The 137,967-nt window shown below is 40.2% G+C and overlaps 3 protein-coding genes, 1 non-coding gene and 2 pseudogenes across 10 annotated transcripts; 4 read left to right on the forward strand and 2 right to left on the reverse strand.

Annotated features, from left to right (window-relative positions):
- Positions 1 to 18,110: 18,110 nt before the first annotated feature.
- CUL4B (cullin 4B) lies at positions 18,111 to 69,813 on the reverse strand. 5 transcript variants are annotated; one of them, XM_032330211.1, is made up of 21 exons: positions 69,737 to 69,813; positions 55,598 to 56,140; positions 53,399 to 53,514; positions 43,101 to 43,204; positions 42,159 to 42,228; positions 41,288 to 41,361; positions 40,276 to 40,438; positions 40,044 to 40,133; positions 39,661 to 39,743; positions 38,311 to 38,378; positions 37,048 to 37,166; positions 36,250 to 36,442; positions 30,682 to 30,786; positions 30,086 to 30,196; positions 29,562 to 29,653; positions 27,986 to 28,093; positions 27,008 to 27,121; positions 26,067 to 26,172; positions 24,222 to 24,394; positions 22,545 to 22,697; positions 18,111 to 20,380 (listed from the first exon to the last, which is right to left on the reverse strand). In XM_032330211.1, the coding sequence occupies exons 1-21, from the start codon at positions 69,795 to 69,797 to the stop codon at positions 20,285 to 20,287; spliced, it is 2,742 nt and encodes a 913-aa protein (XP_032186102.1). In that variant the 5' UTR covers positions 69,798 to 69,813; the 3' UTR covers positions 18,111 to 20,284. The 5 variants fall into 5 exon arrangements, with proteins under 5 accessions (XP_032186102.1, XP_032186103.1, XP_032186101.1 ...); XM_032330212.1 differs by lacking the exon at positions 69,737 to 69,813 and adding an exon at positions 61,025 to 61,279 and having other exon boundaries at positions 29,568 to 29,653; XM_032330210.1 differs by lacking the exon at positions 69,737 to 69,813 and adding an exon at positions 61,025 to 61,279.
- LOC116583807 lies at positions 33,310 to 33,413 on the forward strand. The gene has a single exon (XR_004282911.1). It is a non-coding gene; the product is annotated as a U6 spliceosomal RNA (small nuclear RNA).
- A 9,986-nt stretch (positions 69,814 to 79,799) lies between the features above and the next one.
- On the forward strand, positions 79,800 to 79,975 carry LOC116583863 (annotated as a pseudogene).
- Positions 79,976 to 82,961: 2,986 nt separating this feature from the next.
- On the forward strand, positions 82,962 to 84,129 carry LOC116583405 (annotated as a pseudogene).
- Positions 84,130 to 89,065: 4,936 nt separating this feature from the next.
- On the forward strand, positions 89,066 to 102,680 carry MCTS1 (MCTS1 re-initiation and release factor). 2 transcript variants are annotated; one of them, XM_032330078.1, is made up of 7 exons: positions 89,066 to 89,266; positions 90,457 to 90,609; positions 91,154 to 91,251; positions 96,364 to 96,497; positions 98,839 to 98,906; positions 100,146 to 100,435; positions 101,838 to 102,680. In XM_032330078.1, exons 1-6 carry the CDS (start codon positions 89,256 to 89,258, stop codon positions 100,225 to 100,227), a joined length of 546 nt encoding a protein of 181 aa, XP_032185969.1. In that variant the 5' UTR covers positions 89,066 to 89,255; the 3' UTR covers positions 100,228 to 100,435; positions 101,838 to 102,680. The 2 variants fall into 2 exon arrangements, with proteins under 2 accessions (XP_032185969.1, XP_032185968.1); XM_032330077.1 differs by lacking the exon at positions 89,066 to 89,266 and adding an exon at positions 89,339 to 89,885.
- Positions 102,681 to 111,706: 9,026 nt separating this feature from the next.
- C1GALT1C1 (C1GALT1 specific chaperone 1) lies at positions 111,707 to 116,177 on the reverse strand. 2 transcript variants are annotated; one of them, XM_032330076.1, is made up of 2 exons: positions 116,094 to 116,177; positions 111,707 to 113,606 (listed from the first exon to the last, which is right to left on the reverse strand). In XM_032330076.1, exon 2 carries the CDS (start codon positions 113,599 to 113,601, stop codon positions 112,645 to 112,647), a length of 957 nt encoding a protein of 318 aa, XP_032185967.1. In that variant the 5' UTR covers positions 113,602 to 113,606; positions 116,094 to 116,177; the 3' UTR covers positions 111,707 to 112,644. The 2 variants fall into 2 exon arrangements, with proteins under 2 accessions (XP_032185967.1, XP_032185966.1); XM_032330075.1 differs by lacking the exon at positions 116,094 to 116,177 and adding an exon at positions 115,894 to 116,004.
- Between the last annotated feature and the right edge of the window lie 21,790 nt (positions 116,178 to 137,967).

Below are 137,967 nucleotides of genomic sequence, written 5' to 3' on the forward strand. Positions count from 1 at the left end.
CTGCTCAGCAGAGAGCCTGCTTCCTCCTCTCTCTCTGCCTACTTGTGATCTCTATTTCTCTGTCAAATAAATAAATAAAATCTTTTTAAAAATGTAATGTGGAAAAATATGTGTATATATGTATATACATATGCAATATATACATATATTGTCTAAATCTATCTAAATCTCTAACAGCCAAAACATGTCAACTTCATATTAGAAGATATAATATAGAAATAGTTGCTAATGGGGCGCTTGGGTGGCTCAGTCGGCTGGGCATCTGCCTTCGCTTGGGTCATGATCTCAGCGTCCTGGAATTGAGCCCCACATCGGGCTCCCTGCTGCCGGGGAGTTTGCTTCTCCCTCTGCCTCTGCCTCTTCCCCTGCTTTTGGTCTCTGTCTCAAATAAATAAAATCTTTTAAAAAAAGAAATAATTGCTAATATTTATTGAACACATGCTATGCATTAGGTATCTTATGTGCACTATTTCATTAACACTTAAGCCTATGAGGTAGATATTACTTGAATACTGTCCTCATTTTACACATGAGAAAACTGAGGCTGAAAATCTTAAATAACTTGTTCAAGTTCACAGTACTAAGTAGAAGAGACAGCTGAGCCTCCACTGTCTCCCTCCAGAGCACCCAACTACTCCCTCTCTCGTCATGGCTTACAAGGCCCTGTGGTCTGGATCTCAACTTACCTCTCCAGCCTTGCTCAACACAATTTGAATCCAGCAAGACAGAAGTACTTTCTGTTCCCTGAACAGGCCACATTCCCTACATAAGACCCTCTTCCCTTCATCTTTACCTGACGAAATCTTACTCATCCTTTTGGTCTCGGCTTAGACATTACTTCCTCCAAAAGTCTCTGCTCCCAAGTCTGGGTTAGGTGACCTTCCTCTGTGCTTCTATAGCTCCCCCTCATTTCACCACACTGTATGACAATTGCCCATCTCCTGATCTGTCTCCTCTGCTAGACTAAGAATTTTGGAAGAGCATGGGGCACCTAGGTGCCTCAGTGGGTTAAGCCTCTGCCTTCAGCTCAGGTCATGGTCTCAGTGTCCTGGGATCGAGCCCCGCATCGGGCTCTCTGCTCTGCGGGAAACCTGCTTCTCCCTCTCCCACTCCCCCTGCCTGTGTTCCCTCTCTCTCTCTCTCTCTGTCAAATAAATAAATAAAATCTTTAAAAAAATAAAAAAGAATTTGGGAAGAGCAGAGACGAGGTGTGTCTTGCTCCCCACTGCATTCCCAGCCCCTGAGGCAATGCCTGGCATACAGTAAGTTCCCTATCCATAGAAACTTCTCTACCTGAGACATTTCTCAGCCTCACAAAGCTGTATGGAGAGAAAACATGGCCAACTCTTTCTGCCACTCGCAGATGGTTACTGACCATCATTTCGGTCTCTGGTACTAGTGTTCATCAAGCATGTTTGCTGTGGTTTTGCTTTGGTTTGAGCAGTTTAATGAACACTACTTTTTTTTAAAGATTTTATTTATTTATTTGACAGACAGAGATCACAAGTAGGCAGAGAGGCAGGCAGAGAGAGAGGAGGAAGCAGGCTCCCCACTAAGTAGAGAGCCCCATGCAGGGCTCGATCCCAGGACCTGGGATCATGACCCGAGCTGAAGGCAGAGGCTTTAACCCACTGAGCCACCCAGGCACCCCTTAAATGAACATTATTAACGTATATCTGATACATATAAAAGCAGAGGGAGTGTAGAAAGTTCCAATAAGAAGTGATGTAGGGTTATAAAATGAAATGAAATGAAACTAGAATGAAATGAAACTAGAATGTGAAAGTTACCAGGGTTGCACAAAAATCTACATAAAGAGTAGTGAACATTCTTTTTTTTTTTTTAAATAGGCTCCACCCAGCATGGAGTTCAACATGGGGTTTGAACCAATGACCCTGAGATTAAGACTGGAGCCAAGATCTAGTTGAACATTCAACCAACTGAGCCACCCAGCCGCTCTGACTAGTGAACATTCTGTTGGGTAAATACAAGATCATGCAACATGTGAAGTATGCTTTGCTTATGAAGGACTCCCCCCCCCAAAAAAATCAAGAACCATCTATCTCAACTGAGGAAATAAGTGTCCTAGGCTCATTCCCAGAGTATCTTATTTTGGGATGTGGGTAGAGCTAGAGGTCTTTGCCCGCCTTCCAAGTCTTTTTTCAATCCTTTTCTGAAACGTTACCATCCCAAGCTTCTCTGAAAATGATTAATGTGAAATCTTGTATTTAAAGATGTTATAGCAAAAAGCCAGGATAATCGATCTTTATAAAGAAGGGCCGCATTCTCTTAAAAAGAAAAAAGTCAGTGAATCCCTCCCATTGTGTATCCCCTTGCTCCATCTGTATAGGATTTTACAAAATATTATCATCTGGATTTTGGAATATATTACCATTTTTTGAGTGCCCATTAGAGGTCAAGCACTTCTTAACATTATCTTATTTAATCCTCATAATGTCTTTGTGATACAGATATTATCTCCTTCTAGATTAGGAAACTAGGATGCTTAAAGGTTAAGTAACTTCCCCAAAGTCACACAACTATGAAGTGTTTATACTGGAATTGGAAACATCATTTTGTTGGATTCCAACATGCTCTTTACACTATATCAACCTGCCCCTCTTAAGTTCATCCTTACAATAAACACATAAAGGAAGGTAAGAAAATTATTTCCCCCTCTACTTGAACGAAAACAGTGAAGCCCAGAACTCAGATCTTCTGTCTCAAATCACTGTACTTTTACTTCGCTGGTTAAAGGTTAATGGTCAGAACCTTTACAAGGGGGACCCCTGGGGGGCTCAGTCAGTTAAGCTCTGTTTTTGGCTCGGGTCAGGATCCCGAGGTCCTGAGCCTGCCTGTGCATGCTCTCTCTCTCTCTCTCTCTGAAAAATAAATAAGATCTTAAAAAAACAAACAAACAAAAAAACCTTTACATGGGTTGGACTTTCTTAGTGACCAAGGAGTAACACCTGGGCAGAGGTGGGAATGGGTGGGCCTGCTCGCTTGGTGGGATGAGGGAGGGAACCAGCAGCACTGCCTCTAGCCCTTGCATTTTGTTCCCGAGCTGCTAGGCACTTCCCTGGCTTTTTGGCAACATTCCTAATCTGCTCACTGGAAATTGCCCATTGTTGACTTTGACTCTTCAAATGCAATCCTGGCCAGACTGTGTGGGGCATGATAGGTTATGTGTGTCCTTTCAAAACACTGTGTTCTGGATTAGGCTTTTGGACAATTGGTTTGGACAAATGGTCTTATAGGACTAATTACATCTTGTCCCATGGATCTTTAGGGAAGTTGAACAGAATGACCCATTTGAGGATTAACTCTTCATGTGCAATCCTGGAACCCAGGGCTCGCTGGAACAGGCTAGGATGCTAGGGCAGATATTAAAACCCAAGGACAGATTCTGGTCAAATTTCCTGAAATGATTTCCCTGGGAATTATAGGTTTTGAATTTTAATAAGATTGGACCCCTCCCTTTCTAATGTATATGTGTGTTTATCCCTGTGGATTCCAAATATTACTATTGACTTTAGCTTGCCATTAGTCTAATATTAAACATTTTCTAAAGCAGTTGCGTAACACTGATGCCAAGTACACAAGATAAATGTATGAAAATGTAGAGGACTTCTGCCTCCATCCGAGAGGGAGTAACCACCCTTTGGATTTACCCTTTGCCTTAACCAACCAAGAAAAAAAAAATATAGAAAATGCATCAAACAATAGTTTTCTAGGACCCATCAGGCAATGTAGGAAAAGTGATCCCTGAAATATGGTTAAAAAGTAAGGTGTACCCTCCAACCCAGGCTGGATACAAAAGTTGGGGGGTTCAGTACAAAAAAAATAGATGCCTGGGTCGCCTGAGTGGCTCAGTCATTAAGCGTCTGCCTTCGGCTCAGGTCATGATCCCTGGGTCCTGTGATGGAGCGCTGCCTCTCTACTCAGTGGGGAGTCTGCTTCTCCCTCTGCTTGCTGCTCCCCTGCTTGTGCCTTCTCTCTGACGAATAAATTAATAAAATCTTAAGAAAAAAGGTAGGGGGGTCCTTATTCAAAAGGCAGGGAAGAAGTTTCCCTTTCTCCCAGTCGCTCAACCTGTCATGGTGATTTTTTAAAAAGATTTTTTTGTTTTTATTCATTTATTTGACAGAGAGATCACAAGTAGGCAGAGAGGCAGGCAGAGAGGGGAGGGGGAGGAAGCAGGCTCCCTGCCATGCAGAGAGCCTGATGTGGGGCTTGATCCCAGGACCCTGAGATCATGACCCGAGATCATGACCTGAGCCAAAGGCAGAGGCTTAATCTACTGAGCCACCCAGGCGCCCCTAAAAAGATTTTCTTTATTTATGTGTCAGAGAGAGAGAGAGAACACACAAGCAGAGGGAGCAAGCAGGCAGAGGGAGAAGCAGGCTCCCTGCTGAGCAAGGAGCCCCACGCAGGACTGGATCCTGGGACCCCAGGATCATGACCGAAGCCAAAGGTAGACACTTAACCGACTGAGCCACCCAGGCATCCCTGTCATGGTAATTTTTTTATGTGCTATTTATTGTTGCATTCCTCAGGCATGAGACCCTTTCAGGGCAAATGCAGACCCTCAGAGGTGCCCAGAAGCCGTGCCCTCTGACAAGGCATGACACGCACGCTTAGTGCACATCCGCTGCTGGCTTCCCCCTCACGCCAGCTGCTGTATCACTGCCCCAGGGAAGATGAGCAAGGAATTTGCACTTCCCATAAATCTGACACCCCCAACGACTGTGGATGAGTAGCCCCCAGGGGTACTGAAAACTCTGGGCCAGGATGATTTGGAACCTGGATAAAAGGAGGCAAGAGGTTTGTCCCTGTGGATCTTCTGCTGAATGTACCATGGGCTGCCGGCCTGCGACACGATGGTCACCACCATGCCCTGCCCTGATACACCACAGGGACAGACACCTAATTCTGACTCTCTCTGTGCCCAGGCCCGTCCCCACTAGAGACAAGAGGGTGGCATTAGTTGTTGGGCAAGGGAAGAGAGGGGGAGGCTGAGGTGCCAGAGGGTGAGGGAACCTGTCCCAGAGAAGCAGTGAGACAGAGGGGAAGAGGGCCATGTGTGAACCCTGGTCCCAAGCCTTTAGTGCATGCGCTGCAGCCCCATGGGCCTTCACTTACAAAACACACATTCGAAGATAAAATTATAAGGAATTTAAATATGGTGACCACAGAGCATTAAATCCAAACACGGGCCCTTTGGGGTTTGCGGCCCTGTGCCAGTTGCTTGGGCTACCAGTCTGTGAAGCTGTTCCTATTTACTAGGGAGGGGGAACCAAGACAGCCTGGCAGACTTCCTGAATTAAGGAGACATGGCTGAGCATCTGGAGATACCAAGGCAGCTAGAGCACGTAAGAAAGAAGAGCAGAGAGGAGAGAACTGCACAGAGGGAGAACTCCAAAGATCTGCAGATGGTGTCCCTCAAATATTCAGCAGAGTACTAAGCAGCGGGTGCCTGGGCGCCAGTTGGTTAAGCAACTGCCTTCAGCTCAAGTCATGATCTTGGAGTCTCAGGATCAAGTCCCGCATTGGGCTCCCTGCTCACTAGAGAGTTGCTTCTGCCTCTGACCTTACCCCCTCTCATGCTCTCTCTTTCATTCTAATAAATAAATAAAACTTTACAAAGGAGTGCTAAGTAGTGCATTCATGTGAGAAAACTACCAGGGACAGGGGAAGAACCATCTGAAAGAATTAGAGGACACAGTGCCTAGTGCACACACAAGGCCAGAAACAGTGCCTAATCCCACCAGCCGGAATGGAACAACCTCATGATTTACAGGGCACCAAGTAGAGTACAGCTAGGTCTTGCCTGAGTAGTGCAGAATACTATGAAGAAGCTCAAGAAGATTTACAGGAATACAAAAAGATTCAAGACCCAACATAATGAAATTGACAGTGCCCGGTATCCAATCGAAATCATAAATGAGGCAAGTAAATACAAGCCATAATGAGAATAATCAATTTATCAAAAACAAAGCAGAAATGTTAGAATGAGCAGAGAAGAATATTAAAACAGTTATAACTATATTCCATATGTTTACAAAATGAAGTAGAGACTTGGAAGATAGGCAAAAGCAAGAAAATAAAAGTAAACAAAGGGGACCACATCAAACTAAAAAGCTTCTGCACAGCAAAGGAAACCAGCAACAAAATGAAAAGGCAATCTACTGAATGGGAGAAGATATTTGCAAATCATGCATCTAAGAAGGGGTTAATATATCCAAAATATATAAAAACTCATACAACTCAGTAAGCAAAAACCAAAACTAAACAATCTAAAAAAGTGGGCAGAGGAACTGAATAGACATTTTTCCAAAGACATATGAATGGCCAACAGGTACACGAAAAGGTGCTCAACATCACCAGTGACCAGGGAAATGCAAATCCAAACCACAGTGAGTCATCACTGTGTACCTGTTAGGACTATCATCAAAAAGACAAGTGATAACAAGTGTTGCGGAGGATGTGGCGAACAGGCAGCCAGCCTGCATTGTTGGTGGGAATGTAAATTTGTGCAGCCAATATAGAAAACAGTATGGAGGTTCCTCAAAAATTTAAAAACAGAACTACAGTAGTTCCCCTGAGATAAGTCAGAAAAAAATATTTAAAATATATATACAAATGTATATATATAATATATACAATAAATATAAAATTTTATACATTATATAAAATAATTTGTTCATTTATTCAGCAAGTATTTTTCACCTACTGTGGTAGACTGACTGTCTATCCAACATAACATCCAAATCCCTAAAATGTATGTCACCTTATGTGTAAAAAGGGTTTTTGCATGTCAGATTAAGGGAGTTTGAGATGAGATTATTTTGAATTATCTGAGTGGTTCCAAAATGCCATCACAAGTGTCCCTATAGGAGAGAGGCAGAGGGAGATTACAAAGAAGAAAGCCATATGATACAAGCAGAGTCAGAGAAGGTGCTATGCTGCTAGCTTTGAAGATGGAAGGAAGGGGACAAGATCAAGGACTGCAAGGAATGCCACTTCAGTATCTAATACTGGAAATGCCAAGGAAACTGATTTTCCCTTAGAGCCTCTGCAGGGTGTGTGGCTTGCCAACTCTTTGGTTTCAGCCCGGTGAAGCTGATTTCCAGCTTCTGGCCTCTATAACTGTGAGAGAAATAATTTCTGTGAGTTTAAGTCACCAAATTTGTGGTAATTTTTTGTACAGCAGCCACAGGAAACAAATGCAACTATTATGGCTAGACACTGCTCTGTGTTTGAGATGATCAAGGAACAAAACGAAGGCCTCTGCCTTAATGGAGCTTAAACTCTAGTGGAGTAAACAGACAATATACCATATGCATATTAAACAAGTAAATTGATATTTTAAATACAGTGGCTATGGTAGGCCTCATTGAGGAAGTGGTGTCTGAGCAGACTTTTAATTTGGTGTTTATTTAAAAAATGAGAACAAAACTAAAATACTGCCTACTACCTTGTAAGTTGGGAAAGAGATGATTATTATCTCAAGTGTTCTAATATCCACATATTATTTGGAAGAACTGGTATTAACTTGAAACTTGTTAAACATACATGCTAACATATCAAGGGTCATCAATGAAAGAACAGAGATAGAATGTATAATCTCCAAATTAATAGTGGGGGAAAATGGGACAAGAAAATAAAATTCAATTTTTTTAAGCTGAGAAAGGAGAAAAAGCAAAGGAAATTAGAACAGATAGACAGCAACCAGTAAGATGTTAGAAACAAATACAAATAAATGTGACCTCAGAGATGCAAACGGATATGCCAGTTAAAGGAGGTTGTCAAATAAGGGGAAGAAAGGGAAAATCCCCCTAATATGGAAAGATACTCCTAAAATATGAGAACACAGAAAGGCTGACAGTTAAACGATGAAGAAATATACCAAGCAAATACTAGCCAAAAGCCTGAGTAGTTCTACTAAGGTAAGTCAAAACAGAATTTAAAATGCATTGTTTGGAACTGAGGAGGTCACTACAGCAAGCTACAGCAAGATAAAAGGTGGGGCAATGTAACGTTCCTTCCTCAATTTTTGATAGGTTAAAACTAAAGACAAAAAATTAATAATACAGAATGTTCAAAGAACCTAGTTAGCAAACTTGGTTGGAAACTGCTATGAATATTCACGTACAAGTCTTCTAGTGCACTCGGAGCAGGCTTCTCCATTGTGAAGGTGGAATGCTTGATCATAGGGTTTGTATATTTTCAGAGAAGACTACAGATAGAATTCAAGTTCTGTGTACCCCTCTACCTTATTCTCCTTCACCCTTCCCCAAGAGATCACCACGGTCCTGGAAGTGCTGTTTATCATTCTAAAGCAATTTCAAAATGTACTAGTTCACATGTTTATGTGTAGCCCTTAAACATTATAAAGTATTATTTATACTTTAAAAAAGGAATTTTAATTATTTACTTCTTATAAGTTATTTAAAATTCATATAAATCAGGGGGCACCAAGCTGGCTGTCAGAAGATCATGTGACTCTTGATCGCAGGGTTGGGAGTTCAGGCCCCACACTGGGTATGGAGATTACTAAAAGAAAATAAACTTAAAAAACTAAAACTTATGGGGGCGCCTGGGTGGCTCAGTCATTAAGCATCTGCCTTCAGCTCAGGTCATGATGCCAGGGTCCTGGGATCAAGCCCCACAATCAGTCTCCCTGCTCAGTGGGGAGCCTGCTTCTCCCACTCCCCCTGCTTGTATTCCCTCTCTCCCTGTGTTTCTCTATCAAACAAACAAACAAATAAATAAATAATCTTGAGGGGGAAAAATTGCTTAGTTTTAAGATGTGGGCACCTTTGACTTTACAAAACACTACCATGTTACTTTTCCAAGTAGTTTGTGTCAATTTATATCACCACCATCAAGTTTACATTGCTGATAACTGTCATCTAATATCGAGACTTTTCCATGTTTGCCAATCTGATGCATGTGAAATTGGACCTGTTTTATTTTGTGTCCCTGTGATTAGATTATCTTATAAATTCATTGGCTGCTAGGGCTTCCTCTTCTATGAAAAGCCTATTCATACTCTTTGCTCAGTCTCCTGTTTTTCTTACTTATAAAGTTTGTAATGTATGCACAGTAAGGTTCATTTTGGTGTATACTTCCACGTTTTAACAAATGCAATGTGTAACTCCACAATTAAGATACAAAATAGTTCCGTTGACTCCTGAGATTCCCTTTTACTGTCCTCTTTGTGGTCAAGTGCCTCTCCCCACACCAACCCATGCTAATCATTACTCAGTTTTCTACTCCTTGTTTTGCGTATTGCACGATGTAATATAGAAGGAATTATACCATATGTAGCCTTTTGATTCTAGCTTTTTTTCACTTAACATAATGCATAGGAGAGCCACATTACTGAATGTACTAATAGCGTGTTCCTTTTATTTTTTTTAAAGTAAGCTCTACAACCAAATTGAACTCTCAACCCTGAGATCAAGAATCATATGCTCTATCAACATCCTGAGCCAGCCAGATCCCCCAGTAATTTGTTCCTTTAAATTGCCAAGCAGTATTAGTATTCCATTGCATGTATGTACCAACCACTTGTTTATTCACCAGCGGGACAGCTTGATTGCTTTAAGTTTTTGGTAATTATAAATAAAATTACTGCATTTACATATAGGCTTGTGTGTAAACATAAGTTTTCATTCCTCTTTGGTAAATTAGGAGTAGGATTTCTTTAATTTTAATATGCATACATAAGAGAGTCCCTTCTACATAAGAGGCCTTACTACATTTATATCCCGAACTCTTTCCATCTTCTGTTAGCTTGTTTAGTGGCTTAGTGCCAATCTTATTTTTACCTTCCCCAACAAAAAGTCATTTTACTTTTAGTCCATGTTTATTTGAATGTATGAACATTTCAACAATTAATGTGATCACCATTTCTTCTTGCATCCCACTCACTTCTAAAAAGCACATTTTAATGATCTGCTTTGGAACGATAAATTGGATTAAGTGAACAGAATGTTCTAGTATTATGACAGAACCTGGTATCTCCAAAATACATATTCTTGGATGATAGAACCTAATCATCTATTTCATGTAGGATGCTACACACTGGTCCAGAACAATTGACTTTTCTAGTCCACTTCAGCTGTGAAGGAGATGACCCTCTGTTTATTATTGCCTACATAAGAGACGAGGGAGAAGGCTAACAGATGCCCCCTGAACCTCACTTCAGGATCCTCGAGGTTTTCATGCTACTCTTTTCTATAAACATTTGACCTGTGTATATCTAATTTCCTCTTAACATAATCAAATGAAAAATTATATTAAGCAGAATACTTAATATTCCTAAACATTTTATGAGTTATAAACTATTTTAAGAATATTTAGGAAAGTCAGACAAAAAGGGGGAAATGTCTGTGGTACCTTTCTATATCATCAAAGCTCCTTAACTCAAAGAGTAATTAGAAACAAATCTTTGAAAAATGCCAACTCCATAGCTCATATTGCAACTAGTGTTTTAGGACAGACATGTAGGTCTGACTCTGGGGAAATTTGTCTTTGCTTTTTTGGGGTGTTATCTTTTTTAAAATCTAGCAAATTCCATACTGCCCTTTTAAATATGTTAACGGCTGTGAAGAAGTTCCCATTATTTTTTTCAGACAATTATCTTTTAAAAATGTTTTCGTAAGAGGGGCACCTGGGTGGCTCAGTGGGTTAAGCCTCTGCCTTCGGCTCAGGTTATGATCCCAGGGTCCTGGGATCGAGCCCCACATCGGGCTCTCTGCTCTGCAGGGAGCCTGCTTCCTCCTCTCTCTCTGCCTGCCTCTCTGCCTACTTGTGATCTCTGTCAGATAAATAAAGAAAAAATCTAAAAAAAAAAAAGTTTTCATAAGATATTAACATACCAATGATTTAAATAAATCAACAGTGAAATAGATGTGCTTAATAAAAACTGGCAAATGTTTTTGTTTCGGTATTTATGTACGTGTCTGTGTGTGTATGTATGTACTTATAGTTATCTATTTATCTACTTATTTATTTAGTAGGCTCTACACCCAGCGTGGAGCCCAATGCGGGGCCTGAACTCACGACCCCAATATCAACACCTTACCTGAGATCAAGAGTTAGACATTTAACCAACTGAGCCAACCTGGTGCCCCTGGAAAAGGTTTTAAAAAATAGCTTTGGGGGTGCCTGGGTGGCACAGTCATTAGGGTTTCCTACTCTTGGTTTCCACATAGGTCATAATCTTGGGGTTGTGAGATTGAGCCCTACATTGGACTCCGTGTTCAACAGGGAGTCTGCTTCAGATTCTCTCCCTCTGCTTCTCCCCACATCCCCCCCGTGCAAGTGCTAATAATTAAATAAAATCTTTGAAAAAATAACTCTGACATAGAAGAAGAAAATACCTTTATGTATAGCAGGGACTTTTAATCAACACAAAACAGTTAAATACCTGAAAACAACTCACTTTTTGATAATTATTTTCAACTTAATGCCTTACTGGTTACTTAAGATTGATTTAGGAAAGATAAAAGACATTACCTCTATGTCAACGGGCATACAATGTATAAAGATATAATTTGTGAAAATAATCACACAAAGGAGGAGGTTAGAGTTGTATAGAACAGTTTCAGTATCCCACTGTAGCTAAGCTGGTTACTAATTCATATTAGTTTGTTGTAAATTTAAGATGTCAATTGCAATCTCCTAACCACCAAGAAAATAAGTAAAATGACAGAGAAAAAAGGAATGAGAAGGGAATCAATACATATTGATGTATTACATAAAAAAACATGTGTTACAAAAAAAACACACAAAAAATATATCACAAAAAAAATTCAAACACAAAAGACAGTAATAAAGGTGTTGAGAAACAAAAGATGTAAGATGTATAGCAAACAAATAGCAAAATGGCAGTTTTATCAGTCATTACTTTAAATGCAAATGGCTTAAACTCTCCAATCAAAAAAAGGCAGAGATTGAAAAAATGGATTAAAAAAACATTAACTATAGGCTGTTTATAGATACTTGCTTTAGATCCCAAAACATAAATAGGTTGAAAGAGGAAAAAGGGATAAAGATATTACATGCAAATAGTAACCAAAAGAGAGCTAGAGTGGCTCTATTACTATCAGACAAAATAAACTTTTAAGTAAAAAAGTGTACAAGAGGGGCGCCTGGGTGGCTCAGTGGATTAAGCCTCTGCCTTCGGCTCAGGTCATGATCTCAGGGTCCTGAGATCAAGCCCCGCATCGGGCTCTCTGCTCGGCAGGAAGCCTGCTTCCTCCTTTCTCTCTGCCTGCCTCTCTGCCTACTTGTGATCTCTCTCTGTCAAAAAAAAAAAGTGTACAAGAGACAGAGCAATAATATATATTAAAAGGTCAACCCATCAAAAAGACAGAACAATTTTTATGTATAAGCACCTAACAGAGTCCCAACGTACAAGAAGCAGAAATTTAAAGAATAGAAGGAAGAAACAGTTCTATGATAACAGCTGAAGACTTCAATACCCCACTTTCAATAATGAATACAAGAAGAAGGTCAATAATAGAACAGGACTTAAACACTATGTACACTCTTAAGTCCACATGGAGTATTCATTCTCCTGGAAAAATCTATGTTAGGCCACAAAACAAGTCTCAATAAATTAAAAAAAAGACTCAATCATACACAGGATCTTCTCTGACCACAATGAAAAACCTAGAAATAAGTAAAGGAAGTGAATAGTTCACAATATGTAAAAATTACATAACACGCTCTTAAATTACAAATATATCAAAAAAGAAACCACAATGGAAATTAGAAAGTGCTGAGATAAATGAAAATACGGTATTAAAACTTAATGAGATACAGCAAAAATAGTGCCAACAGGAGAATTCATAACTCTAAGTGCCTACACTAAAAAATTTCAGATCAGGGGCACCTGGATGGCTCAGTGGGTTAAAGCCTCTGCCTTCAGCTCAGGTCATGATCCCAGAGTCCTGGGATCAAGCCCCACATCGGGCTCCCTGCTTTGCAAGAAGCTTGCTTCTTCCTCTCTCTCTCTCTCTGCCTATCTCTCTGCCTACTTGTGATCTCTGTCTGTGAAACAAATAAATAAAATAAAATAAAAATCAATAAGCTAACTTTTATACCTTGAAGAACTAGAAAAAGAGGAGCAAACTAAACTCAGAGCTAACAGAGGGAAGTAAATAATAGAGATTAGAGTGGAAATAACCAAAGAACAGAAAAGCAAAGGAGAAAAGCAACAAAGTCAAAAGTTGGCTCTTTGAAAAGATCAACAAAACAGATAAGCCTTTAGCTAGACTAAGAAAAAGAGAGTAAGCTCCAACTGCTAAAAAACAGTAATGAAGGTAGGACATTACTACCAACCTTACAGAAACGAAAAGGATGAAAAAAAATGCTATGAACAATTGTACACCAATGCACTGGATAACCAAGATAAAATCAACAAATTCCTAGAAACAAAATACTAAAAATGACTCAAGAAGAAATAGAATACCTGAAAGATCTATAAGAGAAGAGACAGAATAATTAGAAATTTCCCCTTAGAGAAAAGCTCAGGACCAGATGGCTCCACTGGTGAATTCTATTAAGCATTGAATTAACACCAATCCTTCTCAAAGTCTTCCAAAAATAGAAGAGGAAATAATACTTTGTAACTCCTTCTATTGAGAGAAAAGCCAAAGACACAAAGATACAGACCAGTCAATATCCCTTATGAATATATAATGCAGAAATCCTTGTCAATGGGCTCCTGAGTGGTTAAGTCAGTTAAGCATCTGCCTGTGGCTCAGGTCATAATCCAGGGTTTCTGGGACTGACTCCACATCAGGCTCCCTGCTCAGCGCAGAACCTGCTTCTCCCTCTCCCTTTGCCACTCCCCCTGCTTGTGCTCTTGTTCTCTGTCAAATAAATGAAATCTTTATTTTTTTAAAAATATTTTGTTTATTTATTTGACAGAGATCACAAGTAGGCAGAGAGAGGCAGGTGGGGTGGGGGGAGTAGGGCTCCCTGCTCAGCAGAGAGCCCAAAGTGGGACTCGATTCCAGGACCCTGAGAGATCATGACCTGAGCTGAAAGCAAAGGCTCAACCCACTGAGCCACACGGTGTCCCCAAATAAGTAAAATCTTTTAAGAAAATCATCAAAATTACTAGGCAAACCAAATTAAGCAACATATTAAAAGAATTATACACCAGGGCGCCTGGGTGGCTCAGTGGGTTAAACCTCTGCCTTCGGCTCAGGTTATGATCCCAGAGTCCTGGGATCGAGCCCCGCATCGGGCTCTCTTCTCTTCTCTCTTCTCTCTCTCTCTGCCTGCTTCTCTGCCTACTTGTGATCTCTGTCAAAATAAATAAATAAAATCTTTTTAAAAAAAGAATTATACATCATGATCAAGTGGGATTTATGTCAGGAACGCAAGGGTGGTTCAAAATATGAAAACCAACAAAATGTAATATACCAGTTTAATAGAACAAAGGAAAAAAGCCACAGCTGTCTTAATTGATGCAGAAAAAGCATTTTACAAAATACAACAATCTTTAATGATAGACAGAAAACTATGAACAGAAGGAAACTTCCTTGGATGCCTGGGTGGCTCAGTCAGTTAAGTGTCTGCCTTCCATTCAGGTCATGATCCCAGGGTCCTGGGATCGAGTCCTGCATGGGGCTCTCTGCTCAGTGGAGAGCCTGTTTCTCCATCTCTCTCTGCCTGCTGCTCTGCCTACTTGAGCTGTCAAATAAATAAATAAAATCTTTTAAAAAGGAAGAAAACTTCCTCAACATTAGAGTATTTGTGAACCCCCCACGGCTAGTATCATTCTCAATGGTGGAAGACTGAAAGCTGTCCCCTCTAAGATGAGTAACAAGACAAGGATCCCTGCTTTAGCCACTTCTATTCAACATTATAGTGGAAGCTCCACACAGAGAAATTATGTAACAAAAACAAAGAAAACATACCCAAATTGGAAAGGAAAAGGTAAAATTACCTCTGTAGAAAATGAAGATGCTATATATAAAAAATCCTTAAAAATCCACAAAAATATGTTAAAACTGGCAAACAAATTCGGCAAAGTTGTAGGGTGTAAGATCAACACATAAAAACTGTATATGGGGTGCCTGCCTGGCTCAGTCAGCAAAGCATGTGACTCTCGATCTCAGGGCTGTGAGTTCAGTCCCATGTTAGTGTAGTGTAGAGATTATTTAAAAATAAAATCTCTTAAAAAATTGTATATCCTAGGGGCACCTGGGTGGCTCAGTTAAGTATCTGTCTTCGGCTCAGGTCATGATTCCAGAGTCCTGGGATCAAGCCCATGTGAAGCCCTGCGTCTGGTGCTTAGCAGGGAGTCTGCTTCTCCTTCTTCCTTTTCCCCTCCCTCTGCTCCTCCTCTCGCGCTCGTTCTCTCAAATAAAATCTTCCAAAAATTGTATATGCTAGCAATGAACAATCTGAGAACTAAACTAAGAAAACAATTCCATTTATAACAAAGCCGAAAAGAACAAAATACATAGAATACATTTAGCCAGGATGATTTAAAAGACTTATATGGTGAAAAGTACAAAATATCACTGAAAAAAATTCTTTTTTTTTAAAGATTCATTCATTGTAGAGAGAAAGCACCGGGGCAGCACATGAGCCAGGGGAGGGGCAAAGGGACTTCAAGCACACTGCCTGCTGTGCACAGAACCCCACCCAGGGCCTGATCCCATGAGATCATGACCTGAGCTGAAACCAAGAGTTGGATGCCCAACCAACTGAGCCACCCAGGAGCCCCTACTGAAAGAAATTTCTTAAAGACCTAAAATAAGTGGTTTAAAAATGTAAAGACACTGGGGCTCCTGGGTGGCTCAATCACGTAAACATATGACTCCATTTCAGCTTAGGTCATGATCTCAGGGTTGAGATCTAGTCCCATGTTGCACTCTGTGCTTCACGTGGAGCCTGCTTAAGATTTTCTCTCCCTGGGGTTCCTGGGTGGCTCAGTCAGTTAAGCGTCTGCCTTCGGCTCAGGTCATGATCCCAGGGTTCTGGGATGGAGTCCCCCATCAGGTCCCTGCTTTTCCCTCTGCCCCTCCTCCAGCTTGTGTTCTCCCTGACAAATAAAAATTTTAAAAATGGTTAAAATGGAAAATTTTGTGTAATTTATAAACCTTTTTAATTAAAGGTTTTAAAAAATTTTATTACAATTAGAGATTATGGGGCACATGAGTGGTTCAGTCAGTTAAGCATTTGACTTTTGATTTTGGCTCAGATCATGATCTCAGGTTTGTGAGATTGAGCCCCATGTTGTTTCCATGCTGGGTGTGAAGTGTGCTTAAGATTGTCTCACTCCTCCCTCTGCATCTCCCACACCCCCCCTCAAAAAAAAAAAAGAATTAAGAGGTTATGAGGGAGATATTTTTATAGCTATAGAACTATTACATTCTAATGTGTCTCCACAGTGTATTATATTCTGTATCAAATAAAAAATTTCTACACGGGACATCTGGGTAGCTCAGTCAGTTAAATGTCTGCCTTCAGCTTAGGTCATGATCCAGGGTCCTGGGATGGAGCCCTGTGTGGGGCTTCCCATGCAGTGGGGAGCCTGCTTCGCCCTCTCCCTTTGCCCCTCTCCCTGCTCATCCTCTCTCAAATAAATAAAATCCCCCCCAAAAAAAGGTTCTACAAAAGAAAGGTTAGTTTTATTTTACTCTGCTAGATGTAAATTCTAGGGATTGGGGTTTTTTCTGTAGTATATTTAAAAAGAACTTTTTTTAAAGTAGGCTCCACACCCAGTATGGGGTTTGAACTCATGACCCAGAAATCAAGAGTTGCATGCTTTACTGACTGAGCCAGGCAGGGGCCCCTAGGAATTGTTAAATATAAAAGTATACTATATGTCTGTTCAAAAAAAGAAATACCTATTTATAATAGGTAGGAAAATAAATGAACAAAATGTTATATTTGAATCAAGTGTTTCCAGGTGAACAAATTTTTTCATTATTTAAATATAAAGCAAATTTTTGTAGGGAACTTGTACTGATTAATGAAGCATTAGCAAGGATACCATATAAAGCACAATTATGCGTCCCATTAGTACTGTTCTTTTCTTTTTAATGAACAGTATGTTTTGGCAGATTTATGTAGACAACAGAACAGAACATGTTTATAACACTTCCTGCAGTTCACAGCATTAAAGAGAATGGTCATTAAAACAAACAAAGAAACAGCTAATGTAAAAAAAGATTTATGGATACAAAGATTAAAAAAGAAGCTTCTGAAAATCTTGAGACCCAGATGTCTAAGTAGAATAAACTGATTTCCTGAACTGTACACACATGTACAAGGTTAAGAATTTTCCAGAGTGGGACGCCTGGGTGGCTCAGCTGGTTAAGCGGCTGCCTTCGGCTCAGGTCATGATCCCAGAGTCCTGGGATCGAGTCCCGCATCGGGCTCCTTGCTCAGCCAGAAGCCTGCTTCTCCCTCTGCCTCTGCCTACCACTCTGTCTGCTTGTGCTCACTCTCGCTCCTCTCTCTCTCTCTGACAAATAAATAAATAAATAAAATCTTAAAAAAAAAAAAAAAAGAATTTTCCAGAGTATGGCTAGACATCATGGTAAGACTTCAAAAGACTCAGGAACTGGGTTAAAAAAGCTTCTTGATTCCTGGCTTGGTAAGGTCCTTGATGTGCCTCTTACAATGAGAGTCTATCGCTCAGAAGTCATATTAATAGAAAAGGAAGATCAGGTGCCATTACTGATAAAAGTACTTAACCTTTTATTCTTCCCTCAATGTACATCTAGTTTCACATTAACTTTATAGAAACTATTTGACTATTGAATATTTGAATGAATGAAATTCGAATGAAATAGTGTTTATACTTACACTTGATTTTTCTAAAATATGACATTTAAGAATGGATACTCACCTTGAGAACACCTGGGAATTGTACTCACCCTTTACCAATACCCTCCTCCATACTCCTATAGCATTACCACCAAACCACCACAAAAATAAAAAAGAGAAATTTTTAAAATAACAAAACTGACAGATGTGAATTCACTAAAATTATTAGGAAGATTTAAAGTTCTATGGTTTCACAACTTTCTTAAAATGCTTGAATTTTAAAGATCTCTAGAAACTTTTTTTAAATAAAAGTTTTATTGGAGAAAAATAGAACCACCACGTACACAGGGAAAAGAGCACAAAAATTTAACTGATACAGAACAACTGAAAGTCACAATTACCCAATGTTGTTTGCAATTACTTTTCAATGTCTTAAACAGCTCCCCTCAACTTGTTTTTAAAATTCTTGCCAATTTTTCAGTTGAAACAGCATCAAGTTTTCAAAAAATTAAGAGCCTCAGGGAAGGGACCAGCTTTCAAGATAACAAAAGTGACACCAAGAGTCTCCTCCTAATAGGGACCAATTCTACCTAAAAATGCCTTAAGAGTAACTATTGAGTCTTGTGGAATAGTCTATATATCTCAGAGACCATCAGGGATGAATTAGGACATGGACATAAATGGTCCAGTGTAGAGAGAGGACAAACAGAATAGCTGCATTTCCTTGTCAGATGAGTTCATGCAAGGAAACCAGGGAGAAGCTGAGAAAATAGAGGCAATGGCTGCTCAAAAAGAATTAGGAAGGCATTCTAAATACCACATACTGTTAACAGTGTGCAAGTTGATGCAATTAGAGAGAAACGGGCAACTTTTTTTTTATAACAGCTGGTCACAAATCTTGAGAATTCAAGAAAACAATCAATAGTAGACACAAGAGCCAAGTCTCCTCAGTCGACGGTTAGGACCTAGGTATTCTTCCAGACGCCTCCAAACAGTCAAGAGAACATACTGCTGCCAAAAGCATCAAAGCAATTCTGATTTTTAAAAAATCCAGACAAAATTTTCTGCTTCTCCTCCAAGATCAGTTCCCTTCAAGGAAAAACAAGGAAGCAAAAAAACAAAACAAAACAACCCAACCACCAAACCCACAAAAACCAACCAACCAACCAACACCCCACGGATGCTAAAGAGAAGCCTTTTTACTCACATTACAAATTTGAGTAACAATACTTTTGCTATTTTCTATGTATGAACAATCCTAGGACATTCCCCTGAAAAGCAGATGTCCAGTGGCTATGAGAACTCTTCAAGAAATTTTGAAAGGAGTAAGATCAGCATAATACAGATTTTGAAATTCCCAACTAGGGGGTATATGGTGAAAATAAAGGAAGACCTTTACATCTATGTCTTTAGGAAGTTAGAAGGATGAAAGGTTTATTTAGCAAAACGGAGAGTTGGGGTGCTTCCCAAAAAAACTTTGGTAGAGAAAACAGGAATGCTAAATCCTAGGAAGCCTGTAACAATCTAATAATTGGTCCAAGTTGAAGATAAAACTGTCCAAACAACATTAAAGTCTAAAGGAAATTGAAAACTAGTTGATGAATTTTTGCTCTTATTAAAATTTACAAAACACATGGGTTTTGGTCTCTTTTGCAATATTCATATTGTTTTCATTTTTCGTATCAAGAGTTGGGTTTTTCTCTCCTACCATGTTCTTCTAGTACAGCTGATCAGCAATTTTCTATTTCAGCTATTTTTATAAGTACCTGTTAATCAGAACAGTAAACAGGGCTAAGCCATATACACACATCCCATGGTCACAAACAGAACATCTTAGGATGTGCATATACAAGAGATTATGTAAGCAACTGTCCCTCTACTTGAAAACTTGTTTCCAAATAAGTTTTTTTTAAACATCCCTTTCAGTGTAACAGAACATTACTTAGTAAAATATCAATAGCTATGACAACTTATTTTTCTTTTCAAGGGAAATCACAAAACAGGTGAACAACCAAGTCCAGGGTGGTTTTTCTATTTGATAAATACATCCAGAACTCTGTACAGTAAATAAAGTTTGCATGCAGTTTAAGTATCTTTAAATGACATTTTAAGCAAATAAACCCTTTGCTTCATAATTAATGGTGTATAAGAACCCCCCCTCCTTTTTTAATAGCCATTGGACCTCTTCCCCAGTTCCAAAGAGGAATCATGAAGACCAGGTACTTTCTTAAGAATTTTCTGCACATCATACTAAATAACATGCAAAGAGTTCAACAACATTCTTCTTAAAGGTTAAGTATTAACTCTTTAAATGGGCATGTTAACCACTGAAAAAGTCGACTCAACTATTTCCATTACACTGCTTCATTTGGTCATTGGTAGTATAAAAGAAGTCAAACAATATAGGATCAACAGGTTAGTTTATCCACTGGCTACTGTGTATGATACCAAATATTTGGAGGCCAAGGTTTTATGCAATATAATTGTACTGGTTTGGATTTTCTTTATCTCTTTCCATGTAATCCCGATCAATTAAGGATTCTATTCTCTTCTTAAGATCAGCAGGCTGTAAGAGAAGGCAAATTTTCAGTGTAAACCTTATACATAGGCTCAAGCCATGTACCAATACCCCATTAAAAAAAAAAGAAGTTTGGGCTCACTGATTTAATGTATTTAATCTCCCTATTTTTTAAAAGAGAAAAAGTATAATGAAATAAAACCAGATTAAGAAATGTTTTTATACTATACATATACTGTCACATCTTGTCATATCATTACACAATACTTTGTTACTTTCTATCTTAAAGAGGTTTTTTGAGGGGTGCCTGTGTGGCTCAGTGGGTTAAAACCTCTGTCTTGGGCTCAGGTCATGACCAGGGTTCTGGGATCGAGCCCCGCATCGGGCTCTCTGCTCAGCGGGGAGCCTGCTTCCCCCCCTCTCTCTGCCTACTTGTGATCTCTGTCTGTCAATTAAATAAACAAAATAAAAAAAAATCTTAAAAAAAAAAGAGGTCTTTTGAGAACCAGCTCTTCTCTGCACAAATACAAAAGACTAACTTAATCATAACTTCACACAAGGAATACATCATAGTTCGCAAAAACAGAATTGCTATTTAGTTTTGCCAAGAGTTTGAGAAGATAAGTAGGCCCTAAATTTGGGCAAAAGCTAGTTCGCAAAGTCAGGATGCATTTTTATAAATTAAGCTAAAAACTGTACTATAAAAAACACTATTTACAAGAATGCTACAACAAACGGTCTGATAAGTGAATTACCTCACAGTTTATTTAGGTCTCGGTATTTCAGGTTTAATTGTATTTAAGTTTTACCTGTTACCTACTATAACAGTGTGGATTTCTGAATCCTACTTGTGGTTGAAAACTTCTAACTTGTTCTCATGATTGCATTCTTAGCTCTTAGAAGACAAAATTTCACTGTCTTTTACATGTAGCCTATAAAAAGAATATAATCTTGCTGACAGAATTTTTCATAGTGTAAAATGCCACTTGATTAGAGAAGAGTAAAGAGCAAAAGTAGTTTGAGGGCGGTCAAAAACCAAAATTTATTTATTTATTTATTTATTTATTTATTTATTAAATTTTTAAAAAGATTTTATTTATTTGACAGAGATCTCAAGTAGGCAGAGAGGCAGGCAGAGAGAGAGGGGAGGAAGCAGGCTTCCTGCTGAGCAGAGAGCCCAATGTGGGGCTCGATCCCAGGATCCTGGGATCATAACCCGAGACAAAGGCAGAGGCCTTAACCCACTGAGCCACCCAGGTCCCTCTAAAAACCAGTATTTATTATACTGATCCTTTAATTGCCTCAGTGACCTCTTTGGCTGAAGGTGAAAGGGTTTAAGGCAGAACATAATGCTAAGAGTGTGGTAATGAGAAGGCAGGCTTAGGTTTGGAGAAGACAGAAAGCCTGCCTTATTAGCATTAATAGCTAACAAGCCCTTACTATGCCAGGCCCAGTGCTAAATTTTGTACATAGATCGTATCTCATTTAAGCCCCACGATGAACCTATGAGGTACGTACTATTACCATCCTCATTTCGCAAAACATGGTGAAGTGATTTACCTAAGCCCAAAGCTCCTGAGAACCTAAAGAGCCAAGAGTCTATCCAAACTCTACAAAGTACTTATCATCACAAAAGTTTGGGAACCTTCTTAAGAAAAACTTGGAAAACGGACCAATAAAACACCACACTGTCTAAACCTCTTTATTATTGGACATTTATACCGGAGCACATCCATTTAAATGACCAATTTCAGGTTGCCAGAACAATTGCTAAACTTTTCAAAAAGATGCCTGATGACTAATTATCTGTAGAGAGTTTTTAATGAACACTTACATAAGCTAACTAGACAGAAGATTAAAGTAACCAAATCCATCAAAATATCAAGGTATTTCAAAAAGAAAAAAAGTAACAAAAATCACAAAGCTCAAAGGAAATACTGTGAATGAACCTGAAAATTTCACACTCATTTAGCAGCTAAACTTTCAGATATAAGAGCCCCTCTAGTGTACCCCTTTGTCACAGTTACCCACATATGCTAACAAAGGGGTCTTTTTGGGAGGGGGTGTCACATATGAGCATGAGAAATGAGTTTTGTCCCTCCAAATGGTCTTGAGGCTTTAATCTATGTTTTTAAAAAGATTTGTGTCTGAAAACGTAATGTGTTCTCTTTCACATATTACAAGCTCAATTCAAAAACAAAGAAGAACCTACCTTTACTGGAAATTTCAGCTGGTTGTACACTTCCGAAACAAGAAGATTGTGGCTAAGTGTCTTTCTCATCTTCATAATTCGAACAATTGCAGCATCAATTTGATACTGTCTGTCTTGAAATACTCTTTCTGTAGTGCTTGCTTGTTCCTCAACCTAACAAAAAAGTTTTTAAACTTAGCAACTGTACCTAAAGTGAAACTTGCTTACACAAAACTGTACATTTTAGGGACATGACACCCTATTAATGATTTAAATATACTGATTTATTTTAAAAAACCTTATAAATACAGATGATGACAGAAAAAAACCTACAACAACTCCTTTCTGTCCTAATTATACTGTCCTGTACCAATGAAGTAATGCCAATATTAGTTAACAGAAAAATACCACTTAAAGTTGCCTTTTTAGAAGTAAGAGATGGCTGATGTAGCATTTACCATTTTCTTTTACTTTGTCCTCAAAATCTTCTAAATGTGTCACAAGGGGTTACTGACCAGATTTCTGTAGGACATTAGCTTATCTGCAAAACAGACTGACTCCGATCTGTGACTTAAAGAATGGTACTAGCTAAGCGAACTAGAGTCAAACTTTTTAAAAATTAATTTTTATTTTATAACACATAAACCAGAAATGTGGTGTTAGTGATTACATTTGTTCAATACTAACAGAAATTTAGGTGTTTATGAGATAATTTATCAATTTTAATGCTAAAACAAAAATGTCCATCTTTAGCACCTAAGTTAAAAGAATAGTTTGGGCTTTTTATAGCCAATTTCTTTCTGATATGGCATAAATATTTTAAAAGAATACGGTACTCTTCTAAGAGTATCGCACCTTTGATGTGAATGTGAATAAGACAGGAAAACTTGTCTAAGATACTGACTTCTATCCCACATTAAAACTTTTCCTCATGTACTATATTAAACCTTGGAATTGAAACCAAATCGTTTCAGGAAATGCTGTAGATGTTTGTTTCTGTAATAAAAGTCTCTTATAAATTCAAATGGCAAAAAACCCCAGAAACTTCACTGTTAATCAAAGAAATACTAAATAAATCATTCAGAGATTTTACTCAGCAAGTTGGCAAAGATTTAAAAAAGAAAATGTCTTTACTGCTGGTAAGGGCACCATTAAGATAGGCATTCTCACTGCTAGATGGAGTATAAATTGGTCCAGTATTTCTGGAACACAATACGACATCATTTTTAAGACTCTTACAATGCTCATACTTTTTAACCCCAAAGAAGTACTTCCATGAATTCATTATAAAGTCTCAGAGAGATTAAGATTTAGGTACAAAGATGTTTCTTGCAGTTTTATTGACAAGACTAAGAAATTATTAATTTAATTGCTCAACAGGCATTGGTTGAATAAATTATAATGGCCATGTAAAAGAACACTGTGTGGCCACCTGCCATTTTATGAAGGTATTTAGTGGCATGGAAACTCTGAAGATTTAACGTTAAGCAAAAAAAAAAAAAAAAACAGAATATAAATCCTGAGTGAACTTCCCCCCAAAAACTTCAAGATCAAGTACTGAAATATACTGAGCTAGATACAGGCACAGAAAATGTTAGTTGGTGGCTGTAGTACAGGTGTAAAATCCTCCATATAAATATTTATTATGAACACGTCTAATTCCAGGGCATCAGAACAAGGAGAATGCAAAAGAGATACCGTTTCTTTCATCTGGATTTGATTGATCTTTATCCTGAAAAGTTTGTGTTTGAAATCATCATTACAAATGAACTTGTCACCATCTTCAATATCTTTGCCCTTTGGATTTTTTGCCAGAACTCTAGCTTTGCCACAGGCCAATGACTGCAGTGTTCTCCTTAATTCTCCATCCTCTGAAGAACAAACAGTGGATTTGTTATTTGTTATTAGTTCATCAACACAAACCACTACATTCACTCCAATCTACTACCCCATCCCTCTATTAAAATGGTTTCCTTTTTCTCCCCAAGGTCATCAGTGACTTCCTCTTTGTCCTAACCAATGCCTTTCTCCCTGTGGTCCTCTAAAGGCTTTAAATGATTCCATGTGGATAACTACCAAATCTTCAGAAATAATATCTCACTTCCTTCTAATCACACATTCAAAAGACACCTCCAAGCATGCCCGGGTGGCTCAGTCCGTTAAGCGTCTGCCTTTGGCTCAGGTCATGATCCCAGGGTCCTGGGACTGAGTTCTGCATTGGGCTCCTTGCTCAGTGGGGAGCCTGCTTTGACTTCTACCTGCCACTTCTCCTGCTTGTGCTCTGACAAACAAAATCTTTTTTAAAAATCTTTAAAAAAATACCTCTATGTGGCTGTTTTACTCCAATATGTCCAAAGTTTAATTCATAATCTTCCCCAAAAAACTGCGTCCTCTTTCCACTTGTTAGCCTGAAACTACCAATCCACTCTGGTGTGCAACCCTGGTGTCATCTTTAACTATTCCTTCCCTTTCATCCTTCATGGACCTGGCAATTACTCCCTTAGAGATAGATGTCTCCTCTCCATTCTCACTGGCCTCATTCTAAACTAAGCCCCTTATCACTTTATGTCTGAACTACCCCCATGAGTTTCTGGACTGGCATCTCTTCAACCCACAAGCTGCCCTATTATCTATTGATTCCAGGTAAATTGTCCAAACAAGCCACTTCTACTATGTCTCATACTTGAGACCCTATAGAGCGGGTTTCATCTGCTAGATCTGCAAGGCTTTCCACAATTAGGCTCTATTCATCTTACCTATCTAGCTTTGTAGCTCACTATCTGATCTGCAAAACAGACTGACTCCGATCTGTGACTTAAAGAATGGTACTAGCTAAGCGAACTAGAGTCAAACTTTTTAAAAATTAATTTTTATTTTATAACACATAAACCAGAAATGTGGTGTTAGTGATTACATTTGTTCAATACTAACAGAAATTTAGGTGTTTATGAGATAGTTTATCAATTTTAATGCTAAAACAAAAATGTCCATCTTTAGCACCTAAGTTAAAAGAATAGTTTGGGCTTTTTATAGCCAATTTCTTTCTGATATGGCATAAATATTTTAAAAGAATACGGTACTCTTCTAAGAGTATCGCACCTTTGATGTGAATGTGAATAAGACAGGAAAACTTGTCTAAGATACTGACTTCTATCCCACATTAAAACTTCGTGACTCCTGCCCACACGGTGCTCATTCCTAGTGCTAAGCCTTTTCTCCCACTACCTCCCCTGGCAGCTTCTGCCATCTCCCTAACTAAAACTTGAAAGCCCACCTCAAATATCACCTCCTTCATGAAGGATTTCCCAATTATACCAGCCCACAGACATCTCCTGCTTCACTGAAATCCTAACACATTCCTAGTCAGCACCACAGATTGGTAACTTACTGGTTGTGAAATTATTACAAATGTCATTTCCCCCTTTCCCCATGAGTGCTGAGGAGAGGGATTATTCCTCTGTATCCCCCCAGAGCCCTTAACCTAGTGGAATGCACACAGTAGACACCGAATAATGCTTGCTAATTGACTGATTCAACACAAACCTATTCCAGTAGCCTGCTTGATTTCTTCTAAACTGAACTCCTCTCCCTCGTTAAACATTAGCAGCACCAGGGTTTGGAAAAGAGAGACCTGGAGTTCTTTTTTACCCTGTTGGAGAAACAGCAGTATTTAGCCATCATTTTTTTAACATACATGAAAATTAATCAAATATCTAATCTTTAACAGGAAAAACATTTTTCAATTAGTAGACTCAGAAACATGGATTAACATTATCCAGAAAAGCCAGTATGTTCAGTGTAGGGTTTAGGTGTGAGCCTACCTTAAACAGGAAGGATTGGGTGACCTTTTTATAGGTCTTTTTTTTAAGCCTTATAATTAAAACAGAACAACAAAGTAATGAAAATTAATAACTCAGCCTTACGTGTCATTACAGATTATTTTTCACAAGCAGCAAGAAATCACTATTTCAAATGCATTTTCAACTTGTTGGATTCAAATTAGTCATGAAAAGCTGCAGGGATTTTTTGAAATTAGATATGGGAACTGTTCTCCTTTACACCCACTCTATTCTCTAGCTCCCAGCAACAAGAAGTTTCTTGTCAAGAAGCAGCAATGAGAATTCTGCATCCACAGGTAGGGAAAGGATGGCAGGAAAAGGGTGACTGGTTTTAGGTTTTGTAGCAGGGCCAATTCAACCACGAAGAAGATCACCTTCTTAGGATACACACAGAGCTATGAAAAGCAGTAACTCTGTCAGGTATTTAGGATAAACTTTAAAACAGCTTAAACCTTCAAGTGAAGAGGAATGACCTCTTGGTGAGCACAGCACAACATACACAGGAGTTGAATCACTATGCTGTACACGTGAAACTAATATAACATTGTATGTCAACTTTAATAAAAAAACTTTTCAAGGAAAAAAAAGGAGGACCTCAACATCAAAGACAAAGATGAAAACTAGCCTTGGGGAACATCTACTTACCTCTTTAAATTCTGCCTTTAGTACACAGTGCCCTAGGGTTGACTGCCATTGAAGTTTCCGGCCACTATGTTTGCCTAGATAAAATGTCTTGAAAATCTCCTGAAGTTTCACCATCTGCAATAAATAAAATACAGCTTCATTTAAGCTCTGTATCCAGTATCACTTTTCACCATTCTTTATATTTACCTCATGTGTAACAGTTTCTACAAGTTTTTAGTATCGGGTTTTATACCCAGTAGCTCCACTGATCACTCTGATATAAGGTAATGGTCTCCCAACTACCAAATCTAATGGCATTATCCAGTTTTTATACTCTTTGATCTCTGCAACATTTAAACATCTGACTTTTGAAACGTTCACCTCCAATGGCTTTTGTGCCTCCAAACCATACTGGTTTCTTTATCTCACTATTGCTTCTTCACTGGTTTCCTTCAAAGGTTCCTCTTCCTACCATATGCAAAATGTGAACCTTTTCCAAAGTTCTGTCTCAGTCCTTTTCTTCCTATTTCTACATTCTTCCTCTTAATGAGGGAGATCTCTACCCCCCTGGCTTCCATGATCATCTCCATGAAAGAGTCTCAATACCTATCTCTAGCCTTAACCCCCTTTCTAAGCTTCAGTCCCGAGTTTAAGATAGTTCCCTAAAACTTAGAACGGATTTACCCACTCACTCAGCAATCCAACCCCCAGGTGATAAATGAGCAAAATTTCTGAGAGCTAGGCAGACCTGGGGAACTAAAAGAAGAGTCAGAGAAATTGGCCCTGAACCCAGAAACTTAACATCATTAACTATGCTCTAATGATATAAGTACGAGAGTCATATGAAAAGAAAAGCAAAATATTAAAACAGTTGGCATTTGGTACTGGTGTGCTTACTGACACGGACTTTTAGAAAGTATTTATTTTTCAAAGACAAGCAAAACAGAAGCTTTATGTACTTCTATGCTTATAACTCAAGTCCTGAACAGCAACTCTTACCTCTGGTGGTAAATGGACTTCCATAGGCACGTATGTTGGCCAATAACCCATTGTCAGGATATTCACAGTTAATTCAATATTCCCAGGTACATTCTGGTTCTGCATATACTACAATAAGATCAACACATACATTGAGATCTTAAGAATAAAAGTGCGTACATTTCATGTCATACCAAATGACCCATTCAAGAAGTTCCCCATTACAAAATTAGATGCAAACACTGAGCATCTTTAAAATAAAATGCAACTGGGGTGCCTGGGTGGCTCAGTGGGTTAAGCCTCTGCCTCTGGCTCAGGTTGTGATCTCAGGGTCCTGGGATCGAGCCCCGCATTGGGCTCTCTACTCAGCAGGGAGCCTGCTTCCCCCCTCTCTTTGCCTGCCTCTCTGCCTACTTATGATCTCTGTCAAATAAATAAATAAAATCTTAAAAAAAAAAGTTAAGAGGCAACTGTCATAAAAGGACTATAAATGAAACCTTTATCAAATATACTAGCTAATATTTTATTACAATGGCACACAAGGATGACATGACCTTGTTAGAGGCATTATTGACTTAATTTCTCACTTTAGGCTGGGCTGTTATAGGTAGAATCTCATTCTCCTTTTTTTTTTTTTAAAGATTTTATTTATTTGAGAGAAAGTGGGAGAGAGAGAGAAGAGAGAGGAGGGTCAGAGGGAGAAGGAGGCTTCCCGCTAAGCAGGGAGCCTGAAGCGGGACTCAATCCCGGAACTCTGGTACCATGACCTGAGCCCAAGGCAGTTGTTTAACCAACTGAGCCACCCAGGCACCCCTCATTCTCCATTCTTTTCCCCCACCACCTGTAGTCCCCACCTTTGGAGACCTCTATGTGACCTGAAACACCTTGTAGCAAACCCCCATTCCTCACCCCACCAGCCAACCCAAGTCTCCGGTTTTTCACTTGCTCCACTGCATGTTTGCAGGGGGTGACCTGAGGAGGGGAAGGAAGAAGAAGGGGAAAGGGCAAAGCAGATAAACCCTACTCTGTCACTACTATAGGACCATGATCTTGCTCTTGTGTGGCCCACTCTCAGCTCCTACCATAGCAATATAGTGGTAAAGAAGTCATTACTAAAACCCTGAGAGGAAAATCTAATTTGTGATCACTATTACCTATGCTTTTAAGTATTTCAAAACCACCTTCTACCAAAATCTGCAATACTACAGATCTAGCTTTTCATTCTCAATGTCCCCCAAAGGCCTTATACAAACATTCTATCACCTCTCCTCCTTCCCTACTGACAGCTTTAAACATACCAATCACCAAAAGCGACTAGATGCTAGCAAAGCCCTGTTCTCATGATCTAGCTATAGTTTTTCTTGTCCTGACTTCAGTCAACACATTTTGTTTTTTGTTACTGTGGGTAGACATACTGGGAATAAGTTCTGAAGTAGGTCAAATCATTTTGTTGGTGATTTTTTTCGCTCTAATGTGAGTATCATCTAAGCTGCTATAACGTATTTACAAATACAGGTTTCTATTTATCCTCTTCAGTGCAAATCACAAGAAGATAACTAAATATAGTTAAGTTTGAGAAATTAAGAGTTTAACTCACTTTTACCTGTTTGAACTGAATCATGATGTCTTTAGAAAGCTCCATGTCTTTAAACATTCCTTCAAGTTTGCTGGTGAAAGCAGCTCCACATTCTATTAAAAATATTTATACATTTATAATATTTTAAAGTGGTAAAAACAAAGAATATTGAAAATGAGAAATATAAAACTTACTTTAGCATGAAATATTATCACAAAAATGAAAAAATCCTTACCCTAAAGTGTATGCCCCACTAATTCAGAGTCAAACTCTTTAATCCTGCAGTAACCTTATCTACTATTTAGGCTTAAGATAAATGGAAATATTTCTACAAATAATAAAAACAAGAACAATGCTTTATTTTTTTAAAAAAAACTGCAGCAGCTCTGGATATGTACACTAGGTTGGAAACCTCATGAGCTTACTCAATTTACATTTTCATCATATGAACAATGATTAATCAAAGAGGCAATTAAAGAGCAAAAATTAAGCCAACATTTTCCCTCAGAAATCAAAGAAAAGGAACAGAAAGATGACAATCATACCATGTTTAAGTTTGGACAGCATCGATTTTTCAGCATCTACAGATGCACTCTTCCCAACTAGCAGGCGCTTGGCTAAATCTTTCTTATAGAAGGCCTCGAAAACATCCTTACCTATGTTAAATAATAAAATACAACTCATAAGAGTCCAATAAAAAGTTCTGACAAAAATTGCTCTAATGTGCTTAATAAATCACACCATTACTCCAAGTTATTTAAATTTATACGTTTGGCCCAAGTTCATTATGCAACAGACATTAGAGGTAGATACTATGTTGGTTATTTCAAAAGTTCTTTGCTGTAAAGAATTAAGACTGCATTAACTTTTCTTTAAAAAAAAACTTTAGTCAGTTGGTGGCTTTAGCATCAACAGAAATTAAAACAAGTAGCAAAAATCAACGCTCTTAATAAATGGAATAAGTAGTAGCATAAGGCAATTAAGCAATATTCCTCAAGTACCCTAATGAATTAAATGCAACAAAAATAATACAATTTTCAATATCTAACTCCCAAATAAATCGTCCCTCCTGATTGACTATACTTGATAGTTTCTCTGCTGAGAGTTCTGTTTCAAAAGAAAAATTTTAAAAAACACTTACCATAGATAAATCTAAATATGATCATAATTTTATCCAACATTTTTTCAAGTTCTTCATCTGTAGCTTCTTTGTTGCCTGCACGAAGCTTTGAATCTACATACTTAGCTAAAATGGGGGGAAAGTTCATTGTTTAGTGATCATATTTAGGGATCATGAGTATCTGTAAGGTACCAGACACTATATATACCTGAATAGGAGTGTGATACACTGAGTTTTTAATGTTCCAGAGGTATACATGCATTTTTTAAAGTCTCTAAAGTCAAGGACAGCAAGTGACTTATTCACTGCCACAGAGCTAATAAATACCAGAGCCTGAACTCAAACCCAAGTCTCCTGGATCCCATAATGTACTTTCCACTTCCACTATCTTGATGCATATTAAAATGGGGTAGTGGTATCTTGGGAGGGGGGATAGTGTATACAGAACCATGCTGGAGTCATCAAAGCCCCTGAAGATGGTCAGGAGGTCCAAGATGCAGCATAGGAAGAGCCTGAACTCACCTCCTCCCATGAACACACTCCCAGCTACAGCTACATGGGACATTTCCTTTTTTTTTTTTTTAAGATTTTTTTTAATTTATTAGACAGACAGAGTTCACAAGTAGGCAGAGAGGCAGGCAGAGAAAGAGAAAGCAGGAAGCAGATACCCCGCTGAGCCGAAAGCCCAATGTGGGGCTCGATCCCAGGACCCTGGGACCATAACCTGAACTGAAGGCAGAGGCTTTAAACTACTGAGCCACCCAGGCGCCCCAGGACATTTCCTTTTGAAAAACATCTGAAAACTAGATGAACTGTTCTCCACAACAAAGGATAAGAAGATCACATCAAGATAGGTAGGAGAGGCAGAGACCACACAGGTATACCAACACACAATAGGGAAAGATTTCACCAGACAGGTGCTTCTCTTGGAGGAATAAGGGGTTGGTGTCTTACTTCAGGCACCCTGGCCCCAGTGATCTGCACCACAGAAAGAAGCACCTGAAACATCTGACTTAAAAAACCAACAGAACTGATTTCCGGGGATCCCAAAGTGCTAAAGGAAATGGAGAGTCCACTCTTAGGGGACCCTCTTATTGCCTGGCTCACCCCAAGACCCAGTGAAAAAACAGTAGTTTGAAAAGGACCTACACTATGTGTGAAAGATACATTTGCTGACCTGAGGGTGTATCAGCTGGAGAGGCAGGATACAGCTAATATGCTCCCTAGAGATCAAGGTGCTGGCAGATACCACCACTGCACTTTCCACATAGCCTCCTAGCTGAATTCAACAATACACTGAAAGGATCATACACCATGATCAAGTGGGATTTATTTAGGGGATGAAAGGATGGTTCAATATTCACAGATCAGTCAACATGATATACCACATTAACCAAATTAAAGATAAAGATCATATGATCATCAACAGACATAGAAAAAGCATTTGATGAAATTCAACATTCATTTAGGATAAAAAAATCTCAACAAAGTGGGTATAGCACGAACATACTTCGACAAAATAAAGGCCATATATGACATACCCACAGCTAATCTCATACTCAACAGAAAAGCTGAAAGCTTTTCCTCTAAGATCAGGAATGAGACAAAAATACCCACTATCTCCACTCTTACTCAACATCGTATTGAAGTCTCATCACAGCAATTAGGAAAGGAAAAGAAATAAAAGGCATAACAAAGTGGAAAGGAAGAAATAAAACTGTCACTATCTGCACATGACATGACACTAGAAGAAAACCCTAAAGACCGAGGAGCTATTAGAATAAATGAATTCAGTAAAGTTGCAGAAAACAAAATATACAAAAGTCTGTTGTGTTTCTATACACTAATAATGAACTATCAGAAAGAGAACTCAAGAAAACAATCCCATTTACAACTGCATCAAAAAGAATAAAATACAAGAGCAGTGGATTAAGCATCTGACTCTTGGTTTCAGCTTAGCTCGGGATCTCAGGGTCGGAAAAAGGAATCCCACACCAGGCTCTATGCTCGGCGTGGAGTCTGCATTAAGACTCTCTCTCCCTCTCACTCTGCCCCTTTCCACTGCTCTCTCTCAAATAAATAGATCTTTAAAAAATAAATAATAAAATACCTAAAAGTAAATTTCTTGAAAAGATTTCATCTGTTTATTTGAGAGAGTGAGCACAAGCAGGGGAGGGGTAGAGGGAGAGAGAGAGAAGCAGACTCCTTGCTGAGTAGGGAGCCTAACACAGGGCTTGATCCTAGGACCCATGAAATCGTGACCTAAGCCAAAGGCAGCCACTTAACTGACTGAGCCACCCAGGTGCCCACCCTAAAAATAAATTTAACCAAGGAGGTGAAAGACCTGTACATGGAAAACTACAAGATACTGATGAAAGAAACTGAAGATAGAAAAAGAAATGGAAAAATATATCATTCTCATGGATCAGAGGACTTACTAATGTTAGTATGTCCATACCACCTGAAGTAATCTACAGATTCAATGCAATCCCTATTAAAATTCCAATGGTATTTTCCACAAAACTATAACAAGTAATTTAAAAGTAGGAATGGAACCACAAAAGATCCCAAATAACTAATCTCGAGAAATAATAAAGCCAGAGGTATCATGCTCCGATTTCAAACTATACTACGAAACTGTAGTAATCAGTGCTCACTTTGGCAGCATATATAACAAAAACTGGAAGGATACAGAGATTAGAGTGGCCCCTTGCAAGGATGACATACAAATTCATGAAGCATTTCATAGTTATCTTTTTAATTTTTTATTTTTTAAAAGATTTTATTTATTTATTTGACAGAGAGAGACAGTGAGAGAGGGAACACAAGCAGAGGGAGTGGGAGAGGGAGAAGCAGGCTTCCCGAGCGGGAACCCGATGTCAGGCTCAATCCCAGGGCTCTGGAATCATGACCTGAGCCGAAGACAGATGCTTAATGACTGAGCCACCCAGGAGCCCCACATTCCATATTTTAAAAAAACAAACAAATTTTTAAAAAACCCTATAGTACTAATCAAAACAGTATGGTATTAACACATAAAGAGACATACATATCAATGAATAGAGAACCCAGATATAGACCCATGCTTATATGGTCAATTAATTTATACCAAAGGAGGCAAGAATATACGATGGGAAAAAAGTCAAGTCTCTTCAATAAATGGTATTGGGAAACCTGGACAGCCACACACAAAAGAATTAAACTGGATCAGGATCTTTTTTTTTTTTTTTAAAGATTTTATTTATTTATTTGACAGAGAGATCACAAGTCGGCGGAGAGTCAGGCAGAGAGAGAGAGAGAGAAGAGAGAAGCAGGCTCCCGCTGAGCAAAGAGCCCGATGCGGGGCTCGATCCCAGGACACTGAGATCATGACCTGAGCCGAAGGCAGCGGCTTAATCCACTGAGCCACCCAGGCGCCCCATCAGGATCTTACACCATACAAAAAAAAATTAACTCAAAATGGATTAGAGACTTGAATGTCTTTTTAATGGATGGATGAAGACCTGAAACCATAAAACTCCTAGAAGAGAAAACAGGCTGTAGACTCCTGGATATAGGTCTAAGCAGTGTTTTTTTTTTCTGAATCTGACTCCAAATGCAAAAATAAACAAACAGAGGACTTCAAACTAAAAAGCTTCTGCACAGAGAAGGAAACCATCAACAAAATGAAAAGGAAACCTTTTTGGGAAAAGATGGAATGAAGATATCTGCAAATCATATATCCTATAGGGTATAAAGAACCCAAAATAAAGAACCCATACAACTCACTTAACCAAAAAATCCATTAAAAAATTGGCAGAAGATATAAATGTCTTTTTCCAAAGACAAACAGATGGCCAACAAGCACATGAAAAGATGCTCAATATCACTAATCAACAAGGAAATGCAAATCAAAATCATACTGGGGTATCAACTCACATCTGTCATAATAGCTAGTATGGAAAAGACAAAAAATGGTGCTGGTGAAGATGTGGAGAAAAGGGAATCCTTGTGCACTGTTGGTGGGAATGCAAACTGGTGCAGCCACTGTGGAAAACATTACGCAGGTTCCTCAGAAAATTAACAGAGCCACACCATATGACTGAGCAATTCCACTACAAAGATAATGCGAACACTAATTCAAAAACATGCACACCTAGGGGCGCCTGGGTGGCTCAGTGGGTTAAGCCACTGCCTTCGGCTCAGGTCATGATCTCAGGGTCCTGGGATTGAGTCCTGCATCGGGCTCTCTGCTCATCAGGGAGCCTGCTTCCTCCTCTCTCTCTGCCTGCCTCTCTGCCTACTTGTGATCTCTCTCTGTCAAATAAATAAATAAAATCTTTAAAAAAAAAAAAACATGCACACCTCTATGTTCACTACAGCATTACCTACAATATCCAAGGTAGGGAAACAACCTAAGTGTTCATCAATGGATGAATGGATAAAGAAGGGTGTGTGTGGGTGTGTGTGTAACAGAATACTACTCAGCCATGAAAAGAAAGAAATCTTGCCTTCTGCAGTAACATGGATCTTAAGGGTTTTATGCTAAGTGAAATGAAGAAAGAGAAATAAGACAAATACCACGTGATTTCACTTACATGTGGAATCTAAAAAACAGAACAAAACCAAAATTCAGACCCAAATATAGACAACAGATTGGTGGATGCCAGAGCGAAGGGGGGTTGGGGTGCCAAAATGGATGAAGGTGATAAAGTACAAATTCAGCTATAAGATAAGTCAGTCATGGGGATGTAATATACAGCATAGGGAATACAGTCCACAAACACTGTATTAACTCTGTAAGGGGACAGATGGTAACTAGGCTTATTGCAGTGACCATTTCACAATGCATTCAAATACTGAATCACTATGTTGTACATCTAGAAACTCACATAATATTGTATGTCAATTACATCTCAAAAAAAAAAAAAGCTGAAAGACCTCGCCCATCCTCTGGGGTGTCCATTTCACACTGATGTTAAGCAATCTTAAACACTACTTATTAAAACAAACCAGATGCATCACAGAGTAAAAGGCAAAATTTGTTAAAAAATTAAAGGGTAAATAGTAGACCAATGAAATTTCATCCTTCTGGCAGAAGACACTAGACTTTCATCACAGGGTACCTCTCTTTCTGAAATTAAAGGGTAGTTTGGTAGGGAAATCTGCTGTATACCATAGCCTTATACTACATGGGCCCAAATTATTAAGCTTATTTTTTGTCCTGGACGTTTGTCCTTGCAGGCTAGAAACTAATTTCTTGCTACCCTCTCTTGTAGCATGAAGTGTGGGGTTCTAGAAGTAGCACCCTGCCCCACCTCTAAATTGCTACAGGCTTAGAAAACAGGTATCCAGCTTAGTATAAATAAGAGCAAATAGGGTTTAATGTATTATCTTATAAAGAACATTATGTTTGACACGTGAACTTGAGATGTTCTTTACGTTGAAGGACTTATTTCTTATATCTAGGTTCTTAGAAACTAACTACCTCTTAAGCAACCCCAAATAAATGTGTTAAACTACACACCCTTGTCAAAATTTCAAACTGACTGAAATTTTATAAGTAAAAGAACATTAAATAGCTGGGAAAAAAAAAGACTGGAAAAATACCTATAAGTTCAGCAGGCTTGTTCGGTCTTTTGTTAATGAATGTCTCAAATGCTTCCTTCATGGCATTGATAAATTTTTCATTTTTCAGAAAGCAAATATCAATTATATGGTCAACCTTATCTTTAAAATCCAGCAATTCTTGAACCATGGTTTTATCTTTTTCAGGATTAATTACAATAGTGCTGCCAAATGCCTAAAAAACAAAAATGACCACTTTTTAAAATTGGGATTATCTCTGATGAAAACAATTCCCAAATCATATTTTAAGTAGGTATACATATTTTTAAAATTCAAAATGTTAGAATAAAACTGTTCTGGAAGTCTGGAAAAGAAAAATAAAGTCATTAAACATCAAGACTAATAACCATTTGTCTATAATCACAAAGGAAGGAATGACCCCTGCTGGGTATACAGCATTACAATGGGGCATTATTATGAGCCTCCAGGCTTTTGTCCCTACTTTTAAATTAGTCAGGTTTTAATTTTTTTTTTTAAATGGCAATCTGGCTTCAGTGTAAGACTGAAGAAGGGAAAGAAATTTTGGACCCCAAAAAAGTCCTCTTTTGTCCCCCCACATTCACTGTTCTAAATATTAGAGCTAGAAATCCCATCAGACATCAGTAAGATAACTTTTTTTGCGGATCTGTTACACAGCTATCATTCTCACGTTGACTGTCCTCAAAACTCCCATTACTTAAAAAAAAACAACTGGGTCTAACATGTAAGAAATGTTTGCTGATATGTACTCAGTGTATAGATTTTAAGACATAAGAGAAAAAAATGACAGGTTGTTATTACCTTAATATATTCAATCCACTGCTGCAGGAGAACCTGAACCCCACCTCGAACTCTACTGAAGAGTTGATACAGAAGAGATAAATCTTGAATTCGGTTTTCATCAAGGAGGTTATTTAAACCTGGATTTTCAAACATTTTGCCATTAAAAATAGTGAACAAAAACGCCAGGCATTTTAATGAAAATTAAGTTAAATTATTATTGTGATACTGATCTAAACTATTACTAGTCTACGAATTTTAATATAAAGATTTGTTCTCTATTAAATCCAAACAGATAAATCACCTTTCCAAATGAAAACTAAATATAGGAAGCCTTAGTTTATATAAATACAAGAACAATTCTATAATTATTTGTGCCACTGAGCATGGTAGCTCAGATGTATAAACCAATTTGTAAAAACCTATTTACTCAAATACACATTATAAATAACTCACTCGTATGTGCAGTGGCCATACTACATCTTGCACTAATTAGTATATACATCACTGTATTTCAGAGTACTGGATATGGTCTGTAGTATTTCAAAAACCATGCATTAATAAGCCAAGTCTGAACAAGATTCAATGTATCTGATTTTCAGAACGAACTAATAGTATTCTGCATTAAGGTTCTAAAATATACCATTTTATATAAAAGAAAAGATGGCTGGACAGAAAGTAAGGTTTCTGTCTATCTCTGGCACTGTCAAAGTAAAATTCAGGGTTTACCCTTATGACCACTCAGGATTAGAAGTGCTTGGTTTTGTAGGGAGAGGGTGGTTGGGTTATGGACATTAGGGAGGGTATGTGCTATGGTGAGTGCTGTGAAGTGTTTAAACCTGGTGATTCACAGACCTGTACCCCTGGGGCTAATAATATATTATATGTTAATAAAAAATAAAAAATTTAAAAATTTAAAAAATATAGCAAAGAAAAAAAAAGAAGTCCTTGGTTTTATACAAGTACACTTTAGTGTAAGAAGAAATTCTTTTCTCTACCGTGGTCTTACAAATTAAGGAAAGAATTCCCACATTCCCTCTTTTGGGGTTTTTTATTGGTGTTAGTGGACCCCTCTCATTTTCAGTTCCTGTATCTTTAAGTTAAGCCAAGAACCATCTCCTCAAAGTTTACCATTGATACATGGGGAGAAAGGGTTATGTCCATTCTCAGAAAAGCAGCCACAAGTATCAAACTTCTCAAAAGGGTAATCCTTAAGAATTTTTTTTTTTTACTTATTTGCTGCTACCATTTTAAAAGTGATCTCTTTACCAACTGGTCAATTACCTTTCTGAAGAATTGCGGTTAGGTGTTCACCTAGAAGTTGTTTTTCTACAGTGGCAATTAATGACTTCCTACAAGGAAAAAAAGGTTTAGAATTACTGACATTTGACTTTGCTGAAAACTTAAAAGTCTTTCCGGGGGTGGGGGTGGGGGAACAAACAGCTTCATGCTGCTGCACCTTTTTTTAAGGAGAGAGCACAAAGGGATGCCTGGCTGGTTCAGACAGTTAGGTGCCTGACTCTCGATTTGGGCTCAGATCATTTATCTCGGGCTTGTGGAATCAAGCTCCCACATGGCGCTCCACACTCAGAGGGGAGTGTACTTCGGATTTGCTTTCTCCCTCTCCCCCAGTTCTCTCTCTAAAGTGGATAAGTAAATCCTTAAAAAAAATAAAATAGAGAGATGGGGGGAGGAGAGGGAGAGAAAGAATCCCAAGGAGGCTCCACGCTCAGTGCCTGAGCCTGACTCAGGGTTCCATCTCAATACTCTGACATCATGCATAACCTGAGCCAAAAGCAAGAGCAGGGATGCTTAACCAACTGAGGAACCCAAGCACCCCTCAAATAGCTTGTGTTATGTCAATTTCAATATCCCTATCCTATGTTTAAATGTATTGGTGCTCAGAATTACTTTACTCATACCATAAGAAGGGGGGCGCCTTGGTGGCTCAGTGGGTTAAGCTTTTGCCTTTGGCTCAGGTCATGGTCTCAGGGTTCTGGGATTGAGCCCTGCATTGGGATCTCTGCTCAGCAGAGAGCTGCTTCCCCTCTCTCTCTGCCTGCCTCTCTGCCTACCTGTGATCTCTTTCTCTCCCTCTGTCAAATAAATAAATAAAATCTTTTTAAAAAATAAGTATTTCCATGGTCTTGCTGTGGCTGGCTTTTTCCAAGTTTCTCTGCTTTTATTAGGAAAGTAGTTATCTATGCTGCTTACAGGAACTCCTTGGTCGGTAATATTTAGGAAAGCAAAGAAACAGTTTCTCCTCCAAACATCTACTGAATTTTAAACAGCCTTTAGATTTCAAAGATCACATCAGGTTCTAATATAATTTTTTTTTCATTTTTTACAGAAGTAAGCTCTACCCCCAGCATGGGGCTTGAACTCATGACTCTGAATCAAGAGTCACATGCTCTACCAATTGAACCAGCCAGGTGCTCCTCTAGTAACATTAAATTTAAATTTTTATATTTAAATTTTTAAACACATACACATACACACGTTAGATTTACCTGATTAAATCTAATTAACTGGGGCAAACAAAATTTGTATAGAGAAAATAACTGTTAAAAATTTAAGTACCTTAAGTGATTCAACGACACTGGTTAAAGTCTATTAGGCTAATATAATACTTACTGGGTGGTCTGATCTAAGTAAGTAATAAGTCTGTCTGCTTCTTCTTCTAGACGTTTGTTAACATGATGAAGATATTCAGGAACCTACAAAGACAGTTTTTTTTATATTATTGTTTTCCTCCCCATAAATCATTCAGAAAATGTCAAGTCCAAAAGACCCCGGGAGCAGCCCTGTCCAATGTGACAGGGTTGAATCATATATAAACTATAAATAGTTTATGATCCAGAATTATAGCCTCTAAGAAGAGAGAAAAGAAAGGAGCACCTAAATGAGAAAAAAAGCATCACAATGTTGTCAAGATAAATGCCAAGGGCAGCTTGTGTTCTAGAATGTAAGGTCTATCGTGAGACATAGTGGATTTATTAATCATGATTTTTAAATACCTCTCTTTCCTGCATTAATTTTTGGCCTTCAGCTGCATAGAGCCGGTTAGTTTCTTCCAAAAATCGCTGTTCAAAAGAATCCTGATAAATCTGGGAGGAGGGATGAAAATAAAGGAGTTCATTTATTCAATAAATATTTATTAAATTGCCTCTATATGAACAGCACTATGAATCTGTTTTTTAAACACCAAACTAGGAATAGCAATCAGCTCTGTAATTGAAGTTAACTTACTTGCAAATCAGAGAGCATGCTTAAAAGGCTTCGGAGTAAACTTCTATCAATTGCTTCACCATTCCTTTCCCTCTCAATCAAGAGAAGAATGCCATCAATTGTCTTATTCTGGACTTTCTGATCACTTATAATATGAGCCCTAAATAACTCCAGTCCCATGTCCCTAAAATAAAAAATATATAGGATCAAAATTAATTGACAACAATACCACTTCTAGAGAGGTCTGCTTAACTTCTCACTGCATGTTAATTAGGGCTTAAGATCTGAAGCAGCAATTGTAAAAAGATGAAATCCACAAATTAAATTTTACACATTATTAGAGTTAAAGCATACAGGAAACTCATTTAGTCTTTAATGAGAACTGAAGCTAAATTCCTGTCTTTCTCCATAACTAAGTTTTGTATTACTTCCTTTGGTGGATTTCTTCCTTGGTCAAATCATGAGACAAAATTAGTTCAAAGACAAAATGGCTTTCACTGTACTGGTAATGAAGGCTTAATTGGTCATTTGTCATCTTGCTTCAGTACTCAAAAATCAGTAAACTCTCTGATAATTGCTGTAGGTAGATGCTAGGCACAAGGTGGGGGAAAGAGCTCATTATACTATTCTATTTTTGTGTTTACATGGAATTTTCCATGGCAATGTTAACAGATAATGAGCAAATTCCTGGTAAGCAACAAAATCCATAGCAATGTTAGCAGATAATGAGCAAACTCTTGATAAGCAACAAAATAATGCACACTCCTAGACAGTCCAGAGCAAACTTTAATCCCCTTAGCTAACAAAAAAACTTCTTAAGTTATTATATGCTCAGGGAATGTTAGCTATCACCAGTATTGGACTAGGCAAACATAACTGAGAAGGTAAAACTGCCATAAATATAAGTCTAGAAGCCAAATTTGAGTTTTGGGGAGAATATTCATAGTACCACTTACTCTCTTTCCATTAGTGTAATTAAGATTTGACTATGATTTGTAACAAATTTTTTTGCATTTTTTTCTGGCATCCTTACCAAATGGAGGGTAGCATTGAATTTTGCAGAACGTAAGTTCTATCCAGAAACAGAAAAATGCTCCTGATCATGATCTGCCAACAAAAAAGAAATCGATTTTTATATTAGGTTAAGCTGAAACATTTGCTCTTGATTAAATAATAAAATTGCAGGGTTTACTTTTACATATACTAGACTACTACATACAGATAAAGAAATCTACCTGAGAATATGCCCAAATCATTTTTATTAAACTATTCTATTGTCTTAATCCTTGCTGTAGTTTCTAGAAGAGGGACACTTAAAATGGTCCTAAGACTTCTCTGCAACTTGAGATGTAACTGAAAATAAAAACAGGGAATTAAGGGGACACATATATAATTCTTCCTCAGTAACAAAGCTCATTCAGGATGAAGGTGCCCTAAATTGTACATGTGTGGTTTTGGGTAGGGGGATTTTTAGATTTTTTTTTAAGTTTGCAGAATATAAGGTATTAAAAAAATACCAGATTAAGGAGAAAGGAAAAAGTGGTGATGTGAAGAACTAGGCAGGACCCACCAGGTACCTTCACAGGCAATGGAGTAGGTGGGTAGGACATCCATCACGACTAACAGACAAATATGTAACTTTTAAAAAAAATGAGGTACTTTTTGGTTAAGTGTGACAAAAATGATCCTAAGGTGCAAGTCAATTTAAAATGGTGGTTTCCCTATAACCTACAGTTTTAAACTAGAAAACTTAAACCAAATTAGTGTTCAATTCAGAAAAAGAGCGGATATTGAGGCACTACCCCCCACCACACTGCAAAGTTTTTAAAACTAACATCAACGTATTTGAAAAAATTTATTTAACTACAATATTTAGCTGAAACATAATACTTTTTCCAGCTTACCATTTGTCTGCAATGGTTTTGCCAGCATCTATCAATTTTCTTTAGAAAAAGAACACTATCCAATGAATCCCTGAGACACGTCAAGGATATTTTTAAGTGCTTAGTACAAATAATAAAAAAAATGTAAGAGCAGGGGCGCCTGGGTGGCTCAGTGAGTTAAAGTCTCTGCTTTCGGCTCAGGTCATGATCCCAGCGTCCTGGGATAGAGCCCCGCATCAGGCTCTCTGCTCAGCAGGGAGCCTGCTTCCCCCCTCTCTCTCTCTGCCTGCCTCTCTGCCTACTTGTGATCTCTGTCAAATAAATAAATAAAATCTTTAAAAAAAAGAAAAAGAAATGTAAGAGCATATTTGTCTTAAATAGGGAGCATCACACACTAAATAAAAATAGGCACGCCTGGGTGGCTCAGTCAGTTAGGTGCCTGCCTTCAGCCCAGATCATGATCCCAGGGTTCTAGGATCAAGTCACTTATGGGGCTCCTTGCTCAGCGGGTAGCCTGCTTCTCCCCCTGCCTGTGCTCACTCCCTCTTGCAAACAGATAAAATCTTAAAAAAAAATCTAAATAGCACTTACAGAACAAAATGCTATTCCTTAAACTGTAAAAAAGTTTCAGGTTCCACTAAATACATTTTAGAGTAAGTCTTACACATAAGAGAGCATTATGTTGGTTACGATTTCCCTTAGATTATTTTTCCTTAAATGGAAATTTGTCTGGACAAAAAGGGTAAAGACATAAGGACATCTTATTTGCACTAACATCACAATGCAGACTTGGAACTTAAAGTTGAAAAGTCAACAACTCTTTTCTTATTTCTCCAGAACTGTAAGGAACAGTAACAAATCTACAAAACACAGGCAACTGCATTTCAAGTTGGGTTAAATAGTGAGGGATAAGGAAGGAGGAAACAGATAAAAATATAGTATTTTTGGTTTTTAAAAGGATATTCTCTGAACTGGTGAATTTGTGCTTTGATGTGATCTTCACAAATCTGTCTCAGCTGTTTGTACAAGTTTGCAGAAATCTTGTAGGAACAGAGATTTTCTACAGCCTGCAAGATTAAACACATATATGTTAAAGGAGAAAATGGGGTTATTGATAATTTATATCAAATTCTTATTATTTTAATATTTTAAATTGTTTTATTAAAAAGGGTATTTAACCATTTAAAACACAGTAAAGTAACAAAATATGAATGTGAGTGAACTTTTTCATAACCGATGTACCAAAAAAAACCAACTAATACATTTATTATGGCTGTTCAGGTTAAGGATGGACAGAATCAAGCCAAGTCCTACCCTGTGGAGACATTCAATTTATAACATGACTACACATCAATGCTGTCTTGTTCTTAAAAATGTTAATTGTTTTCATAAGCAGAATTCCATTCTGAGTTTAAAAAACAGTTTCACCAATGTTTATCCGATGGATTGGGCAGTCTGACTGCCACTGAGTTAAAACTTACACTTTGTTTGGTTTTCTTTGAACAATGGATTCTTGCTAGCGGTATTAGGAATATGATGTAAACACCAAGTATTTTTCTCTAATATTTCAGATTATGAATGTTTAAATATAAAGGTTTGAGAATTTGTACAATTAAGTAAACATTAATTACACCAGAAATGACTATTTTTACTTCATTCTAATAGTTTAACTTGTCTTCTTTTATACCCAGATCCCAAAAGGACAAACTTCAGATTTCTTTTAGTTTCTTGTTACGTGTATCAAAGACTTTCAATTTTAAGACAACACGCATGGTAAAACTCTTTGGATGAACTCTGATACAATCTATAATTCCAACTAGTAATGACTTAAGTTTAACACCAGGATTCCTTCCTCACCACAACAAAAGGCAGAAAATCAATTAAAATTGACTCTAAGGGAGGATCCAAGTTCCGTAGGTTAGTGGGAATTTTATAAATACTTACCCTACTCGGAAGTCACATTCCCAGCATGCAGGGCCAGTAAACAAATTAGCAAATGAAAAGAAAGCTTAAAGAAAACCACTTATATCATTGCAGGAAAGTCACTGCACCTCACCAGGAACAGCAGGCCAATTAGATCCAGTAGCTAAGGAGGAAGGAATAAGACCACTGATTCTCCTCTGGCCACTTTCCATGGGGTTAGGTTAGGCCACAAGTACCTAAAGGGTGGATTTATGCTTATTTCTGAGCCTTTCTGTTCACACTGGTTCTCTATGGACTCTTCCCCTTCCTTCTTTAATATTCTTCTCATTGTATCCAATGTTCCTTTTGAAGGACTCATTTTCTCAGCATTTCTCATTTCCCTGCTTAGATTCTGTCTTTGTACTTATCTCAACCACATTTCCCACTTCAGTACTTCTCCAGCTCCCTCTTCTCCCATTCCCTTCTGCTGTGTTTCTCTTTATCTTCTCACACAAGATACCATATTCCTTTACTACTCAGCTAGGTTCCACCTCTTCCAATAAGCTCTGTTTAACTGCCTCACCTGGCACTATCACCAATCATAACACATTGACTTGTCACCGAGTCAATACTGTATCTTTTTTTAAAAGATTTTATTTATTTGTCAGAGAGAAAGAGGGAGTGCACAAACAGGCAGAGTGGCAGGCAGAGGCAGAGAAGCAGGCTCCCTGCTGAGCAAGGAGCTGGATGCAGGACTCCCAGGACCCTGGGATCATGACCTGAGCTGAAGGCAGTGGCTTAACCAACTGAGCCACCCAGGCGTCCCAATACTGTATCTTATTTTAAATACTCTATTTGTGTATATCTCATCCCCCAATTCTCCTTAATGAGAAAAAGACCCTATGTGCTCGTTCATGTACCCACATATTCTTTTAATGCTTTTGGAGGCTTAAACCAGGCAATATGGTTAAATACCCGAAAAACTAATGTACTTACAACCAGCAATGTGTCCTACACATAGAAGAGGCTTATAGTGTAAGGAGAAAACTGATCAGAAAACACAGAATTACAAAACATTGTGTTAGGTGCTATGATGAGGGTAAGCATCGAGGCAAAGGCCCTAACCCAGTCTCTTTAGGACTGGAGCAAGTCAGGAAAGGTTTCCTAAGCAGAGGTAAAAAGGTAGAATCCCAAAGACCAGAGGAAAATGAAGAGCTAGTGGGAATAATGACAAAGAGAGAATTAAGCTGAGCTTTATATGCAATCTCCTCCATGTTTAGTTAAGAGAGTTACTTAAGATGTTAGAGGCAAGAAAAGCAGGAATGGGAGCATCTAAGGTGAGTCTTGAAGGTCAAACTGGAACTGAACACTCTGCTTCTCTAGTTAGCATTGACTGCTTCTTAACATATATAGACCAGATCTAGTAATTTCCCTTCCTTAACAACCCTTCATTAAGCTCCTCAAATACTATTATGGAGAAATTCCATAATAGGTATTAAAAAATACAAAGGACTGGGGCACCTGACTGGCTCAGTCAGTGGAGCATGCGATCTTGATCCTGGGATTGTGGTTCAAGCCATGTGCTGAGTATTACTCAAAAAAAAAAGAATTCTTAAAAAAAATCTTTTAAAAAGTATAAAGGACTGAACCATGTGCTGCATGGTCTAATATCATTTATGTAAAAAAGACAAAATAATAAAAACACACAGTTATTTACACCACTGAAAAAGATACTCCCCAAACTAATGTTTGTGGATAGAGGAACTAGCTGGGGGGAGGTAGGTAGAAAACAGGTAGAAAACAGGGTGGAAGTGAAACTTTTCACTACATGCTCTGTAATACTTTATGGGTTTTGAACCAGATGAATACATTAAATACTCAAAAAACTTAAATATTCACCTCACCCAATAAACCTTTTCTATCTTCCCCAACACCACAGTTTTCAGCATGGCATTCAAGGCTCATTCTTACCATTTTAGTAGTCTCATGTCTGTTTATAATCTTCCATACACACCATGATCTAAACACTCTGCTTTACTTACTTTTTAAAGCAAGATTTGTTTGAAGCAGTCATGTGTGCCTAAAACAGGAGCTTCCAAAAATTTTTGACAAGCCACAACAAGAAGTACATTTTATGTCACAATCTATTGTACGTAAAAAAAATTTATGTAACTGAAACAAAATCTTCATGAGACTACGCTTATCGTTACTATGTGCGAAGATCTCCGATTATTTTCTATTTTGCCTTTAAAAAAAATGCTGGTCATTAGGGTGCCTTGGTGGCTCAGTTGGTTTAGCGTGTGCCTTTAGCTTGGGTCATGATTCCAGGATCCTGAGATAGAGCCCCACATCCTGCTCCCTGCTCAGTGGGGAGCCTAATTCTCCCTTCCTCTCTGTAGCTCCCCCTGCTTGTGTGCTCTGTCAAATAAATAAAATCTCTTTAAAAATAACAAAAAAATGCTGGTCACAAACTACTAATTTCATGAACCTACTCGAATATAATAAGCACCTCAGGGTCAGGCCTAAGTGATCTCTATATTCCCATGGCATCCACCCAGCTTTGCACACAGGAAGCAGTAACTGACTCAACAAGGACTGTTTACTAAGTAAGTACTCTGTACCCTGTTAGGTGCTAGGACAGAAACAAGACTAGGAAGGTGTTGAATCATTACTTAAGGTTTGGGATAAGCTCTATTTTATTCCAGATCTTTAAAATGCACTATTAGTATCAACTATTTTGTATCTCACTTCACATGCAACTATTTGTATCAAACAGACTCTACATAGTTTCATAAGTCTCTTAAATAAAACTTTCTTTTTACTCAAACTTCCAATCATTACTGGTAAAATACTAAGCCTTGAACCCTTCTTGAAGGTAATCAGATATAAAATAGAAACATTCTAGCAAGTTTCTAACCTTTATTCCTCTAAATCCCAGCCCCTATCCGCCAAAATCTATAAATGTCACATCAAAAAACATGTCTGAAAAAAGAAACACATGTTTGTCTGATACAAACAAAACCATATACTCCAAAGAAATGTAAACATGTAGCAAATGAAATGTAAAACTATAGTTCCTGAAATTTGATGCTTTGGGGAATATAGGATTTAAGAAACAGCAAAGGCACGAAAGATTGCATCTGGGACAAGGGAATGGAAATGAGGGTGAGCAGTATGGCTAGAATAAAAAATGAAGAGTATTAAAATAAGAATTAAAAAACACAAAGACTACAAACATAATTAAACATGGTTAAGGCAGGAAATCTAGAAACTTTTCTGACTTAATAATAGACACCCAGAAAGATAAATTCTCATCAGGGTCCTGAACTCTGGTCACTGGCCTAATGGGTTGGGTCTTATTTTTCAAACTATATGTTTAAAGAAAGGAAAGCACACCATAAAGTTTCAAGAAATGATACAGCAATAAACTCTAAATTATCTTTTTACATTTAGTAAAAATGGCTGAAATAAGATACTTGAAAAATATCAGAAACTAAGAACTTGCAGCAGTGAAGCCAGACATGAAATCTAATTTTTCTTTTTCTTTTTTTAAGATTTTATTTATTTGATAGAAGACACAGCAAGAGGGAACACAAGCAGGAAGAGTGGGAGAGGGAGAAGCAGGAGAGGGAGAAGCAGGCCTCCTGCTGAGCAGGGAGGCCGATGTGGGGCTCGATACCAGGACCCTGGGATCACAGGACCCTGGGATCACGGACCGGAGCCGAAGTCAGACGCTTAACGACTGAGCCACCCAGGCGCCCCTCTAATTTTTCTTTTTACATCTAGTAACAGGGTTTAAGTTAGCTGAAAATTACCAAGGACTAAGAATTTGTAGTTGCACGCTTTAAATTGCAGAAATAATATTAAGTACTAACTCAATAGAGAGAAGCACTACAAAATGTAATAGACTAATCTTAAAAAAAAATCAAGATGGACAATAATTAAGCAACCTTACATAGAACACAATTAGCTACTCATCAATACAGAATACAAAAGAGGCGCCTAGGTGGCTCAGTTGGTTGAGTGTCTGCCTTTGGCTCTGGTTGTGGTCCCGGGGTCCTGGGATCCATCCCCACGTGGAGCCCCGCATTGGGCTCTCTGCTCAGCAGGGTGTCCGCTTTTCCCTCTGCCTCTCCCCACTGGCTTGTGTTATCACTTACTTTTTCTCTCAAGTAAACAAAAAACCTTTAAAAAGTATATAGAATACAAAAGCTACTCATCGCTGCTAAGAATCTAACAGGTCTTCTGTAACCTCTGACTGTTTAAACCACCAGATTTAAAAAAAAAAATAAAAAATAAACTACCAGATTTTACAATGGGTAATAACCTACGCTGAGATGGACACACTCCTTGCTTCCAGTCTTACGGTCATCTACTTGATAAATGAGGTATTAGCAGAAAAGTTCATTATTTAAGATTTATTTCACAAAAAGTTAACCAAACAAGAGTTCCCATTAATAATAAATAAAACTCGGGGCGCCTGGGTGGCTCAGTGGGTTGGGCCGCTGCCTTCGGCTCGGGTCATGATCTCAGGGTCCTGGGATCGAGTCCCGCATCGGGCTCTCTGCTCAGCAGGGAGCCCGCTTCCCTCTCTCTCTCTCTGCCTGCCTCTCCATCTACTTGTGATTTCTCTCTGTCAAATAAATAAATAAAATCTTTAAAAAAAAAAAAAAAAAAAAAAAAAAAAAAAAATAATAAATAAAACTATTTCCATTGGAATTGAAATATGGACTAGGCCTGCCTTCAAAGAAAACAGCTAGACATTTACACTAAGAATAAATGTTATACTTTCATATATAAACAACCAGCCAGCTCCAAAAAAGGTAGCTGATTTAAAAACACTACACAGCTACTTATATAAAGGCTGAGAACAAGAGGAAAATAATCCAATAGCCAAAATTCCAACTATTATAAGATACCACATGTAAAAAACAAGACATATTCTTAAGAAGTAAAGGATACTGTTCCTAGAGAGTTCCTCTCTTTTTCTATTATTTTTTTCAATTTGGCTAATGGCGTCTACTGACACATATTTGGAATGTAATCTATTTATCGGCCAGCTGTTCTGGCCCAGTGTGGATTTAGAATTTTAAAACATGTGTGGCTTTAGAGCTGTATAATAAAGTACAATCTTAAAATAAAGGTATCTTTTAAAAAGGCTCATTTATTATTATCATCACTGATGACACCAATAAGTAGCAGACATTACAATAAGTAGTTTTTGCAGCATTTTGTTTACAACTCAACAATCCCGCTACATAGGTAATGTTGGTCTTCCCATTTTACAAATGAGGAAAACAAGGCTTGGAGAAAGTTATCATGAGTACCAGATCTCTAATCTAAGGCAGCTCAACTCAAAAGTCAGTGCAGTTAACTATACTACCTGTAGTCAATCAAAAACAAGCAAACAAACCAAAAAAGTGCCCCCAAATCAAAACATTAATCACTGCCTCGTATTTTGGGATTTCAAGGTTGTCTAGGAAAGGTAATTTTTTAAACTCAAGTACAATTCTCATTTAAAATCACTTTTGGAGCGCCTGGGTGGCTCAGTGGGTTAAAGCCTCTGCCTTCGGCTCAGGTCATGATCTCAGGATCCTCGGATTGAGCCCTGCATTGGGCTTTCTGCTCAGCGGGAAGCCTGCTTCCCCCTCTCTCTCTACCTCTCTGCCCGCTCGTGATCTCTCTGTCAAATAAATAAATAAAATCTTTAAAAAAAATTAAAATAAAAATAAAATCACTTTTAACGGGGCACCTGGATGGCTCAATCATTAAGCGTCTGCCATCAGCTCAGGTCCTGATCCCAGGGTCCTGGATGGAACCCTGTGTTCCCTGCTCAGGATGGGCTCCCTGCTCTGCGGGGAATCTGCTTCTCCCTCTCCTACTCCCCCTGCTTGCATTCCCTCTCTCGATGTCTATCTCTGTGTCAAATAAAATCTTCAAAAAAGACCATTTTTAAAAATAAAAATCATTGAAAAAATATCTTTCACCTTTCTTGCAAATGCACTCAAAACATGTTCTTTTCTTTTTTTTTTTAAGATTTTATTTATTTGACAGAGATCACAAGTAGGCAAAGAGGCACGCAGAGAGAGAGGAGAAAGCAGGCCTCCTGCCAAGCAGAGAGCCTGACACAGGGCTTGATCCCAGGGCCCTGGGATCATGACCCAAGCTGAAGGCAGTTGCTTAACCCCCTGAGCCACCCAGGCACTCGACATGTTCTTTTCTATAAATTAAAAACTTAGGGAGGCAGTACAAGCAATCTGCACTAGGGACTTCTATGCTTAGGATTTAAAACAACGATTTTACATGCACAGAAAAAAGTTCTTCATAGACATATGCCAAATAAGCATTTACTTCAGATATAAGGGAGGATGGGGGAATGAGGGGTTTGGTGAACTTTTCGTTGGTATACTACATACTTCTATAGTTTCAATTTTAGGAGACTTAGGAGAATACTTTTTTTTTTGGCCATTTCCCTCCCTCACCTACCCCCTCTTTAGGAGAGTACTTTTCATTTACATCTCAACCAGTCAAAATTCAACAAGCACCTGAAACCCAGATGGTATGAAAAAATTTTACTCCCTTATCTTTTTATCCCTTTTTGAACCTGAACTTCCAAAATAAACTTTCTGAGAATAATCCAGAGGAGCATTTATAAAGATTAAGGTCAAAAACAACAAAAGAGCTAGAAACAAATGCTTTTGAATTTATTACAGCAGTAACAGTAAAATACTGTGAAAAGTGCAGAGAGCAGAAAGAACGCTGATTTTAGGCTAAAGAAATGCAACTGAACAATAGCAGGTAATAATTCTGAAGTAGAAGAAAATGAAAAAAAAATGTAAGCTATGAACTCTTGAAACATAAAAGAATTGAAGAGAATCAATTTAGCAGAAAAATATTTTTGAACCCAAAAGCTCTAGGAAAATATTCAAGGTAAAGTAAATAGGGTTCAATAACAATCACAATCAATATGCTATAAACAGGGGGCACCTGGGTGGCTCAGTGGGTTAAAGCCTCTGCCTTCAGCTCAGGTCATGATCCCATGGTCCTGGGATCGAGCCCTGCATTGGGCTCTCTGCTCAGCAGAGAGCTTTCCTAAGCTCTTCCTGCTTCCTAAAGAAGTGATCCTTTAAAACAATATGCTATAAACATAAAACATAAAATAACATTATTGAAACTAAAGTTGCTGTATACCACCATACCCAAATAAACACAGTATATACACACACGTGAAGGAAAAAATTACTTTCTTTGAGGACAGTTTTTTCCCTAAAGTGAACCGGTCTGCCTCTAACACTGCTCTACAGAGGTACTCAAAGTGCCACAGCATATTACTGAAGCAGCACAGGAGGGGAAGTGCACTGGCTTGAAACCTGGGCATCTCAATGGGAGTCTGGGCACATTATTTAACTTCCCTGACACTCAGTTTCCTGATCAATAGAGGAATAATAACTGCTACCATGTCTACTTCACAGTTTCTATAATGCTTAAAAGATAATAAAAGATAAACCTGATTTGTAGAGGACCATCTGCACTATATGAAGAAACACCACGGGACTACATGATCTCTTAAGGCCTTTCCAACTCTAATTCCGTAATTCTACTTTTATTACTATACAGCCCAGGAGCCACATATGCAATATACCAACACAGCCATCTAAGGTGGGCTTCTCCTTAATAGCTTAGTATAGCTACTACCTGACACATTGTGTTATAGCGGTAATATTGTATGACATTATTAACTACGTGCTGGGCATCGTTCTGAGTGTTTCACATGCACTGACTCGTTCAGTTCTCACAGCAACAGAAACTGGTGATCTTAATTGACTTATTACAAGTGCAAAAGCCACACTGTGACTTATGAAAGAGCTTCACTAGTGATAACATCATCTTATATTTCTATAACATGGTGCCTCAAGGGGTTTCTCACATCTTAATTTGATTCTTAGAAGCAACCCCGTGAGGTAGGTAGGACAAGTACTCTTTTCCCTGTTTTACAGAGGAGGAAACTGAAGGTAAGGGAGGTCTAGTTTCTCGCTCAGGATCAGAAGGGTAATAGCCACCAAAAGAAGATCCCAAATCTGTCTTCGGACTCCTAATGGGTTTGCCCATTACCATACCACCTCTGCAACTGAAATGAATAGATAAAAACGACAAATTCTCATCAATCAAAACAACTTAATTTCTTAGAAGGTACTTATCAATAAGAAAAACACAAACATAGTGCCTGAGTGGCACAGCCGGTTAAGCTTCTGACTCTTTGTTTTGGCTCAGGGTTATGATCTTGGGGACGACCCCAAGTCCTCACGACCCCACTCAGCACAGAGTCTGCTTGAGATTCATTCTCCCTCTGCCCTCCCCCCTGCTCAATCGCATATACCCTCGCTCTCTAAAATAAATCAATCTTTAAAAAAAAAAAAAAAGCACAAGCTATTGGTACTCCGAATTTTTTTTTATATGAAACTGCTTATGCTACAATGGAAAGTAACTTCTTGAAGTGGTTGTGTCAAAAATACAGTAGGAGGGAGTCCTTGGTTAGCTCAGTTAAGCGTCTGCCTTTGACTCAGGTCAAGATCTCAGGGTCCTGGGATCAAGCCCTGCACTGGACTCCCTGCTCAGCAGGGATCTGTTTCTCCCTCTCCCTCTGGTTCTCCCCCCAGCCCTGCTTGTTCATGTGCTCCCTAATAAAATCTTTAAAAAAATATATAGTAGGCAAAATATCATGGTAGTAAGCAGTCTAAATCAGTAATTGTTCTTAATAGCATATTTAAACTAAACAGTTCAAGTATAGACCCATTTGTTAAGCAAAAAAACAAACCTGAACCTCACTGGATTACAATCTGATGCCAGTTTTTGGCTCAGGACTGTCTTGCAGCCCAGAAAATAAAAAAAACATAAAGAGCAAGAAAAAGAAACAGCAAAGGACTACTAATAAGAAGGAGGGAGGGTAAAGTATACAGAGAATATCTGCATTTCTTGAGGTCTTTCCTACAGGCAAGTAACACCACTTAGCAAGAAGTAACCTAATGGAATGACATGTCACCAGAAATTATCTTTGGGATCCGGGCTGTAGGACTCCATTATAGGTAAAACCTTGATTATACCGAGGTACTCCTCACTGTAAATCCTAATAAGGGTCTAAGATAAACCCAATATATACCAATATGACCGTACTCATAGTTTGTCAGAATGTCAGTATGTCAGAATATGTAGTCTGATTATAAAAGAGTGCACAAATTCATCAAGAAATTTTCATTAGAAGAAAACTGTAGTCTATATAAAGACTCATTTCAAAGTAAAATCCATATACGTACCACCTCAATTTACGCTGGCCAAATCTGGTTATCCATGTTAATACATACCTGATAGAGTTCTTCTAAATTGTACTTAATTGAAGTACTATTCTGGATAGCTTCCACTGCTTCTTTCAGTTTCTGCCATGTTTCATCCGTGTAGTTCTCTGGTAATTTGGGCTTATCTAGATAATATGTACAAGGCTGATATCAGAATATGTAGCATACAGTAAGGAAAGGATCCATTAAGGTAAAATAATAGTATTACTGCTTTTTAAGGGTAAATTGTGATTTTTATAATTATTACATCTAAATATTAAAGTAGCTACTGTATTTAGGCTTAGCAGAAAGAATAAAATTTGAAATGCCACAATACTGTTTATGTCATTTTGACTCACCTATTAGAATGAAAGGTGAGGGGTTTTTTTTTGCAATTGACTGTATTGCTTCAAAAAATAAAAATTCAAGAATCACAAATAAAAAATAACAATCTTGATCTTATTCCATCACATGTAAAACCTAAGTTAGTCAACATGAATTCAGCACCTGAGATTTAAAACACTGAATGTCTACTATGCACAAGGCACTTTACAAACATCTTAATCTCCCTAACAATGCTATAAGGAAGGTATTATTTATCCCTATCTTGCAACCAAGAAAACGAAGACTCATTTAGTAAGGCTTGCCCAAGGTCATCAACAGCTAATGGCAAAACTAGGATTCTAATCCAAGTCTGCTTGACCCTCACATTTATGTACCATCCACAAACTGAGAGAAACATCTTCACCCAGGTTTTAATTTAAACTACATCTACGAGGAGAATGAAATTTTAAAAAATCAGAACATCCAAATGACTCCAGAACCTATGTAGCATTTTCAGAATGGAAAAGACTCTCTTAACTCAGGCTTTAAACTTCATTGACCAGCAACGAGTATTTTTTTTTTAATTAAAACATCCTAATACCTTAATGATATGTTTTTAGTTTAAGAGGGAAAGAAAAAACCCAAACAAAATCTCAGAGACCAGTATGCAAATGAAATTAGGATCATAGCTCATCTCTTTAAAAATTCTTGGCTATTAAATCGATACACTTTGAGTGGAACAGTGAACACGCTAGTCAATTACAATACACATTTACTTCAGAAAGGTCTAATTAAATCAGAAAGATTACAACACTTAAGAACCTGGGGATGGGAGAAGAGTGATAGGAAAAAAAGAGAAGGTTAAAAACAAACACTATAATCCTCGGCTTTAAACAAAATTAAGCATGTTTCTGATTTCCACACTAATGCTGAAAACACAAGCATTGAGAATCTAATTTTCTCAATACTAATATTTAGCCACAAGACACTTATCTGGTAAATATTACTTCAGTTCATTCATTTACTTCTCCATTTAATAAACATCATCTATTACCTACCAGTTAAGGATGCTGAAAAACTAAGTCAGAAAAACAGAAACAGTCAACAGAAAAAAGTAATTCAGCTCACTTATGCTTTAAAAACTGTTGATTTTCTATGCACCAATACATTCATAATACTCTAGATCACGTACCTCAAACATAAAATGAACAAATTTTCCTAAAAACTGCAGATCAGTACTTTAAAACCCATTTTAGTGAAAAAAATAATAGATGTAGTAATTGTTCCTATCTTTAGACTAGTGTACACAGAGTTACTACTTCTGTGTACACAGTATTTTTCACTTCCAAACCTTACCTTTGAAAAGAAATGCAGAGATCATAAATGTTTTTCTCCAAATGCTTACACAATGAGTTTCAAGAATATAGTACCCAACATTATCAATCTAACTATAAATCATCATTGAGCATGAAAAGATCACCATTGCTACCTGCATTTCTAGGGACTAGAGAATGTGGCCTACCGAAGCATAAAATAAAAATCCCAGCAGTGCCTGGGCTCACTATGCACCTGAAATAAATAAACCTCTTTAGAATACAAATTTCTCACCTGTATAATCCAGATCAATCATATTGATTGTCAATGTTATAATAACAGATTAGATATAAGCTGAGCCAGATATCAAAATATTGCACAGAAACATTCGGTGTATGCTTCAGCACAAGAATACTAACCACCCCCGGAAAATGAACCCTCCACCCAAAAAAGGACCTCCCTCCACCTCATTGATTATGCATAAAACATTAGGCCACCTCTATACTGTTTAATATATTAACATAAATAGAGCACGTGACCGCTCAAGTGTCAAATCCTTAGTAGGTGATTATGGATTTTGGCCTTGGTTACCTTTAAAGTTCTTGATCACTAACTTCTTAGCAGAGCCAGGCTTGCTGTTAGCAAAGCTAGAAGTGGTGGCAGAAGATTTGGCTAGGCCGTTTGCGTGATGCACCGAAGCCACAGAAGAGATTAATATACTCTTATTTTTAAGTTGCTGCTGCTGAGATGTTGCAGCAGTTGGTGAAGATGAGGAGGAAGAAGAGGAGGATTCCTCAGCCATCTTCGCATCAAACCCTACAAACTCCAGGGTGTCTTCAAAACGCAGCTTCTTCTGTATCGGTACGTGGCTGGAAGTAGCCACTGAAACCCCCAGGCAGAAGGACGAGGTTGAAGGGGATGCCGAATCCCTGGGTTGTAAAGGAGGAGTGGAGGAAGAGGAAGAGGCGGAATCAAAGTCTTCTCTCTCGTTACTACTGTTACTGCCGCTACTGCTGCTGCTGTTTAACTTTCTCTTCTTGGCAGAGGTGGGCGGAGTGGTGCTGGTATTACCATCAGTGGCAGATCTGACCTCCTGAGCAGCAGCAGCAGCTGAGGGATTGGGGGAAGAAAAACCTGTTGGAAACATGAAAATAGCGGGGTCAACAGGCAGAGGAGCATCAAAAACCTACGTTTATATGCCTGCGTGCGTGTAGGAGAGAAGGTGGCAATGCTAGAGGGGGAAGGGAAGAAAGAGAGGAGAAACACAGAGGACGAGAAGGAAAGTGAAGGGGGGGCTACACCGGGGGAATGGGAGGGTTTGGGAAGGCGGATAGGCTGACACCAGGAGTGAGCAGAACGAGGGGGGAGAGCGAATGAGGAGGCAGACAGGTAAACGGCTGTGCCGTCCCCCTCCCCTGCTTTTCGGTCTCTCTCCCCCCTCTCTGCAGGAGCGACTCAGTGAGTCTGTGAGGCTGCAGCTCCTCCTCCTTTTCTCCCTCTCTCTGGGAGGGGAGATGCCGTGGTTGGGGGGAGGGGGAAGGGGGAGGGGGAGAGAACCAGGGCTTGTTATTGTCAATAGCACAAGAGGCTAAAGATGGCGCCACTTCCGGTCACGCGGCGGCGAAGGAGGGGCAGCGTCGGTCCTCCGAAGTGGGGGGTGGAGAGAAACACTGCGGGCGCCCGGGGGGCGGGGGAGCTGACTCCCGGGAAGGCGGCGGGAAAGCGGCAACTAAGGCGCCCAAGACACTCGTGCTCCTTCGCTCGCTCTCGCTGTCCTTCCCCCTCCCTCTTCCGCTCCCCTTCCCGGGCAGCACTGTCCTCCCCTGGTCCGCCGGTAACTCCCACCCCCTCCTTAACGGTCCCGCGGGGAGCTTCGCGCTGCAGCGCCCTTACCGGAAGTGACTGGGCAGACACTTTTCATAGCGCCCAGATCCCGAAGCCCCCAGGTCCGCAGGACTTGAGTGGGGGGGGTGGGGGAGGGAGAAAAGGGGGGGGAAGAGAAGTGGAAAGGGAGGAGGGGGCGGGCTTTCGAGACACCTCCCGAGCTCCTGATTGGAGCTTTCTGAAGGCGAGGCGGGCCGGGTGGGGGGAAGGTGGCGGGAGAAGCAGCGGGAAGAAGCCTGAAGGGGAGGGAAGGTGGTGACGGCGAGGGGCGGGGTGAGCTAGCTGGGAAAAAAGAGGAGGAGGAAGAGAGGAAGGGAGGGAGTAAAAAGTTAGGGAACCGAGAATGGAAACTTTGAAAGAGATAAAGGAATAAGGAGGGGTTGTAAGGCAAGGGGAGTAACCCGAAATGGAGGAAAACATAATCATGGCATTATGCCTGGTGCTAAGCAGAAATGTCATGTTAAAATAGAAAAGAAAAAGATCTTAAGATACAAAGAAAATGAGTTTTTGCTTTGATTGAGCTATAAATTATGTCAAAGACACCTCTGATCCAATATGGATAGGGCCTGAGTTTTGATACCTTTCTTAGCAATGTAGCTGCAAATCTTTTTACCTTCCTAACAGGAGCATTTTCTAAGATGGCTGGCCAGAGTTACGGGTGCATTCTAAGGCCCAAGAAACAGGAAGGTAACTAACACCTCCCCCCAACACACACACACAGACACACACACACACACACACACTTCCCAGTACCAAGCCCAACCCTGATCTCCTCCGTCATCAATCCAGCAATTTACAGGGTAAACATAGCCTCTTTTACCAAATCTCAGTTCATACTGGAAGAACACATTTTAGGAGAATGACATTGGCAAAAATCAATGTGTTCTACCAATGTATTACACAAGCTCAAATTTCAAAATGGATAACTCATAAGAACAAACCTCTAAATTTGGTTAAGTTAGCAACAATAAACCTTGTAAATTTCCTGCCCTAAATTTAACCCAAGGGCATGAGGGGGGCAGCACAATGTCAAATAAAACTAGATCTGCCAACCTGTTGATCTTTCTAACTGCAGAAACATTAAACAGGCATATACTGAAAGAGTTTATGCCACACACTATACCCAGGTCCCTGCCATTGGGAAGACAGTAAGGGAAGACAGTTTCAAAACTAATTTCTGTAACAGTTCTATAACAGATGTACAAAGTGCTCTGGAAACAGATGAATCAAGAGATTTGGAGGAATTATTGAATAGTCAGTTTCACAGAGGAATTGTTTATGCTGGGTCCCAAAGTGGGAATTGCCAAAAAGACAAGAGGGGAGAATGTGAAAGGCATTCTGGGCAGTGGAAATGGGCAAAGCAGGGAGTTGTGAAATGGTCTGGCCTGTTCATGGAAATACCGAAAGTGCAGCGAAGCTAGAAAGTAAGATGTCTGGTTGGAAGTAAGGAAAATGAGGCTCAAGAGTGCCTGGGTAGAGGCCAGAGCAGGTTGCCCAAAATGTAACATAGTGGCATATTGATTATTTTGAATAGAAGCTACTTAGGAAGCAACTGGTGCAAGGACAGGAAGACCCCCTGCTGTCCCACTGAAATCAAGAAACAAATTCCCCATAAGAAAAATATCCTCCCTGTACTATGATATAAAAAAAAAAATCCTTATCACCAGAGACAGAGACTTTAATGCTGAGAAAGCTGCAGAAATATTTTTCTAATTTACCTCAGTCTAAATTCTGCTTAGAATTCCCTACTAATTAAAGCTCCCAAACACCTGTTTTCTTTATCCTGTCAATTCCTCACAAATTCGTTGTCTCATTGTCTATAATATATAGCAACTGCCTGTGTTAGTCATTTCTTGAGGTCTCAATTTTATAATTAGGCCTCTGTGGCCACATAATAAAACTTTGGGTTTTTTCCTCCTATTAATCTATCTCATGTAAATTTAATTCTTAATCCAGATGGGAGACCTTGAAGGGTAGAGGAAGAATGTTTCCTTTCCTCCTCTGGCATACAAAGCCAAAAGTCTGGTCTACGCTGTACCCTAGGATAGATAGCAAGGAGAGGAGGGAACAGGCTGGGCTAGTAAAAGCAGGGGAGTAACAGGATGGTGGGTGGTGTAAAAGCAGTTTCTATTGTATAGTTTGTGATAGACACATCAGAACTCTAAGAATAAATCCATTTTCTAGCTGTTTATACAAGCCCACTTTTTATTTATTTATTTTTAAAGTTTTAGGTCTTCAAAAGTCCTTGGTTAAAATGTAAATCCTCCTAGAGGCGCCTGGGTGGCTCAGTGGGTTGAGCCTCTGCCTTCAGCTCAAGTCATGATCTCAGGGCCTTGGGATTATGATCTCAGGACCCTGGGATTATGACCTCAGGACCCTGGGATTGAGCCCCAAGTGGAGCTCTCTGATCAACGGGGAGCCTGCTCCCCCTCCCCTGTCTGCCCTCTCTGCCTGCTTGTGATCTCTGTCTGTCAAATAAATAAATAAAATCTTTAAAAAAATACAAATTCTCCTAGAAAGAGGTACCACCTTGAGCCACTATCAGCTTTGTGCTGTTTGGTGACAACTGGCTGAGAGCAAGGCTCTGATGGACTTAAACCCTGGGGCCACAGAGAACTGTTTTAGACACTGAAAAAGGGGGAAGATGGACTACTGTGTTTTGAATATACCATTTTGTTCTTGCTGCCTAAAATGAGACTGTAACTCTTATCCTAAAACATTAAACTCTCCTTTATGGTGTCTCATATTTCACACGATGCTAAATAACTGTAAATGCAGAGTAGATACTTATTGAATTGAATATGTCTTTGAACGAGACTCAAAATAATGCCATGTCTTTACAGGGGAGGATTAACTGGCTAATTTTCCAGATTTAATGAACAGGGTTGTTCTAATTTGTATAGTTATACTCCTTGGAAGGGTGTATGGCTGGGCTTGCTAATAATGGCTCAAACTGATACTTTTTCTAGAAGGATTGGCAATTTAACCAAAGACTTCTCAAGACTAAAAAAAATAAGGCCTGTTCTAATTCATGTAATGATATTTCTTATAGGTTATATAAAAGTACTAGATATTTTTAAAATTACAAATATTACTATAGCTCAAAGGGAATGGACAAACAGAAAACTGCTTTTGCCATTCAAAGATAAACTTTCATACTAACATAAAGTATAGTTGAGAATTAATATTCAGTTACATTCTAATAATAATAATATGTCCCAATCCAACATGATTATCAAAGGCCTTCAGTCTTCCAAGTTATATGTTGTCTCTAAAAGCACAGATCCTTGGCTCTTAAGTGCTAGCTCACTTTGAATGACCTGGTAGTCTAACTTACTATTTAAGTTTTCCATGAAATATCCTTAAATGAGTTTTGTGGAAAAAATATTTTTCTTTTTTATCTTGGCAACTAATAATAATCTTCTTTTGATATCCTAACAACCTTACTTTATTTTGTGACAGGTCACAAAATATTTAGCATGTCTTACATATTTAGCATGTCTTAATATGGATATGTAATTTTAATAATTTTTAAATTTAACATTTAGATTTTCTGACACAAACCAACTTAGATATGACTATATGATGTGTGAGGGCCAGACCTTTGTGCCTTCTTGGACCCTTGGACCAATTTAAAAAGAAGAAAAACCTTCCATGTTTCTTTGTAAAACATCTTGTAAATCAAGAATAAAATAATTGGGCTAATTAAAACAGAAGCATATATATTCTATACACCTAAACATTTGCCAACCAACGTCAAACAAATTCTCAACATTAAAATACATTTCTCAAAGTTGAACTCACTGAAACCACAATAATCAAGAGATGCTATGTAGGACACCATACAATTATGGCCATTATCAGACTAAACCAGATTGGGCACTTAACACATATTCCATATATAGAAACTTTCATCTTGTGAGTTCAACTCATACCTTAGAAACATTAATTAAACTTTACAGTGCTGCCAGATGAAGTATAGTTATTATTGGTATTCTTTTAATCAAGCAAATAAAATATGTAGCTATTTATAAAAGTAAATATACACATACAGGAAGAAATACAAAGACAGGACTAATTTTTCTTATCTCCATTCCCCTATTTCAACAGTTATGTCTCTAAAAAGAATTTGACCTGTTTCCTTCTTTTGATCACGGGGATTCCCCGAGGTGTTTGATTCTGAGTCTTCAGACATCTCGGAGCAGGGGCTTGTCAATGGACACAGAAGCCTTGCTATCCACAGATGGGATTTTCCTTAGAAGTAGGAGACACTGCTTGCTTAGAATACTAAAAATGTTTCTCCAGCAAGCATTGTTTAGGGATGTGTCTAGAAAACACAGCTGGTGGGTGAAAGGTAGTCCATGCTCCCTATCTGTCTTTCTGAAGGACCATCTCTGAAGCAGGGAAAGACAGGAAAGGCAAAGCAAGCTGGGGTGAGGGAGCCAATGTGACATCGTAATGAGGGCTTTGTGATGCTATCAACAGCAAGGGATGGCTATTGGATGACTGAGGTCAGAGCTTAAGCAAAGATGATCCAGCTACACAAGGTGAATTCACCTTTTGCCCATCATAGAGTTTAAAGCAAGGAGCTTGATAACAAATGCTAAACCCATGGTGCTAAGTACAATGTAAATAAATGACACAGATGTCATATTTTTAACAAAATCATTTATCCTCTACATAAAATATCAACTGACGACTTACTGACTTGGGTACATCAAACATTTGAAGACTTAGCCCCTTAGTTCAGAGACTTTACCTACAGTCATAACTGTGAACCATCTGGAAAGCAGATTTAAGGACTAACAGTTAGGGCCAGGCAGTTTTCCTTGGGGTTTGGGGTGGAAGACTAGATCAGCCACAGATTACTTCCTTTGGTGCTGCCTAGCACTTGCTTATTGTGGAGTAGCTGGGCCTATTTTTAACCTTCCCTTCACTTTATCAATGACTCTCACAGTCCCTCCCACCATGCTTTAAGATTTGATCTTCCAGGGCGCCTGGGTGGCTCAGTGGGTTAAAGCCTCTGCCTTCGGCTCAGGTCATGATCCCAGAGTTCTGGGATTGAGCCCCACATCAGGCTCTCTGCTCAGCAGGGAGCCTGCTTCCTCCTCTCTCTCTGCCTGCCTCTCTGCCTACTTGTGATCTCTGTCTGCCAAATAAATAAATAAAATCTTTAAAAAAAAAAAAAAAGATTTGATCTTCCAATGGCATTTTGCTTTTCTTTTTCGCAAGAGCAAGGCCATTTTAGGCTTAAATCAGTGGTTCCCAGCTCCTCTGAGTAAGGGCCTCAACTATCACTATTTCTTTTTTAAAAAGATTTTATTTATTTATTAGACAGAGAGAGATACAGTGAGAGAGGGAACACAAGTAAGGGGAGGGTGAGAGGGAGAAGCAGGCTTCCTACCAAGCAGGGAGCCTGATGTGGGGCTCCATCCAGGACCCTGGGATCATGACCGGACTGAAGGCAGGCACTTGACAGCTGAGCCGCCTAGGCGCCCCTCGATTATCATTATTTCTAAGAAGTTCTCAGGGTGAACAATATACCTCCAAGACTGAGACCCTAGCCGTAGGTGAACTAAGCACCGTCATGATTTGAATGAGGCTGATAAGCCTATGTACCCTTTAATGCCTGAAATTTCACAATTATTTATTCATTCCTTTTGATAAAAATAGTCTCCTCCTCCCAGACTCCTTTTTTTTGAAATACAGATTAGTCAGGGAGGCTCAGTTCCTGACCCTTTAAGGTGAATGCTCCTTAAACAAAGGATAATACAAAAGCCCTAAGTGCCTGGAGGTAAACAGAACTTGGATTAGGCCTTACGATGGGGGTTGTGGGGGGTAAAGTTACCATCAAGGGAGGTAAGATTTCTGAGAGTACATTTTGCTGACCTCACAGTATTGCCTGGGGCCAATCCTGCTTTGTGATGACTGCATATTTAAGATCTAGTCAAGTTTATCTCAGCTGCCAAAAGCTTATTCAAAGAAATTTAAATATTTTTTATAAGCAAAACAAAGACCAGACATTGGGAATATAGATTTGATGCTATCTATAAATGCCCAACTCTTAATTATTCGCCATATGGATGTTTCTATTGCCAAGTGCTCTGTTTTTCCTGATTCCATTAAATGTCCTTTATTCCCACCAATAGCATTATTTTTCTTGCCAATTCATTTGGTCATTCAACAAAAATGTATTGAGCAACTACTCTGGGCAAGGCATGGTGCTAGATGTCATAAGGGAATACAGAACTAATACAAAATTCCATTTGTGGTTGATTTTACAGTTTTTCAAAGCACTTTCACACACAATCTTATTTTATCCTCATAACCACACTGAGATAGGTCAGGTGCCATCCCCATTTTACAGAGAGAAACAGGCTTAGGAAGGAGGTTAAAATGACTTTCCAAAGACAAGAAGCATGCAGACTTAAACCAAACCCACTTTTTCTCCAAATCCAAATATGGTACTTCCCATAATTTCCAGTTTAGTAAGAAGACATGCCATAAAATTGTCTCAAGTAATAGTCAAGTTAGGAAAAGACATTCAGAGCCCCACTCACCAGGAGAGAAAAAAGAGGAGGAATAAAAAATTACTCCTTTACAGAGATGACCCAACATAGTGCCCAATAGGAGACCAAGATTGGATTCAGATCAGGCAGGACCCAGCATCAAGCAATGCACATTCAAGGAGACAGTAGCAATTTGCTTCTAGAGAATCATAATCAGTCCATTCTTTGGCTGGACGCTAAGCCAATGGCTGATCTTCACCAGAGGTAGAAACCAGCTCCCTCTATTAGCCAAATCCCGACAAACACTAACAGGCCTTGCCTGAGGACCCGTTATGACCCACTCATTGAGTATACAAAGACAACCCTTGCCCTCAAACAGTTCTCAATTGGCCTAGTGGGTGAGGCAGAAAATTAGAGGACAGACTGATAAAAGCTGCTACAGGAACACAGGAACACCTGCACAGCCTAGGAAGGTGGGGTGGGGTAAAGAAAAAGTGGGGGTGGGGAGTTATAAAATTGCTTCCAGAGAAAATAATAGCTTCCAGAGAAAGTAATTCAATTTAAATCTGTGAGGGTAAGTGGGAATTAACCAGGCAAGAAGAATGGGGGGCGGGCAAGGGGCACAAAGAAGGAAAACAGGGTGCAGGCTTAAATCCTGAAGGTGAGGGGTGCCTTGGTGAGTCAGCGGGTTAAAACCTCTGCCTTCGGCTCAGGTCATGATTTCAGGGTCCTGGGATCGAGCCCCACATTGGGCTCTCTGCTCAGCAGGGAGCCTGCTTCCTCCTCTCTCTTTGCCTGCCTCTCTGCCTACTTGTGATCTCTGTCAAATAAATAAACAAAATCTTAAAAAAAAGTAAAAAAAAAAAAATCCTGAAGATGAGAAAGACCAAGACATATGCAGGATCTGCAAGGAAACTAGTTCTCAGGGAATTGTTTGTCTTAACTGGAACCCATGGAGTGTTAAGGAGGGAAATCAAGGCACCATCCCAGTCTCAGACTGGTATAATAATGCTTAGGCCTCTTAGTACCAGGCCTTCCTCCTATCCCATACTTGCCATTGGAGCTGTGGCTACTGATGATAATTCTTGCTTTGAGCCACACTGGTTCAGGAGTTGGTTTGGGGGAGAGCGTGCATGGGGACAGATAAGCATGGGAAATAGGGTAATGAGAAAGAAATGAGATGCACATGTGACCACAATACTGGACAATGCTACCAGAATTCAGATGAACTAGAGCAGAATTTGAGAAAGGATAGTCAGTGGAATGAGCCCAGGCAGCTGCCTATTTGATAAAGAAAGTTTTATTGGAGGGGCTTCTGGGTGGCATAGTCTGTTTGGCATCTGACTCTGGGTATTAGCTCAGATCTGATCTCAGGGTCGCGAGACTGATCCCCGCATCGGGCTCTACGCTCAGCATGGAGTCTGCTTAAGTTTCTCTCCCTCTCCCTCTGCCCCTCACCACTTCACCCTTTCTCTCTCTCTCTCACTGAAATAATGAATCTTTTTTTTAAATTAAGTTTTACTGGAATACTGTCATACTCATTCATCTACATATTTTTTGTGGCTGCTTTTGTGCTAAAACAACAGAGTTCAGTAGTTTGGACAGACCATAGGGCCAGCAAGAGCCTAAAATATTTCCTGTCCAGTCCTTTACAGAAAAAAGAAATGCTGACCTTTGCCCTCTAATATACTAAGTATATAATAGATATATGGAGACCGTATAGTGGTAGCACAACACCCTAAGGATTTTCTGTTCCTAGTCTGTACCACCTTTGATACAGACCTCAGAAAACAGCAAGAGAGTATTCTTTGATAGAATGACTAAATAAATTGGGGTATATTCACACAATGAACTACTACACAACATTGAAAAACTAATTACAGGGGCACCAGGGAACTGGGATCGAGCCCTGCATCAGGCTCTCTGCTAGGCGGGGAGCTTGCTTCCCTTCCTCTCTCTCTGCCTCTCTCTCTGCCTACTTGTGATCTCTCTGTCAAATAAAGAAATAAAATCTTAAAAAAAATTAATTACAGCTATGTGCATAAATCACAAAAATAATTATATGAAAAAAGCAGTAATTACAGAATATATGCAGTTGATAACTTTTTGTAAAGCTCAAAAATAAGGGGTAGAAAATATGGTAAAACCATTAAAATATAGAAGGGAAAAAATAAACACAAAATCCAGGATAGGGGATTGCTCTGGGGTAAGCAAGGGGGAGAATTTAGGTAGATTCAAAAGCATTGGTAATATTCTAGTTCTTAGGTTGACGGTGGGTTCATGGGTGTTTGTTTTCTTATTATGCTCCATAAATTACATGTTACATATGTTCTTCTGTATGTATTAAAATTATATAATAACGTTTTTTATTTTTATTATTATATTTTTTAAGTAGCCTCCACATTGGGCTTGAACTCATGACTGTGAGAGCGAGATCTGGGCTGAGATCAAGAGTCAGACATCTAACCGACTGAGACCCAGGTGACCCATAATAAGTTTGTTTAAAGTGTAGACAGGCACCAAAATGCCTGTCTGGCGTAATCGGTAGAGCATGTGACTCTGTGAGTTCAAGCCTCATGTTGGGCATAGAGATTTTTTTCTTTAAGATTTTAAAAATTTATTTGGGAGAGAGAACAGGAGAGGGGTAGAGGGAGAGAATCTTCAAGCAGACTTCCTGCTGAACATGGAGCCTGACATGGGGCTGGATGTCACTGCCCATGAGATCATGACCTGAGTCAAAAGCAAGAGTCAGACGATTAACTGATTGAGCCATCCAGATGCCCCTGGGCATAGAGAAATCCTTTTAAAGAAAAAGGGGGAAAGGAAGGGGTTTTTGGTTGTTTGTTTTTTAAAGATTTTCTTTATTTATTTGACAGAGATCACAAGTATGCAGAGAGGTGGGCAGAGAGAGGGGGGAAGCAGGCTCCCTGCTGAGCAGAGAGCCCATCTTGGGACTCGATCCCAGGACCCTGAGATCATGACCTGAGTCGAAGGCAGAGGCTTTAACCCACTGAGCCACCCAGGTGTCCCAAAAAGGTAGTTTAAATATAATAATAATAATAATAATAATAATAATAATAAAAATAATAAAGTATAAAGACCAAGTGGTGAGTTGTTGAACACTAGAGCATAGCAGTTTGGAGAAAGAATAGCTGGCAGAGATGGCATGACAACTGGGACTGATTTTTGGAACATTTAGGCATTTCTCATGGATTCCATTGGAAACCTGGGGGAATCCCCATGCAACCCGGTGAAAGAACAGACTTTCCATGGTCCGCAAGATGGGGACTTAGAGTTATTGTAATTGTTTATTAATTATACAAATCTGAACTTAGTTTGTAGTATCGGGATGGCAAGATCTGGAAACCTATGGGTTACTTGGAAAAGGGAACAGTGTGTACAAACGTACGGATCTATGAGAAAAACCATGAACCATTTAAGCAAATGCAGGTATTACCACACTGTGACACTGATGTGCAGTAGGCTTTGATGGAGGGATGGTGAGAGATGAAGACAAAGAGGCAGGCGGAGTTCAAATCATACATTACATGCCATGCTCCAGAGTTTGGATTTGATCCAGTAGGTCATGGGTAACCACTGAAGGGCTTCAAGCAGGGAAGAGAATAATATGATCAGCTGTACATTTAGAGATATCCAGGTCTCAGGGCGCCTGGGTAGCTCAGATGGTTAAGCATCTGCCTTTGGCTCAGGTCATGATCTCCAGGTCCTGGGATCAAGCCCAACCCTGGGCTGCCAGCTCAGTGGTGAGTCTGCTTCTCCCTCTCCCTCTGCCTCTTTCCCTCTTTGTGAGATGTCCAGGTCTCAAGAACCTTTAACCACAAAATAAGGTGATACCTCACCTTTCTATTCCCCAACTAAACCCATTCCCTAAAGCTAATTTCAGTTAATAGTTTGCTAATTAAAGTCTTTATCTTTGGGTGCCTGAGTGGCTCAGTCGTTAAGGGTCTGCCTTTGGCTTGGGTCATGATCCCAGCGTCCTTGGATCAAGCCCTGTATTGAGCCGGGCATCGAGCCCAGCGTCGAGCCCCCGAGTCAAGCACCAAGTCAGGCTCCCCGCTCATCGGGAAGCCTGCTTCTCCCTCTACCATTCGCCCTGCTTGTGTTCTCTTTCTCTGTCAAATAAGTAAATAAAGGGGCGCCTGGGTGGCTCAGTGGTTTAAGCTGCTGCCTTCGGCTCAGGTCATGATCTCAGGGTCCTGGGATCGGGTCCCGCATCGGGCTCTCTGCTCGGCAGGGGGCCTGCTTCCCTCTCTCTCTCTGCCTGCCTCTCCATCTACTTGTGATTTCTCTCTGTCAAATAAATAAATAAAAAAAATAAGTAAATAAAAATCTTTTTAAAATAAAATCTTTTTCTTTTAAAAAGTATTTTATTTATCTATTTAAGAGAGAGAGAGCCCAAGCAGGTGTAGGGGCAAAGGGAGAGGAAGAAACAGACTCTCTGCTGAGCAGGGAGTCCAAGGTGGGGCTCAATCCCAGAACCCTGGGATCATGACCTGAGTTGAAGGTAGACATTTAACTGAGCCACCTAGGTGCCCCTAAAGTCTTTTTTGATACATTTAGCAACATACTGCTTTAAAAAAAAATAGATCATACTTACATGAATTGTTCTGTGACTTTATTTTGTTTACTATTATATCATGGACATCTTTCCTTATCAGTATACATAAATCTGCCTTACCACTCTTAAGGGCAGCATAGTATACTATATATGAATATACATACTCCTATCATTTACAAAAATCTAGCTATCGCTTTATTGTTTCTTTTCTCCCTTTCCTTACTGGATTGACTTAATTTCCTTTTTAGCTTTTTTTCAACTATTCGTGGTTGCAAACTTCTACACACTAAATTCTATTATTGGTTATCTTTCAGTTTTGTTAACTTATACAAATGACTTAACAAACACATTCTTGTAAAAAAGATATATAGAAGGGGCGCCTGGGTGGATCAGTGGATTAAAGCCTCTGCCTTCAACTCAGGTCCTGACCCCCGGGTCCTGGGATCGAGCCCTGCGTTGGGCTCTCTGCTCAGCGGCAAGCCTGCTTCCCCCCACCCCCCACTCTGCCTGCCTCTCTGCCTACTTGTGATCTCTCTCTGTCAAATAAATAAATAATTTAAAAAAGATATATAGAAGAATATACAATAGAAAGTCCCTTCATTGTTAGGTTTGGTGCATAGCATTTCTCAGCATTTATGTACATATATTTGTACATATACAAATAGGGAGCTTTGGTATTTTTTAATGGTAACATTACTGTACATTTGGCTCTACAATTTGCTTTTTAAACTTAATATACTTCGGAGATCTTTCCATGACAGTACCTAGAAATCTCACTCTCTCTAAGGGCTGCAAACTGGGGCACCTGGGTGGCTCAGTGGGTTAAAGCCTCTGCCTTCGGTTCAGGTCATGGTCCCAGGGTCCTGGGATCGAGCCCCACATCGGGCTCTCTGCTCAGCAGGGAGCCTGCTCCCCCCCCCCACCTGCCTCTCTGCCTGCTTGTGATCTCTATCTGTCAAATAAATAAATAAAATCTTTAAAAAAAATAAGGGCTGCAAACTATTTCATAGTAAAAACATACCATGCTTATTTAACCACTTTCTTATTTTTGAATATTTGGTTATTTCCAGTTTTTTTTCAACTACAAATATGCAGCAACGAACATCCTGTAATATAAATCTTTATGCACGTGGAAAAGTATTTCTGAGGATATATTTGAAGTAGAACCAAGGGAAATTTTGATAGATTGCCATCTTACTTTTCAGAAATGTAGTACATACACTCTAACCTTCAAAATGACTGCTGATTGCCCACATCATCAGCAACACTAAATATTATCAAACTTCCAGGTTTTTTGCCAAAATAAACATGAATTCATTCTCACTGTAAAACAACCATGACAAAGCAGAAATGCTCTCTTTACCACCATCCTCTCTCCAGAAATTTATTTCCACCTTGCTATTAATTTTTCATATGAATGGTTTCATTGTGCTTGATTTTCTTTTTTTTTTTCTTTTTTTAAGTTGGGCTCCATGTGGAGCACAAGGCAGGGCAGTAACTCAGGAGCTTGAGATCAAGACTTGAGCTGAGATCAAGAGTCAGAGGCTTAACTGACTGAGCCACCCAGGTATCCCAGTTCTTTTTTTTTTTTTTAAATTAAGTAAGCTCTATGCCCAAAGTGGGACTGGAACTCACTACCTGAGATCAAGAGCTTCGTGCTCTACGGACTGAACTAGCCAGCCACCCCTTCCTAGATGTATTCTTAACAATTATTTGTATTTAACTCTGTATTTCACTTTTACTAGTTCATTTACTCACCATTATCTTCTGAGATGGCTGCATCATCATTCGCATTCCCGGATTCTGAGGACTGTGACATAGTCGGTCTGTGAAAGGCTACATTAAAAAACAGAATTCATGTTTACAGCAGTCCACTCCCATATCTGATCAGTTTTCTGGATTCATTGACGCTGACTTCTCAATCAATTGCATCCTATTTGTTTCATAACTTCAAGAAAATCCTACAATTTTGGCCAGCTAGTTACACCCTTACCTGTTATCCCTTATGGTTACAGCTCTAATATTTAGTTTTCTAATTTAATTTAGTGCTAACTTAGGGGGAAACACAATTATTCAGGCTAACATCTTAAATTGGAAATCCGCCACGCCCTCTTAAATTACTATGGCTGGTGCCCCCCATTCACTGTCCACCCCCATCCCACCCGCGGGCGGCTTCAAAGCCAACAGACTCCCATCAGGGTGTCCTCCTGCTATTTCGGAGAGTCTCATTAATCTCACTGCAATCCGAACCAGGTCTCTATCTTCTATATTGGCCTCTTCATTGTATCATCGGGATACAGAGCCACGGTTGTTGAGGTCCCCGCCCCATCGCTGTCACCACCTTGCTGAGAATTTTCTCTCAGCGGGTAACCATGGCTCTAACATGCTTTTCCTTAACTTCTCCATATCGCCGGTGAGTAAAGGCTGTAACTTCTATAGCAACATACCTCCTTTAAATGTTGCGGAATAACGAAAAGAAGTACAGCATAATAACTTAAAATTGCCAAAGGCGAGCCTTGGCTTTCGGGTCTCTTGGCTCGAAGACGGGATCTCAAGCCAGTAAGCTCCTAAAGGATACCCTCTCTGCTTTCCACCATCTCTGAGGGGCTGTTTAACTCACCGTCCCAGGACCAAGAGAATTTGCTCTGGCTACCGCCGTTCCATCTATTATTATTGGAACCCGCCAGCTTGGAATATGTAGGACAATTGGTCACTAGAAGCCGTTGGTCAAGCCAGCAACTGGTGGGCTTTCTTCTGGCTAAGTTCTGCCCACCCAACCTGGAGTTCCGGTGTATTTAACGGTTTTCAGGGAGGCTCATCCTTGATTGACAGCGGATCTGACCAATCCCTTCAGGGAAAACCCCACTCACGTAACAGGGGCCTAGTTGGCGCCAAAAGCGAAACCAGAAAACTCGCTCTGTGTCTGATAACTGATGCGTCTGTCAACCGATTGAGCCACCCAGGCCGCCCGCTGATTTTGACACATTTCTTAAAGTCCCGAGTTTCTCTGTCTTTAAAAATACCACTCAGGGAACATCAGCAGATGAGCCAAGGTTGTTCTGTGCAAAACCTACAGTGACTGAAATCTTGACTCTCCGCTGGGTCGTCTCTGACAGCACCTCAGGGGTGGGGTGGGGGGAGGGGGCGTCAAGCTCCTCAGGTGGTCTCCCCTGAGGCGCGAGGGGTGGGGCAAGTGGGTAAGGATGGGAGCCTCATTTCAAACCGGCAAGGGTGGACGCCTAGACTCCGCACTCTGCTCATTGCTGACGTGGGTGAGGGTGAAGCCATAAGTTTTTTTTCCGTGACATTTGGATAGAGGAGATCTATCTAAAAATTTCTATCTTGCCGGGTTACGCCTTTCCTGGTCCTTTGTCTAGAAAAACCAAAGCCAGCCCGCCTTAGCCAGCCTCGGGATCTTGATCTTGGGGTTGTGGGTTGGAGCCCCAGATTGGGTGTGGAGATTACTTAAAAATGAAGTTTTAAGGGGCACCTGGGTGGCTCAGTGGGTTAAGCCGCTGCCTTCGGCTCAGGTCATGATCTTAGGGTCCTGGGATCGAGTCCCGCATTGGGCTCTCTGCTCAGCGGGGAGCCTGCTTCCCTCTCTCTCTCTCTCTGCCTGCCTCTCTGTCTACTGTGATCTCTCTCTGTCAAATAAATAAATAAAATCTTTAAAAAAAAAAATGAAGTTTTAAAAAGAAGAAAAGAAAAAAACCAGAATTTTGTGGGGGCTTTATTTGTCTCTGCTGGTTGTTGTTTCACATACATCTTTCTCTACTCTTGTGAATGGAATAGGTTTTTTCCTATTTCTATTTTTGTTATTGTTAAAATAAAGCTATTGGAATATAATAATAGAATGCTAATTATAAAATCTAGGTGGTGTGTATATTGGTACTCAAATTCTTTAAACTTTTCTGTACATTTGAAAATGTTTATAATAAATGATGGAAAATAAAACAAGAGGGAGTTGTTTTATAATACTTCAAAAAAAAAGAAAAAAACAAAAGCTATGGGATTCGGTATATTTATCTTACATACCACTTATATTAGTTAGGATTCTTGTTTGCAAGTGACAGAAACCCAAGTTGAATAAGCTTGAGGAAAATGGAGTTTATTGGCTTCTGTAACTGGGAAGGACAGGACAGATCTCAGACACACCAGGATCCAGAGACTCAAATGGCCAGATTCTCAGTCATCTCTCCATCTCTCTTCTCTGCCTCTCTCTTCTGTGTATTGCCTCATTCTCTAAGACTCTTTCATGTTGTAGAGACATGGAAACCAACTGCTTTGGGGTCACATCCTTACAATTTAATATCCAAAGAAAAGAGAAAGCTAGTTCTTTACCTCTGACTTAGATTATGACAAGGAAGGTCTTGTACCTCTGGCCTGGGACACATGCCTACACCCTTGGAGCTGCCACTGTGTCTAGCACACTTTGATATTATGATTAACCCATCCTGGGTTAGGTACACAGCCATGTGTGTGGAGGGTGAATGGGGCAAGGTACTATCATTACCTGTCCCACCAGGACTATACCGAAAGGACAGTGAAGGAGGAAGAGCTCTCTAAAGAAAGAGGAGTACTATTACTAGAATCGGAAGAAAGAATGCTGGGCAAGCCAAAACAGCAGATGTCCACTCTACAGACTTCTTAGTTTTAATAGTTTTTAAATTGCATTTATTGGATTCTCAATGTATATAACCTTATCATCTGTAAATAATTATTCTTCTTCTCTTTATTCCTTTTCGATTTATACAACTTGTTTCATTTTCTCGGTTTATTACATTTTAGAATCTTCAAAACACCATACAGGACATCTGTACCTTATTCCTGAATCTGATGGGAGATAACTTGGTCATGATGCTTACACATGGCTATTTTCTATGTTTAGAAAGTTCTCTTCTATTCTATTGTACTTGGAATTTTTAACAAGACTTTATTTCTGTATTTGACAGAGAGATCATGAGAAGGGAGGAGGGGCAGAAGGAGAGGGAGAAGCAGACTCTCTGCTGACATGGGCTCAATCCCGGGACCCCAGAATCATGACCTGAGCCAAAGGCAGATGCTTAACTGACTGAGCCACCCATGCACCCCCTGTATGTAGAATTTTTATAAGGAATAGGGTGGCTCAGTGGGTTAAAGACTCTGCCTTGGGCTCAGGTCATGATCCCAGGGTCCTGGGATCGAGCCCCACATCGGGCTCTCTGCTCTGCAGGGAGCCTGCTTCCTCCTCTCTCTCTCTCTCTCTCTGCCTGCCTCTCTGCCTACTTGTGATCTCTGTCTGTCAAATAAATAAATAAAATCTTTATAAAAAAGAATTTTTATAAGGAATAGCTTCTGATTTTTATCTAATACCTTCTGGCCATCCATTGACAGACAAGACTACATAAAATGTTTTTCTGATAAGAAGCAAAATATAGAAATCACCTGAAAACAGTAAGGGGGGAAAAAACTGGAATGTAGACTCCACCTTCCATGAAACTAAGAGGTAAGTGTTACATGAAAGCTTAACTTGTGAAAATGGGAAGTAGGTTGACAGGTTAACTGAATGATGCTAGCTAGCACTAGCAGAAGCACTCGCAGCATAGTACGGACTGTTCTAAGTGCTGCACATACGTTACTCCTGCAAAGAGGTTTATTATTTGTAGAAACTGAACCAGAGAGAGATCTGGATGCTCATGATAGAGCTGGTTCTTCTTGTGAAAGTTACCCAGGTTGGATAAGTGGGTAGGTTGTGGGGGCAGGCAAGGGAGGTGGCCCTCTAGCATGGTCAGTAGAAGCCTTGTCCCTAGTTCCTGAGGATGACTCCTGGAGAGGCCTAGTGGTGGTGGTTGATGGTCTCTGAGGGCTGTTAGTGGCATTTGCGTTAAAGACCTCTCCTCCTGATGCTGAGGGTGGATCTGTCTCCAGAAAGAGGGCCTAGTCTTTAAAACCAGAGCTCCCCCAGCTGCTGGAGGCATGATCTCTGGCTACTCCCCAATGTAGGATTTGCAAGGGCTTAGGGAAGTCAAAAACCCGTCTCTTGGAGCAGAGGGTGGTGGGGAGCAGAGGTTGCTGGCACAAGAGGCCTACTTGAGCTTGAACTTGACCTCTCAGCCCTGTGGGGGTGGGTGGAATTGGGAGAAGCCCCAGAGGGTGGAGGCTTTTTGTCTCTGGGTGATGTAATTGACATTAGCCGGGGCTACCATTTGCTGTACGCGGTTCTGCAGGATATGTCCTGCCCAGGGTGCATATTTGAAGGTGTATGTTGGAGGAGGGTGAGAGGAGCCTGTAGTCTGCCAGCCTTGTGCCCTCATGCAGGAATGCCCCTATCAGCAGAGAAGGGCAAGCTTTTTTACAATTGGCCTATCCAAAGGGGTGCCACTTTCTTTTCTTTTCTTTTTTTTTTTAAATTTTATTTATTTTATTTGACAGAGAGAGAGATCGCAAGTAGGCAGAGAGGCAGGCAGAGACAGAGAGGGAAGCAGGCTCCTTGCTGAACAGAGAGCGCGCGATGCGGGGCTCGATCCCAGGACACTGAGATCATGACCTGAGCCAAAGGCAGCGGCTTAATCCACTGAGCCACCCAGGTGCCCCGGGGGTGCCACTTTCTAATTAATTTATCCTGAGGGGGCGTGTGTGTGTGTGTGTGTGTGTGTGTGTGTGTGTGTGCGCCAGGGCGCAATTTTTCTACTCTGAGGGTTCTGACTACTAGCGGCCAGCTTGGCTCTCTCAGAAGCACTGATATGCAGATACTAGGTTTCTAAATCCTAATGGGCCTTAATTAGTAGTCCTGAGTAATCAGAAGCCTGGGCTGCAAGAGGCAGTTTCCCCTTGTCTCCCAGAGCAAGTCCTAGCCACTCTCCTTGCCTCAGGCAAATTGACGTAAGAAAATTACTTTGGTCAGATTAGACTAAGAGGGCAGCCACAGGCACTGGTAACTTCATCCCTATCTTCTCTGCCCCAAATCTTTTAAAAGGACCGAGAGTGGTGTAATTAAAGGAAAGTGTACCATCAACAGTTCAGAAATTGTGAAGAATCCCTTGAGGATAGAAATCAGATGTAGTCATATTGATGAGAGGAGGAGGAGCCCTGTCTCAAACATGCAAGAAAAAACTGCTGGAGCAAATGCAGAGAAAATCAAATCTCAGAATGAATAGAAAAAGCGGTGGGAGGGGGGTGGTCCCTCCAGTCAATTAAGGAGTTGCATTCAGAAAAGAAGGATCAGTTCGGCCCCTCTGTGACCAGCCCTGCCCCTGCATCCCTCCACTCATTCCAAAGCAAAAACCTAAACTTTCACGCTGAAGGGAGCTACGTGCTTCCCAAACTTGGCTTCTGTGAGTATAGGATTCTAGAAAGAAAAAAAAAAAAAAACAGAGCAGACCTTGGTATGTATAATCTAGACTTTCACAAAATATACACAGAGAGAGAGAAAGAGAAAGAAGCTCCTCTGGCCAGGAGAGAAATACCCTCAAGTCCTGCAGGGATCCAGGGGAACAGACAGACTTTCTATCACCTCAATACTCACCCACTTTAAGGTGAAGCCTCCGGGGGTGCCTGGGTGGCTCAGTCCGTTAAGCGTCTGCCTCTGGCTCAGGTCATGATCCCAGGGTCCTGGGATTGAGCCCCACATTGGGCCCCACATTGGGCTCCCTGCTTCGGCAGGGAGCCTGCTTCTGCCACTCTCCCTGCTTGTGTGCTCTATCTCTCTCTCTGGGTCAAATAAATACATAAATAAAATCTTTTTTAAAAAAATGACACTGATGAGATAGATATTGGCAGGCTGCGCAGGGCCTCAGAGGCTGTGCTAATGATTTGTGTCTTTATTCTAAGCACAGTAGGGATTATTGAAAAGATTAAAAGTGAAAAAGACTATTCTGTCAAAAGGCATTAGATGAGGGGCAAACATCAAAGTAGGGAGCTCAATTAGAAAGCTACAACTACATTTCTGGTGAGAAAAGAAGATACCTTAGTGGTAGGGGAGAGTGGTAGACCTCGAGAGAGAAGAGAGCTTTAAGGGATGCTTAACAGGTGGGATGTCTGGATGGCTCAGTTGGCTAATCATCTGCCTTTGGCTCAGGTCATGATCCCAGGAGGGATCAAGTCCCACATGGGGCTCCTTGTTCAGTGGGGAGCCTGCTGCTCCCCCTGCTCATGCTTTGGCTTTCTCTCTCTGACAAATACATGAATAAAATATTTTTCAAAAATAAAGAAAAGAAAAATCCGTAATTGGTAACATTGGTAGCACTCTATGGTCTAAATACATTTTTTAAAAAGATGCTTAGTGGGCAAAATTGATAGGGCTTCAGGATGGGTTGTGCATGAAAATAAGAGAAAGGGAGAACATGGCAAAGATGACTCCCTGGTGTCTGGCTTTTGCAAAGGGATGGATGATGGTGCCATTCACTGAGATAGGGAACACTGCAAGAGGACCAGATTATTGTTTTTGGCTTTTAAGGGGAAGAGGAAGAGAAGAGTTCGGTTTTTTTTTTTTTTTTTTTTTTTTTTGGTGCAAAATGGTGGTTTATTAAACCACGGGGACAGGGCCCGTGGGCAGGCAGAGATGCGGCCGCCAGTTCGGTTTTGAATATGTTGAATTTGAGGTGCTTTTGAGACATACAAGAGGAGATGTATAGTAAGCACTTGGATAAAAATGTTTGGAGCACAGAGAAAAGCTGGAGATAAGAATTTATGAGATATATGAACAGCTGGTAATTGAAGTCCCGGATTTGGATGAGAATTTATTTTTATTTTTTAAATTATTTTATTTATTTATTTGTTTAAGACACAAAGAGAGTATAAGCAGAGGGAGTGGTAGACAGAGAGGGTCAAGCAGGCTCAATCCCAGGACCCCAAGATTATGACCTGAGCCCAAGGCAGCTCTTTAACCAACTGAGTCAGCCAGGTGCCCCTTAATTATTCTTGGTGCGGGTGCAGAGGGAGAAGGAAAGAAGCAGGCTGCATACTGCACGCAGAGCTGGACTCAGGGCTTGATCCCACAACCCTTGAGATCACGACCTGATCCAAAACCAAGAGTCGGATGCCCAACCGTCCGAGCCATCCAGGTAAGGTTTTAAAGTTTCTTAACTTTAATGTTTTTATTTTTGTTTTTTAAAAAAAGATTTTATTTATTTATTTGACAGACAGATCACAAATAGGCAGAGAGGCAGTCAGAGAGAGAGGGGGAAGCTGGCTCCGCACTGAGCAGAGAGCCCCATGCGGGGCTCGACTCCAGGACCCTGGGATCATGACCTGAGCTGAAGGCAGAGGCTTTAACCCACTGAGCCACCCAGGTGCCCCTAAACTTTAATGTTTTTAAATTGAAAGATTTTTAATCTCACCCTGGATGAGATTTTAAAGTGAGAAGAGGGGCTAAACTAAGTTGAATGTTAGCATTTAGTGGTTGAAAAAAGGAGGATAAGGAGGAACCAAAGAGGTAGAAAAGCAGGGAGAGTGATGTGTCAGATAAACCAAGGAAAGAGAATATTTCAAAAAAAGGGAATGGCCATGTGGAGATGCCTCAAAAAATAAAAAATAGAACTACCGTATGATCCAGTCAATTCCATTTCTGGGTATTTACCCAAAGAAAAAACAAACACACCAATTTGAAGAGATATATGCACTCTATGTTCATTGAAGTATTATTTTTTAAAAAGATTTTATTAATCTCTACACCTAACATGGGGCTCAAATCCACAACATAGAGATTAAGAGCTGCGTGCTCCACTGGCGGAGCCAGCCAGGTGCCCCCACTGGGGCATTATTTACTGCAGCCAAGATATGGGAATGACCTAAGTGGTGTCCACTGATAGATGAAAGGAAAAGGAAGACGTCACACACACACACACACACACACACACACACACACACACACACACACACAGATAATACTCAGCCATAAAAAAGAATGAGATCTTGCCATTTGGGATAGCATGAAGGGACCCAGAGGGTATTAAAGTGAGTGAAATAAGTCAGACCGAGAAAGGCAAACACCATATGATTTCACTTCTTTGTGGGTCCTAAAACACAAAACAAGACAGAAGCAGAATCATGGATACAGGAAACTGTTGGTTACCAGAGAGGAGCAAGGTTGGATGATGGGCGAAATAGGGGATGGGGATTAAGAGCTATAAACTTCCAGTTATAAAATAAATAAGTCATAGTGATGTAAATTATAGGATAGAGAATATAGTCAATAATATTAAAATAACTTTGTATGGTGACAGTAACTAGACTTAATGTGGGGATTGTTTCATGATGTATAAAAATATAGACTCACAATGATGGACACCTGAAACCAATAGGCTTTGGTGTGTCAACTAGACTTCAATTTAAAAAGAGAGAGAGGGGCGCCTGGGTGGCTCAGTGGGTTAAAGCCTCTGCCTTCAGCTCAGGTCATGATCCTGAGATCGGGCCCCGCATCGGGCTCTCTGCTTAGCAGAGAGCCTGCTTCTCCCTCTCTCTCTCTCTCTGCCTGCCTCTCTGCCTACTTGTGATCTCTCTCTCTCTCTCTCTCTGTCAAATAAATAAATAAAATATTTTTTAAAAAAGATTTTATTTATTTACTTGAGAGAGAGACAGTGAGAGAGAGCATGAACGAGGAGAAGGTCAGAGGGAGAAGCAGACTCCCCGTGGAGCTGGGAGTCCGATGCGGGACTCGATCCCGGGACTCCAGGATCATGACCTGAGCCGAAGGCAGTCGTCCAACCAACTGAGCCACCCAGGCGTCCCAATAAATAAAATCTTTTAAAAAAAAAGTTAAAATAGAGAGAGAATGGTTACCTGTGACAAGAGCTGCCCTCAGGACAAATAAATGAGGATGAAAACGTATCTTATATTTAGCGACACGAAGGTCATTTTTGACTGCTCTGGTCATTCGTTTCTGCGTAACACACAATCCCAAAATTTAGTGGCTTAAAACAAAAATTTAGTTATCATTATTGTATCTCATGATTATTTGCATTAAGAATTCAGACAAGGGACATCTGGGACAGTTCATTTCTGCTTACTGATGTCTGGGGCCGCAGCTGCGGTGACTTGAATAGTTAGGAACTAGGATATTTGGGGGAAGGTTGGCATCTTTCTCTCTAGATAGCCTCCACACAGTTAGCTTGAGTTTTCTCACAGAATGGCAGACTCTGAGTAGGCAGACTTGTTACGCGATGCCTCAAGAGTCCAAAGGTGACTGTTCCAAGAAGCCCAGATAGAAGCTGCAAAGCTTCTTACGACCTAGCCTTATAACTCCCAGAACATCACTTCTGCTGCATTCTTTTGGTTGAGCAAGTCACTAAGACCAGTCCAGATTCAGGAAGAGGGGAATTAGACAAGAAAGGGAGGGAGCAATGGAGGAGAGAGTGGGAGGGAGGAAGGCTGAAAAATCAAGAGAGAAAAGGGATAATTGATATGGTAAGATTTCTGAGAAAGCAGAAAGGTACGTAACTCATTCTGTGGAGAGATCCCTCTCAGAAGGAGGAATAGCTCTTGCATTGCTATAAGAATGAGAACAGTTAAATGGAATGGGATGGGGTAGATGGTTGTAAGTTCTGTTCGGAAACAGGAAGATGAGGGCAGCCCCATCTTCTTGTTGCTCATGTTGATCCAATTTGGCTATTGGGATCTTTGAGTTAACCCCTATATCCCTTTGACATACCTGTCATTGCAGGGTTGCTGTGGGTTTTTTGTCTGTGTGTTTGTTCAGTTTTTGAAAATTTGAAAAATTTCTGACACCCCAGGCTGATCTTATATTTTCCTGCTCCAGTCCTAGAGGCAAACAGTTCTCCTCGGAGAATGGAGGAAATTTGGTAATAGCTATTAAATTAAAAATCCATTTAAACTTCAACCTTCTATCGCTTCTCGGCCTTTTGGCTAAGATCAAGTGTAAACTTCAACCTTCTAATTCTATTAGGTATATAGCTTAAAGAAATAATAGCAATGTTTTGAAAGAGGTATGCGCCAGCAATTTTTTGTGTGTAAGCATTTTAAATGTATTATTGTATGCGTTAATAATTCATTTAACAAATACTTCTTGCATGCTTATCATGAGTTCAGCACTATTCTAGACCTTGGGAATACAGCATGGAATTAGACAAAGTCCCTACCCTCTTGGAGCTTACAACTTAGTGGGAGAAACAATCAACAAAACAAATATGTATAAGTTACTGTAAGGCAGTCCTGTCAGTCAGGATACTGGCAAAAGAGGAATTGATAAGTTTAGGGGTCCCTGGGTGGTTCAGTCTGTTAATAAGTATCTGACTCTTTGATCTCTGCTCAGGTCTCGATTCTCAGGGTTGTGAGTTCGGGCCTCATGTTGGGCTCCACAAAAAAAGAATTGATGAGTTTAATGAAAGAGTATTTACAAAATTGTGAACAATGTTAAGGGAGATGACAAGCAATAATTAAGCACCCAGGAAAGGAGAGGGATCAGGAGACATTAACGTAGCTTGGCATTAAGAGGCAAGGGGAGGGAGAAGTTAACTGAGACCTGAAGAGAAATATAGCAATAGCAGAGACTCACTAGATAGAAATGTGGCAGGTCCTGAAAAAATCATGGTAAGGACGGACCTGGGAAATAAATACCACAACATCAGTCTCTCCTACCCTCCTATCTCCTGAGTATCTCTCCTAGGCAAAACCCAAAGGGGAAGCCAGAAGGCAAGGAAGCCTACTGTTGCAGGGCTCAGAGCAAGGTGGGAACGGATAGAGTGGGTCTGGACAGACCAAATGATAATATTCAACATAGTGATGATAAGTGCTATGGGCAAAAGAAAGGTAAAAGAGAAAGAGTAAAATGGAGCGCTATTTTAGATAGTACAAGGATGAGGTGACATCTGAGTAATGGCGTGGATAAAGTGACGGAGGGAGTCATGTGAATATCTGAGAGAAGCACACTCTAGAGGGAACAAAGTACAAGGGCCCTGAAATGTTGTTCATATACACAGTGAAATATTATACAACAATCAAAATAAATGAACTGCAGCAACATGCAAATACACCTGGATGGATCATAGAAAATTAAATATTGAGGAGAAAAATTATGTTCTGAAAGAGTACATGTAGCCGAATAACCTTTTCATAAAGTTAAAGCAAATTATTATAAAAGTATATACTTTTAAGAAAAATATATCTAGGGGCACCTGGGTGGCTCAGTGGGTTAAAGCCTCTGCCTTTGGCTCAGGTCATGATCTCAGGGTCCTGGGATCAAGCCCTGCATCAGACTCTCTGCTCAGCAGGGAGCCTGCTTCCCCCCCACCTCTGTCTCTGCCTGCCTCTCTGCCTGCTTGTGATCTCTGTCTGTCAAATAAATAAGTAAAATCTAAAAAAAGAAAAATATATCTATATATGTATGTATAAACGCACACAAACACATACATACGTGTGATAGAATTGTATTAAACAGAGCGCCACAGAATGATGAACACCAGATCCAAGATGATGGTTCTTTGCCAGAATGGGGGGTGGGGGATAGGCAGGGGAATGAGATTGCGGACCATGTAGTTAGATTTGGTTTTTGGGTTCATGGATACTTACTCACTAAAAATGAGCTATACTTGGATTAATAATGAGGAAGCCTCATTAATCAAGGACTATGATTAATTTAATCCTGTTCATCTGAGGGCCAATGAAAAAAGGCTCTGAGAAGCCAGGGACCATGCTTGGCATTCTTATGGAACAGCAAGATGAAGTAGACGGGTAGATGAGGGCCAGATTGTGTGGGGTCTTTAGGTCATGGTGATAAACTTGGGTTTTATCATAACCCAGATGGGAAGCCACTGGGGGGGTTGAGCAGGAGAGTTAGGTGATCTGATTTATGCTTTATTTATTTATTTTTTAAGCAGGCTCCACACTCAGTGTGGAGCCCAACACAGGGCTCAAACTCATGACCCTGAGGTCAAGACCTGAGCTGAAAGCAAGCATCAGACGCTTAACCGACTAAGCCACACAGGTGCCCCTGCCTGACTTACGTTTTAAAAGGTTCACCCCATCTGCTGTCAAAAATAGACTGAAAGGTTGGGGCAGGCACATGAATGGAAGCCAGAAGTCAAATTAAGAGGCTAGTTTGGGTAGTCAAGGTGAAAGATGATGGCAGTTTTGACTAGGTCACAGTGGTGAAGGTATGTGAAAAGCACTGAGATTTTGGATAAATAAATATATATATCTATATATGTATATCCAAAAAATATATATATTTCGTATATATATGTATATGAAAGTATGCTCTAGGTGCAACATGGGGCTTGAACTCATGACCCCAAGATCAAGAGTTGCATACTCTACTGACTGGCACCAGCCAGGCGCCCCAGAGTTTGGATATATTTTGAAAGTAAAGGTGAAAGTATTTGCTGATGGACTAGATGTAGGATGTGTGAGTGACGACACAGATGATTTTTGACCCAAGAAAATAAGTGGATGGCATTGCCATTTCCTGAGATGGGAAGATAGCAGGTTGGGAGATGGAGACAGAATGGGGGATGTAGAGAGCCATAGAGATGAGACTGGGTGAGATGAGGGGTGCTGACTAGAGAGTCTGGGGCTTCTTATGGGACTAATATAACTGGAGATGGATGTTCTTTGTTTTATTTTATTTATTTATGTATTTATTTATTTAATTTATTTGACAGAGAGACAGCTCACAAGTAGGCAGAGAGGCAGGCAGAGAGAGAGGAGGAAGCAGGCTCCCCGCTGAGAAGAAAGCCCGACCTGACGCTCAATCCCAGGACCCTGGGATCATGACCTGAGCCGAAGGCAGAGGCTTTAACCCACTGAGCCACCCAGGCGCCCCTGGAGATGGATGCTCTAATCAAAGCAGTCCCTGGTGGACTCAAGGTAGGTAGGAATGATGAGGTTGTAGGGAGCACTGCATGTCTGGATTCTTGTAGATAGAGGTGAGGAAGTTTGGGGAGGCTTGAAATTTGCCCCACTCTAGGCCCTCTCTTGACTGCTGTTACGGTGAATGAAAACCTCTAGGAGGGGTTAGTCCCAGTGTATGAGTTTTTTCTTAATTTCTGCCAGGGGCAGGGTTGTGTATGGGGTCCTCAGTGACCTCTTGTTGGTATAGTTGAGTTGAGGACTTTTGAGATTAAGACAAGTGTTAGAGCATAGGACCCTGACCTCTGATGATGGGAAGCCAGTGGAAGGTGGAGGAGGCTGGGAGTTCTATGGCTCCATTCTACCCTTCAGTCCTCTTGTAGGTGACAATCAGAAGGAGACTAGTTAAATTATGGTACGCACATACAATGGAATGCTCTATAGCCATCAAAGGCATCGAAGCACATCTATCTGTCTCTCATCTATGATCCCACATAGAAAAATCCCCTAGATGAAGTGGTGGCGCTGGCCTGGCAGTAGGAAGGCATCAGGGCGGCAGCTGGAGTGGAGCGGATGCCCTCGGGGGCAGGCTGGGCCACGGTACCCTATTGTGCGACTTCCAACCTCCCCTTCAAATTCCTGGTGATTGGCAGTGCGGGAACTGACAAATCAGGTCTGCTTCATCAGTTCATTGAGAATAAGTTCAAACAGGGCTCCGAGCACACAGCCGGCCAGGAGTTTGGCCCCCGGGTGGTCAACGTGGGTGGGGAGACTGTGACACTCCGGATTTGGGCCACAGCCGGCCGCGGGCCCTCTGGGTCAGTGACATGGAGTTGCTGCCGACGGGTGGCTGGAGCCCTGCATGGGTGCCTGGTACAACTCGCTGGCCGCTTGGCCAGCGGACGCCGGCACGTTGGCTAGTCCCCACATCGTGGCCCATCTCTGTGGCTTCAAAAAAAACCTGGACCCTGAGTGCAAGCTTACTTTCCTGGAGGCCTCCCGCTTTGTCCAGGAAAATGAGCTTATGTTCCTGGCCATTAGCGTCCTCACGGGGAAGAGGCTTTCCTGAAGTATGCCCACACCGTCTTGCCCCGCTCAGCTGCCACAGCCTCCGAGCTCCCAGGCCGTGGCCCCCCTCAGCCCTGGAGCTGCCGAGATGGAGGGAGGCAGCTCACCCGTTCTCCAGGACCAGCCCGGCCCTTCTGGCTGGGCCCCAGACCCAGGCGCTGGGAGGGCGAGTCTCTCCCCTGTCCTGGCCCCAAAGAAGCCGTGCCACCGCCTGTCCCCCTTCCCAGGGCCTGGCTGAGGGGCCAGGTGGGCTGTGAATGAACCACGGGGGAAGGGGAAATCATAACCTGCCGCTGCTTCCTCTGTCTCGGTTAACCCCTGTTCCCTCTGAACCCCTAACTTTGGGGAACTCAAAGAGTTCCCAAAGCCTGAGACCAGGGCATTTGGCCCCAGCTCCCTGCCATTGCCAGTACTTTAATAACTAGTGATAGTTTTATGTGTATTCTTCCAGAAATTTTTTGGTGTATTTACATATATATCGTACAGATGTGCTTTTAAAGAACATAGGTAGGACCATACAAATGCATGCAGTTTTACTTTTGCTTTTTTCACTTTATGGGTGAAATATATCGTGGAGGGTTTTATTTTTCTTTTTGTAAACAATGCTTTATGGGGGTGGAGTGGGGACTGGACAGGCTGTGAGCCGGATGCCAGGATCTTCAGTGAATGAGTAAAGGTGTTGAGGTGTAACCAAATGGTATGAAACTTAAAGGAAGAATTGGGGTTTTTCACCTGAGGGTGAAGGAAGAATTATCTGGAAGTTGTTATGGGGCTGGAAGAGGATGCCCACCTCACCTCCTGACTGGGTAGTATATGCATGTATTGGTATAAATCACTTTCACTTGAAAGATCTGCAAGGGAAGCTCCATTCTCACGGGAAAGCCATGAATATTCAGGGATGAGTTGGAGGATGGTAGGAGAGTTTGTTAATCATAGAGTGGTGTTCTAGAAGCCACAGCAGAAGCACTTGGAAGTTAAGGTAGAAATGACAGGTCAGGTGGGGGGAGAAGAAGTCCAGAGGGATATTGGGAAAACAATAACAATACGGTAATTTAGTAGTGACAATAATAGGGACACCTGGCTGGCTTAGTTGGTAGAACATGGGACCCTTGATCTCAGGGTCATGAGTTCAAGAAACACACTGGTGGTAGAGCTTACTTAAAAAAAAAAATGTAACAATGCTTTGCATGCATTAACTCATTTAATCCTTGTAGCACCCTCATAAAGTAGAGCCTTTCTTGTATAGATGAGAAAACAGGCACAGAATTCAAGTCACTTGCCCAAGGTCACATAGCAAATAAGTTGAACTGGGCGCTTGCATACTGGGCTGTGAAAGAGAAAAACAAGGATGTGAATGAGCATGGTGAGTGAGTTCAACTTGTCCCAAGTTTGGCAGGGTGGTTAGTCCTTACAGTCCTCAGATACATGGGAAGCTTTGAGCTCTCCCCAAATTTAGCTGTATTTGGCACCGGAGGCAGGAGCTGCTGTTTTGTTGGTGCTCTTTATATTGCTCCATATGGAAAGATTCAGGCAATGGCCGGCCCAGAGCATTTTCTCACCTATGCTCTGCAGAGGGATTGGTGGTGGGGGTAGTGGTGTGATTCTTAGGTATGCCTTGCCCTTGTGGGGATAGAAAGCCAGGCTGCAGAGGGCTCTAAGGTGTAAGGCTGAGAGGCAATTTGTGGGAGAATTGACCTTAATGTAAGACATCACAGGCTGTAGATTCTGAGAGATGTGAGGCCCAGCAGGGGTCTGGCAGTGGCCCAATTCTTTCTTGCAGTGAAAGCGGTTCCTCCAGTGTTCAGAGCTGTGGCCTAGCTCCTAAAGAAACCTCTCTTTACTGGGTGCTAAAGGGTTTTGGTGCCACACTTATTGCTCAAGGAAGCTTATGGAGAAGAAAAGGCAGTCTTTCTAAAGCAAATTTCCCTGGGCAGCATATTAGAGCCTTGTGTCAAGATGACCCTAAAATATCCTTTCAAAAGTTTAAGGAAGCAAATACCATTGTTGAACATTTAATGTTTCTTATAGCTAGGTTATATATTTTAGTAAAATATATGATAGACTTGGGTTTTCTGTGTTCCATGCTGCATGTGCACTGAAGAACCTTCTAGGTTGCACAGAATATTTATGCACAAGTTATAGTACAGAGAGCATGTATGTTTAAAACAGAAAGGTCCTTCATAACTACTTATTGCATGAATAAATGAAGTTCATTATTTGAATTTTTTTAAAGATTTCATTTATCTATTTGAGAGAGAGAGAGAGAGAGAGCACAAGTCGGGGGAGGGCAAGTAGGAGAGGGGGAAGCATGTTCCCTGCTGAGCAGGGAGCCCCACACTGGGCTGGATCCCAGGACCCTGGGATCACGACCTGAGCCAAAGGCAGATGCTCAACCAGCTGAGCCACCGAGGCACTCCATTATTTTAAATTTTTAAAAGATGTATTTATTTATTTGAGAGAGAGAGAGATCGAGAGAGGGAGCGCATGAGTGAGAGGGGCAGAGGGAGAGAGAATCCTCAAGAAGACTCCATGCCCAGCGCTGGGTGTGGTGCATAAATAATGAATTCTGGAACACTGAAAAGAAATTTAAAAAATAAATAAAAATTTAAAAAAAAATAAAAGAAGGGCACGTATTGCATGGAGCGCTGGGTGTAGTGCATAAACAATGAATCTTGGAACACTGAAAAAAAAAAAAAAAAAGACTCCATGCCCAATGTGGGGCTTAATCCCATGACCTGGAGATCAGGACCTGGGTGCAAACCAAGAGTCTGTTGCTCAACCAACTGTACCATCCAGGTGCCACCACTATTTTAATTTTTTTTCATTATTTTAAGTTTTGAAGAGGTTTAGTTTGGGGTATTTCTTCTTTTATGATATATAGTTTGTTATAGCAATGATTTACTTGAAGATGAGTCCTTTGTCAGAAGCAAAGCCCCAATTAACCTTGGGAAAAAATCCACTTTAGGATGATACCATTTACAACATAAAACCAGAAACACATTGCAGTGAAAATTGGATCCTGCTTATGTATTTGTGTAGGTGGGTTATGAATGAAGGTATTCATGCACACATACAAAACTAAATACCTCATTAATACTGATGACCTAACTTGGCATTTGTCATAATTCAGATTCAGTTTCTATGATCATCAGAGTGTATGAAATTAGATTAAAACATGTATGTACATCTTGCTATATATCTAGTCTCATGCATATGAGATTGTCATAATTTGGATAGAGTATGCATGATTTTGTAGAATTAAAAGTCAGTTATTATTTCTAGCGCTGCAAATATTTGACTTTTGAATTATTACTTTTCTTAAAAGTAAGTAGAAATTAGAAAGTCCATCTAGGTATTCTTAACTCTGGGGTCTATCAAGTTAAATTTTATTTACTAGTGGAATATATAGTTACTACTATGCTATTAACATGTATAGATTCAATGGGTTCTTTTTTCCATTCATCTCAAGCTACTTAATAACTGTTTATTGTTGTTATAATGTATTTATTGTTACATGGCAGGCTCCCAGGGTGATGTGCCAGGAGAGGAAAGCTGTTTGGCAAGAAGCCTGACAGTGTAGCACCACCAACCACAGCTCGGGGTCTGGGCTTCAGTTTTGTATGTTCATAAATTCAATATTCTAAATGTTACAGAGCGGATGTAGACTCACACTAAGGACATTCATAAGAGACAGGTATAAACCAGAATGGCAATTTATTAATTTACAAAGACAAACAATTGTTCATGAGGATTTGAATTAAAAATGGCAAATTCGGGGCACTTGGGTGGCTCAGCAGTAAAGCACCTGCCTTTGGCTCAGGTCATGATCTCAGGGTCCTGGGGTGGAGCCTTTCCTCAGGTTCCCTGCTCAGATGGGAGTCTACTTCTCCCTCTGCGCCTCCCCGGCTCATTTTCTCTCACTCTTTCTCTCTCTCTCTCGGATAAATAAATAGAATTTTTTTAAAAATGGCAAATTCTTGTCAGGGAGATCTTTATGGGAAACCAAATTATAATCAGAAGAGTGTCCCTACCAGGGGCGCCTGGGTGTCTCAGTGGGTTAAAGCCTCTGCCTCCGGCTCAGGTCACTGGAGTCCTGGGATCAAGCCCCGCGTCGGGCTCTCTGCTCCGCAGGGAGCCTGCTTCCTCTCCTCTCTCTCTCCGCCTGCCTCTCTGCCTACTTGTGATCTCTCTCTCTCTCTCTCTCAAATAAATAAAATCTTTAAAAAAAAAAAAAAGAAGAAGAAGAAGAGTGTCCCTACCATAGAATCAAGGCAAGGTGAGTTTGTTGTACAATTCAAATACATAATAGCGTTTATTATGATTGCTCCAAACACCCATCTCCCCAATATAGAGTATTTGCTCTCCGGAGAGACTGGTGTATTTGTTTTACAGATGAGTGCTCATCCACTCAACTGCCTGGATGGTGCCTGTTTAGTTAGGTTTTGTATTTTTTCTATGGTTTCTTTGCTGATCAAAACTTTGGATTCGCTCTTTTTAAAATTAACTAATAAAACGTGTTTCTTTGACTGTTACCTCTTCGGTCAGATAAGTCTTGTATAGCTTGCCTAGAGGCCATTCTATCGTCAGGGAAATTAGCTTCCTTGAGTTATAGCCCAGCTTGTAGGTATGTTGAGTCAGGGGACAGCAACCTAGTGAATAATTCTATGGGGGCACCTCACTGTGGCCGGTGAATGTGATTGTCAGATTAAAATACCAGACGCCTAATTACATTCAGATAACAAGGAAATTTTAAAAATATAAGTATGTCCCAAATATTGCATGAGGTGTAGACATACTGAAAAATATACATTCATTGTTTATCTGAAATTCAAAGTTAACTGGACATCCTGTATTATTGCTTGCGAAACGTGGTCAAGCCCACGAATACATTAACAAGATGCCATGAGGTTTTCCTGGGTTCACGGTGTTTGGTAAGCACCGATCCGTTCGAGTGTCTCTTGGAACAAAAACGTTCCCACTGAAAAATTGCCTAGGTGGCTAAGCAGGTGGCAACCAAACACAGAATAATCTTGGCCCTTTGAGGAGCCCGTAACTGACGCAACTGCCATAAATGCTGCCTTGATCGATTACTCCACCCCCTTCATTCTCCTCTTCCTGCAGCTAGAGTGATTGCTCTATCTCTTCTTCCTTCTGTAGCCCCGCCCTTCCAGCGCTCCTCGCTGGAGGGTAATCTGTAGCCCAAAAAGGGCCGGCAAAAGCGCCGACGTGTTCAGAGGAGCGGAAGTAGTCAAATTTCATTGAGAACCGTAAAGTGCGGCTGGCTGTCTCCCTTTCCGGATAACGACAACAGCTCAGACTGTCAGTGCCGGCCTTCCTCGTGTAACGAGGATCTGCCGGACCCTTGCTATTTCAATTCTCTTTTCCCATTCCGGGCCCTTCCCTATCGTCGCCCCCTTCACCTTGGATCATGTTCAAGAAGTAAGGACATGCTGTGGACTCCATCGGCTGCTCACAAAGGGGGTGGGGGTGGGGGTGGGGAAGAGGGCGAGAGCAAAGAACCTCTTTCTCTCTCCCCCACCCCTGCCATCCTTATTCCCTAAGGTTTTTGTAGTACTAGGCTCTCACTCGCAACTTGCAACACTGTAACCTTTCCATCCCTAATCTTCAATCGAGTTTTGATCCCCCCACCCTCATTTTCTTTTTCCTTAGCCCTCTTTCTCTTTTGCCCCCTCTCCCAATCCTATCCCTGTTCCTAGGTTCTACCAATCACATCCTTGCACTGTGATTTAAGGGTATATCCTCTTTAGCTCAGAGGAGAGCCCTGCACTCACTGCCATATGTTTATTAGTTATGAACTGAATGGGGGAAGGCTTGACTTCCTGGGTCTTGGGCGTGAAGGAGTCTGGGTGACAGGAAGCAAGCGGCCTGTCATGTCTATTGCCTAGCTGCCAGATTAACCTTGTCTTGAAAATAGCGTGATTGCCCCATAGGCAGTTCAGTGTAAGGAAGACAAAAATTCTTTGGGAACCTACCTAGTGGGTTTTTCTTCCAGACTTGGTAGACATAAAAAGCAAAGGGGGAACATGGGCAAAGGAAGGTGGGTTTTGTGCATGACATTTTGAACAAAAATAAATAGGGATCTTAGAAATGATCCTCATCATCACTTAACAAAACAAAACAAAGCAAAACATCAGCAGATTGCATAGCCTAGCAGGGGCCAGTTTTCTGTGTTATATTTGGGTTGGTCTTTTGTGTTGCAGCGCCTGAGAGGTTTTTGTTTTGTTTTGTTTTACTTTTGTTTTTTCACACAGGTTTTGTTATAGGTGGGGATCTGTTTCTTCCTGGGTAGAATTGAGAAGGGTTTTCCAGGAAAGGCATTTGTGTAACTGATTACAGATTAGGATGTGAAATATGCCTCCTATCCTCCCCCCCACCCCCACCGCCCCCCTCCATTGCGTATACATGACAGTTTAATATTGTATTAAGACACTGGTTTTGCGCTGGACAGAATTAAAGGGAAATGATATTTTTAAAAACAATTTATTTCATAGTTATTTTAGACATCTAAAATACTTACTTGGGAATAGATGACTAATGAAAACAATACCTTTAGCTATTTTGATATGTCTGCTTGAAAATGCCTTTTTCTTGCAAAAATCATTTGACAGATTTGATGAAAAAGAAAATGTGTCCAACTGCATCCAGTTGAAAACCTCAGTTATAAAGGGTATTAAGAACCAGTTGATAGAACAATTTCCAGGTATTGAACCATGGCTTAATCAAATCATGCCTAAGAAAGATCCTGTCAAAATAGTGCGATGGTAAGTCTGTTTTTCTATATATAAAGCTCAGAGTAGCTGAATATTGTATGATTAGATTGCACTCATAATAAATGGAATTATTTTCACATTAACCATTGGTAGATTAATTATAGAAGTAGATAAATAGAAAAACTAAAACATCAGTATTTGTATTTTCAAGTGTTTCTCTTTGTTCCTGAAAAATGTAGCTTTGTGTACTGATTGTTTTATTAGAGTTAAGTGTTTTTATTCAGACTTGAATTTATTTCAGTTTGTACTGTAGATATTTGTTTTATTGAATTACCTAATGATGAAATTAAGATAATAAGATGTGAAATGAAATTGTAGTAGGTCGTATTTTTTTTTATTCCTCTACTGGACTGTTATGGTAGGTGAAACAATTTAAATGGTGATTTTTTTTCCTGGATATTTAATGAAATATAAAAGAGGTTACTGTATCTTTGTAGATGTATGTTTCATATTTTTTGTTATCTAAAGGATGTTTGACATAATCATTTTAGAAAGAAGATATCTAACTTGGTACTTTGTGACATTTGTCTTACAGCCATGAACATATAGAAATCCTTACAGTAAATGGAGAATTACTATTTTTTAGACAAAGAGAAGGGCCTTTTTATCCAACCCTAAGGTTACTTCACAAATGTAAGTCTTGTTAGAAAATATGCATTTGGGGCAGCGGGTGGCTCAGTGGCTTAAAGCCTCTGCCTTCAGCTCAGGTCATGGTCCCAGGGTCCTGGGATCGAGCCCTGCATCGGGCTGTCTGTTCAGCAGGGAGCCTCCCCCCCGCCCCTCTCTCTGCCTGCCTTTCTGCCTACTTGTGATCTCTGTCTGTCAAATAAGTAAATAAAATCTTTTTAAAAAAAAAAAGAAAATATGTATTTGGGGACATGGAAAGTTGGAAGTGATTTCTGGAAGTTAACTTATTAATACTAGGTGATAAGGGATATAAAACTAAAATGAATCCCCATCTTTTAGTAAATCTTAAAAAATGCAAATTTTCTTATTAGGCATTCCAGAAAGGCCAAGAAAGAACATTCATTCATTGAGCAAATATTTATTGAACTTACCATGTGTCAGGCTCTGAACTAGCTACTTGAGAATATGACAGGAATCAAAGGCAGACATTGTTCCTGTCCCTATGAAGCTAACAGTCTTGTTGGAAGAATAGGTAACAATTAGATAATTACATATATATACACGTACACATGTATACATGTATCCATTCGATAAATACATAAATATTCACAAACGGTGATAAGTGCTATGAGCACTTCCTTCTTTTAAATTTGTATGTAGATTTGCCTTGTAGAAATAACTCTGTATAAAGGAAAGGATTGACTAATTGTGGGAGTCCCAGTTACTGTTAGTTGAGTGCCAAGCTCAGGTGTTATGAAATAATGTTTCTTACATACCTACATTATTATTAGACTGAGTGCATTACAAAAGAAAATCCAAAGGAGATACAATCCTCATGCGCAAGAGGTTTTTAACTGTGAAGTCAAAATTTCTGCTTTTCAAACCAGTATATTTCTGGCATTCCAGCCAAGAGGCAGAAAGGAAGGGAGCAACTGGAGGGCTCTAGAGATGGTGGTGGTAACTTCATGAGTTTGGTTTTTGGTAAGACGAGATCAGTTTTGAATTACCTGGTAGAATGGAGGTCTGGGGCGGTGAGGCGAGTCTTAAAAGAGGTGAAGCATTTTATCATTTAGGAAGATTACTTACAGATTAGGAAGGATTATTTACAGTTATTTGATTAAGTATTGATTTCTTCAGATTAAAAAAGTACAATGGAGAGAAACTGAGTCCTGGTGCAATGGGAAAAGTTTAAAATGAAAATATGTTGGTGACATTAGGACATTTTGATGACATTAATTCCTTTTTAACTAAAAGAGAACAAAGACAAGATGCTCAAATGTCTTGCATGAATCTAGATGGGGTCCTGGTTTGAAAAACAAAATTCAAGCCCTCCTCCCCTGCCTCAAAAGAAATAAAACACTTTCTTAGACTCTTGGGGCAAAATTTGAACATGGTTTGGCTAAAGATGATATTATACAACTAATGTTAAATTTTTAGGTATGATCATATTGTGGTTATTTAAGAGAATGACTTTATTTTTAGGTGATATGTACTTATGGTAAAGCATTATGTCTGAAATTTCAAATGATGGAGGACAAAATATGTGTGTAGAAATAAAAAGAGAGAGAGCAAGTAGAGCAAAGGGTTAATGAAGAGTTTTTCAATCTACGTGGATGGTGTCCAAGTGTTCATTGAACTATTCTTACGGTTTTCCTCTATGCTAAGACTTTGCATAATAAGTTGGAAGAGAGAAATGTCCCTATTTAATGATATTTTGCTAGGAACCAACCTTTTAGGACATCCTAAAGTTATTGATTTGCAAGAAGCACAGTAATATGGTGGTTAAAAGCATACTTGGAGTTAGGAACACCAGGTTCAATTCCCAGCACATGTCATTTTTGCCAAGCCACTTAAACAGGTCAAGTCACTTAACTTGCTTAAGCTTTATTGCCTTATCCTTATTTTTTAAAAGATTTTATTTATTTATTTGTCAGAAGATGAGAGAGAGAGAAAGTGCTCAAGCAGGGCGTAGCAGCAGGCAGAGGAAGAAGCAGGTTCCCCGAGGAGCAAGGAGCTTGGGACTAGATCCCAGGACCCTGAGATCACAACCTGAGCCAACAGCAGACACTTAACCCACTGAGCCACCCAGACATCCCTATTGCCTTATCTTTAAAATGGATATATTATCCCTGCATCAGCCTCCACATTCAGCGCTGAGTCTCCTTGGAATCCTCTCCCTTTCTTTCTCCTCCTCCTCCTCCCCTCTGTGTATTTGCATTCTCCCTCTCTCTCTCTCAGATAAATAAAATCTTCAAGAAAAAGGATATATGGTATTATCTCCCAGGGTTGTGAGCATTAAATGAGACTGTGCATATAATTCATCTAACACAGTGCTTGGAACACAGTAATGGCTTAATATAAGATAGCTGCTGTAGTGATATAGTAATTGTGCAAAAACCGTCCACTACTACTGTGTATTATTGTCCTTACCATGATCAGGATCATCATCATCATATTATTAAAGGGCAGGTACTAATGAGGATGGAGAACTGGAAAGCAAATTATGTATAAATGCGTTCATTCAGGTTCCTTTTTTAAATAAGATGTTTAAATTTGAATCCATGTTTAATATATGGTCTTGGTTGGAAGAAGACTTACTTGTTCTCTAACTAGTAGGAGGGCTAGTGGTAGGGCATTAAAGTGAATAAATTTGAGGGGCACCTGAGTGGTTCAGTGGGTTAAGCCTCTGCCTTCAGCTCAGGTCATGATCCCAGGGTCCTGGGATCGAGCCCCGAATATGGGCTCTCTGCTCAGCAGGGAGCCTCCCCCCCCCACCGCCTTTCTCTCTGCCTACTTGTGATCTCTCTCTCTCTGTTAAATGAATAAAGTATTTTTTAAAAAGTGAATAAATTTTACCAGTTGTTATTATTTCCAGAAAACCCCGAGAGGTCTAAAAAGTTTTGAATCCTTCAGGAAGCCTTAACTTCTTAGATTGTGAACTATTAGTAGACACACATACACACATAAAAATAAGTTTTTTGAGATTACAAAAGGAATTCATGTTCATAGAGAGTTGGAAAATAGAGAAATGAAATCATCTGTATTTCCATGACCTAGAGATAACCATAGCTAGTATATCAGTGTATTTCTTTTTTTAAAAATTTATTTGAGAGAGAGGGAAAACAAGCAGGGGGAGGGGCAGAGGGAGAAGCAGACTCTCCACTGAGCAGAGAGCCCAATGCAGGGCTTGATCCCAGGACACTGGGGTCATGACCTGAGTTGAAGGCAGAAGGATAACTGACTGAGCCACCCAGGTACCTCTATTTGCTATGTTGGGTGTATGTATAAACGTATGTATTTTTTTCCTTTTGAAGTTGTGCACTCTGTTAAATAGTTTTTAATTAATAGAGTTTTTTTTTTTTAGGACAGTTGCAGGTTTATAGAAAAATAGAGCAGAAAGTACAGAGTTCCCATGTACTTCCTACCCTCCTTCCCTTGTTATTAACATCTTATATTGATGTACTGCATTTGTTACTATTGATGAACCAATGTTCTTACATTATTATTAACCAAAGGCCATAGTTTATATTAGGGTTCATTCTTTGCATTGTACATCCTGTGGTTTTGTCAAATGCATAAAGTTATGTATCCACTGTTACAGTATCACTATGTACTATCATAGTATCATAAAACAGTTTCACTGCCCTAAAAATCCTTTTCTCCACCTCTTTGTCCCTTGCTCCTTCCCCTCAACCCCCACCACCCACTGATCTCTTTAGTGGCTGTTTTTTTTTTAAAGATTTTATTTATTTGACAGAGAGAGAGAGAGCACAAGTAGGCAGAGCAGCAGGCAGAGGGAGAGGGAGAAGCAGGCTCTCTGCTGAGCAGGGACCCGATGTGGGGCTCGATCCCAGCACCTTGGGATCATGACCTGAGCCGAAGGCAGATGCTTAACACCTGAGCCACCCAGGCGTCCCTGGTGTTTTTTTAAATTATTGTTTTTTTTTCTTTTAACATTAGTATGAACATTTACCTGAGTATTACATAGTCTCTAAAAATATGGTTCTGTTTTATGTATGTTATACTTAAGTCATTTATCTCTTTATTGTTGGACATTTAGGTTGATTCCAATTTATTTCTATTATAAAGAGTAGTACTGCAATGAATATACTTCTACCTAAGTATATTATGTATCTCTAATTTTTATTTTATTTTTTTATTTATTTTATTTTTTTTTAAAGATTTTATTTATTTATTTGACAGACAGAGGTCACAAGTAGACAGAGAGGCAGGCAGAGAGAGAGGAGGAAGCAGGCTCCCTGCCAAGCAGAGAGCCCAATGCGGGGCTCGATCCCAGGACCCTGGGATCACGACCTGAGCCGAAGGCAGAGGCCTTAACCCACTGAGCCACCCACGTGCCCCATGTATCTCTAATTTTTAAAAAAGATTTTATTTATTTGTTTGACAGAGAGAGACAAGACAGGGAACACAGCAGGAGAAGTGGGAGAGGGAGAAGCAGGCTTCCCGCTGAGCAGGGAGCCCAACGTGGGCCTTGATCCCAGGACCCTGGGATCATGACCCGAGCCGAAGGCAGATGCTTAATGACTGAGCCACCCAGGTGGCCCTCTCTAATTTTTTCTTAGGATAAAGTCTTAGAAATAGAATTACTGAGTCAAAGAGTTTGAACCTTTTCAAGGCTGTTGATACATGTTGCCAAGTAGTCCTAAAGAAAGATTGTACCCAATTACAAGCCTTCTAGCAATGTATAAGAATGCTAGTTTTCCCACACTCTTGCTAGCACTGGGGATTACTTTTGTTAAAAATATTTACCAATATGGGGACACCTGGGTGGCTCAGTCGGTTAAGTGGCTGCCTTTGGCTTAGGTCATGATCCCAGGGTCCTACATTCGAAGTTACACATCGGGCTCCTTGCTCAGCAGGTAGTCTGCTTCTCCCTCTGCCTGCTGCTCCCCCTGCTTGTGCTCAGCCTCTCTCTCTGAGAAAGAAATTAAATCTTTAAAAAATATTTACCAACTTGCTAAGTAAAGGAGGTGCTTTAGTTTTATTTTGCATCTGTCAAAATACTGTAATTTGGGGAAATATTTGTTCATGTCCTTTGCCTTTTTCTATTCAGTCATTAGCCTCATTAATTTATGTACTGTGTTTCTTTTCTTCTAGATCCTTTTATCCTGCCACACCAGCAAGTTGATAAAGGAGCCATCAAATTTGTACTCAGTGGAGCAAATATCATGTGTCCAGGCTTAACTTCTCCTGGAGCTAAACTTTACCCTGCTGTAGTAGATACAATTGTTGTATCCTTCCCAGGCTGTAACTGCTGAAAAAATGTATTCACAGTATTTTTGTCATTACTGAAAGATCTTTTGTTCCAGAGAAGATTAGGTGTACTTTTTGGAGGTTACTGTTACTGTTATCTCATTCCTTTCTGGTTACATTTCAAGATGTGGGAAATAATATCTTTTCTTGAGACTAAATTATGTCCCATCTTAGAAGTTAAATGGAAACAAGTAATAAAAGAGTTCCAGCTGCATTGCAGCCCAGTTATGGCCCAGTGTTATCAGACTCAGGACACAGTATAAAATTTGATTATGGGGGCACCTGGGTGGCTTGGTTGGTTAAGCATCTGCCTTTGGCTCAGGTCACGATCCCAGGATCAAGCCCTAAATGGGGGGGGGGGCCCTGCTCTGCGGGGAGTCTGCTTCTCTCTCTGCTTCCCCCTCCCCCACCCTGCCCTCCGCCCCCGCAACATGGCTTGTGTTTTCTCTCTTGCTCACTTGCTCTTTCTCTCTCAAATAAATAAAATCTTTAAAGAAAATAATAATAAAACTTGATTATTAATGGAGAGGATATGTATGATATGACTAGATCACTTCTTCGGACATCGGCTTGCTACTTTTACTGGTGGCTTATCCATGTGCACTGCAGTAAAAGCACTCAAGAGGGAAAAGAGCTTAAGTATCAGGTAGGGTGTTAGAAGTGGGTAGTGGGAAATATGGACAATTCCCAACTTTCATTTTAAAGTTCATTTTTAAGTTGGCTAGGCCTCAGAACATACTTCCTCAAAAAGAAATGTTTAAGTTTCAGGTAGTCCTTAAAACTCAATGATATGGTTGAATAATTGTGCATTATTTTCATTTCTACAGCGGTGGTTAGCTATATTCTAGATTAACTGGTTTTTTAAAAAAAGATTTTATTTATTTATTTGACAGGGAGAGATCACAAGTAGGTAGAGAGGCAGGCAGAGAGAGAGAGAGAGAGAGAGGGAAGCAGGCTCCCTCCTGAGCAGAGAGCCTGATGCGGGACTCGATCCCAGGACCCTGAAATCATGACCCGAGCCGAAGGCAGTGGCTTAACCAACTGAGCCACCGAGATACCCTGATTAACTGGGTTTTTGTCAACTATCTGGACAGGAGGATATCTTGTCATAGATAAAGTGGCCATTTGTTTCAGGTTGAGAGAATACTTGGTAGGAATAGGGAAATCACTGTGGAGTGGGAAGGCTGTTGAAGTGGGTTTAAGAGTGTGTCCTGTACTCGAAAGGATAGTATCCTCTGTTGTGGCAGTTATATTTAAGGGGTAATATAAAGTGTATGTTTATATCTTAGGAACAGCTTATATTGACATAGATACTGGTCACATAATAGGTGCTCAAATATTTTTGGAACGTCGAATGAATGTATGAACTGAAAGTGAGGTGGAGAAAATGGAGAATAGTATTCTGTGAGGACAGGGTTTTTTTTTTATGTTTATGATTTTTCTAAGTGTCATAGATTAGTAGTTCTGGAGTTTCCCTTAAATGGAAAATTTAGAAAGCCTTTGCTTTTTAAGCAATTTTTATTTTGAAATAATTTTAGACTTTTAGTTACAAAACTAGTACAGAGAGATACTGTGTACCCTTGAACGTTTACCTTGTAGAATATGTACTGCAGTGTTTAACATTTTATGTTTTTTAAAAGATTTTATTTGAGAGAGAGAGATAGCATGCGTGAGAGGGCACAGGCGGGGGTAGAGGCAGAGGGAGAGGGAGAAGCAGATTCTGCACTGAGCAGAGAGCTCCCTGTGGGGCTTGATCTCAGGACAACCAGGATCATGACCTGAGCTGAAGGCAGACACTTAACTGACCGAGCCACCCATGCGCCACACCATGTTTAACATTCTAAAGGCTTCAAATGATAACCAAGAACATTTTGGTTGTTCTAGAAAGGTTGAAACACTGAATTCTTAAAGATAGATTGGAGATATAATAATTATTTTAATGTGTCTATTAAATAAAACCATCATTCAGTGATTACATTAGAAAAATTCATATTTATTTCACAGTTTTTAATACTTACATGCAAGAAATTTTATCTTCTTTTTTGCATGACTTAATTTTGGTTTTGTTGGCATTGAGTTATAGTATTAGCATTTAACTTAACAACCAAGAATGATAATTAGATTCATTCATCGTTTATTGAATATTTACCATGAGCCTACAGACTCTGCTAGGTGTCTGTCCTCAAGGAGTGTTGGTGGTCCGGGTGAGGATACAAGATGGGTTCAAAGTGACTTTTACCAGTAATGTGATCATTGTTTGACACCCCCTCTCTAAGGCATTTTGATAGATAAATAGTTTTCTTAGCTGTGTGTTTTCAGGCAATCATGGCAGAAGGAAAACAGCATGCTCTGTGTGTTGGAGTCATGAAGATGTCTGCAGAAGATATGTAAGTCTCATGTTAGTCTCCCCTAAGCTTTTGAGATATGGGTAGCCTACTCAGGAAGCATCAGAATTACAGGTTAAATTTGCTCTCATTCATACCACATCTTACAAATATTTAAGCACAGAAGCCTCATTTGTGATTTTTCCTAACACTTAAGAAGCCATTGAAACCCACTTTCTTTTTTTTTTAAAGATTTTATTTATTCATTTAATAGACAGAAAGCACATGTAAGCAGAGAGGCAGGCAGAGAGTTGGTGGCGGGGCGGGGGGAGGCAGGCTCCCTGCTGAGCAGAGAGCCCGATGCGGGGCTTGATCCTAGGACCCTGAGATCATGACCTGAGCCGAAGGCAGAGGCTTTAACCTACTGAGCCACCCAGGCGTCCCTGAAACCTATTTTCTCTCCCGGATTGCATTCTTTCTTAAGCACTCAGATAAGAACTGTGTGCCAGCACAGCTGTTCTATATGTATGTATGTATGTATGTATGTGGTATTTTAGGAACATCTTATTTAGTATGGTTTAAATTGGGTGGGAGGAAAGATGTTTTGCTATTAGTTTCTTTTATTTTTTAATTTTAAAATATATATTTATTTATTTATTTTGAGAGAGAGAGAGAGGAAGAGAGAAGGAGCAAGGGGAGGGACAGAGAGAGGGAGAGAGAGAATCCTTGAGCAGACTTCCCGCTGAGCACCGAGCCCGACGTGGGGCTCAGTCCCAGGACCCTGAGATCATTACCTGAGCCAAAATCAAGAGTCTGCCACTTAACTGACTGAGCCATCCAGTCGCCCCACAGTTAATTTTTAAACCAGTGACATAGTTCAGTACTACACAGTGTTTATCTTCTCTTTTGACCTGGTAGTATAGAATATTAAGGAAATATTAAAGATATATTACCAAAATATAGTCAGTATACTGAAAAACTTTGGAACTCATTTGATGACCAAATTATTTCTATTAATTTTGTTTCACGGTTAAGTGTAACACTTTGATGTTCTCCTGGTATGGTGACATCATTACTTTGTTTCTATAGACCAACTAGTTAGATCACTGGAATCACTTTAAGACAGGAACTGCAGCAGAGTAATGTAGTTTAATGTAGTCAATAATGTTAATGTAATATAAGTAAATTCCCTACATGTGGCTCAATAATTGCAAAATAGCAATTCATTTTGAATTATATTTACCATAAGTAAGCCTATAAAAATTCATAACAATATGTTTATATGCTTTTTTCCTTCTACAGTGAGAAAGTCAACAAAGGAATTGGCATTGAAAATATCCATTATTTAAATGATGGGCTGTGGCATATGAAGACATATAAATGAGCCTCAGAAGGAATGCACTTGGCTAAATACGGATATTGTGTTGTATCTGTGTTTGTGTCTGTGTGTGACAGCATGAAGACAATACCTCTGTGGTTATGCTGAATAAATTCAACAGATGCTAAAATTCTGTTAGCTTCAAAAATTATTTTAATTTTTCTTAAAGTCAAGTTAAAATTGGGTAGTAAACCTGGACATTAAGAAGTATCTGGTAAGTAATCAAACTCAGACAACTTGATGTCCTTTCTTAGACTAATGATGTAAAATGAAGGGCAGGACTTGGTAAATGAACTTGATAGTATATGGCTGACCCCCAGAGACTCTGCCTACTTAATGGGGCTGGAAGATAGACTGGAAATTTTCTCCCATTACTCCTTAGAAATGCCCTTTCTCTTTTGTGTGTTTTTTGTTTGTTTTCTTGTTGTTTTTCAACTTTTCATGATGGAAAATTCCAGAATATATGAAAGTAGGTGGGGAATAGGATAATGAACCTTTTCTGTATCCATCACCCAGCTTCAATTCATGGCAAATCTTACTTCATCTGTATCTCATTACTCTTTCCCACTCCACTCCCCAATTATTTTGAAGCAAATCCCAGATACATAATTTTATCCAAACTTTAATATGTATCTTTACAAGATAAGTGGTTTTAAAAAAAACTATCATCATCGCTTCTCGGCCTTTTGGCTAAGGTCAAGTGTAAAAAAACTATCATCACACCTAAACTATCGTTATCACATCTCAAAAATTTAACTGTTTCTTTTTTTTTTTTTTAAAGATTTTATTTATTTATTTATTTGACAGAGAGAAATCACAAGTAGATGGAGAGGCAGGCAGAGAGAGACAGAGGGAAGCAGGCTCCCCGCCGAGCAGAGAGCCCGATGCGGGACTCGATCCCAGCACCCTGAGATCATGACCTGAGCCGAAGGCAGCGGCTTAACCCACTGAGCCACCCAGGCGCCCCGAAAAAAAATTTAACTGTTTCTTAATATGATCAAATATCTGGTTCAAATATGTGACAAGTGAACTTGATTGCCTCTTTATTTTTTTAACCATTTGTTTGCTTGAAATTGGTCCTAGACAAGGTCCATATATTGCATTTGGTGGTTATTTGTTTAAGTCTCTTAAGTTAGAAATTCTCCCTTTGTCTTTTCCCCTTTAAATTAATGATTGAAGAAATCTGGTTGTTTTGTCTTACAGAGTTTTCTCCTGCATTCTGGATTTTGTTAGTTGTATCACTATAAAGTAGTTTAATTTGTTTTTATGCCCCCCTGTGTAACCCATAAACAGATAGGCTTGATGAGATTCAGGTTGGATTTATTTAGTGCCCTGTCCCAAAGCTGGGGAAACTCATACTACACAGATGCTCAGAGCTTTCAGATTTGCATCCCCTCTGTATGCCCCAGAGAACATGTATCTCATATCATAAGTGTTCTATGAAGGCCATGGACCTATTTCAATAAGAACAGTAAACTGTTTTGGGAATTAAATGAGAATTAAATGGGAATGTACATAATGACAGTGGGTATTTCTCAATAACCTTGCTGTTCTAGTGTCTCAGTCATTTTAATTTGGTTGTTTACCAATATATGACATATGATTTTATTTTTCAGATGGATACAGACATTTACAAGACTGTGGTGACCCGTGTTACAGTTAGAAGTTGGTGAGAAAGGTGAGGGAGGTTAGTAAAAAGAGGCCGTTTGGCTGTTGCAGCTTGCCCCCAAGATACAACATAGATGAAGGTTATTGATCTGGGCTCTGACCCTCAGACTGAGAAACTTTCCCACTAATGAAACTTGTAGGACTTGAGGACTCCCACATTAAAATGTAAATGTGTTAGTTTATAGCGGTACGTCTGCTTAGGGTACACAATTAGTAAACAAGAAGTTTTCTTTTTTTTTTTTTTTAACAAGAAGTTTCTTGACGTACATGGATAAGAGTAAAGGAAGGTTGAAATTTGGGGGAATATTTCATCTGGGCTGGCATAAGGCTTAGAGAATTTTTCCTACTTCATCATTAATTAGAATGCTTATGTCTGCCACAATCTTTCTTTCCTAGCCTGTGGAGGAATCCTGATATTTTACTTCCTATATCCTTTTTAAGTTCTATGTAGAATATTTTCCTTCATCATGACAGTTATAATATCCACAACTGAGTATATTTTTATATTTTACTATTTATTCCTCATGGATAAAAGTGTAAATAGTTTATAAATCATCTTTCAGGGTGGGTTTCTTCAACAGTCTCATTTTATGCTGACTTACTGGTTTCAAATTCAGATGTCTCTCCACTTGAGGGATGATGCACCCTATTCGAGGCCTGTAGCACCTTACATTCTTAAAAAGAGAATATCTGAGTCATTGATGTCAAAATCAAACATTGAACTTATGTTTTTGGTGCTAAGTTCATGTTAATTGACCAAGATTGCCTCTGGAGTGTTAGCAATAAAAAAACACAAAGCACACACATATTAGAGAAATGAAAACCTTTAATTGCCTGGTTTCTGAAATAATTTATCCTTATTTCTCACCACTGTTAACAGTGGGTGTAGGGAACACTTTAAAAATATTTAACATCATCATCTGTGCTTGTTTTTCCTACTATGCTGAGGTACAGTGACTCTGTTGCCTTGGTGATGTGGACTAAATATATATGTTTTCTTCTTCCCCCTGGGTCTGAGGCCTCAGGTCATGGTGTTAGTCAGGGGGTGTCACTCTACATGGGAGCCTGGTCAGTTTCTCAACATGAGGTCATGCAGAAAAGCCAATTCAAAGAGGTTAAACTAGCATCTCAGCCTCTTGAGGTCTTACTCTTAAAGGGAACCTAGTCTACCCACATTCCTGAGAGTAGGAATACAGGGAGAGCCTGTTTTCTCTCAGGCAGTGTGTCTTCAGTTCATTTTTAGTTTCAAAATTAACTTTGTGTCAAGCCAGCCTACAATCTAGCCATTTCTGTGTATCTGACATACTCAGCCAAGGTCAGTTCAGCTCAATGAACATTTATATATTTTTTAAAGATTTTATTTGTTTAGTTGACAGAACACAAGCAGGGGGAGAGGCAGAGGCAGAGCGAGAGGGAGAGGGAGAAGAAGGCTCCCCGCTGAGCAGGGAGCCTGATGTAGGACTCCATGCGGGACTCCATCCCAGGACCCTGGGATCATGACCGGAGCCAAAGGCAGACGCTTAACTGACTGAGCCACCCAGGTGCCCCCAACGAATATTTATTAAATACCTGCCAGGTTCTAGGTGATATGGCACAAAGATGAATAATACACAATGGCCCTTGCCCTTAAGGAGCTTTAGGCTAGTGAGTAAATTTACATTTAAAAAAATCTGGGTAATGGTGATAGCCCAATACCGACTGATAAAGCCACTGGGAAGTTATTAATACTTTTCCAATTTTGGTCACCAAAATTTCAAAATTACACATGAGCTAAATATAAAAATATTCCTTAGATTATATCCAGTGTGAGAAGGTTAAGAACATCCAGATGTCTTGGAGTTGCAAGGATTCAGCATTCCAACTCAGATGGTCGTCCCTTTGTGCAGTAATAGAAAGGCCTGATCAGCCCTCTTCTAGGAGACTGTTACAGTGGTTTGGTGGTGTTCTGTTGGCAGCTGCATTTTTCCTTTTCTTTTTTCTTTTTTTTTTAATGTTCTGGACCCAAAACAGACAGCTGGATTCATCCCAGGGGTAGTCTTGAACATTTCCAATTCAAGGGATTTGATAGTCCCCGAACAGAAGGTCATATGGCATTTGTCAAATAATGATTATATCCAGCCAAGTTTCTCCTCTGGATACAAATCAGCTACTGAGGATACAGTATTTCTAAGCATAGTACTTCAGAAAATACAAGAATGGCAAATGACTCAATGTGCACAGGTATTTCATTACAATAAATATTTTACTTTTTATGCATGAGAATATTAATAATGTAGCAATCATCTCTTAATGGGAATATGAAATGAATGTATGCCCAAACAAAATGTGGTAAATGTTTTAACTGTGTTTATCTAGGTTCCTTAATTTTGAGACTATATCTCTCAAGGCTCTTCATGAAACTCAAAATGTTCCAATTTCTAAAGGAGTAGCCACTAGAACTGATTTATAATGAAAGGAAAAAAATGAAAATGTATGCATCCTGTGTCAATGTAACCATCACTTCTGAGGTCTCAAGCAATCAGAAACTTACTCAAGTTATAACCTGTAAGAATTAGGCCATTAAAATACATTTGGAAAGCCCTTCAGACCACTTAACGTTTAGAATGTATTAAGACAGTAAAAATTAGATGAAATATAATTGTTCTTAATATCCCAGTCTCTCAGCAATAGTTCCTAAAGGAATCACGCCTGTCAGCATGGAGACTGATGCATGTAAATGTATACTTTGTATGGTATGTTTTTATATTTTGTATGTATACTTTGTTACCCTCTTTCTAACAGGTAAAAGGATGACTATATATAATGAACTGTAAAACTAATTTGTTTAATATTATATTAAAATTAATTAAGTGCTTGTAAAGGACTACAACTCCATCAGAACAGGAGTGAATGAATGTGATTGACAACCAGTTTTTAATCTGGAAGACTATTAGGCAGGCAGGTTGGTTGGTTGGTTGGTTTGCTTAAGAGGCAGGCCTCTTGGAGAATATAATTTATGTATGGGAAAACATATAGGAGATGATTCACTGGAATTCTCCTAGTAATATCCCATTCATCCAAAGTACTTAGTACTATTATTATTTGCCTCTTGGAGTAAAAAAAATGAAAGGACACTAAATCTTATCCTTGAACACTTTGACAGTAAAAGATCAATTAATGAAATAATTTCTAATTAATACCCTAATTGTTACAGAGAATGACATGCTTCAGTGTTGTTCAGTTCTAATTAAACAGGTTTTCTTACACATTTTAAAATCTCATTTTAAAAGTAAAACAAATTATGATTTCGACATCTTATTTTTTATTGCTCTTGTTCCATTCCTCAATTTTAAAGTACTTTAATTTCAGCCAGTAGGTGAATAGAGGGGACTTTTGGGGCATAATCATTCACTCTCTTCAGGTTCATTGTAAGTTTTCCCAGAACTCTACCATAGGGGGAAATAACTCTCTAAATTTAAAAGATGCAAAGGTTAGTTTTCTTTCCTTCTAATTTTAATTTTTTTTATCACAGGACATGATTGTGAATGCTAACTATGAACTTTCATTTAATCTTCTTTGGTGAAATAAGTAAATTCTATTGATTTTCACAAGTGTATGAGCAAAAGACTTCTAATAAGCAATAAATCATGTAAGCACTTGCTTGGAGGAAGTGCCATTTCTCCAAACATATGCCTTGGAAACAAATCAAATTCAGTTCCCTTTTTGCCTCTGGGAAAGCCATATTGGAGAGACTTTTGAGGTCAGGCAACCTTTTTATTCTTCCCACTCTATTTCAAAAGGGGACACTCTCAAGTCTTTGTCACCAAATGCTGGGGTTGTCCTTCTATGCTGATGCATGATGAAACCCTGAGGCTTGGAAATTTGCAAACTAATGAGATGATTTTGTGATGAAAGTGCATGTTGGATTGATATTACTTAAATCTGAGACAACTTTTAAAAGGAGCCGTGCACTGTCTTCTAGTTTTGCTTCCCTATCCGCAGGGCTTGTAATATCTGTTTCTGCATACAGATGTCTTAACAAAAATTTTTAGTTTCTCACGATCTGAAAGATTTTATGTGCACTTCTTGGTCTAAATTCTGTTTTTATCAGGTCTAATCCTGATGAACTAATTTTGTAAAGTCAAAATTCACTGTTCACTTAAACATCTGGATTAGATTGGGCAGGATGAGGAGGTTGGAAGGAGAGTCCTTTTTGCCCTTTAGGCTCTGGAAGGTTTCTTGGAGAGTTGTCTTATCCAGGATTAGGAAAAATTAGGCTTTTTCCTAAGATATTTCTTTTTTTTTTTTTTAAATTTATTTTTTTATTTTTTTATTTTTTTTTAAAGATTTTATTTATTTATTTGACAGAGAGAGATCACAAGTAGGCAGAGAGGCAGGCAGAGAGAGAGAGGAGGAAGCAGGCTCCCTGCTGAGCAGAGAGCCCGATGCGGGACTCGATCTCAGGACCCTGAGATCATGACCTGAGCCGAAGGCAGCGGCTTAACCCACTGAGCCACCCAGGCGCCCCTCCTAAGATATTTCTAGAAGTAGCTTGTGTAAGCATTTTAGATTTCAGAAGGTTCAACCTGAAATGCGAATATAGAGTAGAAACAGTTTCATTTACTGGGATAACCTGTGTCTCTAGTCCATCAAGTTAGTATGTCTCCTAATTGCTTTCAAAAAGTACAGGAGTAGAAAATATTTTTCACTGGCAATGCTTTATTCTGTTTTATATATTTTTAAGATTTTATTTATTTATTTGACAGAGATCACAAGTAGGCAGAGAGGCAGGCAGAGAGAGAGGGAGGAAGCAGGCTCCCTGCTGAGCAGAGAGCCCAACGTGGGGCTCGATGCCAGGACCCCGAGATCATGACCCGAGCTGAAGGCAGAGACTTTAACCCACTGAGCCACCCAGGCGTCCCGCTTTATTCTGTTTTAAAAAGAGTAGTGGCTAAAGTCTTGTAAAAACTTGGACAGTTACACTGTACTTATTTCATTTATTTTTTTTTACTGTACTTATTTTATATTGTGATTTATAAGGTACAAATTTTATATTTTGTAAAATACTTCCAAAAAGTCTACGAAGAAATTCCCCTTTCTTGCTCCCAAATGTGGAAACCTAAGAGAAGGCACATGGCCTCATGAGTTTCTGGGTGTCGTCAAACCCAGTTTTCTCTGAACTACCAAATGCCCAGATACATTTACTGGGGACGCAGAAGTCTCACTTAAGCTGTGTTTTTTGCCTGTATAAAGAGAAACATCTTGATTAAAGTGTGAGCAGATAGAAACCATACCGATTTGGGCAGTTTGGGCTCAATAATGTCTAATTTGCTGTGAAAGGGGAACTTGCTCTAGATTAATATTCTTAAAAGCAACTTCTGAACTTCTCCTAAAGAAATATTTACTTTATAAAAAAGCTGAGGAAGAGCTGTTTTATTGCATGGCACAGATTAAATGTACAGATGTTATCTTAAAACTTAAGGGAGTTCCCTTGTGAACTTGAATATTCAATGCCAGCTGTTATTCTCATGAACATTCTACTATTTTACCATCTAGGTATTTAACAAAAGGGATTGATACATATTTAGCTGTGTAAAGTGTTAGTTGAACTTGTTCATGGGGCTAAGGAAAGGGAAATAACATTCCCTGAGCGCCTACTGTATGCACAAGCTCTACTTCCAGTATCTTGTTTCATCTTTAGTATGATTCCATGAGGTAAATTTTAATTCTCATTTTATAAATGAGGAAACTAAGGCACCTGAGGGGTTATATAACTTTCCTGAAAATACATGACTAATAAATGGTAGATTTGGACCTAGCTGTTCCTGACTGCAAACTCTCCCCTCATATTTTAAAAAATTACCTCATCCCACAGTCGTTTCGCCGTCTTTATTTATGGGTTATTGGAGGGGAGTCTGAGTTGGCCAAGCCTCTGTTCCACAGTGGGAAATAGGAGTAGGATTTGAATGTGGTGAGAATAGGCTGCTTGCACGGGGTCTTCTTTGTGCTTCTGAGGGAATGTTTTCCTGTTTCCCTCTTCATCAGTGGGGTATATGGAGAGAATCTTTTGAAATTGGACCCAGTCCTGAGGCCTGACTTTTTTTTAGTCACCTACAAGCCAGATGACTTGTGACCATTTAAAGTTTATGCCATTTAGAAGCCTTGGCTAATAGGCCATTTAGAAAAGGATACAAGGGGGAGGGGTTAGTTAAGTGCAGAGATTAGGGGGTGTAATGTGCAAGGGGCAGGGCTAGCAGCTGCTTTGTGACTATTGATATATCCAAAAGATAAATGGGGGAAAGGAGTATTAAAATATTAAAATTAATGACAGGAGCAGTTTGGTTCAGTTTTAATCTAAGGAGAAAAGCTGAGGGGTCTAATCTCTATTGCTCCAGATCCAGTGATTGAATTTTCAGAAGGAAGGTCTAGTGATTAAACTCATGCGAGGAGATGGCCTGGGGCCTACTAAAAGTCAGGTTGTAATTTACATAGCATTCAAGACAAGGAGAATACTAAACAGGACTTTTAGGAGGAACTTCAAGTATTCTGCCATTTCATGTATGAGCCTTGGGGGTGGGAGTGGGGTGGGGGGGGTGGGGGTCTTACACTTCTGCAACTGGCTAGACCTGTGCTATAACTCTAAAATACATATTGGATTTCAAAGACTTAAATAAAAAAGCAATGTGAGCTATCATTAATTTTTTTCTGCTGATTACATGTTGAAGTGACAATACTTTGGATATACTGGGTAAAATAAAATACTAAAAGTAATTACACCTGTGCCTTTACTTTTTTAATGTGGCTAGAAAACTTAAAACAACACATGTGGCTTACCTGTTTCTGTTGGATGGCACTGGAGTGGAGAATGGGCAGTAGTCCCTGAAGCTTCCCTGTAGTGGCGAGTGCCTAAGAGTGGTAAACATGGACAAGATTCCCAGTGCCAGCATTCCCTCTTCCATCAAGCTAGGACCAGCCTTTCCCTTTTCCGTTCAGATCATATGGGGCTGGTGTTTTGACTATTAGAACATTCCCATTTATAACTCTCCAAGTACCTATGTGAGTGTCTCTTAGTCACTCACTAGATCAAAGCATTCCATTTCTTAAAAAATGCAAGCCCATCCCATTAAGGACATCCTTATCCCATCACTCCCATCCATCCATGCATCCAGTGAAAATCTGAGTCTTATTTTTAGGTCCTGCTCTTCCTGTTAAGGCTTTGGCCAAATTGCCAAAGCAATAGCCTCCTCAAATGTGGCCATTCTTGCATGGAATCAGTGAAAACAACAAAGGAAACGAGAATTATGTGGATTAAAATATGTAGCACTTATCAAATTGAGGATTTTAAGGCAAAAGGACCACCATATTCCAATAATAAACGAAAGCTTGTTTCATTGCTCATGCAGAGCTTACATGAAGTGATTGTTTGACTCCCTGTGTGAATTCTATGAGTTTGCTTCCCACAAAATACCTAGAGTTGAGCTCACAGATAATTTACTCAAGGAATATTTACAGTATACAGGTGCCATATGAATAAAGTTGGATTTGTCTTTTTAAAAAAATTTAAGTAATCTCCACACCCAACGTGGGGCTCAAACTCAGTGACCCTTAGATCAAGTCTCATGCTCCTCCCACTGAGCCAGCCAGGAGCCCTAGAAGTGGATTCATCTTTTTCTAAAAAAAGAATTATGGTAGAGACCCCAGATACATACCATCATTTCATACCTTCCAAACAAGTAATTTCCCCCATTGTCTTTAAAATATTTTTTTCCTGATTCTAGAATTATTGACTGATTATTTTTTAATGAAACTTCGAGGGACTCCTTTGTGGGAAGGTTGGCAAACATTTCTGAATTTCTTTGTATGCCAAAAAAGCGCTGAACTTCTACAAACACAATGCTCTTCACATAACCACTCAGACCTTCATCATTCCAAGTCAACTGGCAGTAAAAGGAACACAATATTCTTAACAAATGAGGGGAAATTAGTGGTACATCATCACTAGACTCTGTGCTTTCAGTAACTTTCCTAATCTGGTGTGGCCTGCTTTAAGAAAGCTCAGTAGATGGGTTTAAATGCATTACAGAAAAACCTGGGCATTATAATTCAGATTGGATACATAGGCAACCTTTTATCTACATAAAACCCAAAAAGCCAAGGGGTCTAATCTATATTTTCCCCCAAACCCAATGTTTTAATTTGGAGAAAGAAGATGTAGTGATGTAGTGATGTACTGTAGTGATGTAGTAGATGTAGTGATGATACAAGGAGATGGTCTAGGGCCTGTGAAAAAGTCAGGTTGTAGTTTCCACTGCATTCAAGATACCCAGGAAAAGAAATATAACTTTTAAAAGAAAAATTAAATTAAAAAAAAACGATTTTATTTATTTGAGAGAAAGACGGAGTACAAGCTGTGGTGGGAGGGAGGCAGAAGGAGAAGCAGACTCCCCCTGAGCCCGGAGCCTGGCCTGGGGCTCAGTTCCCGGACCCTGAGATCATGATGTGAGCCAAAGGCAGCCGCTTAGCTGAGCGACCTAGGCACCCCTAAACTTTCTCTTTCACATCTCATCCAGTGGATCTCACACTTCTGGAACTGGTTAGGCCTGTGCTGTCCAATGTGGTAGTCACTAGCCATTTGTAAAATACATTCCCAACCATAATTAATTTCCACTAACCTCCACTCTTTGCAATTCTTTCCCCAGTAACAGGTAACATTAGGGTTACAGTTTTTGGCTACTGAATGCACAATGATCAAATCTGTAACCATGACCCCAGTAGTACTGTTTTCTGTATTACCGAATCAGACTCTACCTATAAGACTGGGTACAAATAAATTTAAAGAGATAGCATGTTAAGACAAGTAACATTTCATAAACGAATACTTGTGTATAAAAATACAACCAAGAACATCAATTTTGTTTATTATAATTATTTAAAAAGATTTTATTTTTGAGAGAGCATGAGTGGGGGAAAGCAGTGGGAGAGGAACAAAGCAGACTTCCTGTTGAGTGGGGACCCCCCCCCCCCGACAGAGGGCTAGATCCCAGGACCCTGAGATCATGACCTGAGCTGAAGCAGATGCTTAACCGACTGAGTCACAGAGATGCCCCTTAAAAAAAACCAAAAAACAAAACTTAAGTAATCTCTACACCCAGTATAGGCTCAAACTCACAATTCCAAGATCAAGAGTTACATGCTCTACCAACTGAGCCAGCCAGGCACCTCTGAGGAGCACCAATTTGGTTTAAAAAGCAATTGTTGTTACCTTACCATCCACCAGGAACTCAAACAATGGAATGTATTCTGATATATTTATTACAATTACATCTTGATACACTAATGTAATTGAAAGTGATAAATGCATAATTCTTTAAAATATATTGTTGTTAGGGCAGGAGATGCTGTTTATCATTTTACTTACACTGAACATGACTTGATCTTTATTAGTTGCATCTGAGACCATATAGAGTGCATGATAAAAAGTTTCATTATTTTTTAAAATTAATAACACTTCATTTTAACCAAAAGCCCCAATAAGGAAAATCAGATAAAATTTTTAAAAAGCACTTCATGCACTGATGATCGATAATTTGAAGCCTGAGGCCCTCTTGAGGAAATTCTCTTTCTGGTTTGTAAAAGCTATGGGAGATCATTAACATCATGAGGCCAGTTTCAGGAAACATTGATCTCTAATATGTCATGGTCTCACACCCTGTGGGGGGGCTTATGGATTTTACTTAATATAGCATGTACAGTCCCAATTATAGGACAATTGAGCAGCAAATATTTCATACATTTGTAAGGCCAAGAGCTGTTGTATTCATCCCTAGATAAAGCTTTCTGGGTAGCCACTGTAATTAGGCAAAGGGTATGGTCCAAGATGAATGGTGAGGTTGGGGCCTCCGCACCTGAAACCACTGGATATGATTGCAACTATGAATATGGGGAAAATCTCAGAATTTGAACAGGTGAACAAAGATCAGACACCACTCAGGTAAGTCAAACTTCCAGACCATTAAAACAAGTTCTTGAAAGGAGACTTCCACAGAACTCATTTGCCCAGCAAAGTAAAGAAATTTCAATGGATATAGATTCTTCATAGTGACCACTTCAATTTCAGTGTCCACACAGAGAAGTAGAGTATCAGACAACTTGTATATGCTGAGGAATGCCACTAAATTAGCTCCTGGGAAAATGATTAACCTTTATAAGTAATTTTCACTTTTTCTCTCAGGGACAGAATTCAACTTTCACGTCAACATTAGTTTTGGGAACAAATTTCCTTTGTTGCTTGGTTGTGTATTTCGAGAAAGCAAATCCATGAGCACTTGCAGAGGCTTAGAACATGGACCAGCATTACAAGTAATGGAAACACATAGCTCAAAGTTTTACTGTAATCACAAATTCACAACTAGAGACTGTATTTGCATATCTTAGCTAAAAAGACATGTTAAATTTTTTAACCAATCAGCAAAAATATGTGCCACAGATTCATAATTTAGGATTTGTCACATAAATATATTTATAAATATACCTTTTATTTGCAAAATTAGCCTTAAAACATTTTTTTCCAATATGTTTGAAATTTTCATGTGTTTTAAGGAAAAAAAACCCCCACCCTCTTCAAAAATGCACCACTAAACTTCAATGTTCAATTAAACCAGTGTCACCAAACTAAAAAAAAAGAAACATACTGTATGTTGGATATGTAGTTGTAACTACAAATAGTGACAATACATGTCCTATACGGTGATCATATACATGCTCTTCTTTCACTTCTCAGTCATTGTCAGAACCATTTGGAGGTAAGAAAACCAACGCATCGTGGAAAATATGCCCAAATGCCCTAAGACGGTACACCCCATACATCATCACATGCATCTGATTAGGTGTCAGTCCATTAAAAGTAACAGCCATATCTGAACAGCATCCTTCTACAACAAGGTTGGGGTGATTAGACATTGCCTCTTTAATAAAAAGCCCAACGGATTTGGTGTTAAATACATCCTTTCCTTCCGAATCTTCTGCATTTTCTGCAAACACTCCAGCATATTTCAGGCAGACTGCTAGCTGCTTATCTTCTGATATCTTCCAAATCATCCCTCCCTGTTCAGGACACTTTTCAGGGATACCGAGGAGGCTGTTAAGCCTTTTCATTGATTCTATACTTAAGACGATGCCTCCTTCAACACTCACATATTCAAGGTCTCCAGATTTTATAGTGTGACCTAGATAGAAAGGTTGTGATGGATCCTTTTTTAACAAAAAATATTTTAAGTTTTCCATAATAGCAAACATAGTGGGGCGTGCAAGAAAGAACCAGTTGTATTGGTCTCTGTATTTATCAAAGGCATATTTGTAAGCCTTTCTCATCATTAGCCACATGTCATCTGTTTCCATGTTAATTGACTCAAACACTTTAACATTTTCAGAACTGAAGAACTCGGCTTTGTCACAGTGTTTGGTCCAAGTCTCTCTCACTGCAGCCCAAAGACTCACATCTTTGGGTTTTACAAGGATGATACAGTATACCCGAAAGCTCTTACTGAGCTCCATGCGTTCATCCTCTGAAATTTTCAAGATATCTTCTTTATTAGGCGCTTGTAGGTGATGATGCTTATGCTGGTGCCTTCTATCTCCATGACCAATCCTAATGTGTCCTAGCATAGTGATCAAGGCACAGAAAATGCTTCCAAGCATCATACCCTTCAAAAATGAACTGCTTTCAGAAAGCATTTTTCCTATAAAAAAAAAGAAAAAGATCCTTAGGATACTTAATAGAAAAGGATTAGTCTAGCAATTTGATTTGGTATACCTTATATACTTACATTTTGCTCTTAACATAAAAAATGTTCCTAAATTTGAAATCAAGTTAGTTGCACAGAATGCCAATATTAAGAGGTCTAAGAATCTTTAGCTTCCAGTGGTATCTGACCACTGTTCTGTATAAACTGGAACTTTACAACAACACCTCTGTGCACTAGAATTTTCTGTGAGGCCATTTTTGCACTTATTCTATGGGGATTTAATTAACGGAGTACTAAATCAAAACATTAACCCTAGAAACCAATGTTAAAGAGGTTGTCAGTCCATCATTCTCTTTGAAGGAATTTCATTTCACAAGCTTGCACAATTTAAATACTTCTGTAGATGTAAATGGACTTTACATGGAAACCTTAAATTGAACAGATAAAACCACCTACAATTAGCAAATCACCAATGGTATCTGTGCTGGCATTTCTGTTCTTTTTTTTTTTTTTTAAAGATTTTATTTATTTGTTAGAGAGAGAGATACAGAGCGCAAGTACAGGCAGACAGAGTGGCAGGCTAGAGGCAGAGGGAGAAGCAGGCTCCCTGCCGAGCAAGGAGCCCGATGTGGGACTCGATCCCAGAACGCTGGGATCATGACCTGAGCCGAAGGCAGCTGCTTAACCAACTGAGCCACCCAGGCGTCCCTGGCATTTCTGTTCTTAACATAGTGCTTTATTTAGCTGATGGCTGCTGTCCTTAGGTGTTTGAGTACATCTATAGCAAATTTCTTGAGATTGATACATGTTCATATTACTCTTTTCATTCCTAAGACTAAAGGGCTTCCAATACAGTATCCCAGTCAACTTATGTAATAAAAGCCCATAATGAAAATAGTTAAATTATTTGGATGAGAACTGAATCAATATAGGCATATCTGGGGAACCACTAATGAACATTTTATTTCCTCCAAAGGCATTTTCTTATTCTTTGGGGAAGTAAAAAGGGAAAGGTCTACACTTTGATTTCAATTAGAAATTAAAAAAGAAAAGCCAACCTTAAATACAACTGTCGAGATTTCCCAATCTCCTATCTCCACAAGAAATGTTCTACTGAGCTCCTTAGATTTTCCCCTTGGCCTCTTAAAAGTTGAAAGAAGCCTTAGAAGCTACCTAGTATCACTTCTCCCATTTTACAGACAAGCAAAGAGAGGGTCCACAGAGATTAAGTAACTGACCCAAAGTCACACAGTCAGGGGTAGAACTGAACCAGAAATCAGATCTCCTCATATCAGTGTAATGCTTTTCCTATTACAGAATAATGATCTAAAGAGTGCTTCCACTCATATTGCTGGAAATTTAGTAGATGAGTTACCGAATAACCTTGTTTTCTTATGAATGAAAAAAGTGTGGAATTTGTAACCATAATTGACATTTTACACCCATCTTATCATCCTGCTATAAGGAAACCACCCCTTGGTTTTCTTCTAGAGGAAATGGACTTTGACTTCTATTAGAAGGTCAAGGTGTGGAATGGCTTGGCAGAATAATTCCTGAATGAGGGTGGGGGTGGGCAAAGAGGCAGGATGGTTTTCCTGTGTCACCCAGAACTTGGTCAAGAAACAGCTCTACGGAAGGAAAAGAACTGATAGAAAGCAGGCTCTGCTTAATATCAGAACTATAAGATGAACTCTAAAAGTAATTTATATAGGACTTTGATTATTTCTGGCCCATATACGATAACTCACACGTGTCTCTTAGCTTGAGAACAGCATTCAGAATTCTCCCTGACGGGGATACTACTCATGGATCATATGCACAAATTACTCGGAGTAGATTTTTTTTCCATGGGGGGGAGGCAAAAAAAAAAAGTAACCCTGGAGATGTACGTGATAGGATACTTGGTGCGGAGGAGAGGGAAACTTAAAACTGCAGACGGGCACCAATGAGGCAAAAACTACCAGAGTGGTTTCTGCGATGGCAACTTTTTAGAAGATGAAGATAGTTGGGTGGAGTATGGAAAAGGCAGGAGGACGAAATAGAGAACAAAAATGAGAGTGAGGACGTGGTCACCTCAAAACCCCACCGAGGGTCCAAGGCAGCGCCCCCACGCAAGCCACTCACTCTCCTCCACTAACTACCGCTCCCACGGCACCTGCCCGGGTACCCCGCGTGGTGCATGATGGGACCCGGCCAGAGCCCAGGCCTTCCCCCAGGAGAGGGGCGGGGTCAGGCCGCTCCCGGGTCCGCACAGGATGCCGGCCGAAGCCCCAGCACTCACCGGCGTCTAGAACGGCTCAGGGGCGGGAAAGCGCAGCTGCGCACGGCTTTCCTCTCACGTTCGCGCGCCACCCGGTTACGCTGCCGGTCGGGCTGCTCTAGATGCAGGGGGTGTCCTCTCGATGGTTTCACTAAAGGCGGGGAGGGCCCGGAAGTGAACGCCGCGACCGCGCGGGAGCGAGGCGGGGCAAACGAACCCACCGCCTGGCGAAGCCGCCAGCCCGTGCTGACGTCGGAGGGGCCCGTCCGCACACCGCGCTCCCTTACTCTCCTCTTCCTGCTGAGTTCAGAGCAGCGCGTCTTGCCGGCGTGACCCGTACGCTTGCCTGTACCCAATGGGATGCCGCAGAGGCGTGCGTGCGTACGACCCGCTGACACCGCCCACCTTTTCACCTTCTCGGCGTGGAAACCGCGAGAGCGAGGTAGAGCGTTGATACTTGCAGCGCTTGTTTCAGGTTTCTCAGTGGTTTCTGTAATATGCTACTGCATCGTTGCACCGTCATATCGATGAGAAGGGTGCGCCACCCAGTATTTCTGGGCTGGAACCAAAATGCAGGCCACTGAAATATTTCTCGAATTACGAGGGCAAGGATTTTCTGTGGTTATTGGAATGGCATCTGAAGCCCCACTGACTGGAATCCAATCCTGTCTTCACCGCGTCCTTTGGTATGCTGGGAAAGTTACTTCACCTCGCTATACCTCAGTTCCCTCCTTTGTAAAGTACAGAAACTATCACGGTAGTGTTCGTAGGAAGTAAATGAGAGTGCATAGGACTCCCATTAGTGCAAGACCAAGCACAGAGTAAGCGTTCATTAAATGTTGGCTGTTATTAGTATTCAGCCCTGTATCACTAGCACCTAGCCTAGTGCCAGCGCGCAGTAGACAGTACATATTTGTGGAATTAATGAATGTTAGAGCTACAGATGAGGACCCCAGGACCAGAAAGGAAAGGAACTTCTTAAAGGCCACACGGTAATTTATGTTGGAAGTGGGACTAGAATCCAGCTTTCCTAATTATAAGTGCAGAACTCTCTGTTAAACACGTGATCTTTTAAAATTCGCTTTTTTTTTTTTTTGCTAAAAAACACAAATTTCCCCAAATATTTAAAATGTACCGTCACTAGTTTCCATCCAAATAACACTGAGTGGTGGCTTTCCTCGGGCTTGAGTTCTTAAAGATAAATGTTTGAGTATTGACAATGACCCAGTTTAAGTAGACTGAGGTTTCAGGAATCACTGAAACAATGAACAAATAGATTTTAGGCAATTTCTCTCCTGGCAGCACTATCCTAAATTCTGGAGATAGAGAGGCAAACAAAATTGGCCCCCTGCCTTCATAGAGTTCTCAGTCTAGCAGGGAAGAAAGACATTGAGAAATTCATTACAAATAATTATAGTGGTAGTATGCTCTCTGAAGGAACACAAAAGCAAATTTTAGAACTGGAAAGGAATCTAAGACTGGAGTATCTCCACTATATTTTGTTAAGTACTAGATATTGTCACATATATAAATATATATATGTGTGTGTGTATATGTACATAGTTGAGTGAAACAAGTTGCAGAACAGTGTGTATAGTATGATTATACTTTGGTGTAAACAAAATTTTGTATATGTGATCTGTTTGTATGAGCAGGGAAAGTTGTGGAAGACTCAGCAGGCTGTTAATACTGATTATATTGAGGTGGAGGTGATGAGCTTTGTCTTTATACATCCTCATATTGAATTGTTTCACTGGTTCTAACAAGCAGTTGTTACTTTTTAATTGGAAGAAGAGCCATTAAAGGGATCTTCAAGATTAGAGGGACAAAAAATAGAAGAGGGGAAGTTACTAATGAAAATACCTTTTGTGGGGTGCCTGGTGGCTCAGTCGGTTGAGCATCAGACTCTTGGTTTCCTCTCAGGGCATGGTTTCAGGGTCAGTGAGATTAAGTTTCTCCTTGGGCTCTGTGCTCAGTGGGGAGTCTGCTGGATGTTCTCTCCTTCTGCCCCTCCTCACTGCACTCTGTCTAAAATAAATAAATCTTTTAAAAAAATACCTTCTTATTTTATTATTTTCTTTTTAAAAATATTTTATTTATTTATTTGACAGAACACAAGCAGGGGGAGGAGCAGAGGGAGAGGGAGATGCAGGCTCTCCCTTGAGCAGGGAGCCCGACGTGGGGCTCAACTGTGGGGGTGGGGTGGGGGCTCTATCCCAGGACCCTGGGATCATGAACTGAGCTGAAGGCAAATGCTTAACCACTGAGCCATCCAGGTGTCCCTAAAAAAGTACCTTCTTAAAGAGTGCAGAGAACCAGTCTGTCCTTGCAAAAAAGGACCAAGAAGGGAGAGATTGAAATGGCACACAGAATTCAGAGACTGACAAGGTTACAATTTAAAATGCCACTTCCTGGGGCGCCTGGGTAGCTCAGTCCTTAAGCGTCTGCCTTTGGCTCAGGTCATGATCTTAGGGTCCTGCGATTGAGCCCCGTACTGAGCCCCACATCAGGCTCCCTGCTCAGTGGGAAGCCTGTTCTCCTTCTCCCACTCCTGCTTGTGTTACCACTCTTGCTGTGTCTCTCTCTGTCAAAAAAAAATAGATAAAATCTTAAAAATAAAATAAAATGCCACTTCCTGATGCAGGAAGATATACCAGACTGGAAGTACTGATACAGTATGCTCTGAAATAGAATAAACCATGGAATTTCTAACACCAAAGGCACTGTTAATGGGAATTTGTCAGAGAACCCAGTTCTTTACTTAAAGCAGAGCTGAAATTTACTTAGCATTTGTAGTGAAGTTAGTAAGATGATTGGCTTGTAGTTAAATAATTTAAAATGCAATTACCGATTATTTAAAATAAAGATTTATTTATTTGAGAAAGAAATTGAGAACACGAGCCAGCTTGTGGCGGGGGGGGGGGCAAAGGGAGAAGAGAATTTCAAGCAGACACTGAGTATGAAGCACAACACAGGGCTTGATCTCAGGACCTGAGATCATGACCTGAGCAGAAACCAAGAATCAGACGCTTAACCAACCGTGCCACCCAGGTGCCCTTGGTGATTGCATTTTTAGAACACCACTGCACATTTGTAGCCCTAATTTAGAAATACATGCAATTAGTATCTATTAAAATTAAGAATATTTATACTCTTGGCCCAGCCAACCTACTTCTTATAATCTCTCTCACAGAAATTAAAGTACCAGAATGTAAGGCTAAATGTAGAAGGGTAAATGCATTGTTGTCTATAGTAGCAGAGGTAGGAAACATTCATCAATAAGAGAAATGGTTGAATTAATTATAGTGTATCGATATAGAGGGATATTAAGCATAAGACAAACAGCTTATTTCACGTACCTACACTAAACACTTCACTAAACACATTAGCCTACACCTTGTGCAGAAGATTGCTTTCGAATTTGGTTGTCCCCATGTACCCAGCACTTGAAGCAAGACTGCATTTAAAACTGACAATACTGCATTTTTGATAAAGACATCCTGTCAAGTGCATGCATTATTTAGCATGAGAAGTCATTAATTTCTAGTAATGGCAATTTATTTGCATGTGAGCACTCAGATTTTCAAAATCTGTCCAAAGGCCTTTGGGAAATTAATACGACTTTCTACACAGTTCACTGGAATATGTCATATTGAAGAAAACCCAAGGTGGATTGTTTTCCACATAGCATCTTTTTGGAGGGTTAAATATGTCTTATGTGTTTACCCAAATTAATTTCCTGTAATACATACCTCTTCTTCGCACACTTTCACAACTGTTCATCTTCAATAAACAAATTCCCTTGTCTGGGCAAATTAATTATTGTTTCCATTTGAGTATAGTTTGGTCCCTAAATGAATCTCATTTGTGTTTTCAGGCATATTCATGCTTGTAATCTCATTTCCAGAATGTTTTTCCATTTGATGGCCATCTGAGAGCTTTCTTAAAAAAAAAACAAAAACCATTTGCCTGCCAACAGATACATATTAAGTATTTACAGTATGTCAGTCACTGTGCTAGGTATTGCTTCATTTAAAAACTTTTTTATTATGGGAAATTTTAAACACACACAGAAATAGAAGAGTGCAGTGAAATCAAATGTACTTTTGAGGAAGCTTCAACATCATGAGTTCACGGCCAGTCTTGTTACATCTATATCTCATCCCCTTCCCTCCCTTCCAAATTACTGTGAAGGACCTTTAGGACATCATATGATTTCAACCACAGACATTTCAATGTGTATCTGTAAAAGATAGCTTCTTTAAAAAAAACTCACAATTGGGGCGCCTGGGTGGCTCAGTGGGTTAAGCCTCTGCCTTCGGCTCAGGTCATGATCCCAGGGTCCTGGGATCGAGCCCCGCATCGGGCTCTCTGCTCAGCGGGGAGCCTCCTTCCCTTCCTCTCTCTCTGCCTGCCTCTCTGCCTACTTGTGATCTCTGTCTGTCAAATAAATAAATAAAATCTTAAAAAAAAACTCATAATATAACTAGACAACTGAAAAATTAATGATTTCTTAATGTAATCAAACATCTAGTGAGTATTCAAATTAGTATGTTTCTCAGTCCTTTGTGTTTCTTATAAATGGGTAGGATTGCCAGGGCACTTGGGTGGCTCAGTCAGTTGAGCGTCTGCCTTTGGCTGGGATCAAGCCCTGAATCAGGCTCCTTGCTCAGTAGGGTGTCTGCTTCTCCCTCTTCCTCTTCCTCTCCCCCCTGCTCATGTGCTCTCTCTCTCTCTCTCTCAAATCTGTGAATAAAATCTTTAAAAAACAATAAAGTAGGATTGCCATATTTAGCAAATAGAAACACAGGGTACTCAGTTAAAATTGAATTTCAGATGAACAATGAATACTTTTTTGTAAAAGTATGCTCCAAGTATAATGCATGGGACATATTAAATATTGCACAGAACATGCTTATACTAAGAAAATTATTTGTTGTTTATCTGAAATGCAACTTTAATTTGGTGTCCTAAATTTTATCTGGCAACTGTGACCCTAATCTAAAAGCTTTGTTTGGGGGCACCTGGGTGGCTCAGTGGGTTAAGCCTCTGCCTTTGGCTCATGTCGTGATCTCAGGGTCCTGGGATCGAGCCCCACATCTGGGTCCCTTCTCAGCAGAGAGCCTTCTTCTCCCTCTCCTTCTGCCTGCCTCTCTACCTACTGGTGATCTCTCTCTCTGTCAAATAAATGAATAAAATCTTTAAAAAAAATTAAAAAAATAAAAGCTTTGTTTGATTCAAGTTCCATTTGGGGTGTGATAGGGGGCAAAATTAACTTCATAGTTGGTGAATGTGTGCTTACTTCAGGAGCCATATAATGTCTGGTTGTTTCTGTGATAATAGCTGCATTGATGCTTGATGCCTAGATCTGTAAATCATTAGGGTTATAATATGGTGATCTTCTAATTTTCCAAAGCATACTTTTCCACTGTTTTTTAATTAAAAATTTTTTAAACTCTAAGTCCATTGTGGGGCTTGAACTCAGGACCCTGAGATCAAGAGTTGCATGTTCCAAGGACTGAGCCAGGTGCCTCTCAATGCGTACCTATTTTTTAAAGGACTAATTTCTTTTTTAAAAAAATTTATTTATTTGTCAGAGAGAGCTCACAAGCAGGGGGAGCAACGGGCAGAGGGAGAAGCAGACTCTGTTGAGCAAGAAGCCTGATGTGGGACTCGATCCTAGGACCCTGGGATCATGACCTGAGCCAAGGGCAGATGCTTAACTTACTGAGCCACCCAGGCGCCCCTTTCAATACATATTTTTAACAGGAACTTTGGTGTAGTGACTAAGAGGTCAGTTTTGGGCATAGGAAAGACTTGGCTTGAGCTTTGGCTCACCGGTTTTCGAGCTGTGTGACCTGGGGCAAGTTAGTTCACTTCTCTCAGCTTCAGCTTCAGCATCTGTAAAACAAGACTCATAATAGTACCTATCTCATATGATTTTGAGGAGCTCAAATGAGTTAAGGTATGTGGAGGATATATTTTATTTTTTAAAAGGTTTTATTTATTTGAAAGAGAGAGTGAACATGAGCAGGGGCAGTGGGAGGGGGCAGAGGTAGAGGGAGAAGCAGACTCCCTGCTGGGTAGAGAGCCAGATGTGGGGCTAGATCCCAGGACCTGAGATCATGACCCTAGCTGAAGGCAGACTCTTAATTGACGGAGCCACCCAGGTGCCCCTGTCCCTATTTGGAGGATTTAGAACAGTGCCCAGTAGACAGTAGATGCTCATAAGAGCTAGCTAGTATGAGACTCTAGAAGAATTATGGCCTTTGGAATTCAGCATTTTTAAATATTAGAAACTTAACCTTCCCTTCAGCAGTTAAGGTATAGTTTCACATTAATAAAAACAGTAAAGATGTATTGAGTGAATAGCCTCTCATATTTGTCCAATACTTTGCAGTAAAAAAGGCCTTCTTCACATGGATCCCTTTCTCATTTGATCCTTACACAGCCTTTTAATGGGAAGGACTGGTCTTACCTGTTTTTTACATTCGAAGAATGTTAGGTTTACAGATGATTTGCTTAATGTATAGCACAGCTAGAAAGTCACACAGTAGAGCAGGGACTGAGATTTAGCCCAAGACTTTAAAATATATATATATATATTTTATATATATATATATATATATATATATAAAATTTATTTATTTGACAGAGAGAGAGCCAGAGAGGACAAGTGGAGGGAATGGCAGAGGGAGGGCGAGAAGTAGGCTCTGCACTGAGCAGGGAGCCCTACATGGGGACGGATCCCAGGACCCTGGGATCATGACCTGAGCTGAAGGCAGGTACTTAACCATCTGAGCCACCCAGGTGCCCCAGCCCAAGACTCTTTTTTTTTTTTTTTTTAATTTGACAGACAGAGATCACAAGTAGGCAGAGAGGCAGGCAGAGAGAAAGAAGGAAAGCAGACTCCCCGCTGATCAGAGAGCCCGATGTGGGCCTCGATCCCAGGACTCTGGGATCATGACCCGAGCTGAAAGCAGGGGCTTTAATCCACTGAGCCACCCAGGTGCCCCCAAGACTCTTTTGATGGAAAACATGAAGCGAGCACAATTACGTGGTTCTCCCTCTGTGTAATGCTTTCATTTCTTGGCTCCGGTGACATCACTATCTTGTTTTCTTTTTCAGCTTTTCACTTCTTTCTCAAACTACTCCCATCCCCATCCCAGGGGGCTCTTTTCTTCCTGAATGTAGTTGTTCCCCAAGGCTTTATCCTTGAGCCATTCTTATTGCTATATTCTCCTTCTATGGTATCTACTCAGCTTCATTTATTCAAATAGCTTCATCATCCCTCTGGGAAGATGATTTCTAAATCTGTATCCCTGGCCTCTACCTCTTCATTTGAGTTTTGGACCTGAAATTTTAGTTGCCTGTTTGATATGTCTACATGGCAGTTTTAGACAGAATCTTACACTCAGTGGGTCTTGTTTATCTGGATTCTGATTTTAGCCAATCAATTATAAATAAACAAGGAGAGGAAATTTGGATACTTATCGATGACATTAAGTATTTGATGATTAATTTCTTTTAGGTAAGATAATTCTATGTGTCTATGTTAAGAATATCTTTTAGAAATACATACTGAAGTGTTTATGGATGGTATCATGTATCTGAGATTTATTTCAACATAATCTTGTTGGGGAAAGGAGGAATAGGTAAGGGTATTGGTAAAACAAGATTGGCCATAAATTGATAATTGTCGAGCTAGGTAATGGGTATATGGGACTTCAATATCCTATTTCCTTAATTTTTCTCTATGTTTGAAAATTTGTATTATAAAAAATTTCAGGGGCACCTGGGTAGCTCAGTGGGTTAAAGCCTCTGCCTTTAGCTCAGGTCATGATCTCAGGATTGTGGGATCAGCTCTCTGCTCAGCGGGGAGCCTGCTTCCCCGCCCCCTCTCTCTGCCTGCCTCTCTGCCTACTTGTGATTTCTGTCTGTCAAATGAATAAATAAACTCTTTAAAAAAAAAATTTCAAGGGGCACCTGGGTGGCTTAGTCGGTTGAGCGTCAGACTCTTGGTTTTAGCTCATCTCATGATCTGAGGATTGTGGGATCGAGCCTCCTGTTGGGAGCCACACTTATCTCAGAGTCTGTTTGAGATTCTTTCCCTCTCTGTCTCCCTTCCCCTTTGCCCCTCCTCCCACTCTCTCATTCTCTCTCTCTCTCTCTCAAATAAAACCTTTAAAATCTTTTTTAAAGATTAGATAGGTCCCAAACCAAACTGATCAACCTCATCTACATCTATCTCCTGACCATCATTTTCCTATTAATGTCCCCTATCTTCCCAGTCACTTATTATGAAAACCCAAAGCTCTCTTGGTTTCCTCTTCCCTGACCTCTGCACCCAGTGAACTGGTAAGTTAGGCTGAAACTCCTCTCACAGTGAATCCTATTTCTTCTTTCTTTTCCATTCAAACTGCTATCATTCTCCTAAGTCCTTCATTACTTCTTGCCTAAATCTGTGTCCTAGCGTTCAAAAATTTCTCCTCATTTCCGGTCCCACCTTCCTTGGTATATGTAAAGCATCTAGCATAGTGCTTGGTACTTAGCCCCTTCTCCCTTCTTCCTGAATCGTGAGCCATCTCCCTTACTGCTGCCTGCTGGACCCTGTGATAACGTCTCCCTTCCCTGAGGCGACTGTTCCTCTCCGCTCGCCATTGCCTTCCTCCCTCCTCTCCCTTCCTGGCTCCCGCAGCCTCTCTGCTGCCGCCCTCCTCCCCTGCTGCCGGGCTTTGTAGAGAAGCGTGTCTGAACAAAGACTGATTTCTCAGTTCCAAAGTTAGATAGGAGAGCAGAATTTTTCCTAGCTGTAGGTGAGTGGGCCTTTACATCCAGACAAAACAGGCATACTAAGTGTGAGTAAAAGAGAAGCAGGTTTTAAAGCTGCCTTTTTCCCCTCCAGCTCAGTGGGGAAGAAAGGGGCGGATGTCCAGTCCAGATGGATCAGCTTCGAGATCCAGGCAGGCTCAGGTAAATGCTGATGGCAAAGAAGGAGCTGGGTGGATAATATTGTAGCAAGCCGGGGGCTTCTTGAGGAAATACAACTTGCCTAGTCTGGCCAAGGGAGGAAGAGCACAAACTGCCTCCCATGGGCCTCCAAGGGGCAACATCAGCAGTGTGGATTGGGTCAAAGTCGTGTGGCTCAGGCCTGTCCTAGGCAGATGGCTATGGTACTCTTGCTTTTGGGCGCCTGCCTGGGTGTCGTTCTCTGTGTTATGGAGAGCAGCAGCCAGGCTTCCAGGGGCTGGGTTGATCAAACGCAAGGAACTTTCATCCTTTAAAAAGAAAATGCTATAAGTCAATCACATTCTTACATTTTAAGCCTAACACTTGCGATGAAAACCAAGCTGCAGTATTATAATCAACATGCATCCGCCTATTTTATATTTAAGGCCCACAGGCTTCAACTAATTTAGGGGACCATCTGGTGAGAAAGAGAGAAAGTCTCATTACAAAGTGGCATTTGTTTGCAGGCTAAGCCCTCAAAAGAGATTGTCCTGGGGACCCTGACAAATGTACTGTGCCACTGCCCAGTGCTCCCAAGCCCACTGCTTAGGGAGAAAGAGCACAACTTCGAAGTCACATACGATTGAATTCCTTCTCCAGCATTCACAGACTGGGTGCCTGGAGCCACAGGATTTCTGACGTTTGCGTTTCCTCAGTTTCCTCATATGTAAAATGGGAATTCAGTTGTACCTGAAATTGTTGGGAAGATAAAGGAGATCAAGTGTCAGAGGCAGCCCAGAAGTATTGCTTCCTTTTGCGAGACCCATAACTTAATTCTCCATCTTATTCCCTCTGAACCTTGCTCTTCTTGCCTTCTTTGCTTAATACCCACTTTCTCATGCATAGACATAGCATACTTTTAAACAGATCTTTTTAAAAAATGTATTTATTTATTCGAGAGCACCTGCATCCCTGTGTGCACAAGTTGGGGGAGGGGCAGAGGGAGAGACTCTTCAAGCAGACTCCCCGCTGAGCACAGAGCCCAATGGGGGTCCTTCTAAGGACCTGTGACATCATGTCCTGAGCCGAAACCAAGAGTGGAAAGCTCAACCAACTGAGCCACTCAGGCGCCCCTAAACAGATCTCTGAACAAAAGCTCCAAAAATATATTTTTTTGTTCTAAAGCTGTTATTTGCTCACCTCTCCAGAAGGTGAAGAAGTGAAACGGAATTGCCCTGGAATGCATGGGTCAGAAGGCAATTTTGCCTCTTCTGCAGAATGCTGAACAAATGTGTTCTCTAAGTCTCCCTGTCCCGTGTTCCCATAGTTGAAAGGAGAAAGGATTAGATCATTAGATCAGTTAGCTGGGACAAATGCCAGTTGCGGCTTAGGGGTGGGAAGAGGGGGAGTTGGGGAGCAGGTTGGTTAGAGATGGGGAATCTGGGAAGGGGGAATGCGTTTAGATTCTAACTAGATAACTGCTACTGAGGTGACAGCTTTATTTCAAGTGAGACTATGAATTTGGCTGTATTCCTAGTGAGAACCCAATGCTCAAAATTTCCTCTAAATCAAGAAACGAAATTAAAAAGTGATGATTGAGATTGGCAGAATGTAATTGCTGAAGGTGAGTAATGGATACCTGAAACTTAATTGCATCATTCCTTATACTTTTATGTGTATTTGGAAATATCCAAAATTGGATTTTTTTTTAGTTTATGTGGTAAGTGTGGCACAACAGAGGTGACTCAAGAACTGGGAATTTTGACTTTCCTGTCAGAAAAGCTAGTAGAAGATATTTGGACCAAAAGAATTTCTTAGAGGAGATGTGATTTCTATAATGCTTATCTAGTTAACTGGATTTATTTGAAGGATTAAGTAGCATGCAGATAAAATATTTGGTGGATGTAATATAAGTTGACCCCATGAAACTTTTTTTTTTAAGTTTTTATTTATTTGACAGACAGAGATCACAAGTAGGCAGAGAGGCAGGCAGAGAGAGAGGAGGAATCAGGCTCCCCTCAGAGCAGAGAGCCCGATGCGGGGCTCGATCCCAGGATGCTGGGATCATGACCTGAGCCGAAGGCAGAGGCTTTAACCCACTGAGCCACCCAGGCGCCCCGACCCCATGAAACTTTTGATGAGATGTCACGACCACTGTTTTAAAGGGAATTGAGTCACTAGTGGGCTGTGACCCTCTTCTGAGTAGATGCTGCCTTAGAAATAGGAAACAAAGGTAAAGATAAAGGAGGTTAAGGATATTATTTTGACATTTCAAAAGCATGATTTCTTAGGGATGGGATAGCTAGTTTTTCTTTTTTCTTTTTTTTTCAAGATTTTATTTATTTATTTGACAGACAGAGATCACAAGTAGGCAGAGAGGCAGACAGAGAGAGAGGAGGAAGCAGGCTCCCCGCTGAGCAGAGAGCCTGATGCAGGGCTCGATCCCAGGACCCTGGGATCATGACCTGAACCAGAGGCAGAGGCTTTAACGCGCTGAGCCACCCAGGCGCCCCGGTAGCTAGTTTTTCAAAAGATAAGTCTTTACAAAACATCTAAAGGGAGGCATGCACAGTGAAATATCCAAGTGGAGATGAAACTGTTGGTGACAATGAAAAGCTTAGTTGATGGGAATAAACTATAAGGAAATCTCATGGCCACAATCACGGGCTCATTACTGAATGACCTAAAGACAATATACATAGGTAATGAACGCATATGTGTTTGACGCTAGAGTAGTTGCTGTGATTGAGTGTGTTACTCCGAAGAACAAGTTTTTCCCCTGCCAGGATTGGCATTTTGGAAGGTATAGGCAGATGTTGTAAGGGACGCCCATGATCCATCCCGTTGGGGGCTGGGAGAGAGTGTAAAGCTAAAATCTAATAGGGAAGAAAAATAGTCTGTCCTCAGAGGCTTTCCTTGTCCAGGGAGAGGGTTGATCAATCAGCTGATGGTGGAAAAAATGAGTCCAAAGCCTCCTTGTCGAGAGGTTTTCCTTTCTGTGTGAGGGAAGGAAAATGAAAACAGCAAGTTCTCAGAGTGGTGACAGTTGCAGGATCCCACACTTCAGGCTGACAGCTGAAGAGGCAAGGTGTACTCCTGACAGGACCCACTACTGAATCTGCAGGAGCCCGTGCAAACTGAAAATGTGGGCCCTCTTATTCATGAATTATTCAGAATTTCAAAATCGTGACAGTAGAATATTAAACAAAACATGGGCTTCTGTAAGGATGGAGCTGTGTAGGACACCACAGGTCGTGTGCCCCTCAAGCCCGTCTTACCCCTGCTGCCCAGGAATAGTGATAGCAAAACTGAAGAAGGCATTCATGGAAAAGTTGTAAGGCAGAAAATCAAGATCATCTAAAATCCCACCACCTGGAAATAACCGTTGTCATAATTTTGCTATATGTCCCCAAGATTTTTTTTAAAAGATTTTATTTATTTGAGAGAGAGAGCACAGGGAAGGGGAGCAGCAGAGGGAGAGGGAGAAGCAGGCTCCCCGCTGAGCAGGGAGCCCACTGTGGGTCTCCATTCCAGGACCCTGGGATCACGACCTGAGCCAAAGGTAGATGCTTAACTGTCTGAGCCACCCAGGTGCTCCTCCCCAAGATTTTTCTACATACATATCCATATGTAGATAGGTATTTATTCATGCAGTTTTTATACAATGGAAATGGTATATCATACATTCTCTTCCGTAGTCTTTAAAAAAAAAACTTAACTAGGGTGCGCGGGTGCCTCAGTGGGTTAAAGCCTCTGCCTTCGGCTTGGGTCATGATCCCAGGCTCCTGGGATGGAGCCCCGCATCAGGCTCTCTGCTCGGCAGGAGCCTCCTTCCCTTCCCCTCTCTCTGCCTGCCTCTCTGCCTACTTGTGATCTCTGTCTGTCAAATAAATAAATAAAATCTTTGAAAAAAAGCAAACTATATTTTGAGAGCTTTTCATGTGGTAAATACAGATCATTTCAGTCCTGTTGTATAGAGAGAGGTTCCATGATCCATTTAACCAAACCCTATTGTTGGGGGTCTGAGGAGTCTAGAGTTTTCATTATTTCAAATAATGCACATTGAATATCAATAAAGCTGAGTGAGAATTGAATAACTTAATCAGTGCAAAGCACTTCACAGAGTACTTAGCAAAGAGCAAGCTTCTTATAAGTGTTAGTGTCATTTTTATATTGTCAAGTAGCCTTGTATAAAGGTGAACTAATTTATATTCCCAACAGCAGGGTGAGAGGGATTGGTTTTTCTAACTCCTTGGCAGTTGTTTCAGTTTTTGCCTTTGCGTATTTCTTTCTTTGTGAATGGACTGTTCATGTTCTTTGCCAGTTTTTCTGTTGGATTCCTGATGCTTTAAAATTTTTAATTGATTTCTGTATTGGTGCTCTCCTTTGTAATATGAATAACAAGTACTTTTTTCCCGTAGGGGTTTTTTTTTTTTTAGTGTTTGGTTTTGTTTTAACCTCATGTCAAATAAATAAATAAACATCATGGATGTTTTTAAGTTTAGTGTGGCTAAATCCATCCCGTCTTTTCCTTAGGATTTCTGTCTTCGCTCTCCTCCTTTCAGAAGCCTTTGCCACAGAGCAGGTTTAGAATTCAGTGGTGGGGAAGGCTTTCCTGCCACAGATTAGCTCCAGCAGGTTTCCTCTGAGGCTTTATTCTTCTGGGACATGGTTTTCCCAATTCTGTCAAGGGAATTCACAACATTAGACTACTTTAAATGTATATGAGAGGGGAATACTTTTATTAACTTTAAATCTACTTGTGAAGACACAAGATGTATTAAAAATAAGTGTTGTCTATCTTCATCCAACCCAGAAAACACTTTTGCTCCTTTTATATTTTCTGCCTTTGTTTGCTTTCTGTGGAGAGTTCTGTTTTTACTGGAGCTATTTTTTTTTAAGATTTTTATTTATTTATTTATGAGAAAGATAATGAACAGGGAGGAGGGGCAGAAGGAGAGAGGGAGAGAGAGAGAGAAGCAGACTCCCTGCCAAGCAGGGAGCCCAATGTAGGGCTGGATCTCAGGATGTGGAGAACATGACCTGATCCAAAGGCAGGTGCTTAGCTGAGCCACCCAGGTGCCCTTCTACTGGAACTATTCTTTTGGGGATCCAACCAAAGAGAAATTGCATTTCAGATATATTTATTTGGGGTTAGCAGGATATATTTATGTAGTTTCCTATCACTTCTGCATATATTTAAGTTATGGGTGCTGTACCAGTGTAGAAATGACTTGAGGTAACACTTTTAAACCAGTAAGTCTAAAGCTTATCTAAGATTAGTCATTATATACAAAACTTGACATAGCCCAAAATCTTACAGCTTATATAGACAAGAAATGATATAGAGGTTTTCCCAAATTCGATAGAGGTTTTCCCAAATTTGACAACAACCCAGAATATATATGTGACATTAATCAGTGATGGGTTGGGAAACCAAAAAAAAACTTTTCTGTACTCTTGGGAAATACTAAATTATTTCCCTGTTCCCTCATTATAGTACAAAAGTGGTATCAGATGAAGAGGTGATCAAAAGATGCAGGCAAAAAATATAGAAAGGATAGCAAGGAGTTGTACCAGTTAATATAAGGAAAAATGTTGGTTTTTAAAAATTTTGCATTTGACTCTTGATTTTGGCTTGGGTCATGATCTCGGGGTCATGGGATCGAGCCCTATGTTGGACTCCACGCTCAGCGCCGAGTTTGCTTGTCCCTCTCCATCTGCTCCTCCTCCACTCATGCCCTCTCTCTCTCTTCCTCTCAAATAAATAAAATCTTTTAAAAAGTACAACATGAGGGATTCTTGTTGTGATGAAAATGTTCTAGATCTTGATTGTGGTGGTTGTTATGCAAGGCTATACATCTGATAGAATTATATAGAGCTAAACACTCACCCACACACAACACCCAGACACAAACGAGTACATGTATAACTGGTGAAATCTGAATAAGCACTGAGGATTGTACCAATGTCAATTTCTTGGTTTTGATATTGCGCTAGAGTTGTATAAGATGCTAACATTGGGGCTACTGAGGAAACAGTGCATGGGACTTCTCTCTACATTTCTTGTAACCTTTGTTGAATGTATAATTATTTCAAAAAAAATAATAGCACAAGTTAGCAGAAGTGAAAAGGATTAAAACTGTTAAACACATTTACAAATGAAAAACTATAAATGGCTACATTAGGAGAAGCTGGGAATATTATTACTCTTTGATGTTTTAAGGAAGACAAGTAGTCCTTCTCAGGGAATATTCCATTTAAAAAATAGACAATTGCATTGTTTTTTCCCAATTAAAAAAGAATGTTTCTTGTGGAAATTTAGAACATTTAGCTTAAAAAAGGTCACTCATATTCCTATCATTTTGATACAAACATTATTTTCAACATTTAAGGTAAATCTTTTCAGTCTTTGTCTATGCATAAAATTAAAACAAAAATTTTCACAATCAGGGGTGCCTGGGTGGCTCAGTGGGTTGAGCCTCTGCCTTCAGCTCGGGTCATGGTCCCAGGGTCCTGGGATCAAGCCCCGCTTCGGGTTCTCTGCTCAGCGGGGAGCCTGCTTCCCTCCTCTCTCTCTCTGCCTGCCTCTCTGCCTACTTCTGATCTCTGTCTGTTAAATAAATAAATAAAATCTTTAAAAAAAATTTTCACAATCAGCAATAGATTTTTCTTGTCGCCAAAGAATCTTGTGTTAATAGGAATTTAATGTATATAATGTTCTATCATACAAATACAGAATAAATTATTTACCTTGCCATCTATTTTGGATATTTAGATTGTTTCAGTATTATAAATAATGTTGTAATACACATCATTGCACTTGCATCTTTGAAGTATCTCTTATTACTTCCTTAGCATAAATTCTTAGGAGTAAAATTATAGGTCAGAGTGTGTAAATTTTTAAAGCCTTTTGTATGTTTGTCTAAAAAGCCTGCCAGAAAGGTTGTTTGAATGTTCCATCTCTGTTTTTTCTTTCTTTTAAAAAAAAATTTATTTATTTATTTATTTCAGAGAGAGAGAGAGAGAGAGAGAGAGCACCCACGCACACATAAGCAGGGAGAGGGTGGAGGGGGAACAGACTCTCCCACTGAACGTGGAGCCTGGCGTGGTTCTCAAACCTAGGACCTTGGAATCATGACCTGAGCCAAAGGCAGACACTTAACCGACTGAGCCACCTGGGTGCCCCATCTCTGTTTTTTCCAGAGTGTGTCCTTTGTGGTACTGGGTAGTAGGCTGGATAGATCCAGTGTGGCAATTTTTCTTTCTTTATAAAGTATTTTTAGAAGATTTTATTTATGAGGGTGAGTGTGCAAGTGTGTGAGCAGGGGGTGGGGCAGAGGGAGAGAGAGAGGGAGAGAAGTAGACAGCATGGAGCATGGAGTCTCATGTGGTGCTCAATCTCACGACCCTGAGGTCACCACCTGAGCCAAAATCAAGAGTCAGACATTTAACCAACTGAGCCACCCAGGCGCCCCAGTGGCAATTTTTCTGTTCTTTGATACAATGCTATAGGATCTAGGCCAATGCCAGGTTCATACTAGGTCCCTAAATATTTTGTTAATTTAATATTCTTCATAATACATCCCTTGAAACTCTTATGTGGGGCATGTGGGAAACAAAATCCACAAAATATTAGTATGCCTTAACCCTGAATTATATCACTGACATCAAGTAAAGAGGGAATAAACAGGTACATTTTGATTGCGAGGAAGGACTTGGGAAAAGTCCGGAGGCTGTAAAGTGGGAAATGTGAAAATAAAGGAAACCTCATTTAAAATGGAGTCAGGAGGTGGCTCAGTCGGTAAAGCAACCCACTTGTGATTTCGGCTCAGGTCCTGATCTCAGGGTTGTGAGATTGAGCCTTGCACTGGGCTCCATGCTCAGTGGGGAGTCTCCTTGAGATTCTCTCCCTCCCCGTCTGCCCCTACATGCCCCTACAAGCCATATGTGCTTGATCTCTCTTGCTCGCTCTCAAATAAAGAGTAAATTTCAAAAACAGTTTAAAAATTGAGTCGGGAAGCCCTGAAGGGGGAGCTCTCATGAATTACTGCTTGCTTGTAAGAAGCATATTTCGCATTCCGCAAGAGGAAGCCGCTTACCTTGTAACGCCCCAGCAGGAGGAAGAATTTCTCATGGCCCAGCAACAATCCAGCCAGTGAGAACTCAGCAAAACAGCTTCTCCTCCTAGCGTCTTCCTTTCCCCTCCAAAAAGCAAGCCCCTCTCTTCAGTTTTCTGGATTTTCCCCTGGTTTACCGTAGTTTTCCTATCTTGAGTTTCAGTTCCTCTCTATTCCCTTATGAAGTCATTTTGCTGGTAGAATAACTGGCTCTTTTGCTTTTTAAGGTCAGCATTACATGGTGACCCAGATGGGACCCAAAGGAGAGGAACCCCTGAGGAAGTCACGACCCCCAGAACCATGTAAAGTACCTACGTTAGTACCTTGTGCTTTCTGCTTCTGTGAGTCATCTTGCCTTTAGTTCGGTAAGTCTACTCTCGGATCTGAGCTCCCTCCTTCTGGTTGAGCTCTCCGACTTTATTTGGATCTGTTTAAAAAATTTTTTTTTAATGAAACTGTTGTCCTTCCTCGTGAGTACTCTTCTGTTTCCTGAACCTCTGCTTTTGAGTAATGGGTTCTCAATCTGCTAAGTCCTCTCAGGAGGGGCGTCCTTCTGGGACCCCAGCCAGTTTTATGATTAAAACTATGGTCCCTCCTCATGTGCATTTTTAAGTAATTGGACCAACTTAACAAAAAATTACTTAGGACTCCAGTGGCTGTTATGGGGAATGTTGGATCTTCCCAAACTTGATTTTCTTAGAACCAAATTAGAAGCTCTAAAATAAAATGAACTGAATGGGATACCTATTTCAATGAATATCTTGAAGCTTCCAAGAGTATCTAAGACGCTAAAATCGTCTCTTTAAAAAAAAAATACCATTTAAAATTAACGAAGGTGAACAAACAATTGAAAGAAGACAAAAAAACCTTTTCAGGCCTCTTTGTTCCTCCCCTGTCCTCTTTGTCTCTACATCCCTTATACCTTCTGCTTCCTCATTCTTCTTCTCTCAGTGAACTTCCCTTTCTCTCTGAACCTCTCCCCTCTCCCTTCTCTGAACCCATTAAAACCGGCCCCTTTAAAATTACGCTCTTAAGAGGATCCTGATGCTAAGCTCCTGCTTTCCCATGTCCCCTGGACTAAGGCTGAACTAGGAGCCATAGTGAAAGATTTTCTAGGAGTTATTGAAGATCCTCATAGATTTGCCGAGGAATTTAATGTAATCATTCAGACCTACCAATCAGCTTCCTCAGATTTGTATCTGAGCCAGTTCACATGCTTGTTGAAGGCCAGGCCCAGCACTGAATGAAAACAGCTAATTGGGATGATCCTGAGAAATCTTTAGAACTTTATTTTTCAAAGACTTCATTTATTTGTCAGAGAGAGAGAGAGCGAGCCCCAAGCACACAAGCGGGGGAGGTGCGCGGGAGAGGGCGGCAGGCAGAAGAAGAAGCAGGCTCCCAGGTGAGCAAGGAGCTACATGCGGGACTAGATCCCAGGCCCCTGGGATCATGAGCTGAGCTGAAAGCAGGTGCTTAAGACACTTAAGCCAAAGGTGACTGAGCCACCCAGGCGTCCCATCTTTAGAACTTTATTTTTTTTTAAATTTTATTTATCTATTTGACAGACAGAGATCACAAGTAGGCAGAGAGGCAGGCAGAGAGAGAGGAGGAAGCAGGCTCCCCGCGGAGCAGAGAGACCAACGCAAGACTCGATCCCAGGACCCAGGGACCACCACCCGAGCCGAAGGCAGAGGCTTTAACCCACTGAGCCACCCAGGCGCCCCTCTTTAGAACTTTAAATGAGAGACCAACCCCATGCCTTTTTATATGATCAGGCTGGACAATTGCTAAACAGCTTCACTGGGCAGTCCCTAGGGCTTTCCGAAAACCTGCTGATTGGGATAAGATTGAAGCTTGCGCTCAGAAACCCCATGAACCTTTGCAGGACTATTACAGTCACCTCCAAACTGTTTTTCAGGAAAATTGTGGCCTCCCTATGGATGTTAAATCCACTCAGGTACCCTTCAATTCTGTGTTCATTAAAGGGCTGAATCTGGATTTTTCCCTTGTAGTTAAAAGGACTAGGATAGAATGGGAAACTGTCTGCTTCAGATTCAGTTATTTTAGCAAAGTGGCCCACCCACACCCCAGAGAATTCAGCTACAAGGAAGACCACTAAAATCTTTAATTTTCAACTCTAACAAATGGAAGCGCCTTAAACAAAAGCATCCCCCTCCTGGTCTCTGCTATTATTGGACATTGGAAGAAAGATTGTTCCAAAGGTAAGTGTTCTAAGTGTTCCAAGTGCCTTCCAATCAAGCCCTCCAACCAGCCTTTCCCGTGCCCTCTGAACTCCCAACTACAGGACTCCGAAGAATTACAGGGGCTTTTCCCAATTCTTCCTCTTTACCAGCTTGGAGAAGCAACTCTCCAGACTGGGGATGAATCTCTTTGTGTCCTTGTTGACACCAGACCTACGCTCTCAGTGCGCAGTCCTACTGTTATTAAACAGCCCCTGCTCGGAAGTACTAAAATGGTTCAAGTAGTGGGGGTCGCTAGTAAACCTCAGCCCGTTCCTATCTTTAAACCAATTCCTTCTTGTTTCCTTTAAGAGATACTCATTCTTTTCTTAGTTCCTCTGCCCCTATTCAATTTTTGGGCTGAGATTTCTTAGAAAAATAACATTGGAATTTTTTTCTCCTGAAAGGGGGAGATAATTCTAGAATTTGATAGCAACAACCAAAATTGCCAGCTCGGTGAATCAGATGACCCTTCAACATCTTGTATTTGTTTCGTCAGATTTTTAGCTGTGATTGATTTCTCTGTGGATAAGGTCCGTCAATTATCTCTTTGCCTTTTGGGGAAGAAGAGCAGTGTACCTGGGCAGTAATGCCCCAGAGTTTTGCTGAAAGTCCTTCCTACTTCTCCCAAACCTTAAAAGTGGATTTAGAAGATACAAAGTTAACTAGAAGTTCTGCCTTATTACGATACTCAGGCACTTGCTTCTCTGATCCCCTTCTCAGGCGTTGCAGGGACAGCATCCACCTGTTTAGGCTGTTAGCCTTAAAGGAACGCAAGGTTTCCATGGAGAAACTGCAGTTTGCTCAGACTCTGGTTTGATATTTGCAGCACCTGAGCTCAGAACAAAGGCTACACATAGATCCAAACAGTCCTCATGGCATCCTGAACTTCCCAAAATGAAGCCAGTTGTAAGGTTTTCTTAGGCTAGCTGGCTGCTGTGAGAAATTGGATTCCAGACTTTCTTGCTGTACTAATCTTAACCTTGCCACCATTCTTCCTTCTCTGTAGACAATACTCTTCATGACTGTCAGACTCCCTGTGATGGCTTACAGAAAGCTCCTTTGCATAAAGCAGACTTTTACCAATAGTTTTTATTTTAAAGGTGGAAATGGTAAATATGATGTTGGGTATGCTATTACAGGTTTTTTAAAAGCCATTAAGGCAGCACCTTTGCCCTCAGCTATCCTGGCCCAACAGGCTGTTCTTGCTCGGACTGCATTTTAGCCAAGGGCAAAACTGCAAATATCTATACTGGCAGTAGGTAGGCCTTTGAAGTAGCTCCTGACTTTGGAATGCTAAGGAAACAGTGAGGCTTCCTCACTTCTAGTGGGGACAAAATTAAAAATGGCCTTTATGTTCAGAAATTACTAGATGCCATACAATTGGCAGATGCTTTGGCCAGTATTAAGGTCCCTGCGCATTCTAAGCTGGATTCCTTGGAGGCCAGAGGAAACCACCTAGTTGATATTTCTGCAAAGAATGCTGCTCTTGAAGGAACCAACAGCCAAACCTCTGTCATGGTCAAAGGGATGTTCCCCCTCCCCAAATGATAATCTAGAAAAATTGACTAGAGATGCCCAACCATCAGCCCCAGAAAAGGAAAAAACAATATTGAAAACCTAATGACTGCTGGTTCAATTAAAAAAAAAAAAGAAAACTCTGGGTTGGGCCAAATAATAATCCAGTGCTGCCATAGACTCTAAAATTCCTAGTACTGACTACTGGATACGTATCCAATCATTGGTCTGCTGATAAAATGAAAACCTTTGAGCCAATACTGGGGGGTAAATGTTAACAAGACCACACAGTGCCTACTCTGCTTGCCCTCCCCACCTTTAAATATAATTTGGGAACACCTGTGTGCACTGCTTCTGGACACTGTAAGTTGCCCAATAGATCAAAGTTTGGCAGATAGATTTTATTCAGCTTCCTCCATCTCAGGCATATAAATTTGTCTTGATAATGGTTTGTATGTTTTCTCACCGGACTGCTATTTTTTTGTGGCTAAAATCCTACTAGAAAAAAATCATCCGTACCTGGGGAATTCCCCCTCAAACTTCATAGTGACCAGAGAACTTGCTTCGACAGGTTTGTGTTGTTTGGGCATTGTTACAACATTTCTCCTGTGCTTACTACCCTTAATCCTCAGGGCAAGTCAAACACACTAATGGTATTGTTAAGCAAAATTTGTAGAGGCTCTTCCAATAATCCCACCAAAAGCACTGCCATTAGTTTTCCTACATTTTAGATCTACCTCTTTGGAACCTATAAACTCTTACCTTTTGAGATAATCACAGGATGGCCAATGGCCTGCTTCTTTCGATCTACAAATGGTAAAAGGAGATATACTTAAATATTGCATAGGCCCAATTGCTTCTGTTGAGAATAACCACGCTTTAGTAGAACAATCTTTCCACAGTGCGTTCCTGGCAGACAAAGATCTAAAGCGTCATACCTTGCAGTCCAGAGATTTCATCTGTTGGAAAAGACAGCTACAGAAAGACTCACTTCAACCCTGTGGAAAGGCCCCTTTCAGGTACTGTTAACCAACCCTTGTACTGCGGAACTCCAAGGAATGACTCTTGGATCCATGTGTGACATCCTTTCTTTATTTTTTTTTTAAGATTTATTTTTTAAACTAATCTCTCCACCCAACATGGAGCTCGAACTCACAACCCCGAGATCAAGAGTTGCACACTCCTCTGACTGAGCCAGCCAAGCAGCCTCCCGTGTGTCACATCTAACGAAAGCACCAAACCCTGACTAGATCTGCACATCCCATGAG

The sequence above is a fragment of the Mustela erminea genome, chromosome X (assembly GCF_009829155.1).
Source record: "Mustela erminea isolate mMusErm1 chromosome X, mMusErm1.Pri, whole genome shotgun sequence".
Lineage (NCBI taxonomy): Eukaryota > Metazoa > Chordata > Mammalia > Carnivora > Mustelidae > Mustela > Mustela erminea.

What these genes read in the sequence shown, in the direction of transcription:
- C1GALT1C1 (XM_032330076.1), bottom strand. Translation starts at nt 113,601, where the DNA reads ATGCTTTCTGAAAGCAGTTCATTTTTGAAGGGTATGATGCTTGGAAGC.
- CUL4B (XM_032330211.1), bottom strand. Translation starts at nt 69,797, where the DNA reads ATGTCACAGTCCTCAGAATCCGGGAATGCGAATGATGATGCAGCCATC. An exon ending in TAAAGGCAGAATTTAAAGAG is followed by an intron (nt 26,173 to 27,007) that starts GTAAGTAGATGT and finishes TTTCTCCAACAG; the next exon opens with GGTAAAAAAGAACTCCAGGT. An exon ending in AAATCCAGATGAAAGAAACG is followed by an intron (nt 22,698 to 24,221) that starts GTATCTCTTTTG and finishes CTTTTTTGTTAG; the next exon opens with GTTGAGGAACAAGCAAGCAC.
- MCTS1 (XM_032330077.1), top strand. An exon ending in CCTAAGGTTACTTCACAAAT is followed by an intron (nt 91,252 to 96,363) that starts GTAAGTCTTGTT and finishes CTTTTCTTCTAG; the next exon opens with ATCCTTTTATCCTGCCACAC. An exon ending in AAGATGTCTGCAGAAGATAT is followed by an intron (nt 98,907 to 100,145) that starts GTAAGTCTCATG and finishes TTCCTTCTACAG; the next exon opens with TGAGAAAGTCAACAAAGGAA.